General features: G+C 34.0%; 6 protein-coding genes across 11 annotated transcripts; 2 read left to right on the top strand and 4 right to left on the bottom strand.

Annotated features, from left to right (window-relative positions):
- The first annotated feature begins 2,707 nt into the window (after positions 1 to 2,707).
- On the top strand, positions 2,708 to 16,847 carry LOC128992903 (ionotropic receptor 75a-like). The gene is made up of 8 exons (XM_054416647.1): positions 2,708 to 2,872; positions 6,568 to 6,858; positions 7,184 to 7,317; positions 10,976 to 11,146; positions 11,704 to 11,921; positions 12,064 to 12,275; positions 15,395 to 15,660; positions 16,228 to 16,847. The coding sequence occupies exons 1-8, from the start codon at positions 2,708 to 2,710 to the stop codon at positions 16,442 to 16,444; spliced, it is 1,674 nt and encodes a 557-aa protein (XP_054272622.1). The 3' UTR covers positions 16,445 to 16,847.
- On the bottom strand, positions 3,139 to 5,915 carry LOC128993617 (uncharacterized). The gene is made up of 2 exons (XM_054417621.1): positions 5,785 to 5,915; positions 3,139 to 3,713 (listed from the first exon to the last, which is right to left on the bottom strand). Exons 1-2 carry the CDS (start codon positions 5,844 to 5,846, stop codon positions 3,332 to 3,334), a joined length of 444 nt encoding a protein of 147 aa, XP_054273596.1. The 5' UTR covers positions 5,847 to 5,915; the 3' UTR covers positions 3,139 to 3,331.
- Positions 16,848 to 18,763: 1,916 nt separating the features above from the next.
- On the bottom strand, positions 18,764 to 33,886 carry LOC128991287 (retinol dehydrogenase 13-like). Its single transcript, XM_054414043.1, has 6 exons — positions 33,373 to 33,886; positions 32,029 to 32,241; positions 24,161 to 24,319; positions 23,751 to 23,873; positions 20,128 to 20,335; positions 18,764 to 19,159 (listed from the first exon to the last, which is right to left on the bottom strand). Exons 1-6 carry the CDS (start codon positions 33,488 to 33,490, stop codon positions 19,030 to 19,032), a joined length of 951 nt encoding a protein of 316 aa, XP_054270018.1. The 5' UTR covers positions 33,491 to 33,886; the 3' UTR covers positions 18,764 to 19,029.
- A 6,763-nt stretch (positions 33,887 to 40,649) lies between these two features.
- On the bottom strand, positions 40,650 to 65,213 carry LOC128991286 (palmitoyltransferase ZDHHC20-B-like). Of its 5 annotated transcripts, XM_054414038.1 has the most exons (10): positions 64,887 to 65,213; positions 57,272 to 57,393; positions 56,681 to 56,801; positions 55,106 to 55,329; positions 54,516 to 54,645; positions 50,545 to 50,671; positions 47,340 to 47,420; positions 44,206 to 44,318; positions 43,233 to 43,248; positions 40,651 to 41,514 (listed from the first exon to the last, which is right to left on the bottom strand). In XM_054414038.1, the coding sequence occupies exons 1-10, from the start codon at positions 65,023 to 65,025 to the stop codon at positions 41,466 to 41,468; spliced, it is 1,122 nt and encodes a 373-aa protein (XP_054270013.1). In that variant the 5' UTR covers positions 65,026 to 65,213; the 3' UTR covers positions 40,651 to 41,465. The 5 variants fall into 5 exon arrangements, with proteins under 5 accessions (XP_054270015.1, XP_054270013.1, XP_054270014.1 ...); XM_054414040.1 differs by lacking the exon at positions 47,340 to 47,420 and having other exon boundaries at positions 40,650 to 41,514; XM_054414039.1 differs by lacking the exon at positions 43,233 to 43,248 and having other exon boundaries at positions 40,901 to 41,514.
- Positions 65,214 to 68,604: 3,391 nt separating this feature from the next.
- LOC128992902 (uncharacterized protein K02A2.6-like) lies at positions 68,605 to 72,261 on the bottom strand. The gene is made up of 3 exons (XM_054416646.1): positions 72,113 to 72,261; positions 68,878 to 70,987; positions 68,605 to 68,742 (listed from the first exon to the last, which is right to left on the bottom strand). The coding sequence occupies exons 1-3, from the start codon at positions 72,259 to 72,261 to the stop codon at positions 68,605 to 68,607; spliced, it is 2,397 nt and encodes a 798-aa protein (XP_054272621.1).
- Positions 72,262 to 77,213: 4,952 nt separating this feature from the next.
- Positions 77,214 to 91,112, top strand: LOC128991869 (annexin B9). Of its 2 annotated transcripts, none has more exons than XM_054415111.1 (8): positions 77,214 to 77,389; positions 80,496 to 80,672; positions 81,910 to 82,114; positions 83,100 to 83,179; positions 83,943 to 84,015; positions 84,761 to 84,937; positions 88,051 to 88,232; positions 89,506 to 91,112. In XM_054415111.1, exons 1-8 carry the CDS (start codon positions 77,360 to 77,362, stop codon positions 89,554 to 89,556), a joined length of 975 nt encoding a protein of 324 aa, XP_054271086.1. In that variant the 5' UTR covers positions 77,214 to 77,359; the 3' UTR covers positions 89,557 to 91,112. The 2 variants fall into 2 exon arrangements, with proteins under 2 accessions (XP_054271086.1, XP_054271087.1); XM_054415112.1 differs by lacking the exon at positions 77,214 to 77,389 and adding an exon at positions 77,461 to 77,652.
- The last annotated feature ends 53,067 nt before the right edge of the window (positions 91,113 to 144,179 follow it).

The following is a 144,179-nucleotide window of genomic DNA, read 5'->3' as shown; positions in this document are numbered from 1 at the left end:
AAATGGATTGGAGTAATCTAAAATCCATCAGAAACAGTTTTTATAGAACTATTCAGAAATTCAAACCAACATCATCAGTAAGATAATTGATTTGTCAATTAGAGGTGATTGTTAAAGCAAATAAAGGTTCACGATTTTGTAGAAACCACTATTTGTTAATTAGTTGCAAGAGTAACAACAAAATTAGACCAAATCATCTTCTAGTCCTAGTGGATTACAATCTGTAAATAATATTCTATCGTTAAAAGAATATTCTACATTAAGGCCAAATAACAAAATGACATGGTACATATTCTTTAACCTTATAGTGAATGGATAATAAACTTCTATGAATAAATTGAATTGAATCATCAATTTTCAACTAAGATGAAAACTATACAAGTCCAAGTTGGTTATATGCGATGCTTAGAATAAGAATCACACACAAAGAGTGTTCATAATCAATTAATGTGTTGCATTTACCTATTATATTAACTCCAGATATTTAATCTATGGTGTGTTGATGGTTCATATAACTGGGGATTTAGGTGGAGTATTTGTGATTTGTTTATCATGCATACCATTCCATACTTACTTATGCTAAAACATGTTTCTACCACACCATTATATTCATTGGAAATTTAAAACTCTTACATTGAACATAAAATTACTTTATTTCTTTGGATAGGCCAGTGCATTCTATTTGATCTATGCAGATACCAATTGCCTCGACTATCGGCGTTAATATTTTATGCCACTGAACCTACGAAAAGAGTTTTTTTTAGGATTTTTGCATCGACTCATTTTACTTTTATTGGAGTGATAGAGAGATTTTACATTGCAGTGTAGTTTTGCAGCTTAAGCCTTGCTCGTCCTTGTGGATCTTGGACTATTATTTGGTATATAAATTAATAGAAGGTGTGTAACTCATATTCTGGACCAGAGTAAGTGATCTGCTTGCTCATAATCAGTAGGTACTAAAGTAGTAATACAATTTTAGTTAAAAAATTGTCTCTTCGGCAAAAGTATATGTACATTTTTTAATATTTTGAATTGTTATTTTATAGTGTTTTATTGCACTACTGTATTAATTATGCCAACAATGAGTGTTTTTTTTTTTAACCTAATACAAAAGATTACATTGTACTGTTAATATATTCAACCAAACATAGTGGATGATTTTCTGACTCAGGAGGTAAGTATAATCTTAAGAACAAAGTTTTTGTTGACAATCTCTTATTTGGTTGGCTTAATTTTTCTTACATTTTTGGTATATTGTTTATGATCTGAGCATGGTTGGAAGAAGTTAGCAGACTTTATAAACTGGAGCCAACAGAACAGAAGTCCTATTCCCAGTGAAGTACCATTCAAGCAGTCATATACCCCTTCTGGAGTACATTACCCTTTATGTATCCCCCACACACAAAGAATTTTAATAGAAACTTTTTAGTTCACAAGAAAACTATCTTTCCTCGTATAATCTGTCAAAGATTTTCTATTCCATCTTACTTTCTCTATAGCAAATTTGTTTATCAGAAATGTTAACATTATCTATGTCAATCTACTAGTGCACTCAAATTTATAAGTAACCATTTAATAGGTTTATTTCCTTTGTTTTGTATTATTTGGAAATATCTCTCTTGAATTTTTAAACAAACCATTACCGTTCAAAGAGAAACAATCTTATAGTTTTAACCAGCTAGATTGCATGCAACGCAGATTACCTTTAATAACTAATATGTTGTCATCTTTACTCGCTTCCATTTCATAACGATGTCTGTGATTGTTATCTTCATTGTCTGTTTCTGCTTAGGTAACTCTGCAAACTCTTTTAATGAAGAAGTAGCAGAACTAGCCAGTCAGTATTTCACATTGAAGAATGTCAGTGAAATTAATGTATTTTGCTGTGGACTACATGGTAAAAATATTGGTTTTAATAGATTTGTATCATATGGCTATCATAATAGCTAATAGCTAATTAATATTCTGTAAAGATGATAAACTTAACATGAGCAGCTACTATAGATTTTTGTAAAATTTAAGGAATATAAATTGAATATTTTTAACAAACTTTACAGTATAATAATCATAAATATATATACACATAGATTTTTAAAATTTTGTTTCTTTGGGTTTAGCTTTACTACTGGTGTCTAAACAAGCTGCTCTGTTAATTAATTGTCATTATGTTGTCAACCAACAATGCTGTAAGGCTTGTATGGATTGTTTACACCAGGATTTAGACTGTTGAGATGCCTACTGATAAGAAATGAAGTAAAAATATTTTTATGCTTAGATGAAACTAGCAGATTTAATAACAAAACATCTTTACTAGGTACTGTATTAGAATCGTATTAGGTTACTAGGTTCGCAGACAAAATATTAGACTTTTTTTTACTCAAGTCAGACTATTTTAACCTAAATGATCAATGGAATCTATATATACATAACTATGTGTATGTTGTATGTGCTGGATTCAACCAGCGGTCCATATTTGATACAAAAGTAAGAACAATTGTTGAAGGTTTAACTGAAACCTTTTGTATTACAGTACCATGATGGCACACCAACAACTTTACAGCCAAACTAACACATAAAAGTTTATGTTTATAAAAGTAGGGGGTACCGGTAGCTAAAAAATAAATTTTAAAAAGTTTACCCAAATAAAATTTTGAGATTTTGAGACCTTTAAACATATTGTTTTATCATCATTTCAGAAACTTTTAAAATGATGGAACACCTCATGAAATACGAAGCACACCCAATGAGGGTAGGGTCGGGCATAAACATTTTGGACAAGGATAACTTCATATCTATGATGACGGTGAGGTACCATAAGCTGGGGATTTACTTGGACTATGACTGTGATTTCACAAAAAAAGTATTGGAAAGGGTGAGTACTATCTCATTTTACTAAAGAAAAACAGGTACTAAAACTACAATAAGCTTTGTTGGGTAAATTATAGTTATATTCTAAAAGACTGCTGTAATCAATATTTAAATCATATTACGGCTCTCTTATACATGCTTTCCTTCTAATGTATTATTAACATCATGTAATTGTAAAACAAAACTAATTATATACATGTTGTTTGTGTTCATGCATCACAAATAAAATGGTTTGATAGGCTAACTATTTCCTTTTTTTTACATTTTTTTATATAACAGATCAGAGGTAGTCTATAATAAACGCTCTCAGCAAGGAGACCAAACTAACAAAATGTAGTTCAAAATACCTTGGAGGAAGATTAGACCCTGGAGGTCACAGAATAGAAATTAACAAAGGTAATTGATTAACTGTTTATCTTCCTTTGAGTTTCCCCTTAACAAAAGCTTATTTTACCACTTAATATTAAACTATATTCACTGGTATGTCTAAAGACCGTTTCACTTCATTTAGTTTTTCCCTTAAAATAACACTGTCACTGTCAAAGCCCGAACAGTTTTTGCATTTCCACCTGTTTCTATAGTCTCCAACTCGTTGCCAAATATTCTCGTCTCCAAACTCTGTACAAGAAAAGTGAAAAACGTCTAAACAATCCAAACACTGAACTCTTCGGCTAAGACGGCCATTTTCATCACGAAGCTCTTTCAAGCACTCTGCACAAGATTGGTCTGGCCGTGATTTTGATCTTGACGAATTTTCGGAGTTTGGTGTTCTTTCACTTCCATTCTTTAGTTTTTGAATGTATTCCAAGAAAGCCACACTTTCTTCTGATCCATCAATGAAACACCTACACACATACAATATGTTACCATATCTGAAAATGATTTGAGCAGTATTTAGGCTTATGCAGAACATTTGTTTCTCCAAAGGACAAGGAGAGATGATCATTATGTGTGAATTTTAGATACAGTTTATATTTTGTTTAAAACTATCAATAGGTTATGGTTAATGAATGAATAAGTCTATGACAACAACTCTCTGAAGATTTCTTTACAGGATTTTCCCTACAAGGTGGTCGTTATAAAATATGTTAAGTGGTGTTCAGTTTTTATTTGAGTGTTGTTTGCTATTTCTCTACTGTGTAGGCTCTATATAATTAAAAGACTAAAATTAGAAACCTTTTTCAACTACAGACCAACTGGTGTAACCATCCAACGACATTTAGTTAGTGCTAAATGTTAGATGTGGGCAATATGTTGTTGAACAAAATGTCAGTTCTCCTAAGCACCTATAGTCAACATTATTGCTTTACTAAATTAATTAAGTTAATTTAAGCCCATGGACCCCATTTGAATACAATTAGATAATCAACTATGTTGTGTAAGGTATTGGATAGCTCAATATGTAAAAAAAATCTGTATCAGTGTGTTGATAAAGGCTGCTTAAATACTGCTGAAACGATTATGGACATGTCGCAAGCCTTTGACAATGTAGCTACTGTAATATGGTATTGCTAAACAATCTTAAGATAATGGGCGTTAAGGGTGTTGCACATAAATGGTTCACTTCATATTTGGAGGATCGCTATCAATTTGTAGAACTCTCTTATTTATAAAAAAACAATTGGATACAAAAGACAAAATCAGATTTACTACAAATGCATCTAGGGGTCCCTCAGGGTTCTATTTTGGGCCCTATTTTATTTATATGCTACATTAAAAACCTCCCAAATGCATTGACTGAGTCAGCCAGTACATTAAATATATATACATTGATATTGCTGATGATATCAATCTTAAAACTTCGAGTAATTCAATTACTGATATTAAAATTAAATCATTAAATTAATTCTTGTGCAAAGGACACCTTCCTATATGGGTAAAAGATGTTTTAACAATTTACCTGGTTACTACAAATCAATAATAGGATTAGTATCTTTTAAAGAAAAAGTTTTGAATTTTTGTTGGAAAGAATTATTATAGTATGGATCAGTTTTTCGAAGACAAATCAATGTGAATTGTTTGTTTTGTTACTATGTATTTATTTTTACCTATAAGCTAGTTTATTTTAGTATAGTTTGACAATGTCACCTGTTTTGTCTGGCTGTGCCAGATCATTTAAAAAAACGTAATGTGACAATAAAGATGACTTTGACTTTAAAAATTCTACTGAATTGGAGCTCAAAAATATTGAACAATTCTTAACAAACAACAATTTAACACTCAATACAAACAAGACAAATTTTGTTCTCTTTCATACAAATAAGATCAAAAAAGATCAAACCCCTAAAATTACTCTAAATAATAACCCGATCAATCAAGTGAAATCAACCAAATTTTTAGGCTTGATAATTGGTGAACATCTAAATTGGAATGAAAATATTAAGTATTTGGTTGGTAAAATTAATTCAAGCTTGTTTGTTTTAAGACCAATTGCTTATCTCTGTGATAAAGCTGTGTTAAAATTGATAAACCACTTGCTTATAGAATGTCATATTGGCTACAGAATCGAAATTTATGGTGGGACAGCACAAAAAAATTTGGAAAATTTGATTAAGGTTTTAAAACTACAAAAACAGGCTATTAGAGTTATTGAAAGATTTAAGGATAAGAAGTCAGTGAAAAAGTACTTTAAAGAAATTAAAATTTGTACAGTTTATGGTTTGTATATTTTTAAAACTATTAAGCATGTTTATAAAGATAAAAACACTGAAGTATCCCATGAATACAATACGAGGTGGAAAAACCTTACTGTAAAAAGTCATCATCGGCTGAAACTTTGAAAAATATTTTTTAAAGCCTTTTGTATTAAAATTGTTAGTTGGGAAGAGCCTTCTTCTCTACTTCCATAAGGCACCGGCTTACCCCCTGAAAAGACTTTCTACGTGTGCTCCAGTAAAGTTTATAAAACACTTTTACCTGTTACATTTCCACTTCTCAACGTATCTACCAAGCCTACGCCACAAACGGTCTGATTCCATTACCGTACAGGATATGTGATAAATGGAGGAGCATCCAGGACACTGAACCTGAAGCTCCCAGGGGTCTCCCGAGGGACCTTGGTCCCGGAGCAGCAGACGACATTCCGGACAAGCCACATCCCTCATGTCTCTAACCTATGAGAAACTGACTACGAGCAAATTTACATATTGTTTATCAGACTACACCAGTTTGACAGATAACAATTATCATGGCTAATGAATCAATCATGTTTTACTCTCTAGTTTTTGTTTCATAAGATCTCTAAATATTACGTCAATTACATGTAATTTAATAAATGTCATAACATTTTTTAAAAATTACAAAAATGGAAAATATAAAATGTAACAACTTTTATAATCGTTATTTGATAAAAATGTATGAGAATAATCTTCATCGGGGATACAAATAAATAATAACAAATATATCAAATATGTTAACAATATTTTTTTTAATCGGTGTCCCAGTAGTTAGCAAAACAGATTTCAATTAAAATTTGTAGAATAGTTGGAAGACAAATTTGATTTTACGAGATTTTTTTATGTAAACTCAACATGGTAAAATTTTTATTTTGCAAAAACAAAATAACACTTTAGGTTTAGACTCACAACTGTCTGATGAACCAGGATATTGAGATCCTTGAAGGAAAAAATTAAATTTCTAAAAGATATCTTCTAATCTAAAATCACTTATTTTTACATGCTTCTCATATTGGGATTTCAGAGTTCTCAAATGAGGATGCTGAATGATAGTTATTCCTGGTTGATTTTGAGTGAAAGTAACACTACCTTGAATGAACTGGAAGACCTCAACTTCGGACTGACCAGTGAAGTTTCTCTGGCAACTCCTGGAGTGACCTTGTACGACCTTTACAAAGTCAACTACTCATCTCCTCTTATCAAACAAGTTGGAGCAACATGGAACAATTCTACTGGATTTGATGTAAAGATCAATGGAACTAAAGTGAGACAACGTTCAAACTTTAACGCAATAAAACTTAAAGGAACTGTGGTTGTAAGTAGTTGATGTTTTTAATGTGCTTCACATATTCTCCAATTGTATATTATTGTGTTTTGCTGTTTTGACGTTTTCTGTTGTCAACGGGTGTATGTTGGTTAGAAGAATTCATTGAGAAATATGTTCTTCACACATTATTCAGTTCAATGTATTACTAAAACAATAATAATAGTAACTGATTTATATCTTTTATTTTTAGGAAAAGCGATATAACTTTATCTTTGACATATTCTATAAATTTACAGCATTCCACATTAAAAATTGGATAATTAGGTATATAGTACAGCTAATTCAGAGTATTATTAAATTTGGTTTTTTACAGCTAACAAAATTTGAAACAAACTCCACGAATGCAGAAGAAAGGATTCTTGATAATAATATTTCACCACATTTAGACGCAGTATCTCGGTTTGCATACATTTTGTTTTTAAAACTTCAAGACATGTACAACTTTACGTAAGTTAGTTTTGTTTTTGTACTAGTAGATTGTATATGTTTATGATGTGTTTTTTCCATTCATGATGAGTCTATATATATATAATATATATCTTAAAAATATATATATATATGTCTATTATCTATCTATAAACTATAAACTTAATACAATGAGGATTTTTTCTGTAACTTCCATTTTCCAGCCGTCCTACTCATCAGATTTTTTTATTAAAATGTCAATTTCAAGCTTATGATCTAGTGGAGGGGAAAATTGTTATTAACATAGCAATTTCCTTTAGTGCTTTGTCCCCCAAGCATTTGATTTGGTTTTCGAGTTGGATTTCAAAGATCCTGTGAAGCTGATCAACTTTCTTTGTGACCGTTTATATGTGAAATTAATGTGAACAGCTGATTGAGTTCATAGTGAGAACTACTTACTAAACAGTAAACAAGCTGCTTGTTTCCATTACCAATTAAATTGAAAACATGTTAGGAGTAGTTTTCAGTAATTATCTTTAAATGAAAACTATTTTAGTTTTATTATTGTAGTTTGTTAAAATAATGGTGCAATATGATGAAAAATATAGTTCATCTAATACTTTAGTACTTTAATACTTTCTTATTAAATGGCGACGATAAAAAGTAGGTATTTTAAGCCAAGTATGAATGGAGATGAGTGTAGGATACGTCAGGGCCGATTTACCGAATAGGCACGGTAGGCACGTGCCTAGGGCGCAAGGCAATTGTCATTTTTGGGGGGCGCCAAAAAATTGGAAAATAAAAAAAAATGTGGCTGTATTTGCACGCGATCGCGGTAAACTGATAATCCCTCGCGGCCGTGTAGACATCTTAACAGTCTCCCGCAATTGTGGCAAGATGTTAATTTTTTCTGTGGTTGTGTATACGTCATCATCGTCCGTCTCCCGCGATCACGGCAAAATTCTGACTATTTTCGGCGGACGTGTGGACAGCAAAATTGTAGTCTTCCTTGATTGCGGCAATATATGAACACATCCCGCGGTCGTGAGGAGATTATCACCGTCTACCGCGAATGAAGCAAAATTCTAATCTTTTCCCGGGGTTGTGTGGACATTATCATCTTCTTGCGTGATCATGATAAAATTCTGATAATCCCTAACAGCCATGAAGACATCATCGCCTCCCGCGGTCGTGAGGCATTGTGATCCCCTCCCGCCATTGCGGCAAATGGTACTCATCTCCCGCGGTCGTTTGGAGGTCTTCATCGTCTTTTGCGAATGAGGCCAAATTCTGATCTTTCCTGTGGTGGAGTGGACATTAACATCGTCTTACGTGATCGCGGTAAAATTCTGATCATCCCTCGCAGCCGTGTAGAGTAGCCATCATTATTGTAACTCCCGCGGTCGTGAAGACATCGTAATCGTCTCCCGCTGTCGTGAAGACATCGTAATCGTCTCCCGCGGTCGTGAAGACATCGTAATCGTCTCGCAAAGTGTTAATAATATCCTGCAGTAATGTGGAGATCATTATCGTCTTCCCCGATTGTGGCAAATTTCTGACTGTTTCCCGTGGTTGTGTGGACATTATCTTCGTCTTCTGTGATCGCGGCAATATTCTGATCATCCATCGCGGCTCTGTATATCTTATTATCGTTTTGCGTGATTGCGGTAAAATCATGACCATATCCCGCGGTTGTTTAGACATTATCATCGTGTCATGCGATCGCGGCAATATTCTGACCATCCTTCACGGCTCTGTAGATCTCATTATCGGTTGTTTTGTTGGTAAATCATGATCATATCCCGCGGTCGTTTAGACATTACCATCGTCTCATGCGATCGCGGCAATATTCTGACCATCCTTCACGGCTCTGTAGATCTCATTATCGTATTGCGCGATCACGGTAAATCATGATCATATACCGCGGTCGTTTAGACATTACCATCGTCTCATGCGATCGCGGCAATATTTTGACCATCCTTCACGGCTCTGTAGATCTCATTATCGTATTGCGCGATCACGGTAAATCATGATCATATCCCGCGGTCGTTTAGACATTACCATCGTCTCATGCGATCGCGGCAATATTTTGACCATCCTTCACGGCTCTGTAGATCTCATTATCGTATTGCACGATCGCGGTAAAATCATGATCATATCCCGCGGTCGTTTAGACATTACCATCGTCTCATGCGATCGCGGCAATATTTTGACCATCCTTCACGGCTCTGTAGATCTCATTATCGTATTGCGCGATCGCGGTAAAATCATGATCATATCCCGCGGTCGTGTAGACATTATCATAGTCTCTCATGCGATCGCGGCAAAGTTCTGATCATCCCTCGCGGCCTTGTGGAGACATATTATCATCTCCCGTGGTCACGGAAACGTCGCTGTTGTCAAGCGCCATTGCGGTAAATTGACAATTCCAGGTAGAAATACAAAATTCACGCATAATTCCGGGTTAAAAAAAAATTCACGCTTAATTCCCAGATTTCCCGGTTGGTAGTCACCCTGTTATATATATTGCAAAGGGGCGCTAGTATTTTAGTTGTGCCTAGGGCGCTGACATAGTCAAAAACGGGCCTGGGATACGTGGCGCGATCTTGTAGTCTTGTTAGTGGCTAAGGCCGACATTCCTTAGACACGGCTGTTAATTAATAGCCCATACAGCTAATGGCAAACTATAAGGACCTACAGTTTATAGTGGCATCACACAGGTAAAAAGTGTATTTTCAACCTTCGCTCATATTCATAAAACTTGAGCTCGGATAGAAAAGAGTCACTTTACGCCCTAGTGATGAAATATACCATTCAATGGGCTCCTTTTTTGATAGTTGTAAATCTCTCTTTGTGGTGTAGATCTAACATCAACAAATTCAATTTAATATTAAAAAAACATATAGTCTTTCAAAAGTAAAAGGGCATTGTTAGTGTAGGCTCAGAAATCTTTTGAAACCTTTTAAAATGCACAAATTTGCGTACGGGTCTCCTTATGTTCTTTAAATCTACTGTCGGGAAAAAAACACACCTACCATTGATTACAGAAACGAGATGGTGGTTTCCAGACTCAGATGTCATTTGTCATTGGGCTTTGAATTAATGATGCCATGTAACATAAGGTCAACGTTTGTAACAAGACCAGGGTTTGGACTGTTCCCTTTCAAAATGTAAAATTGCCACTGGCGTAGAACACACGCAAAAATCTAGTTCTACCATTTAGTCTTACACAATTATTTTTTCTTTATACAATAGTTTTAGTCAATCGGTTGTGTGGCAGAATATAATGTATAACTCACAATATAATTGCAATATGAACAAATCAATTTAGAATAAAATGGACATATCATTTTTGTTGTAAAGAGACCAATCAATCGTCACCTCCTAAAACTTTGAATGTCCTCAGGGTTAGTTTATTTCGAATAGGCCACTTCATAAACTACCTTATACCACAGACAATGTCTATGCTTATACCTATAGTTCGGCCACTTAGAAAGCGACCTCCTCCAGCATTGGTTTAGCATTAGCGCGCAGGTCGTTTTCTAAGCGGCCGAACTATAGTGAGAAATTTCAGCCCAGTCAATTCAGTTGTTTTTGTGACCACAAACAGAAAAATTTTCAGGCAACACAAAATGCACCTCTATTTAATGTTTTAAGATAAAAGATAATTTAATTATGTATCAATTATTTGTTCCGACAGATTTACTTTTGACGTGACAGAGTCTTGGGGCTACGTGATGCCTCACGGAGGACATGACGGGATGGTAGGTCAGCTGGAGAGAGGGGAGATAGAGCTCGGACTGACTCCGGCGACAATGTTCAAACATCGCATGGACACTGTGGACTTTACTGCACCCGTTTGGAAGTTCAGGTAAGAATTATTAAATTTTGTTTAAAGTTTGGAAAATTTTCTGCCACTGATATAACATAAGTTTCAGATAGTCATTTGTTCATGAATTGGAGATTTGGTGGAGAATCTAGAACATGACAAGATTACGCCCAAACCAGGCACTTATTTTGTTGATCCATTTATACAAAATTTTAACTTTTTGTTGTCTTATTTCAATTATAATTTGTCTAAAATGATCCTTTTACACATCAACTCACAATTGCCAACGCTGAACTTCGAAGAAAAAACTATACATTGTAGCGTGTTTCTCAATTATGTATTTGTATTTTCGGTTTGTGTTTTTTACTGTAAAATGTTTCTACAAGCATTAAACATACACCCACAAAAATGTTGAACAAATACATTACTACACCCTTTAGCTACTTAGAAACATTTGAAAGTAGTAAAATTATTTAGTGAAGACCTGATTTGGCAAAGAAATGCAATGGATTATTTGTAAAATGAAAATATATATATATATTGTGGACTGCGATGTATACTTCATGGTAGTGTATGTTTTATACAGTAAATGTTTATAGGACTTGTTTCATTTTCCGCCACCCTAAATCACTGGGACTGTACAAAGCACTGGTGATGCCTCTGTCACCAGCTGTGTGGGTCTGCACAGGGATATTATGTGTGCTCGTAGTGGCAGCGCTGCGTCTCATTCATCAGTTTGAGGTGTCTGATTGGCCGGACACTGAACTGTCCTGGAGTGGCAGCGCTGTCTTGGTCATTGGAGCTATCAGTCAACAAGGTCAGTTTGAATTGGCAACTCTGTCTTTAGTTTGGGCTGGCAAGTACCTCGTACTGTATTTCTGTCCGTATCCTCTCACTGTTCTACTGATATAACCAATTGACTAGATTACACACTGCACACTTTATCCCTATGTTGGCAGGGCTGGCCAGTACCTCGTACCGTGTTTCTGTTCGTATCCTCTCACTGTGCCTCCTGGTGCTGAGTGTGGTGTTGTATGCATTCTACGGAGCTGCAATAGTCACCTCCCTCCTCACACCCCCCGCCAAGAGTATCAGAACCATCAGACAGCTGTTGGACAGCCCCATCAAGATGGGGGTGGAAAATACTGCCTACACAAGGGATTACTTCTCAGTGAGTAGCATCTGTGACTGTTGAAACAACATAGAACTTGACACGACGAATTCTGATTATTTTAAAGTTGTCGCCAGATTTAGAGGAAAATGTACAAAGTTTGATTGAGCCGCCAACAGAGTGTGCTGATGTAAGTTGTTCATTTCTGTCAAATACGCCGGCTGATTAATCGAGTCAAACTGATAAGGATGACTTATTGTAAGTTATAGAATCTTTAATGTCACATAGACTATTTCAGTAAGCAAAAACAAAAGGAAATTGTATTTTGGACTGTGGCACACTCTGTGAGTACTAGTTTATTCAATCTTGTTTTTCATTTTATTTCTGGCTAACATTATTAAACAGTCTACTTAGAAAGCTTAAAACACTAACAGGAGCTAGATTTGCAAACAATTTAGTGAAGTTTATTAAGCATTAAACTTAATATGTTTTAATAAGCAAATCCTACATAAGTTTTGCCTTGAGTTGTAATAAACATTTTAGCAGAGGAACACTTCTAATTGAAGACATTTATATTTATTTTTAGTCTCTGTATAAACACTGTTTCTACAAAAATTGTCTTCATAATCAGTCTTCTCAACCAATAGTATCAAAGTTCAAGTAGTATTTTTCATCTATTGCTAATAATTACTATACTTGTGGATTTGCAAATTATATACACACAAACAATTGTATTTTGTCATATTATTTTAAGTTGACCTATTACATTTTAATATGTTTTATTCATCATTGCCTCCAGGATTGATTATAGACAATATAAATGGGTTACATACCTTACGTCGTCAATCCTAAAATAAGTCTATGGCGACTAGTTTCGAAACATCAAGGTTTCATTGTCGAGCCTCTTGCCTCTTAAAAACATTGTGACATCTTGTCGTCGTCATTATACACAGTACATTTAACATAAACACACGAACACGGACACATACTATTTACAAAAATGAATGCACGGCCGGCCATAAGTACCGCGGTGACGGACACGATGCAACTAACCGACTCCTGTCTGTTGACATTGACCTTGGAGGGGGTGAAACAGCTGATTGTGAGCGCTTCCGTTATCAATGTCCTCAATCCTATCAAATATTATATTACGGCCAAAATTTAGTTTTTCATTTAAAATGTCGTGAGGATATTTTTTTGTTGCTTTGTAGATTTCGAAGCTTTCTAGAACATTCATTAAGGAGCCTTTGGTGCATTTGTGTAGAATATTCAAGCTATCATTGCAGCTATTAACGTTGTGGTTTTCGTTAATCAGGTGTTCGGCGAACTTGGAGTGTTGGGTTCTCAATTTAGGTTTAGGAAGGTGTTCGTTGAACCTTTTCTTGAACGAACGACCTGTTTGTCCTATATATATTTTAGGACAGTCACTGCAAGATAGTTTATATACTCCAGTGTCCTCAAGGCTGTTTGAATGAGTTATTTCGGTAGTACGTGGATTTAGGAGGCTTTCTAATTTATTCAAAGTTTTGCAGGCTAAAGTTACGTTATGTTTCTTCAATTCGTTTTTCAGTGTATAGTGTAGATTGCTACCATATTCTATGGATATAAAGTTTTGAACGGGTTTTTCTGTTTGCTTTCTGTTTTTTTGTTTACGGATGATATTATCGATAATGTTACTGTTATAACCATTGTTGACGGCTATGCACTTTAATAATGTGTATTCATCATTGTAGTCTGCTTGGGTCATAGGTATTTTTAGAAGCCTGTTAACAAAACTATTGTAAGCAGCCATCTTATGGGATTGTGGATGATTAGATGATGCGTGGATGGTATGGTCTGTTGTTGTAGGCTTTCTGTAAATTTTGTAGGCAATGTTGTTGTTATTTTTGGTCATTGTGAGATCTAGGAAGTTGATTGAATTATTATTTTCGACTTCGAGCGTGAATTTGATGTTCTGAGTAATATTGTTCAAGTAATTATTCAAAAGTTGTAGTTGCCTTGGATTGCCATTAAAAATCAAAAATGTGTCATCGACATATCTTTTATAGAACATTATTTTCTTAGAAAATTTATTGCTGTCGGAGAGGATGTTTTTGTTTTCAAAACTATTGAGGTATATTTCGGAGAGCACACTCGATAACGGGGAGCCCATAGCGAGTCCCTCTTCCTGTAGGTAATATTTCCCGTTAAAAGTAAAGTAGTTCTGGTCTAATGTTGTTTTCAATAGGTATATTAATTCGTTGATGGCGTCATTACTTAGTTGGGAGTTAGTAGACAGGTTTTCTCTAGCTAACTCTAACGTTTCATGTATTGGGACATTGGTGTATAGGTTTACAATATCCAGTGATGCTAAAGTATGCCGGTTTTCTATTTTAATATCTTTCAGCAAATCTATTAGCTCTAGGCAATTTTTTAGGCTATGGTTCTCGTTCAGTTTGATGTTATTTCTAAGAATTTTGACTAGAACCTTTGCAATTTTGTAGGAAGGTGCTGAGGTGAAATTTACCAGAGGTCGGATAGGCATGGTCTCTTTGTGTATTTTTGGCAATCCCCTCAATGTTGGGGCCTTAGGTTTAATCATTTTGAGGTAGTTGCTTCGGTCTCCAATGATGATATGTTGTGATTTATTTATAGCGTTTTTTATTTTTGTGTGAAAAAGGTCGGTAGGATCTTTAGAGATTTCTTTGATATTGTTATTGTTTATGAAATCTAAAACTTTGTTGTTGTAATCGTCAGTTTTCATGATCACAATGCACTGCCCTTTGTCAGCTTTAGTTGCAATACATTCATGGGTGATTGGTTTTTCTTTTATAGATTTTATGGTTTTTATATCACTCAAGAGATGTTTATTTTTATTTTTATTCCGATTCAGTATTGATTTGACTTTATTGTCAATGATTTGTCTGACATAATTTTTTGAATTTTCGTCTTTGATAGAGCTAATGGCTATCTCAGCATTTAACAGTTCGGAAGTTAGGTTTTTGTTCCAATTATCATTTAAGGTGTTGTGCTTTAGTCCTTTACATTAGTCCTAAGACTCCAATTTACACTAAATGCACTGTACCAATTATTTAGTTTGAGACCTTCACACAAAACCTGCACTCAAAATAATAATCTACTGTCATCATAAGTTTATTGCTACCAATTAATACAATAACATGGAGAGTGTTTTGTTCAAGAAATCAACAGATGCTTTAACAGCCGAACTGTACAGAAAGAAACTCCGAACCCAAACTGGATTTATGGCTGTTCCCAAGGGGATAGAAAGGATGAGGATTAAAAATTATGCATTTTATGCTGAAGATGCAACGTTGTATCCACCAATAGACAAGACATTTAGCAATCCCGAGAAATGTGAACTCACCGAGATTGAACTGTTCCCTCCATATTTGGTTTCATGTCCTGTTCAGAAGACTTCACCTTTCAGAGATTTTGTATCTTGTGGGTAAGTGGCATATTATTAGTATTTGATCAGCACTTGTAGTTGTGGCATATGGATATTTTCTAAAAGGTAGTTTAAGTAACTAGGTGGTAGTGAACTGTTTTTAAAGGTCAAGGTATGGGCTTGTAACAATTGGAACATACACAAAGCACCAGAAAAGTGCTTAGTGAAATACCCAAGGGAAAAGTACTAAGAGTATGTACGGGACACCATGATTGACCCGCCCAGAGCTTCAGAAAACAAGAGCTGTAGAGGACTGCAGAGGATGGAGAGGAAGAACTCAGCTTGAAGAACAAGAAGACTTGGAGAACTCAGGCACATTGACACAGGACGCAGGGTTCTGGAATCCTGGGTCCTGGCCTTGAGGAGCTTCAAGACGTATATTTTATTTTTAGTTCTGATTTGGTCGCTTAATAATAAAATAAATAACAATAATACTGTATGTTTTGAAAATAAATATTCTTTTCCTATTTTTCACGTCTCTGTTTTGCCTCTAGGTTACAAAGGTAAACAAAGTTGTACTCCTATTCTTGTTTCAAATCAGATCTACAGATACTCAAATGTTTTTAGATTCGACCTGATGCGGGAGAGAGGAATCCTTTATCGAGAGAACAAGGTGTGGCATCCGCATCGGCCTGTGTGTGTGGGAGAGAAGCAAGTAGCTCGAGTAGACCTGGAATCTGTCATGTTAGCATTCATGATTCTAGCCGCTGGCGTGGTCTGTTCCTTGCTTATACTCATAGCTGAGAGAACTATTCACCGACTCAGACAACCAATTCAATATTGAGTATTTAATAACCATTTGATGCCCTCACTAATGTTAAATTTGTTTAGTTTCTATAGAGGTTTGGTTTAGAATTTAAATTTAATATTTTTTTTAATTGTTAACTATCACAATATCTAGGCCCTATGTTTTTATTATAATATCTATGATCTATAATAGGTCATAAAGGCTAATAGTTGACAGACAACACATGGTTTGTTATTTGTTATATAAGGTGTTTTAGCATAGAATAGAAATTTAATTGTTGGAATAGTTATGTTTAGAAACCCTTCCCGACAGACCGCCACCGCCCACCACCACCCACCATCGTTCGAGCGAACACCATTACCGCACCGATACGTTGTACAGCCTTCGGTCTCGGTGGTGTAGTGGATAGCGCACTGGGCACCGGGCTGATGATTCGAAGGTAGTCGGTTCGAAACCCACAGGAGACATTAACTTTTTGATTCGATTTTTTTCATTATCAGCAAGTTTGGTTTGTTTGGTTAGGTTATGATGGTTAAATTTTATAATTAAAAAACTATATAATACTAGCTGACCCGGCGAACTTCGTATCGCCTAAGTTATAGGTTTCCCCTAAGACAGACCGATGGAAAGAAAGTACCGTTACGTTTCATTTTCAAGATGATCTCGTTCGCATCGCTCAATCACGTCTGGTTGAAGTTCGTTCGCTACGCTCACTCACCTTTGGGTTGGAGCTCGTTCGCTACGCTCACTCACCTTTTGGTTGCAAATTAGCTGTTGTCATAAATGTAAAAGAAATAATAGTGCTGCACCCTGTTGGTAATCCTTGTAACTTTAATGCTATTGAAGATCATAGAACAGAACCAACTTGTTTAATTGAAACAGCTGTTAAGATTCATTAATTCCATTTCTCATAAGGTTAACATGGGAAACTCCAGAGCCACTGGGGCGGAGCCCTTTTAAGAATTTCGAAACGGGAAATAGTTTACGTCCGATTCGCATACCTACAGAATTTACACACCAAATTTCATAACGATCGGTGAAGTCGTTCCGGAGGAGTTTGCAGACAAACACTGTGACACGAGAATTTTATATATTAGATTTTAATATATGAACAGAACTATTTTTGTTATTAGTAAACCTTCATTCGATATTTTCTTTATCAGCAAGTTTGGTTAGCTTGGTTAGGTTATGATAGTTAAATTAATTTAAATTTAACCTACAAACGATACGTTTTGACAGCGACAGTGATGGAGATAACAATTTCCCACGATCAGTTCGGCTATGGACGGTATGATGCATTCTGCACGGCACGGCGCGGTGGTGGTCTGTCGGTAACATCTTGTGTTTAAATGCAGTTTTGTTAAAAAAGTTACTGTATATTTCAGACTACTTTAAGATATGCTTTTTGCTGATTGTGAGCACAATGCTTTTAGTGATAAAAAAGTAGTTGAATCTGAGAAACTAAATTAATCAGCAATAATGGAATTTTTGTCGGTAAATAGAACCAATGTTTGTCTTTTCAGTTACAAAATAAAATATGAAACAAAACCTTTACCAATATTGTTCTGTAATTTATTTTCCAACACCTTGTTTCATTAAATAGCAAGCTTGTCCGTTCAAATATGAGATACCATATCCCTAGATTTATATTTCAAATTATAAATAATTCTTTAGAGAAATAAATACATAAACAGATATAAGAAAATAGTTTATTTTGAAGAATACCTTTACATGACAAATAAATTATGGCTATTCATAAATATTTAATTATTCACAACAATAAAGGAAAACTCATATGCTTACAATAAAAGTATATACCTAACCGTTTATATATAACATATTACTTTTTAAATATTGTGAATTAATAAAAATAGTATAAAACAGCCTTTGTATTTCAGTCAGTTTTTGAACAATTCTTAAGTAAATTATTTAACTTGACAAAGATTGTAAAAACACATATTTACATTACACATAACAACACAGAAATTATAAAATAATGAATCTAAATTTTAACAAAAAATAGACTATTTATTTAAATTTACAAAAAGTGAAAAGAAATCAAACTATAAACAATTTAATTTTTTCAACAACAATAAATTCATAACAATAGGCTTTGGCTAAGAAAATCTAGTTCCAAATATAGACCCAACCTATTTTTTTCTAAATATTTGAATTAATTAAATTGAGCAGTGGTAAAAAATAACAGTCTTGTGTTAAGTGCACTAGATTATTGATAGTTATTATTATTAGCATATTCATTGGTAGCGGTCTTATTTGTTTAGTGGTGAATTATTTCCTTGAACTCTTACGATATAGGACCTCTATGACGTTACAGGACCTCTACAATCGTCTTCCCCAATGCTATAGTGACCGAAATTTCTTTATGTCTTTCACCTACTTTAAAAAAATGAAATTAAATACCAATAACCCGAGGGTCTTTTTTCATTCCACTACCATAAAAACCCCGGTAATCTGGCACCCCTTTAAAATGGTACTTACACTGTCCTCGTATTTCCACTGTCATTGTAATAACTATTTTTAGACCCAGTAGTCCTGAACATGCCAGCTCAGGTTGCTTTGTATGGAAGACTCTAGTTCTTCTGTAGGTATCTGTAGAGCAGTTATTTGTTAGAGTCCTGCACTGTGAAGGGATCCCAGTCCACTCCCGTCAGTTTAGCACTCTCCTCCCACAGTCGCTTGGCCAGCTCCTCATCTTTGGCTAGTTCACAAGGCTCTTTCACAGCACAATCACTGAAAACAGAGTTAAACTGTCATTTTTCATTTCTTGGCTTACCATTTTATTTGCATTAAATCTGTAATTTCCCCCCATATTGTAAATTAATAATGTCAAATAACTGGTGATCAATTAATTGTAATTGGACACACAAATCATCTTCAGACTTTATAAGGGAGTAACAAAATTAGTTCATTCATCTACTGGGTCTGCGGATGATTGAGATTTCCAATCATAATCTATCACCGGTTACCATGCATATTGAGTCGTACAATTTATAATATTGTGAATACTCTCCAAAGTAAATACAGTACTATATATTGATAGTATAAGATTTTGTTAAATATGTTTGAATTGTACTAGGCAATTGACATTTATAATCAGTGGTTGACCGATACCCAAAGCTCAAAGCTCAAGACAAAATAAAATGAAAAGATAGGAAAATTTTTACAGTAGACTCCCAAATCATCACCTGGATCTGGGCACCTTTTAACCGGACATCGGTTTAACCGGACTACACTCGGCGGAAATGACATCTCATTAACCAGACCATTTTTATCAGCACATCTGTTTAACTGGACTAGATCGGCAGGAAGTGGGTGGTACTGAAACAACCCTCTTCTTGGGAAAGATTTGAGACCAGTGATACAATTCTCTCCTAAATTTACGTCAAATACGCATTTAAACGGTCCGTTTTAACGAGTTTTTGGGGACGTCGGTTTAATTGGAAAAAAACTGTTATCCGGACTGGCCTTGGTCCTGAGAAGTCCGTATAAGAGGGAGTCTACTGTAAGTAACTAAAGAAGGAAGTTTAGAAAATAAAAATGCAACCTAATAAACGAATGCCTTTTATTAGCTATTAGGAGAACATGAAATGTCTCTATTTTTGTGTTGCTATCCGGGCTTAGTCCCAGCAGCAAACATTTCCACAATCAGCTCCATTGACCCCTAGTGGTTGATATGGTACTTATAGCTTAAGACCCACCTGTAGTACAAGCCAGTCTGAGAGCCGGCAGTCTCATCCAGGGCGCAGTGCAAGGTTGTCTGAGCGCCTTGGTCTACAGTCTTGTAGAAGAAGTAGCCGAGCGTGGCAGCCAGGTTGCGAGCACCTCGGAAGTAGACTGTGTCCATGTGACGGCCCAACTCTGTCCTGATGACACCAGGATGGAGCGAGTATGTTGTCACGTTCTTGTCTGGAATACAGCAAAGAAATGTTGACACGGTTGTATAGAGGTGAATCACTTTGTAATTTCAAATCAAATCAAATCAAATCAAATCAAATCAAATATGCTTTATTCATAAAGTACAGTGTTGTACATTGAATGGTGTCAACTAAATCTATCTTAAATTAATAATTTACAGATTTGCATATCTTGGATCATTATCTAAATAAAAAACCAAGAATCAGGAAATGGAAATAATCAAAACTGAATCAATTATGTACTAACGCTAAGAGGGGAGGTGGAAAAATACTCTTCCAGGGAATAGAATGCTTTCTCTACTAAATATAGTTTTAGCTTTCTCATGAAATTCTTCCTGCTTTGTTCATTTCTGATTTCATTAGGAAGATGCTTAAAAAATTTTAATCCTATATAGGATGGTTTTTTTTCATAGAATTTTAATTTATGTTTACTTGAAATAAGGAATTTTTTATGCCGAGTGTTGTATGGGTGATAATTTGTCTCAGAGGTGCTCAAGCAGTTTTTTACTAGAATAATTGTGTCGTAAATATATTGGCCATATACCGTTAAAATTTTCAGTTCTTTGAATTTGTTTTTGGTTGTTTCATTGTGTTCTAATTTCAAAATTATTCTTATTGCTATTTTTTGAAGTTTAAGTATCCTATCCAAATTTGCTATTGTAGTTGAACCATAAAGGCACAAACCATAGGATAAATGCGAATGGACATTAGCATAATATATGTTTTTTAATGTTTTATGGTTACAAAAATAAGACATTCTAGAGAGTGAATATAGTCCTGAACATAATTTTGAAAGGAGTTTATCAACATGTTCATCCCAGTTTAAATTTTGGTCCACAGTTAGACCTAGAAACTGTGTACTGTGTTTATGTTCAATTTCTTCTGCATTATACATGATATTTGGTTTAATTAACTTTTTATTTTGATTTGTTTTAAAAGTTAAAAAATTAGTTTTTTTAGGATTAAGCTTCAATTTATTTTGCTCTAGAAAGTTTCCAATGTTTGCCAATTCAACAAAACTTAAAATTTCAACTTGTTGCACTGACTCAGCCGATACTTTGAGATTTGTATCGTCTGCATAAAAACAAAGATTGTTCTGAGGTAAACATGAGAGTGCACCACCAGCATCATTTATATAACATAAAAACAACAGGGGGCAAAGGATTGACCCCTGGGGTACACCACATTTAACCCTTTCAGTTTCAGAAGAAAATGCTGTAATTCTGTTATCATGATTATGTGTGATTTCTACAAACTGACAACGATTATTTAGGTATGACTGAAACCATTTTATTGATTTTTTTGTAACCCCTAAAATGAGTAATTTATCTATCAGTTGGGTGTGGTTGACACTATCAAATGCCTTAGTTAGGTCCATGAAAATTCCAATTGTGAACTCCCCTTTATCAACCGATTCAATTATAGATTCTATGAATGACACTGCTGCTGTAATTACAGATTTTCCAGGCCTAAATCCATGCTGAGTATTGTTTAATAGTTTAAATTCTTCTAAATAATTTAATAACTGACAGTTAACAATTTTTTCATAAATTTTTGATATTACTGGTAGGAGAGAAATAGGACGGTAATTTGACACAGTTTCTAGGTCGTCTTTCTTATAAATTGGTATTATTTTAGATTTTTTTAATTGATTTGGAAAAATTCCTGATACAAAAGATGAATTTATTAAATGACTTAAAATATGGCTCAGGCATTTTTTGGCATGCTTTATAACTTTAATAGGGACATCATCGTGTCCAACAGAATGTTTGTTTTTTAAAGAGTTAATTACTTTTTCCACCTCCCCCGCATCAATAAATTTAAAATCAAAACCTCTTTTAATACATTGCTCATTTTCAATAAGACTTTGATTTTCAATCTTGCTCTCACATTGGTTGCCACTGACATCCTGATCAACATTAGTAAAATAATTGTTGAACATATTGGCAATAGTTCTAGGATCACTTAAGCTACAATTTCCCTCTTTCAAAGTAATATTTTTATTTTTTGTTCCATTTCCTTTCCCAACTTCAGAATTTATAATCTGCCATACTGTTTTTTGTATATTGGCTGATTTTTTTATTTTATTTTCAAAATAGTTTGTTTTAGCTCTGACTAATTTTGCCCTATATTTCAGTTTGTTTTGTTTTAACTCGTATTTCAAGGCAGGATTTTTGTTCCTACGAAGTTTTAAGGCCAATTGTAGTAGTTCTTTTTTTTCATTTTTCAGGTCTTCTGAGATCCAATTTTTTTTGCGTTTCTTTTCAGTTACAGTAATTTTGGGAAACGAAATGTCAAAAAAGTGCTTAAATGTACTATAAAATTCATCATATTTTCTTTCAACAGGAGCCATGTAAACACTCTCCCAAATCTCAGTTTCCAAGAGGTTTTTAAATAAATTCAAATTTTGAATATTGAAGTTACGAGTTGTACGTTTTATAGTTGATTGAACCTCTTTTGTATTACTTAGGTTTTTATTTTTTATAAGGAGCAATTGCCCATCATGATCTGATAGACAAGTTACAATTCCCTCAACAGTCACCTTGCAATCATGACAATTTTTAATTATAAAGTTATCAATTGCTGATTCAGATTCCTCAGTAAAGTTTTCAAGTTTAGAAAGCATTAAACAATTTAAACAACTGCAATACCACAATGAACAGGTTATTATACTGTACTGCTTAATGTGTAGGGTTGGCTTTTGTTAGTGTGTGATGATTTTAGGGAAATTGTGTATAAGCTGGAAATGGGCAAATTAGAAGATCTCATGTTGTACACTTTTTTGAAGGGTAACAAACAATGTTAGGTCTTGTGTTAGGAAATATATTATTTGCATAACACCATAGACAAATCAAATGAATATAGACTGTAAAAGGAAGCTTCCGGCACCCACCGCTAGGAGTACCGTGTAGTTTCGGCCCCCAATGCTGCAGGCGAGGAGCGCAGGAGCCTTAAGCTATCATTCTGCAGCGATGTGCGCTGTAACTACACAGCACTCCTAGCGGTGGGCACCGGAACATATGCTAACCGACACAATGTTGTGTCATCATAACAACACCATAAATATAAAAAAGGTATATAAAATACTCTAATTTAGATCTGAGCAAATGTAGACTATTTAAATTTATAAATAAATAAATTAATTATTATCCTTAATGTGAGATCAAGTGTGTAGCATCTTTGACAGCCCCTTCCTTACCTAGCTGCAATACCAATGCATATATTTGCAGACTTTAGTGCTGCCAAGCAGCTTATATTGAAACCATTGAATACCCAAAACAATGCACCAAATGGATGTGACCTGATTATTACTTACCTGATGAATAAGTTAACTAACTTGATTAGTTAAATATTTCTTGTAAATGAACAGAAAAAGCCTAAATTTTAAAATTACTCAAATAAACTACCTTTTAATCTTCTAGCCAGTTCCTTGCTGAAGAGCACATTTGCAAGTTTGCTTTGCTGATAAGCTCTTAGTGCACTGTACGATCTTGTCTTCCAATTGAGGTCTTCAAAGTCAATTTTGCCTCCTATAAAAACAAAAATCATAATCATATTTGATTATAATTCACAATATTTAGGGGAAGAAATCTATCCCCTACACTTGACCCCATCGATAGAGATCGATGCTTGACCCTTACCTTTAGAATCATAGCCCAACAGCTGATTAAGCAATATACATTATATAGCCTACCAAAAAAGTGGAGGGGGAACTTTTCCTCAAACCGCCTAGGTATCAAGAACAAAGTATAATGCCATAATAACAACTAAGTTATAGAAGAAACTTTAGAAGTACTGCTTATAACTAATAACTTACTTGCGTGAGCCACTGAAGACACAGTGACAATCCTAGCAGGCGCAGAACTGACAATCCTTGGGAGAAGTAGACAAGTGAAGAGGAAATGTCCAAGATGGTTGGTCCCAAGCTGCATCTCAAACCCGTCCTCTGTGAGAGTGTATGGACACATCATTACACCTGGCAAAGAGGTTACAAAATGTTAAAGTTATATTGATACTCATAAAATTTAAAATATTCAGACCAAGAAATTAACTACAAGGGAATTAATTAAACTGTGCTAAAATCTTGTTATTTTTGTCCAGTTTACAAAGATTCTTTATTCTTTTACCTGGGCAGAAAAATTATCACACATCAGCTTAGACCACCTTGATCTTCGGTAGCAAAAAGTTATTGTCGCATCCGAACCTGGATGCGAGCGAAGGAGGATCGGGTACTCGAAATAATTAACACATTTTATGTTAAGAAAAACCGCATTGGTGTGCGGGAGCCGGTAAGGTAGGACGATGACTGTTGTACAGAGAGTGTCGGGTGATCGAGGTAGCAGTGGGAACGGAAGGTGGTGTGATGGAAACAACCAATGGGGTTAGTTTATTCGATCAGGCCATATGACGTCACATCGTACGATATCTAACGGTACATGGATCGAGCTAGCAAATTTAATACTTGTAATATTTGAATCTGAATTAGAAATATATAATTCATTTTATAATTAAATTAATACACCACATTTCCTCCGCCCTTACTTTTGAACATAGCTTGTATAAAACTTTTATGGAAAAATGTATACACACAAATTGAAAACATCAGTAATGAAAATAAAAACACAATTTGAAAACATCAGAGTTAAAAACAACATTAAAGATTGTAAACATCGGTGCTGAAAATAAACACAAAAATATTGAAACATAAGTGCTGAAAATAAACACAAAAATATTGAAACATCAGTGCTGAAAATAAACACAATAGAATTGCAAACAAGCGTAAATATAAAACCATAACAAACATTTACAAATCCATTCTCTTGGGAGGATTCCTATCCCGTTGTGGATATCGCCTAGTATTAGTTGTAACAGGTGACGTAGCAGTCAGCTGATCGGGTTGTAAAGAATGGCGTTTCGCAACAATAGGACTATGCCGCTCGGACTGGCGTGTAGTTGGTGAGTGACGCGTAGTAGTGGGAGAACTCAGCTGTTGAGGCTGGGTGTGCTGGTGGGGCGGCCTGGCTGGTGACGACACCGGTGCTGACGATACACAGGAAGTAGTAACAGCTGATGTTGACGTCACGGGATCGTAGTATCTGCTAAGTTCCGTGTTGATGTTGCTGCCTGATTGCAAGCCTACCAGCTGATCTATGTGTCGCTTCCAAGTTGAGCCTGTCTCTAGTTGTACAATGTATGTTACTGGCCCTAGTCGTCTAACAACCGTACATTCAACCCACTTATCCTTCCCTCTATAGTCTCTTGCTAGTACACATTGTCCTATAGCTAATTGTCTAGTATGAGTACCCCTTGCATTTATGATCTGTTTCTCTTGTTTTTGAGCAACAGTTGACTGAATGTTTGGTCTGATTAAATCTAACCTAGTTCTTAATGGTCGATTAAACATAAGTTTGGCGGGAGATTCACAAGTGGTACTATGGACTGTGTTACGATAAGAGATAAGAAATCTACTTAAAGCTATATTTACATCCTCATTTTCAAAGATTGCACATTTTAATCTTTTCTTTACGGATTTTACCGCGTTCTCAGCTTGGCCATTAGAAGCTGGATGGTAAGGTGGAGTCAAGATTTGTCTTATTCCATTCTGTTTCAAAAATTTTGAAAATTCCTCAGAACAAAAAGGTGGACCATTATCACTAACTATTATTTCTGGTAACCCAAATCTACAAAACATAGGCCTGAGTTTGTCAATGGTCTGTTTGGCTGAAGTGGAACTAACAAGTTCTACCTCAATCCATTTACTATGGGCGTCTAGTACAATTAAATATATTTGTCCTTTTAATGGTCCAAGGAAATCGACATGAATTCTTTGCCAAACATTGGGAGGAAATTCCCATACATGAAGTTTACTTTTAACAGGAGATTCCCGCTGTGCAAGACACGCTGAGCAACTGTTAGTCACGGCCTCAATATCCTTATCAATAGAAGGCCACCATAAATACGACCTGGCTAACGACTTCATTTTTACAACTCCTAGATGTCCATTATGTAATTCTTTTAATAAAGCCCCTCTTAAGGATTTTGGAATGACTACTCTATAGCCCCACATTAGTATTCCGTGTTCAACTGTTAGCTCAGCTTGCCTTTTGACATAGTCACTTAGATAACGTCCGAATTGATTGGCCAGCCGTACAAAACATATCCAAGGATTCTGTTTAACTCACTGTCTTTTTGAGTTTCCTTACGTACATCATTAAAATCTATTGGTACATCGCACTCTGATATACATTGGAGATATGTTCCTAAATAATCAATATTTACATTACTTTCTTCCGTGACATTACAATTTAAGGGAAGTCTGGACAATCCGTCCGCGTTACCATGATTTTGTGACTTAACATAATTGATGTCGTAATCGTAACCTGACAAAAATAACGCGTAGCGTTGTAGTCTGCCAGCTGCAAATGCTGGTAACCCTTTTTTCGAACCAAATATAGCTAATAGTGGTTTATGGTCTGTACAAAGAGTGAACTTCCTGCCCCATAAATACTGATTGAATTTATTTACACAGAAAACAATGCTTAGTGCCTCTTTGTCTATTTGAGAATAGTTCCTTTCTGCTGAGTTTAGTACTCTACTTGTGAATGAAATTGGTCTTTCTATTCCATTTTTGTCAACAATGCTTAACACTCCTGCGATGCCGTAGGGTGACGCATCACATGACAATTTAATTGGCAAGTCTGGGTTGTAGTGCGCTAGCACATTAGCTGAAACTAATCTTTCTTTTATAGCTTCAAACGCCTTTTGACATGACAAAGACCATTTAAAAACTACATCTTTCCTTAATAATTGATACAAGGGTGTTAGAATGGTAGCAACATTTGGTACAAACTTTGCATAGTAATTAACTAGACCTAGAAAACCCTTGAGCTGTGTAACATCTTTTGGAACTGGTGCCTCTACAATTGCTTTGACTTTATCTTTGGATGTGGCAAGACCCTCTTGGCTAATTACGTACCCTAAGTACTCTAAGCTATCACTGAAAAATTGACATTTATCTTTACTAACAGTTAACCCTGTTGTCTTTAGCCTACTACACACTTCTCTTAGTCTCGACAGGTGTTCAGCTGTGTCAGCTCCGGTAACAATAATATCATCAAGAAATGACGCTACACCCGGAATACCTTGTAGTGTTTGCTCAATTACCCGTTGAAAAATACCTGGGGCAGAAGATATTCCGTAACAAAGTCGGTTATATGCAAATAACCCCTTGTGTGTACTTATGGTACAAAGTTTCTTGCTTTCATCGTCTAACATTAGTTGCATATATGCTGATGATAAATCTATTTTAGAAAATTGTTTTCCTTTCTGTAAGATTGCAAAAAGATCTTCAATGCGAGGTATAGGATGTCTATCTACTTCTAGATATGGATTTAAGGTAACTTTGAAGTCACCGCAAATGCGTATTTTGCCATTACGTTTTAGTACGGGAACAATAGGTGTACCCCAATCACTAGTTGAAACAGTGGAAATGATACCATCGTCAACTAAACATTGTAATTCCTGTTCTACTTTGTCTTTTAAAGAATAAGGTATAGGTCTTGGTTTGTAATACTTAGGTACTACATTTGATTTGAGCTTTAACTTAACAGGATCTCCATTGTAACAGCCTAGCTTAGTGGTAAATACCTCTGGAAATTCGTTTAATAAATCTCGAACAACTTTAGACCAGGGACATATTTCCGAATAGGCGGACTAGGCGCCCGCCTAGGGCGGCAAATTTTAGGGGCGGCAAAATTTTGAGGTTAAAAAAATAAAAAAACGAAGTTTTAATCTAAAAAAAAATTAGCAAATAATTTTGGGAACGGCAAAATAGCCATTTCAAATATTTTGATTAAGTATACAACTATTTCAGAACGCATCCAAGTCAAACAAACGTCAATAGTTTATTACACAGCTGTGTAGAGTTGTCCGTGCTGCCCTATTGGTCTGGCGGACACGCTCGCCGCGGGAGCGGGTCGCCGTGCCGGCCGCTATATGTAGTGACAAACCATAGATAAAACATACTACAAACGTAGAAAACACTCCCTTCTGTTTACTTCATACACCACTTCGCAGCGGCAGCTCTATAGCTGAAAGATTCTTTTGCTAGGTTAAAATCAAGAAGGAAAGTGTGAACTAAATACTTACCACTGTACCAAACTTAACTAATTTAAAATTGTATATTATTCTTTCAGTATTAGTACGTAATTTTTCTTTGCGATTCATGTGCTTTTGGAAGAAATAAAAAGTATAAGAAAACATATTTATTTCATTTCAAATCAAAGCCAATAGCACGTCTCTCAAGTGGATCTGACTAAAAGTGTTCAATGAAAAGCTTTATAAGAACCATTGTATACAGACGATTTTGTGTGCCGTTTCAAGCCGCAAAATGGGATTGTAAAAATACCGATTAGATAAAAAAAAGTTGCATCCCGTGTAGGCCTATCCAAGTCAGAATGTTTTGCAAAAAAAAAACGGCACAAAAAAGTCCGTTAAAAGGGGTCGAAATAGTATATTTCGTACCTAGGGCCGAAAATGAGGTTTCGCCGGGCCGGCTCGAGATAGTTTTTAGGTTCGAGACGAAGTCAACTTAAAACGATCGAGAGCTGCAAAACCATTTCTGTCCGTGGTACTATTTTCCACCACACTATACCTAAATAGCACCTTAATTCACCACAATAATGATGCACACTGATAGTCAACACAACTATAACTTTAAGGTTATGTGAAGAAATAATTTGAGGAATCAGCAAAAGTTAAAATAAATAGTTGCTAGGCAGCGGTGACAATAAAACAATTCTATTGCAATGCTATGGATACTGATTGTGTATTTAATATGCATTCATGTTTTAAAAAGTAAGCGATCAGCTGATTTTGCGGCCCTAGGGATGTAAGAACCTGCTCGGTCCCCAAATGACGATGACTTTAAATCGTCATTTGGGCTTTAAATCGTAACTATCAGCCACCAATTAACGCATGTAAAACAGCTAAAAGCATCATAGTGCGGTGAAAAGTTATTAAATTTGTTGATGCAGCATGCAATATTACCAATTATTTTTCCACAAAACCAGCTGACAGGGCATGTATTGGCCATTGGGGTGATATTAGTGAGGTCGGGGAGTGCGTTGAAAAGTGGGAGCGGGAGGGGCGGCGGCAAACTTTGTTGCCTAGAGGCGGCAGATACTTAAATACGTCCCTGCTTTAGACTCATTACCTGATTCTACTTTTACTTCATCTGAAGTCGACATTACACTATTTACATTGTTGGGGATACTAACAACAATTTGGAGATCTTTAATCCAATCCCGACCAATTAGAGGATTAGCACCATTGCTTATTACATACAATGATAGACATTTTTCTACTGATTTGTACTTAACATTAACATTGATTTTACCTACAGGTTTGATTTTTTCATGAGTGTAGGAGCTCAGAACTAGATCTGTGGGGTTTAGTTTTACATCACTTAAGTGCTTATTGTAAAATTGTTCCGAAACAACAGAAACACAAGCACCTGAATCTACTTCAAATCTCATTTGTTTACCTTGTACTTGCAAATCTATTTTAATAGGTTCAATTTTGTTGACCATACCCTGATTTACATTAACAGTCAGTTCACTGTCAGTTTGAAAAATATTAGAAATGTCATATACCTCATCATTTACAACTTTATCGTTATTTTTAGATTCATCTACTTCCACATAATATTGTTTATGCTGGTATCTGTTACCCTGAATATTTTTGGAGCAATTAACTTTGGCATTTGAACTATTTTTAGAGGTAGAATGATAGGACTTACCCCTCTTTTTTGATTTACATGCCTTCTCCAAATGACCCTTTTTTCTACAAAAATTGCACACGTATTCACGAAAATAGCACTGGTGCGTTAAATGACCCTTTTTTCCACAACAATAGCACTCTGTAGATTGCACGACACTTGGAACGGCACTTGATGCACTTGATTGTTTGCTGCGTTGAGGTCGTTGCGCTGAGGAGAATCTCTGAAGCCTCATGGCTGTCCCCGTGCTGCCGCTGCCGCCGTGGTACGTCAGGGATGCTGCGTCCTTCTCTGCTGTCTCTAGCGATGTTGCCAGCTGCTCCGCCTTGGTAAACGTCAGGTTGTCCTCCGCCAGTAGTCTCTTCTTTATGGAATTATTCCGAATACCGCTCACTAATCGGTCCCTGAGATAGTCCGGTAACTTGTCCTCGAACTGGCAATGCTTTGATAATTGCTTTAAATTAACGATGTATTCCGAAATAGTCTCGTGTTCCAGTTGGTCGCGCTTGCTGAATTTATACCTCTCCGTGATAAACGAGGGTTTAGGATGAAGATGATCCTGTAGCACTTTCACAATGTCCTTAAACGACTTCTCCGATGGTTTTTCAGGCGTAATTAAGTCTTTCAGCAGATTGTACGATTTAACTCCGATTACTGTTAGAAACGCACTTACTTTCTTGTCGTCCGAAATTCCATTACACTTTATGTAAAGTTCAAAACGTTCCACGTATGTAGACCACGTCTCCTCCGAACTGTCGAACGGCCCGAAATTTCCGATGACACTCATTGTAGTAACTTCTTCTTCTGTTAACGTTAATTTACCGAACGCGGTGTAAAAATTGCCGTCTAGTGGCATGTAACGTACCGAAACAATGGCACTGCACTGTAAAACGCGCTTCCTTTATCCACGCAGTAGGTTGTCGCACTCGTCGCCATTGTCGCATCCGAACCTGGATGCGAGCGAAGGAGGATCAGGTACTCGAAATAATTAAGACATTTTACGTTAAGAAAACCGCTTGGTGTGCGGGAGCCGGTAAGGTAGGACGATGACTGTTGTACAGAGAGTGTCGGGTGATCGAGGTAGCAGTGGGAACGGAAGGTGGTGTGATGGAAACAACCAATGGGGTTAGTTTATTCGATCAGGCCATATGACGTCACATCGTACGATATCTAACGGTACATGGATCGAGCTAGCAAATTTAATACTTGTAATATTTGAATCTGAATTAGAAATATATAATTCATTTTATAATTAAATTAATACACCACAGTTATGTAGGCCTGGCCACAGAGAAGTAAGGTACAGGGGAAACACCCAACTTAAGTGTGTCTGTCCAGCATAAGTGGCTGGTGTCTAGGGCAAAGTCCAACACCGCCTTCCTTGCCCTCATGTACTTCAACATTCACAGTAGAAAAAGACCCTGTGACCTGTGCGATAGGAATTTCCCCACAGCACTCGCCCCTCAGGCTCTTCCTTGCTCTTCACAAGTAGACAATATTTCCAGCACAACATACTAGAGCTGAAAGCGCACAGTCGTCCCGTAAGAATGTGTCCTCTGTATCTTACTTCTCTGGCATAGTATCCTTAATTGTATCCAAATTCTCTTAAGTGATGCTGGAAAATACAAAGATTTTTTGGACTTTCACTCTTGTAATCTCCCAGCTAGATGCTGTCACACAGAATAAAAACACTCTTAAAAATTAAAAACAAATTAATGCAGAAGTAGGCCAACATTCTTACGGGCTTTAACAGCTTTAATTATCGGCTGGCTAAATAAATCGGACCAATTTATTTATATACATATCCACAGCAGAACTGCATTTTTAAATGGATGTACGATATGGATAAAAATAAGGCAGGGATTTTAAAAATAACAGATAATAATAATACTAAAACAAATTCTTACCAGCATTGTTGATTAGTATCTCAATATGCTTCTCCGTATCCAAAATCTTCTTAGCACATTCCCGAACAGAGGCCAGGGAAGCAAGATCAAGTTTTTGGACCACCATCTCTCCGACTTTGGGTGGAGGCTGTTCAGCTTGGACTACAGTTTTGATGTCTTCTAATGCCTCTTCGGCTTTATTTACATCCCTGCAAGCCATTACAACTCTAGCACCTGCAATGCCAGTTTATAGGATCATTATTATACTCCGTTCACAAAATTTAGACAGCTTTAGGGGAAGAAAGTTATTCCCTCCATGTCTTGATCCTACCATTACCAGTGCGGTATACCGTGTATGGCGCATAATGCTCATAACTCAACGGCTGAGATTTGTCAAAACGTCATAATCAGCTGCAACATTAAGTTACATTAAGCTGAAAAAGTGGTGGGGGAACCGTCATATAACCCATATAATATAGGCTAACCTTTTATTAGATGCTTGGATTGTTTATTACCCTACTTAGGCTTAAAAACTATTAAGTTTATATGATTTACAACAGACAAATTGTTATATTTTTAATTGGTAGATGTTAAAATGTAATCTACTTAATAGGAAGGCTATAAATTAGGCTACTAAGGTAAGTTAATTTATTTAGGTACTGTTAAATTGAAATCACAGATTGGTACGATAAATAAATAAAATGGATACATTTTTCTCTTTAGTTAACCAGCAAAACTTTGAGAAGTTAAGTTATCTACGCAAAAGGTTACGCGTCCGGTAATCGAGCGTGGATTAGGCGTCACCGGGTTGTGGGGGCCTGGAACACCATTACCGTAATGATACGAAGTGCAGCCTATCGGTGTTCGCGGTGTAGTGGATAGAGTAGGCTACTCGGCTGATGATGTACAAGTGGTACCAGTATCCAGATCGAATCCCATTGGTGACAGTAACTTTTAGTCAAAGATTTTGCTTAGAATGCAATTTCTTATTAACTGTACTACATCATTTGTTAGAATTTGAGGCATTATTAATTTTTTTCTATAAACAGAATTTAGCCTTCATTTTATTTTTCATTATCAGCAAGTTTAGTTAACTTAGGTTAGGTTAGGACAGTAACTGCCGGACGACTAATCCATGTCCGAATACCTGACGCATCCTCCTGCCTAAGTTATAATGTGGTAGTGGTACCGGTGGTACCCTAAATAACTTATCAGGAAAAATTACATTATTAATAATTATATCCTAATTTAATCTCTACATTACCCCTATCAAAGAAAATATTATGTTCCAGCAAAACGTACCTATTCCAAATTTACAACAAACTAAATAAAATAATGGAGTAGATACGGTACACCCTAACTTACCCAGTTTATATAACTCCCTCGCAGTAACTTTTCCGATTCCAGACGTACATCCTGTGATAATAACTGTTTTGTTGTCCAACCTCGTCGAAGCGATGCACTTACCACTTGTCAACCCCATTGTTAAAACACTCCACAAAGACAAACGAACGGCCGTGAAGATAGCTACTAAGATACTTCAGAACAATTATTGTTGTTGTACTCGTTATAAGGAAAGCGCTCAACAAGTTGTTATGAAAAACCGTTGTTATATCCACACAAACAGGATAAGATAAGATAGATTGGACTGTGGGAAGCGGCCTAATCCCTAACCTAACTGTATGACGTCCACGTCCTGCTCCTGGGCACTCAACTCACTGGGCTTTTGGGCACTGGGCAGTGGGCAGTGGGCACTGGCACTGGGCGGGCACCCTGGCAGTCAGTTCAGTGAGTTAGCGAAAGCGAAAGCGAGCCGGGGAACCGAACTGACTACTGACTGAGTGTTTTGTATTTAGGTTATGTTTGTCCTTGTCCTTGACTTAAAAGAGAGACGCCTCCTCAACTCAAACCGAAAGACGTGGTGACTGGTGGTATAGACTGGATGTTGCACCGGACTTGTTTTTATACCTTATCTATGTGGCTCACTCAACAAAACAAACACACCCACTGATAAACAGTGACGGTGAAACACCACATTCTACAGTCCAATGCTTATCACCGTTAACGTTTGTAGCTGCTTTCTAATGCTGACCAATTACTATATTTATAGGTATCCTAATTACAAAATACCATGGGATTTTTTTATTTAGCCTTGATCAATAAAGTAGAAACATTTTCTCTTTTAATAAACAATTGCATCGAACTTTGTCCAGTATTAATGACAAAGAACATACAACTAAAGATAGCATGTTAAGTGCTTTAATTTGTTGGATGTTTAAGAGTACATGGAAATCAATGAGTCCATCCCTTGGTATAATTTTTAATAAAGTAAAACAAGCGTACTTTATCTCAGTTTTGCTGATCATATTCTGAGAGCAATTTACGATGAATGTCACACTTTTACTTTACCTTACCTAGATCATACTTCTTTACTGTTGACATTAAACAGGATTTATAGACAACTATAGACAAAAAACCACCCACGTAGTTTGTATGAAATTAAGGCAAATCAATTGCTGGAAAACTGTAAATCATCTATGGATGATAAAAATTTTGATGATAGACAGAATAATATATATCTGTAGTTGAAAAACAATTGTTCAGGAGGTGAACTACCAATTGGCTTTTATAACCGTCACAGCTGAAGCTGAAATTACTGGAAGTTGAGCTTTGAAAAATAGAAAAGCAGGACTTTTTACCCTACAACGCTATACATGTAACATGGATGTACTTGAGTGAGGAACCAGTAACACCTGTCTAATTTAGTCACACGTTTTATAAATCGATCTCTTTGATGTTTGAAGTTTCTTATCACCACATCATTTTTTGGCAGCCGATATGGTGGCAGTTCATTTAAACAACAGAGACAGTAGACAATATTGCTAAAACTGTTAAATATACCTACTGTTGGGTATCTGTTCTTTCCCTGTTTATTGTCTGATATTTAATTACTGTATACCACAAGGGATGTGCGAGATTGGATTTTAGTTTGAGATGAGACGGGATTTCTCTTCTCATACATAGTGGGAAATGCACGTTCCACATTTTAACCTGAGTTTTTAACATTTTTTAAATACCTACTGATTTTGACAGACCGGTAAAATAAAAAAATAATAATAATAGACAAAAATATTTTTAAACTTTGATTAAAAAACATCAGAGTATAAAAAAAAACAAATATTACTCTTGGATACTTGGAGAATTCCCACTGGTATTGCATCATCAGCGACGTGGTCGGCAGGTTTTTAAATTTTTTATTAATAATTTAATTATTAGTATAATTTTTTATTAATACGGCCTAACTTATTAAAAATTACTCTTTGGCATAGGAAACTTGCAATATCTATATATATAAAAGGCAAAGCCCTCACTGACTGACTCGCTCATCACTAATTCTCCCACTTTCCCACTTACCTAGGAGGCTGAAATTTGGTACACTGATTCTTTAGGCATTAAATAGGAAAACTGAGTGGTTTTTATTCTGATCGGACTCTCGGGCTCCGCCCCAGTGGCTCTGGAGTTTCCCATGTTAACCTAATGAGTACTCATATTTAAATGGAATTAATGAATCATAACAGCTGTTTCAATTAAACAAGTTGGTTCTGTTCTGTGATGTTCAATAGCATTAAAGTTACTAGGATTACCAAAAGAGTGCAGCACTATTATTTTTTTTAAATTTATGACAACAGCTAATTTGCAACCAAAAGGTGAGTGAGCGCAGCGAACGAACTTCAACCCGGAGGCGAGTTAGCGTAGCGAACGAGCTAACCTGAAGGCAAGTGAGCGCAGCGAACGAGCTCCAACTGTAAAGGTGAGTGAGCGTAGCGAACGAACTTCAACCAGGACGTGTGAGCGCAGCGAACGAGCTCCAACCTAAAGGTGAGTGAGCGTAGCGAACGAACTTCAACCAGGACGTGATTCCCAGACAGCACACTTTCTCCTCAGGACATCCCACGGATATTGCGACAGGATATGCAAGATATCCCATTGTGGTCCTATGGTCAACTTGGGATATCACAGGATATCCACAGGAATGCCTAATGTCCCCGCCCGGGGATGTCCTACGGATAAGCTCACACGCATATCCGTGGGACATTCGAGGTCATCCCAGGGTAGTCCTCAGGACATTCTCAGGACATATGGGACTACTATGGGATGTCCCTGGGATAAAGTGTGGTCTGGGCCTGAACATAAAAAACACAAAATAATATAGATTTAGGATGAAAAGCTTAATTATAAGTTTAGTAAATTGATTAAATAGTTAATAAACACAAATTTTGAAGAAAAAAACGAGAAAAAAGTTTTTCACCAAGACGGGTTTCGAACCTGGTACCTTCGCCTTGTGAGCCTCTTACCTTACCTCCTGAGCTATCTGCGCTTGTTGATTATGGGTGTTTTCAAGTGGTTAAAGAGTAGCCGACAGTTGCAATGGTCGCAATACTTAAAATATTTTTGATACTACAGTATAGGCTATATATGATTCTGTTAATCTGTTTAGGCCTCAAGTAGTTGAATTGTTTTTCTGGTAGTTGGAGAGGATACTGATATTTGAATATAGATTATTTAATCACCATTAGATTAGCACTGTAATAATTGATTGCCATATGATTAAAATTAGTTTTTAGTTGTTTTATTAATTTAAAGTTAGAATTAAATTCACATTCCACACAACTATGATAGAACTCTAGTTTTAATAAATTATAAAACCTCAACATCTTAATGCGTGGGAATATTTTTAGAAAAAAAAACAGACCAAAATTATTTGTTAAATAATGAAGACGGCCCAATTATAAATTCGGAATTACTGAAAATAATTACATCAAGAACAACACTGTAACATATCCAAAATTCAAAAGATTAATTTTTCTAATATTATTTTTTATTTTTCCAATATCCTTTAAATCATCTGTTTTAACTTTGTTTAAAATTAATTTATTGAGTAAATATTTACTTTTTGTACTAGTGTAAACACAGCCTGAAGATGGAAACCAAGTTTCCGAAAGCACTAGTGAAAAAAAAAATTATTATATATTGGCCTTGTTGAACATTTAAATTTAGATATACTGTACATTTCATCAGTGGTAGTATTTTTTTTCTTCAGTTTGTTACCGGGACATTACGGGACATTACAGGATATCCAGTGGATTTTGTACATGTCCCGGGATGTCATGGGACATTCTGGGATATCCTATGGCATTCGTACATATCCCGGGACTTTACAGGATATCCTGAGGTTAACTTACAAATCCCGGGACATTGCGGTATATTGTAGGATATCCTGTGGATTTCGTACTTGTCCCGGGATTTTGCGGGATATCCTGAGGATAGCGCACATATCCCGAGACATTCTCAGGACATATGGGACTACTATGGGATGTCCCTGGGATAAAGTGTGCTGTCTGGGTTGAGCCATGCGAACGAGCTCACATATGAAGTTAAACGGGGCAAAGCCCGCGGGTACAGCTAGTAGGAAGTATATAGTTAAACTTTGAAAAATATCAAATTTAAAAGTCTAAAACAACAGTCTTACTAGTTAAGTATCAAGTGAAAATTTTTCAGTCTCGTGTTATGTAAAGAATTAATAAAAACACCTTCGCAAAGGAAACGCAACACCAACAACGCTCCTGTATTGCATCGACTTTCTGCAGGAGTTTTTTTTTATCTCGTCTCAAAAAACTCTCGACAAAAATATAGAATCTTGTCTTGTAGAACGAGATTTAAAATTTCCCGAAATTTCGAGACCCGTCCATCTCTTGGTATAATTTCTCAAGTCTTCTTGTCTAGTTCATGTCCAGTGACAATGATCATTAATGTTTACAAAATTTTGTTTCCTTTTAGGGTTAATTTAATGATTTGTGCTGTACTGTCAGGATTATAACTAGCGGAGGAGTTATTTTTTATGATTAGATTGTTTTATTTGGTTGGCAAGGTTTTAAATGACTGAAATAACAAGAAATAAATTTTAAACCGACACAACCTCTACGGATAGAACAAACAATAAAATTGTCTTCAGCTGATCTTCTCATACATAATTTACATAATTCATACATAATCATAATTCATACATAATTAATACATTTACATAATCCATAAGGATGAGAAAAGGGAGGGAGTATGCTTTATCTATGATAATACCAACTGTTTAATTAGAAAGAAGATCTTGAGGTTTTAATCCAAGTTATCAACAACTCACCCCTATTTTTTTAAGGGGGTTCTTAGTTGAGCCATAGGGGTGAAGCCCCCCCACATCCTTATTGTCTCCTACAGTCACAGCAAAACCCTGAATAACCCTCGTGACAACAAACTGTGCATCATCATTGTCTCTTCTGCGATCACGGAAAAACCATGAACAACTCCCGCGGTCCTTTAGACATTATCCGTCCATTATCGTTGTCTTCAGCGTTTGCGTCTTAATTCTGATCATCTCCTGCGGTTATGTAGGCATCATCCTCGTTTCCCCAGTCACGGAAATGTCATCATCGTTCCACTATTGCAGCAAAAATTTTATAATTTTCCGCAGTTATGTAGACATTGTCAAGGGCAAAATCCTGAATATCCCCAAGGTAACAGAAACATCATTGTCTTCCACATCACAGCACAATTCTGATCATTTCCCGCGGCAGTGTAGACATAATCAAAACACCGGATAAACCCCCGCAACTGAACATCAGCATAGTCTTCCACGATCAGGGAAAAATATTGTTCATTTCCCACAATCGTGTGAACATGGACATTGTCTCTTGTGGTCACTGCAAACTCCTGAATAACCTCTGTGGTAAAGGAACATCATCATCGTCTTCGACAATCTTGGCCAAATTTTGACTTTACATGCAGTAAAAAAAAATATATGCCCTGGCCCTCCTTCTGGATCAACCACTGGATTGAGCCAAGACTCTTAACAAAATACTATTTAGAAGGAATCAAGGAAAGCTCGGTCGTTGGTTGTTAACATAGCAAGTGACAAGAAAAAGGCAAATAAAATTGTCACATATATATTTAATTGTCCAAGGCCTATTTACTACTTATATTTATAAAGCAAGATTAATACAAATTTATAAAATATTTTAAGTCACAAATCTTTTATTTTTTATACTTGTTTTAGTGTTATTTAAGAATGATATAAATTAAATGTAAAACTAGCTCTATCAAGGCATTCATTTTGTATTTATTGGTAGTAATATCATCACACTTGAAAAAGAATTGTTATTGTAAAATAACTTACAGATGTAGTTCTCTTTCGGGATAGAAAAGAAGAGGGGTTGATTTGAAAAATAAAATAGACCTGCTCTAAAGTAAACACTTTTAACAAATGTATGTAATAATATCCTATATTAACATGGATCACTAAAATTGGTTTTGTATTTGTGAATCTATAGCAAGATCAATTTGTTTAGTTTTTTATCTCAATAAAGAAAAAAAATAAATAAAATGACAATTAAGTAAAAATCAATCAGACACCTGACTGTAACATAAAAGTTATAGTAATCTTTTTTATTTTAAAGTCCCAAATGTGATGGTATTGATCAACTAAATCGCACAATTCCAATATAAAAAACGTCAATTTATGAATAACAACTATTACTCTAACCCTTTTGTGTTTAAATTCAGCTTCAAGATTTAAAAGGCTAACTAGATGTAATAGTTTAAAAAAAGGAAATTCGAATACTCTAATTCTTTTAAAAGTCTAACTATAAATCTAAAACTGTATAAAAATGTATTAAATGTTTATATACATGTTGTCATACTTGAATGATGTTTAGCATGACAAACCAATTGTCATTAAAGTATACTTATTATAAATTCGACTAAAACACTTACCTAATGTCAATTACATTACTTATCTTATGTCTGTTCCTTCTTCATAAAGAACAATTTTTAAAAAATACTCATAGATTTTATATTCTGCTCGTGGATCTGAATGAAATTAGCCTATTGGAATTTATAAGTTTATAAACTGTGAAATGAACCCTTTAGTGTGTATTTTAAGCTTAACAAACATCTTGAGCACCACTTAAGAGATTAAAATATTAATAAGTAAGTACCTATTTATAACAGATGTGATAAATTGATCGTGTTAAATGTGGACAAAAACTAGATTACAAAAGGAAATGGAATGATAAAACCATGTAGGCATTTTAATTTTCCATCAAAGCTATAAGTAAGTATTAACATTTGAATAACTAAATCAAGAATGTATACAGGGTGTTGAAAATGTCTGGAACCAACATTATATCTCGTAAGTGGTTAAAGAAAAACAACTGATATTTTGTGTAAGGATATACTATGGTTTTACCTATCTTTTAGTGCCTTATGAAAATTTTTACCACTTATAGGGAACGTCCTGTGGAGGATGCAGTAAAAAGTTTTAATGGAAGCCTATGGTAAATGATACATCATTTTAAAGGCCATTTTTTTCTGAGTAAGGAGCCACAAGTTTCATCTCAAAAGGACCACCCTAGCAAAAATGGCGACTGTTTGAAATTTTAAAACCCACTTATAGGGAACGGAATTTTTAAATTTCAAACAGTCGCCATTTTCGCTAGGGTGGTCCTTTTGAGATGAATTTTGTGGCTCCTTACTCAGAAAAAAATGGCCTTTAAAATTATGTATCATTTACCATAGGCTTCAATGAAAACTTTTTACTGCATCCTCCACAGGACGTTCCCTATAAGCGGTTATTTAAATTTCAAACAGTCGTCATTTTTGCTAGGGTGGTCCTTTTGAGATGAAACTTGTGGCTCCTTACTCAGAGAAAAATGGCCTTTAAAATGATTTATCATTTACCATAGGCTTCCATTTAAAATTATTACTGCATCCTCCACAGGACGTTCCCTATAAGTGGTAAAAATTTTCATAAGGCACCAAAAGATAGGTAAAACCATACTATATCCGTACACAAAATATCATTTGTTTTTCTTTAACCACTCACCAGATATAATGTTGGTTCCAGACATTTTCAACACCCTGTATAATCATTGGATCAGTTTTAATTTACTGTGATCAACCTAAACTGGATCTACCGACTGGTCGAAAGTAACAAATAAACTGTTCCAAGCCATTCTATGCAACAGTAAAATATTGCATGTAGATAATATTTAATGTAGAAAATTCAATTTTAGACAGTTATTGCTACAAAGTTTTCGCACACCAATTATCAATACCACTCTTACAATAATTAGCATTTCTAATGTTTCAATTGTATCCACTGCTTAAAATTTCAATTCAATTCAATTCCTTGTCTCACATATGCTCTTTATGGTCCGCCTTACCTTTAATCATAGTGACAAATAAACGTGTATTATAAAAATAACAAATTTGCACAAAACATCTTAACAGCTAATTAAAATTTCTGTACATTGTACATAGTGCGATATGTAACATATTATACATATGTGGTTTATGTTACATAGACTAACACTAAGCAAAGCAGCTGCTGATTTCAGGAACCTGGGAAAAGGTTAGACCACTTGCATCAGACCGGAGCCGGTTCCGTGCTCGGGAATCTCACTGAAAAACGAGCAAAGAAAGGAAATAGAAAATGTAAGTTAATTATAACATTAAAAATTGAAAAAAAAGATGTTCAGGTACATTTTTATGGTATAAAATATATACAATACAGTAAGAATTGGTTTTACAAATACAAAAATTACAAAATATAAAAGTTATTAAACTGTCTTACTTTTATCCAGTAACACTTTGATGCTTAAAAGGAAAACGGATATTGGAAAAGTTACTACTACTAGATACAATAGGTAAACTGATAAACATACCACTTTTGCTCATTTTAATTGTAGTGCTGGATCATTTGTAGGACATTGAGGCATAGCCTTCAACTTTTAAAGAAGTGAGTATAAGTAAATAATAACCTCTTTAAATTGACAAACCAACCTTGAAAAACTGTATAATAGCAGGCTATAGCCATATGACTATTAATTATAAGAAGAAAGATAAGAAGATTAGTCTGTATACCTAGTATTGAATTTTTAAGTATTTTGTGTTAAATAGTTAACAATGAAATAAAGTGAACAAGCATATTATGTGCAGAACAAAGAAGTGTTTAGTTCATTGTTGTCAAATAACAAAATGTGCAAAAACAATCAAACCAAACAAGCAAAACATTTATAGGAGCTATTTTGTAAGGTGTCTGTTTGAATAAAAATGATGATGCAAAAATATGGCAAAGGTCAAGGTGTAATAAGTGTAAAAACAAAGTTACATGCAAATAAATTACAAAAATGAGATAACATCATTAGGAAAATAAATACTTAATCAAAGTTTAAAGAAAGGTTAAACATTTGAAAACTTAAATAAAGGTGTAAAAAAACTTTACTAAATACAGCAGTTTATAAAACACTATTATGGAAGTAAGAAGTTACTACATTAGTACGGTATTTCTAATGCACATAAACGTGGAAAAGGACAACAATTTGGGATTATATTGTAAATGAAATAATTGTCCACATATGAAACATTTTTCATTAGGAAATTAGAATTATAATGCAAAATTAGGAATTAGATAATAGAACTCAGGTTCTAATCTTTGTTTAGTTTGGATCAGGCTCGTCATTAAATAACAGTAAAATAATTTTGCGAGTTTCTATATACAACCTTAGCTGTGTATTACAGATTCGAACAATAAAAATGTACAAGTGCAATTATTTTTCCCACAACCACAAGATACTGGTTTTGCATGCTGTTCCATTGAAATGTTATTTAATTATCTTATACCACCATTTATTTTGTTACATCAATCTACCATTGAAATGAGTAAATAAATACCATTATACTAGTTCTTCATGTGCAAAGCCAGTACCAATTAGACGGACAAATTTTTTTAAGTAAGTAAAATTTATAATTTAAAACACTAGTAAGGTGTTTGTTTGTATGTTTCACTAACCAATACCAGTTCAGTTGTTGGATTACTAAAGAAACTCTTAACTTACGAGCACTGATAATAAATATAGTAGACAATAAAGATGACCCAAAAAACAAAAAAATAGCACAATTGGCTGGAATATGAACTGTTTCTCAAGTTAAAAAGTAGAATTACTTAGTGCCATGTTTTATTATTCATAAAATTATTTTTTTTTACAAAAGTGAGGTTCCTCTTTTATAGCCTACATATTTATTTATAAAACATATATTTTAAGCAGATACATGTATCACAAACCCAATAAAATACAAACAACGAACAAATCATAATACAGCCAAGTAATAATACTCACGCTAAACTTTGATGTGCTGCCAAATAAAATCAAAGTATTTTAACTGGAAATTAATGGCTGATGATAAAAATTTATGAAGATTTTGGCACTGTATGGATATCAAAAATGTAATAATATTTTAATTATCTTTTAAAGTTAACCCTCGGTTAGTTAGTAAGTTTGATAACCCAGAACAGTTTAATAAATATGATTCTCTAATGAAATCATCATAAAACAGCAGTCTAAATTGATATAAATTAATTAGATTTGGTCTACAAAACCAAAGTGGTCAGTCAATTACTTACTAGAGTACTTTTCTTTGTCTATTTCTGTGTAATAATCGTTAATTGAAGAATATTATATTTTCAACAAAAAATAATCAACCTAGTATAGATCTTGGAACTAAAAATATGTATTTAAGTACGTAAAAATAAGTATTTGGTACACCACTTAAGTAAGCAGATGTAATGAATTTTAATTTTGAAAAAATGTTTCTTCAGTAGAAAAGATATAATCGGTCACAAGGTGGGTATTAACATTTTTTTTAGTGTCAATGTCCATTATAATTCCTAAAACAATTGAATGTATGAACCTATGACATTATTTTATACTCATGTCAGCAAACTCATAGGTCTTACACTGCAAACTTGGTCCAATGCAAAACTCTGTTCGATTATGGACAAAACTTAATACAATATTAAACCATACAAGAAAAAAGCTGCATTTAGTTAAATGACAGAACCAAGTTAAGTTGGCCTTGTCTCTAGTTTGTAGTCATATTCAAACGTGGTCCATCAATGTACCTGGTAAGAATTACATGTCCAGACACACAAAAAATATGGAACGTGTGGAAGTAAAGAACAGATTTGAATACCAACAACTCGCCAAGTTTGCCATCTCGCCAAAACATTTCTATGTCTAAGTTCCGAGCAAACATGGTCTAGGCCTTGTATGGAGGCAGATCTAACATTGTTCATTGTACGTTTGCCAATACCTGAGTGTGTATGTGTGGGTGACTCGTCCTCAGACCAGTGTTGTCGGCCGCCGAGCAGCTGATCCGTCGCCTCATCCATCATCCGTTGAGGATAAACAACTCCGTCCCCCAGGCTAGACATACTCACATGCACTAACCTCTGATACACTCATATCATGGACAAAATGTTACCCATACAGGAGCAGAAAATGCTATACATTCTATATTACACGGTCAATTTCTTTGGACAAAGGTGTATTATATTTACTTACATAATTTTTGTATTGTTATCACTTTAACTTTGTTAAAAACGTAATCTCTAATTTAATTCCTGTTACAAAAATTTGTCCTTAATGGAAACAAATTCCACAAATTTATATACAATACAATACAATAAGGTTTTTTTCATTACTCTGTATTCGACAATAGCCCATTTCCATACAGCTGAGATCTTCAAAAATCTTCAATTTCCATACACCAAAAACAAATAGTGATCAGCTGACTTTTAAACATTACTTTCACTACATAAATATTACTTTCCCTACACAAACAATACTTTGCCTGACATCAACAAAGTTATAATCAGCTGAATTTTACACTAAAATTAATTGTACAGCCGTATTGTGTTTAGATTAGAAAAATGAATAAATTACGATATATCAGATTTTTTTTTATTTGATGAAGTAGTTTTTTTTCATCATGATAAAAAGTATCGTTCAATACTCGTCACGAAAGACCCTTTCGAGGCTCGATAGTGTTTTGGGGGACTAGTAATGAAATATACTATATCTGTAGCCATCCTACTTAGCCAATTTTTATAAATTGAGGTGTTATTATGATTAAGAAGAGGGGTGAATGGTAACTTAACATTAAAAGGTATTCCCTTTAGGGCTAATGCCCTTTGAGTTTCATTTACTTCTAAAGTTCACCTTCAAAGATCCAGTGATGCTAACCAACTTTCTTCATAAGTAATAACAGTTTAAATGTGAACTCTTAATGAAAGAATCTGATCCTTTAGTTGAATCTTTGACTATTGATAATTAGTCATTCCATCCCCATATTAAATTTGTTGCCTCATTGTTAATTAAAATTGTCATAGTTGATGGGAGCCACAGACAGATTGTGCTGATCTAAATATAAATTACTAATTTCTGTCAAATACATTAAATTTTCTACCAAATCAAACTATAGCAATGACTTATTGTGAGCTATAGCAACTCTTATGACCCATCAACTTAGTCGGCAAAAATAAAGTAAAAAATATAATTTTAGACAAGACAAGTGTTTTGACCGTCTTTGCGTCAGTTGGCCATGAGCTACGAGGGTGTAAAGTTAGGTGTGTCATGTTTCAATAGGATGAAGAACAGGCCAGCGATTGACTGATTGGTTTTCAATAGAACAGACATTTTTAATTTGAAATATTTGTAATTATTTTGAAATTTATCTACTATATCTATTCACATATATTTTGGATTATTTTAAATTTTGATGCTATATGAACTTTATTAGGTACATAAAAGAGCGTTTCCAGTAAGAAGTAAGACACGGAATCCCAGTCCGCAGGAGTGTACTGGTGTTACTATTAGTCGCGCGTGTACTGGAGGGTTAAAATGCTACTATTCTAAACAAATAATGAAGGCATTTTTCATCCTGGTACTTAAAACACTTCATTGCAAAAATCATCTATGGTAAATGGAAGAAAAACACTTTGCTGAGATCTTAGTTGGTTGTTGCCGAAACAATCAGGTTAAACAAAGAACTAAGGTAAATTGAAGCTTAATTTACTAATGATACAGGGACGATTTATAGGAGGAGATCCCATTTAATATTTTTGAACATTTACCTACCTTCAGTTGAATTAACCAACATTATTACAAAGTAAGTTATTTTTATAAATATTTGATCAGATTTGTAAAAATAATCAAAAATATAACAGTACTAATCTAAAATGAATCTAACGTAAGTAAAAATTTGACAGTTTGTTTACATTTATTATTGTGTTATATTATAGTGTTCACTAGCCTAGATCTTGACATATTCAATCAAAAATTCAAGTCTAAACGAATATTAACCAAACAAATTTGGCAAATTTCCTCCTCTACAAAATTAAATCTTGTGCCCACTCCTCCACCTACCTATTGACATGGCCTGGATACAAGTTTTAAAATACTACTGTAAAATAATTATATATAATGTGTTTTGTGTCAATTGGAAAAATAGAACAATTCTCGTCCAATAGGGGTTTCTCGTCCATTTTGAGGTGGCTTTATTGCTAATATTGTACCTAAGGCCTATACGAGAGTATTTAAATTGAATTGTGTAGTTATATTGTAATCAATTTTGTTTTGATAACAGATGGTGTAGGCTACACTGTTTTTTTTTTTTTTAATATCTAAACAATTTTTTAAAGGTGTTTATAAAAATATATAATGCTTTTCTTAGATTTAAAAAATACATATTAAGACCTAGGTTAAATAAAAATTTTCAACACTGTAAATAATTAATTCAAAAGAAAAGCGGTATCCAAACAAAACGTTGACATAGTTAGCATTTTATTTTAAGACAATGCTTAATAAAAAGGAACCTTACTTCCTAGATTAGTTTGTTGCTATGTTGCTTATATAACCCGTAACAATGCAGTCATTTAAGAGGAACAGAATATAACATAATCTAAACACTAACTTTGTCCATCATTATTAAATCATAATTTTTACATTGCACAATCATCTCAATATATTCAACAATAAATAAATTGATTAGAGTATTCAATATAAAATACAAAATTACAAATGAATCCCATTATATCATGGTGTAAAATTCTACTCTACGTAACGCTATTTTATTATTTTATGCATCACAATTTAACCTTGAAACAATAAAGACATTATAAAAGTCACAATGTAATTTTACACATTTACAGACTCTTTCAAAACGAGTCACAAACAAGGAATTTGACGAGTTACCGTAGCTTTGATACAAACACATGTATGTACACAAGGAACAACATTAGATAGAAGTGTTCTTCTTCACTCTTCCTCACAAAGACAGTGCATTCAAAGAAAGAGTCCCACAGTGGTGAGAAGAGAAGACATGCGCAAAGCAAGCGAAAGTGGAAGAAAGCGTGCGTGAAGGAGAATTAGGGAGCGTGTTCTAACCTGTTTACTGTCACACCAACAGAGTTGTATTGGCCATTATGGTGCTGGCTTCGTACAGGGTATCTTATGCCGTCCCCCAAACTAAAACAAAACCAAACCGCCCACGAATAAACTCAAACACAAAATAAGTTGGTGAACTAGCTTAAGTGCTGCTAACATGCTAGAGTACCATGCTACAATATAAAGTACAAACTAAAATTACTGAACGCTAATAAACTGACTTAGATTGGAGTAAAGTTTGAGCTCGGTTCTAACAAACAGTATAGTTTCTTTATACGGTACTTCCCTTTTAAATTAACAGATTCTTAGGTTATTGAGGAGATTTTTGCTATTGTAGATTAGCATATGTATTTATATTACTATTTAAAGAAACTTTAATGAGGCATTTTAAAGGCAAGATATGATTTAGGCTACAATATATCTCTTTAAGTTATATTAGGGTAGGTTTTATTAGTTTTTAAGGCGTATGTTAATAATGATTTTAAACCCAGTAACTAGTTTATCACCTACAGTTCAGAGAATTGAATAGTTGTTAGGAATAACGGAACAACCATTTACATTGGTATTATTGATAAGCTTTGGTAGAATTTAAGTATTTGTATACACCAAAATTAAATCATATATTCAAAATACACCTACCGATGTTTTAATTGTTAAAAACTGAGACAAATTTACTACCTTCGATTTTATTTAAAAAATGTTTATCAATATCATAGCTACTAAAAAGTAAATAAAAGGAGTCTACAGGGTGATTGATATAAGTGTGCCAGCCGTTTTATTCGAAAACTATAAGAGATATAAAAAAAAGTTAAAAGGTAAGTGCCTTGGATTTTTTATTTAAAAAATTGTAGTTAAGTAAAAAAAATTATTTTAGCCGCCATTTTTCCAATATGGCCGCCAACTTGTATTTTTTTTATGGAACACCCTGTATTTTATGATGTATTCTGGTAGAAAATGTGATTTTAAGACGATTTTATTCTTGTGATTTTTTTCATAAACCTAACTGTTTCATAGATAATAATGGTTAAAGTTTTGAAATTTCTGCATGAGAAAGAATTTCGATAAGGGCCTAAGCAAGCATGCCAGCTGTTTTATTAGAAATCCATTCAAAATTTCACAACTTAAACCATTATTATCTTTGAAACGGTTAGGTTTATGAAAAAAATTACAAGAATAAAATCGTCTTAAAATTACATTTTCTACCAGAATACATCATAAAATACAGGGTGTTCCATTCGAAAAATCAAAGTTGGCGGCCATATTGGAAAAATGGCTGCTAAAATAATTTTTTTTGACTTGACTACAATTTTTTAAATAAAAAATCCAAGGCACTTACCATTTAACTTTTTTTGATATATCTTATGGTTTTCGAACAAAACGGCTGGCACACTTATATCAATCACCCTGTATAGTCCAAAAGTAAAAGGAAAAACCCCATCAAATGTAGCATTGATAGTCCTTCAAGATTAAAACAAAAGTATATTAGGTAGCTTCATACAACAATATTTGTTGCTAGTAGTTTCTGGGCTTACTCCTATGCTTCTGTGACTGAATTGACAGTACGCTAATTTATTTAAGTCCTCGGTAGAAAAATTAGGTAAATAAAATGTTCAAGCTCTAAAGCCAAGTAAGTCTATTGTGTGTTTCATCTACTAAAGGTACTTTAAGCTTTATTAAATCCCTTGAGTTATTTAAGTAAACTAGTGTTTCTATAAAATTAGTTATAATTAAATATGTTACACGAGATACCCAATCGGTGGTCTGAAAAAATCTTTATAGGGCACACCATCATCAACTCCTTTTTAAGGTAACAGCCCTCCCACGACTATTTTAACTAAAACTCTATACACAATAAAGACAAAACAACAGTGAATAAAACAATAAAAGCCAACACAATATACCAAGCACACTAATACTCTTAATTTAATTAGAATACTGTTAAAGCAGTCATACACAAAAAGTCAGAGAAAATAGACAAGATTGAAAGTATGCTTCTCTGATATTAATACTCTTTTTTTTCTATTTACTATCACATCCAAGTTTCCAATAAAATATCTTTATTGTTTCAATTTGACTTTTTATATTGTACCTATAAGTTTCCTACTCCAACAGATTTCACATCTTGCTTTTGAGCATATATGTTAGAAATTTTGCTTATATCCAGCAAAATTAATTGTAGTTCATCCTTGTTCGATGAAATACAGCAAAATATGACATCCAGCATAAATCTTTTTCCTTATTACTTAGCCAATAATGTAAAGACATGTGAGACGATGATTATATATTGGTCTATCAAGTTATGACAACTCTATTTTACAACCTAGAAATTAATGGTAGGGCCTAATCATTACTATTAGGGCATAATGAATTTAGGAAGGAATCCTTCAAACTATCTACTAATATCAATAATCACAATGATCAATATTGTAAATTTGACAATGTTTACAATTTAAGCTGCATTAAAGTACTTAATTGAAATCATTTACGATGGTTCAAACTGACATCATAAAGTTTTTATTTTTATTTTGATGGCATTTCATTTTCACACACTATTTTAGAAAAATGTACCACCTCAAAATGGATATCCGTTGAAACAAGACACATAAAAATACAATCAGTAAAATTATAATTTTTTAACCATAATATAGACTTTTTTTATCAAAAGAGTTAGCCTGGGTCCGTGTGAAATAAAATCAAACAAAGGAAAGGGTGAGCCGATACAGTATAAGGGGTTTGTTCGTAAATAAATGTGTCTAATGAGCTCCCCTTCAAAAACAGTTGAAGGATAAATCTAACGACAGGACTGTGTTCTTTACTTCTCCCACCACTATACTATCCACTTCAGTCTCATATTAGCTATCAAAGATAAGCCAAAATATTGATGGGATGGAGGGGGGGGGGGCACCAAACACATCACCGTTGTTAGGTTTAAACTCTCTCGCTTTGCCGCAATAGGAATTTGTTAGAGAACTTAATTTGCGGACAAATGCAAAGAAAATAAACATAACTGACTCAAGTTAGTGGGAACACTAGAAAACACCTACTCACTGCAATCTGTTATGAAATCAAGAGAGTCACTCATACAACTATTATGTTGATACTTAAAAACACCGTATAGAGAAGTATTTGCATAAATGTATAGAGGAGTATAAACGGTTAAAATATAATTTGTGTTTTACAAGTAATCTACAACAATCTTAGTTACCTTGTGAAGATGGGGAGAAACCAGGTTGATCTGTTGTCACCGAATACTTCCTGGAAATTGTTGTAGGCTCCTAAACTGAAGCCATTCTTGTCAACTCCAGTGCGGAATATGGGTGCTCGAAATGCCTCTGTAATGTAACAAAATTACTCAAACTCCAAATATAAGTAGAGATATGAGGAAGGAATAGTGAGAGCTTAATTTTTAAATTGACTGATAGGTGATTTTTTTCTATTCGACCCAACCAATAATTTCTAATAAACCAAGGGATAATTAAATACAATCGCAATAAGAACATTTTCATTGTAACTCATCTGTTTGAAGAGAACGTTTTACAATTCTTAGTTGCAGAGCCTATTTATACAATGTTTTGTGCTTTTAAGTTTTAGTCAGTTCATATAAGTTTATTGAAAAAAATAACACAAAGTATGATAAGTTGTACTTGAAAACTACACTCAGGTAACATCAAAGACTAAATAGACATTTTTCAAACGCCGCGAGGCAGTCAAGTATGAAAACTAATGAGTAGATTATACTGCAGCTAACAACTTGTATAGCATAATAACATTCAAACCGCTGTTTATAACGATATAACAATATCGACAATATAACAATATAACATCGATTATTTAAGCAATGTTATCTCATAGATATGGTACCAAAGGCAAATGTAGGTCAATAGTTGCATGTAAGAATGAAATGACTTTCTAACTTTCGTTAAGTTTCCACAATTATTGTTGTTTTATTATATATTACCTATAATTATTGTTGTTTTGTTATTTATTACCTATAATCATTGTTATTTATTATTTACAATTAGTGTTATTTAATTGTGCTTGTATAATTTGCAACACTTACATTGTTATTTATTTATCTTACTAATATTATAAATGTGAAAGTTTGTGTGTTTGTTTGTTTATTTGTTTGTTTGTTTGTTTGAAGTTCAATCACACATTAATTACTGGACGGATTGGGCTGAAATTTGGCATGATGATAGCTCACATTCCCGATTAACATATAGGCATATTCTTATCTCAAATATCCTTTCGGGCTCCGCCCCAGTGACTCTAGAGTTTCCCATGTTAACCTTATGAGTACTCATATTTAAATGGAATTAATAGATTTAGTCAGCTGTTTCAACTAAAAAGGTTGGTTCTATGATATGCAAAAGCATTAAAAGTTATATGATTTACCAACAGGGTGCAGCACTATGTTTTTGCATTTATGAAAACAGCTAATTTGAACTAAGCAGCAACAAAAAACTGTGATAAACAATGAGAACGGACTGTTTACAGTTATGTTCATGTTTATAATTTCACGAATAATTTGTGATATTTTGTGAATCTAAATAATTTTCTTCTATTGTTTGGGTGAAGTGGTAGAACATTATGGCTATGGTAGATGTATAATACTATAGCATACCATAAATTTAAAGAAGTAAATTTTATTATACTGTGTCCTCCCCCATCGCACACGCAAAGCTTGAGTATAACTGTACTAAGCATTTTATACTTATTTGCCAATCCGTACGAAGGACGGGTACTCTGCTAGTATTTTAATATACAGGGTGATTGATATAAGTGTGCCAGCCGTTTTATTCGAAAACCATAAGAGATATCAAAAAAAGTTGGATGGTAAGTGGCTTGGACTTTTTATTTAAAAAATTGTAGTAAAGTCGAAAAAATTATTTTAGCCGCCATTTTTCCAATATGGCCGCCAACTTTGATTTTAGCGAATTTCCCTATAGGGAAGTAGCTATTACCGTAGGTGGCACGGTAAGACTTAGACCCGGGACCAATTTACTTTTTCATTTTGATGTCCCCAGAGGCCAAAAACACCATTCGTTCAAATTTTTATATATCTATATATAGATATATATATATATATATATATATGTGTCCATCCGCACGATAACTTGAGTAATTTTTGTCCGATTTTGATAAAATTTGGTTTGAAGGTGTAAGGCGGGATAAACTTGAACGAGTTCGCGAACCAGCATGATCGGACTATGGGAACGGGGGTTTATGGGGGGTTTTATGGGGTAAAAATAGGTTTTTCTCATTTTTGACCCTAAAAATACAAAATTTCACAATTTCTTTTTAAACCATTTTTTAGAGCTTAAAAAAACAAATAATTTAGTATATTGAAGCGTTATTATGCGCCTAATTGTTACGGAGAAAATTAAAAAAATTGTAATTTTAAAATTCCCATGTTATTCTTATGGAGAATAAGTCAACTGTTGTAGTTTGCTTGTTTATGAACATACTAGCTGTACCCGCGGGCTTTGCCCCGTTTAACTTCATAAGTATTCGCATGGCTCATTTACTTCCTGGTTGAAGTTTGTTCGCTACGCTCACTCACCTTTAGGTTGGGGCTCGTTCGCTGCGCTCACTTGCCTTCAGGTTAGCTCGTTCGCTACGCTAACTCGCCTCCAGGTTGAAGTTCGTTCGCTACGCTCACTCACCTTTTGGTTGGAAATTAGATGTTGTCATAAATAAAAAAAAAATAATAGTGCTGCACCCTGTTGGTAATCCTTGTAACTTTGATGCTATTGAACATCATAGAACATAACCAACTTGTTTAATTGAAACAGCTGTTAAGATTCATTAATTCCTTTTAAATATGAAAAATCATAAGGTTAACATGGGGAACTACAGAGCCACTGGGGCGGAGCCCGAAAGGATTTTTGAGATAAGAATATGCTTTAATGTTAATCGGGAATGTGAGCTATCATCATGCCAAATTTCAGCCCAATCCGACCAGTAGTTTATGCGTGAATGAGCAACACACACACACACAAACACACACACAAACACACACACAAACTCACAAACTTTCAGATTTATAATATTAGTAAGATTTTGATCAAATTTGGAAAATACATTAATTTCTTACTAAACCACAGTACCTTTTAATATTTTACATTAAAAAAACTTTTTTACCCCCCCTGTTGCAGCAAACCTAAGTACTCATTAAACTAATTCTGTTTAAATAGGGAATAAATGTGATATTTTTAAGGAGACATTTTAGTTTAAATCCAATCAGGCAGATGGAAATTCGCTAAGTCTGCAGGTTTGCTGCGGCGGGGGTATTTCTTATGGAACACCCTAAATTTTATGATGTATTCTGGTAGAAAATGTAATTTTAAGACGATTTTATTCTTGTGATTTTTTTCATAAACCTAACCGTTTCCAAGATAATAATGGTTAAAGTTTTGAAATTTCTGCACGAAAAAGAGTTTCGATAAAGGCCTAAGCAAGCATGCCAGCTGTTTTATTCGAAAACCATTCAAAATTTCACAACTTAAACCATTATTATCTTTGAAACGGTTAGGTTTATGAAAAAAATCACAAGAATAAAATCGTCTTAAAATTACATTTTCTACCAGAATACATCATAAAATTTAGGGTGTTCCATAAGAAAAATCAAAGTTGGCGGCCATATTGGAAAAATGGCGGCTAAAATAATTTTTTCGACTTTACTACAATTTTTTAAATAAAAAGTCCAAGGCACTTACCATTTAACTTTTTTTGATATCTCTTATGGTTTTCGAATAAAACGGCTGGCACACTTATATCAATCACCCTGTATGTATTTAGTAGATACCCAAATGGCGGCATGAGAGTATTTTTAATGCATGATGCTAGACTCAAAATATGTTATAATTTATTGTATTTATTTTTCTAACTGACCGCACTACTTGAAAAGCGGCCAGTCAATTTCCAAATATTGTAAATGCATGTAATAAGTTTGTTCTCAATGGAAATAAAATCATTTATTCATTATTCATTTATTCATATAGGTACTCAACATATTAAAGCCACTAAAAATCCAATAGCTAAAATTTTGGGACACTCATTCCATTGGGGTTTCATTCAAAACATATGATTGTTTTAATTGGCTGACTTTAGTGAATCTTTGAACAGAATGTTAAGAACATATTGCAGCATTAAACAAGTTAAAACTTAACTTACCTAATGTTGACCTGTTGTGTGCCACCAAGTAACAATGGTAGCAAAAAAGTGACACGAGGCTGACAGAAAACATGGCTGCGACAAAAAATAAAAACAGGATATGGAAACGCCCCATCCCTGTCAGGTCACCCTGTGAAAAAGAAAAATTACTTCACTTTGTGTTAGTAAAGTATACAGGTAGGGGGGAAAGAAAATTCCTTTGAGAAAATTCACAAATTTTTCAGTTTCTTTTCAAACGTTTTTGTATGGCTCAAAAAACAAATTATTTAATTAACAAAACAATTAATTGGAAAATTTTCCAAAAAGAACTATAGGGAAAAATGAAAAAAATATTAAAAATTAAAAAAATAAGTCTAATCCTATACTGGTACATCACTATAAAAAATTAAATGAAAATCCGATTCCTTTCACATCCAGCTTTAAGGGTTGGAAGTGCAGAGGGGTTCACATGCCAAAGAGTACCGAGAGTATACAGAGCTTCAAGCCTAGAGAGAATACATATTTTCCTATTGCATTCAAAATATTATTCAGCAGGTCACTAAATTCATTTAAAAGGTAAAGCCTTACCGTCAAAAAGTGTAGAGCCTTACCCTCCAAAAGTGGATGAAGTACTGCAAACTTGTGAGAACAATGTAAATGCAGTAGACAAGAGCGTATCCCAAGAACAAAATGAAAAACTTGTAGTTGGTGAACGACACGCAGTTGTTGACCCACGGACAGTGGTGGTCCATCTTGAGGACACACGTGCCACACACGCTACAATGGTGCGCTCTGTCCGGCTTCACTTGCTGGCACTTTTCACAGTAGCGTATTGCTGGCAGAGACACAAAATCAGTTACTTGATGAATTATATCCATGCTTTGTAACAAGATAAAACAATTTCAGAAAAGGAGGCAACTTCCAAGCATCAACAAGTAGGTCAGCACAGTTATGCAAACTTTACACACAATTAGCAGCAGTCTGGATTTCTAAGGAACCTGTAAAGAGTGTTACTTCAGTTTCACACACCTCTACACCAGGGTTAATTTACCCAGTAAGAAACTCTGGTGGTGAACTAGGTAGCTTCAATAGTTGCACAGTGCTTTGCAATAGCGCTACGTGCTGATATCACACGAGTCACACAATTGACTTTTGAATACTGAAGTAGATATCCCATCCATATGGACCAGTTGTGACCTATCTTATATATTAAAAAACGTTTGCAAAACGTATGACAGCTAGCCTGACCATACTACTGGTTGGGTGAAAACAGATAAGTTTGCACATTACATACTTTTGGTCAAGTTTTCAACCACTTAACTTTTTGTTACTGAGCTATGATAGTTGATGTGCCATATATATATGTGTGTGGGATATTGTAAATTACAACAAGTTCTTTTATAGGTTTGGTAAAAATATTTGCATAACTTAGGCTATTTGACAGAAATCAGTAATTTGTATCATCAGCACATTATGTCGATAGATTAGTTGAACCACACCATTTTTGTTCTAAAACTGGCTTCATCTTTTAAATAAAGAGGAAATGTTTCTTCCCATCAATAATTTTTTTTAAGAGGTTGGCGGCATCTTCTAACCTTGCATATGGCCGTCCACATAGACTACAGATCTGTGCGTAGTTTCACCCCAGCAAAGCAAGGGGTGAGCCAGTACAGTACGAAGGTGAACTGTACTGATACTGTTTGTGGCAGTGAACACGATCCAAACCCTTGACATCGCTTCCTTAGGCCAGAAGTCCGTGACGCTACCAACTGAGCCACCGACTCACCATAATAATCAGATGTCAAACGCTTAACTGACGATTGGCGTGCCAGCTAGTTTGTCAGGTAGCACTCTAACAATGAGTTTTATGGGGAAAAGTTGGATATTTTTATAACAAGTATGATTTACGCATTTCAATATTTTGGTGCTGTACTTGTAACATCTACATGAGAAATTAAAATAAAATATACCGTATTGTGAGTAACTTTTTATACATTTTTGGCTCATTTTCATGATGACTCAAATTCAGAACCTTTCCACATTATATCGAGTTTGTCGGACAGAGTACATTTTTATCATGTACTGTAAGTCTGGCCATCTTAAAAAATAAATATTGTCCAATTCATGTAGCTTAGCCTCAAATCCAACATATAATTTCACTAGGTTACTGCAAATGTGAGTCTTACCCCCAGTGACAGTTCTGTTTGTGATGGGAAGTGATGCTGCGAATGTTTCTATTACTTGCCGATGTTGTTCTTCTGAATCTGCCTGAAGTAGTCTCTCAAGATCTCCTTTAGGTAGCTTAAACTGAAACAAAATTAGGCCAACTTGACGCAGTAATAAACAAAATTATGTTTAACTCTAAAAACTCTGAAGGGTACAGAATTTGATTGATAACTTGTTGGTAAATAACTCAGAAAAAGGAATTTAAAAACTAGGTTTATTTTTTTAAATAGCAGCCAAGAAAATAAATAAGTGCATGTGATAAAACTCCAGACCTACATACTTATTAGTTTTAAATTTTGAAATTTACTCACAATATACAATTACAATACATTTACTAAGAGCTTCGTTAGACTAAATACTACAATGTCTATTTCAAATATAAGACAAGTAGTTAGCATTTTGAAAATCTCTGTAAACAATACTGTAAGAGTAAAGTAAAATGCAACCTACCAAACTGTTTGGTTTTTGAAATTAAACTGAAAAGTAGAAAATACCTTTTCCTATATAGTTAAACAAAAAATTATGAATGTTGATAAATTAACCAGACTTACCCCCCGAGGAACTGTACCGATTGGTGTGAACACCGTTTGATAGTATGCCCATACAAATACAACAAAAGCTATGTGGTAGCCAATTAAGTACAACACCATCTCATATGCATTAGGCACCGTAACTGAAACAATAAGGTATGACTAATTAAAGCTTTTGACATATACACATCTTAAACAAATGTTCTATAGGCTATACACTTTTTTAATACATTGAGATGACGACCATACAAAGTAGTAGTGATGGCCGACATCACTGATAGTTGACATTTGTAATCAAACAGCACAATAACTTTTTTCTAGGTTAAATGTACACACAGTAACTTAGTCTCTCATTTGGAAGTCTCGGGTCAGGGCCCTTATTAGCACTGAAACATGTCCGAACCATCAGGAGTTACAAAAGTGAATGTATGACTTTCAAAATCACTTTATTAAGTAGGCCTAATGTAGACTAGTACTAAAATACTTTCTTGAATAATAAGGAAAAACAGTAAAAATCAGTCTGTATCAGTACCATATCAAGTAGGTTTTGACTACTTGTTTGGTTCTTGCCTACTTGTAGAAAATGTGATGGATATGTGGGTCATAAACAGGTGACCTTCTAGACCAACCAAAGTCTAAACTAAGCACAATATCCGAATGAGAGGTAAGTTAGTCTATTTTGTTGATTAGCCTATTGTAGTTTTTTTTTTTTTTTAATAGGACTTTATAAACCTTAGGCTTTAGAATTGAGGGTCCTACAGTTTAAATTTTTGACATTTAACCCTCCGAGTGTTATGTGTCGTAAAAGCGAATCATAACACATCCGCTGTAGTGTTATGTGTCGTTTTTGCGACTCACAAACACTGTTTACGGCGACGGCTCTGGGACTGACTGAATCGGATTGAACTGGATCGAGTTAGGTATAGTTTTTTTCAGCAGATTCAGAGCTTTCTCCTGATGTCTGTTTCTATACGCTTTTCATTTTAGTTCCGAAAATAAATATTGAAGCAGACAGCTGACGTGCGTATTTGTAAACAGCTTGGTTAACCTCGCACCGATGACTGATGTGTTTTATTACGTTTATCATTGTTTTAGTGTTAAAAATCAAAAGTAGTGATATACGTGGTGCATTATAAGAAGATTTAAGTGATTTTGAAGGGCTGGTTGATGATCCTGAAGAAGTAGGTAGTGATATTGATGTAAATTATCAGCCAGAATCCTAGCTATGGTTAGGCTATGCATTCTTAGCTAAACGCTATGTACCGAAATCTGTTTTTTGACCATAACTTATTTATTTGCAAACCTACTTCCTTATATTATTATATTTTTGGAATCCTCATAAAATTCTGAACAAAGTAGCTATTTTAAAATATTTGTAGACCTATAAATTATAAAAATTTATTGAGCGCAAACATAAATTTTTTTCATTTATTTTATAATTTTTGAGAAATGTTAACCCCACAAAAATTGTTGAACATTTTTTTTGTAATGTTTTATATGTTACATTGAAGCCCACAGTTTTCCAAACAAAATGATATATAAAAAATGGATGTATACTTTACATTGTTTTTAAGTTTCAAAGATACATTTTAATAAAACCCTGCGATTGCGCAATAAATGGGCGAACATTAAGACCAAAACTAGAGACACTTGGAGGGTTAAAGATAACTACAGCACAACAAACATAAATTGTTTTGTCAACTTAAACTTTCACCAAATAAATAACATAAAACTGTAGGCCTAAGCTTAAGTCTTATCTGACTAGGCTAATCGGAAAAACATCTGTGTGTAAAATTATTGATAATGTATCCCTATCTATATTTTATTTGAAGAAGTACACTTATCATATGAACTTTGGTGTTCCAGACTGGTCTAATCAAACCACACTGAACCAAGATAAGATAAAAGTTTGGATCACAAGGAAATGTGATACCTCTTCTAATTATGATAGAAACCTTTTGTCTTTTTGAATCCCTAAACTAAAGAAAATCAATAACTTGGACTTGAAAAATTATTCATAACCATCAAAGATATATTACAACTGGAACACCAGGTAGATAGGAGATGTGGGATAAAAAGCCTGCCGTTTCGGCAACCTTCCCCCACCACTATGATGGACCCAACGCAGATAAGTCAGTTCCTCAAGCCGTGCACGCGGTTGTTAAAACAATCCTGTCCATCTATACTATAGATTGAGTGCAATTATAGTTATATATTCGGAATCTCCATTAAATGCAGAATCTGACCAGGGTGTAAATATAATCTTATTTAAATTTGAATTTTAACAACTGAAAATATTAAAAAGTTATTACACTTTGACATTAAAAAGTTATTAAGCGAGGATTATTTTTATTTTTTGGTCAAAGGAAGCAAACTTCAAGTGACAAAATTGTAGCTAATGAGATGATCTTCAGCATATAACCAAGCAATTCCAAATAAAATTTGTTAGTCGTGTATAATGGAGTACCTAATTAGTACAACAAGGCTCTTTATAAATTGCGCCGCAGGCCGTCCTCCCTGGTTCCACTGATCCTTTTGTTACGGTACTCCCAGAACAAACCCTTAAAACACAAAATTTATCAATTTTTCTCCAGACCCTTTTAAAGAGCTTAAAAAACCAATAATTTAGTATATAAAAGTGTTTTTGTACGGTAAACGGTTACGGAGAAAAATTGTTAATTTAAAATTCCCATGTTATTCTTATGGAGATTATTGTAAAATGTTGTAGTTGGCTTGTTTTTGGATATATTTTGATCTAACTTGGCGGATTTATTTATTTTATACTAAGCTATTAATATTTTAATAAAAAAAAAAACACACTCTATTAATTTCCCTGTAGCAGCTAACCTAGGTAATCCTACTTGATAAACATATGTTAATTTAATAGATTAATTGAAAATCAATCCAGGCAAATGGAAATTCGCTTAGTCGGCAGGTTTGCTGCAGCGGGGGTATATGCTATATCTAATATATAAAATTCTCGTGTCACAGTGTTTGTCTGCAAACTCCTCCGGAACGACTTCACCGATCGTTATGAAATTTGGTGTGTAAATTCTGTAGGTATGCGAATCGACGTAAACTATTTCCCGTTTCGAAATTCTTAAAAGGGCTCCGCCCCAGTGGCTCTGGAGATTCCCATGTTAACCTTATGAGAAATGGAATTAATGAATCTTAACAGCTGTTTCAATTAAACAAGTTGGTTCTGTTCTATGATGTTCAATAGCATTAAAGTTACAAGGATTACCAACAGGGTGCAGCACTATTATTTTTTTTACATTTATGACAACAGATAATTTGCAACCAAAAGGTGAGTGAGCGTAGCGAACGAACTTCAACCTGGAGGCGAGTTAGCGTAGCGAACGAGCTAACCTGAAGGCAAGTGAGCGCAGCGAACGAGCTCCAACCTAAAGGTGAGTGAGCGTAGCGAACGAGTTCCAACCCAAAGGTGAGTGAGCGTAGCGAATGAACTTCAACCTGGAGGCGAGTTAGCGTAGCGAACGAGCTAACCTGAAGGCAAGTGAGCGCAGCGAACGAGCTCCAACCTAAAGGTGAGTGAGCGTAGCGAACGAGCTCCAACCCAAAGGTGAGTGAGCGTAGCGAACGAACTTCAACCTGGAGGCGAGTTAGCGTAGCGAACGAGCTAACTTGAAGGCAAGTGAGCGCAGCGAACGAGCTCCAACCTAAAGGTGAGTGAGCGTAGCGAACGAGCTCCAACCCAAAGGTGAGTGAGCGTAGCGAACGAACTTCAACCAGGACGTGATTGAGCGATGCTAACGAGATCATCTTGAAAATTAAACGTAACGGTACTTTCTTTCCATCGGTCTGTCTTAGGGGAAACCTATAACTTAGGCGATACGAAGTTCGCCGGGTCAGCTAGTCTATATATATAAAAGGCAAAGCCCTCACTGACTCACTGACTGACTGACTGACTGACTCACTCACTCATCACGAATTCTCTTACTTCCCATTTACCTAGGAGGCTGATATTTGGTACACTGATTCTTTAGGCATTAAATAGGAAAACTAAGCTGTTTTTATTCTGATCGGACTCTCGGGCTCCGCCCCAGTGGCTCTGGAGTTTCCCATGTTAACCTTATGACTACTCATATTTAAATGGAATTAATGAATCTTAACAGCTGTTTCAATTAAACAAGTTGGTTCTGTTCTATGATGTTCAATAGCATTTAAGTTACAAGGATTACCAACAGGTTGCAGCACTATTATTTCTTTTACATTTATGACAACAGCTAATTTGCAACCAAAAGGTGAGTGAGCGTAGCGAACGAACTTCAAGCTGAAGGCGAGTTAGCGTAGCGAACGAGCTAACCTGAAGGCAAGTGAGCGCAGCGAACGAGCTCCAACCTAAAAGTGAGTGAGCGTAGCGAACGAACTTCAACCAGGATGTGATTGAGCCATGTGAACGAGCTCACTTATGAAGTTAAACGGGGCAAAGCCCGCGGGTACAGCTAGTATATATATATATATATATATGAATTTGAACAGATGTTAAGGTGTTTTTGGCCTTTAGGGACCTCAAAACAAAAAAGTATATTTGTCCCAGGTCCAGGTTCATACCATGAGTATTAGGCCTACGGTAATAACATATTCCCTATATGGGAAATTTGCTATAAAATTTACTATAGGCCTACTGCAAACCATCTACACACTTTATTATAAATTGCTTGATCAGTATAATGTTGAATATAGGCCTACAGTATCTCTTCAACTACCGTACAGCTTTTGTCGCTTAAACTTTTCACCTATCATATTCTTTCTGCTTTAATCTTTCAAACAAATTTGAATTACAAATTGACAACTGTTCTTGTTTAGTCAAAAATAATAGGCTAAGTAGGATTTAACACAAGGTTTATACATAAAAAATTTAACATATTGGACATGTTAGTTGTAATGTCTAGCCTGACTGTAGCCATGCTATATACACATGACAATTGTCAATGCATTTTTGTAATGTCCAATGACAAATAAATATTTCTGATTTCTGATTAAGAAATGAAACTGTTCTAAACTAACCTAACTAACCACATAACTAACTAACATGACTAACCAAACTTGCTGTACGGTACTATTTCAAATCCCGTCTGATAAGTTACAGAAAAGGCATGAGGGGAATATCAAACGGTATTTTTAAATATAGGAGTACAGCAAGTTAGGTTAGTTAGGTATAAGAACAGTTTCATTTCAATAATAACTTATATGTAGGCCTATTTTTTTTTTATTGTTCATGTTCATACTGAACAATAAGTTATCAAAGTTGTCAGCTGATATGTTATGATCCGTTGATATCGATATAGGCTATCAGATCAAAAAGAAAAATGTTGATACAGTAGAATCCCGCAAACTCGGCACTCGATAACCCGGCAGTCTGGATAACTCGGCCATTACCAGGCTTAGAAAATTAGTGATTTTTTGAGTCTGAATTCAACATGGACTCAAGCCAGCGCAAGTCAAATCATTTGCAACTCGTAAAAAGGATTTGTTGTACAACATCTGATGACTTAATACTGACTTGTATTATAAATATAAATAAAGAAGGCAGGTAAAAGGCTTACAAATTGTATTGTTCTCATTATTAACCCTAGTTCCCGATAACCCAGCATTTCACAAACTCGGCACCCTTCCAGTCCACATTACGCCGAGTTTGCGGGACTCTACTGTATATCGAAAAATCATTGATAATAAGGATGAATCTTCCTTTTAACAGGAAAGTATTTTCAATCGATTGTTTCAATTGATATTTAGGGTACCTAGCCCAGATAAGAAACTGTAGGCCTACCCTTTACCCATATTGACGAGTGGGTCTGATATACGTTAGTAGCATTTCGTTTGCAAGGGTGGTAAGTTAGTTCTGGTACCAGATTGTGAGTCAACGACGGCAACAAATCAACCAAAACTGAGCACGCTCAAGCGGCACATCACTGAACCTTCCTTTGTCAGTCTATATTTAATTCTTTTGTTTATGGTTTAGTGTAGGAGATAAATAGGAAGAGTTGGTGCCTCCTCAAAATACTCATCAACCGATTAGTACACAGGTTTTGCAGGAGCTCCTTGATCCTTTCCTTGAATATTCTAACTCTCTCAGGTGGAGTGGCAGCGCATTAAGCATTTGTACGGTAACTGCGGGGAAGCTATCTCTTATCAGGGACAGTCTATATTGCTGGGTATTCAGCTTCTGTGCTCCTCTAAATGTTTGGTTGGTTATGTTAGGTTAGCTTAGAACAGTTTCATTTCTTAATCCATGTAATAGACTATTTTAGCCTAAACAAGATCAGTTGTCAATTTGTAATGGATCGGAAAACAAAAGTAGGTATCGATATATCGAGAAAAAAACATCGAAAATAATGAATGTTCCCTTTAACAGGAAAGTACCGTTCAAAGTTGCTCAGGTTGGCTTTGATATGAACAACACAGACAAGAATGTACCTATTGGTTATAGACTGTGAGGATGTTTAACAATCTAAAAAGTGGTCTGCTTTGCTTCCGCCTTCTGCTATAAGTAACTATTCGTAACTAGAGCCTGTTTTTGCAAACAAAGTACGACTGGTGTCAGCGGCATGTCCCCACAGTTGAATGCCGTAGGCCACATAGCTGTGTTAAAGTGAAAAATAGACTTTCAGTTGGTACTGTGCAGTTAGCCTATTTGATGTTTGAGCTTCCTCAAGAGGAAGATTACTCTGCTCAATCAAACAGAGAGAATTAATATGAGGTCCTTACTGTAGCTTGGAGTCCAGGACAAAGCCAAGTAGCCTAAGTTTGACAGGGGGGGTCAAGAGCCGGAGATGATCTGCTCAGGGTGAGCAGGAGCCTTTGTGTCTCATCTTCCTCGAGCAACAAGTAATTTATGAGGAACCAGTCCTTTGCCTCTGGGAAAAGATGTTCTGAACAGGCGACCGCCGCAGTAGGATCTTGCCCCCTGCCCAGCAGGGTTGTATCATCCGCAAATAGTAGTGTAATATAAGTTATCTCTCTCAGCCTAGGTAAGTTACTTAGTTCATAAGTATCAGGAAGAGAGTGGGGCCAACTATTGAGCCCTGTGGAACTCCGAACTTCACATCTACTGGGGAGGACAGTGCGCTCTGCACTACTACCATCTGACTTCTACCTTCTAGGTAGGATTTGAAGGTCTGAAGGGCCACTCCGCCAACTCCATAATAGCCCAGCTTCTCCAGCAATAACTTAGGTCATGGGGGACAATGTCGAAGATAGAATTAAATTTTAAGTACGAGATAAAGTCCTAGGTATCCTTTGACATGCTAATCCCAAGTTATCTTAAGCCTAGGCGTTAACTTAGGCCTAGACCTATCCTAAAAACTTAACTGTTCATTGGGAAAAAACTGTTGGGTTGCACTAACTTAGTTTACGTCCTACATTTACTAGTACATACATTACCTAGCCTATGCATTAACTACCAACTGATTGTAAAATGAAACTGTTCTAAACTAAGTAAACCTAACCTTAACCAAACTGCAGTATCTTATATGAGTAAATGTAGGACGTAAACTAATAACTAAAGTGCAGCCAACTGTTGTTAAGTTAGGCCTAGCCTACAAGAACATTTTGAATTGTCATGAAATTAGAAACGAATAGGCCTACAGTACTGAAATAAATAAATACTTACGCAAACATAGCTGAACCACATAAGCATAGTAAGACCAAATTATTACACAAACGATAAATAAAACAGGGATCCACTTCACCGCTTTCACACACCATCCACACGGACTATTATAAGAACCAAACTCTGAACCTGTAGCCATCGTTATTGTGTTCTGTCATAACAAAAAATTAAAACAATAATTATTTTTCTAATCTACGCTAAATACTTAAATAATTTCTCAAAATATTTAAGTCGGCTACATTATAAAAAACTTGGGCGTTAAAGCTAATGTTGACTAAAACCAACAAAACGATTGTGTAGACAACTAGGCCTAGCTAGAAGAACTAGACTAGACAGAGGGAGAGAACAGACAACACTAACAGACAACAAGAAAACTACGACAAGACGAGACCAGTGTTGCCAACCAACAAGAATCAAAAGTAAATCTTTCTATTTATCTACCTCAGGCTAAAGACAGACTAAAGAAAAATAACGCTCAGTTGGTACTGTTACATTTTTTCAGTTCCTTTTGACCTTTTCCACATTTATTTGAGAAGTTATTAATTGTATTTGAGATTAATTACTTGTATTTGAGAAAATATCAAATGTAAATGAGATTAGTAAGTTGAATTTGATCAAACAACAAATGTAGTTGAGAATAATCAATTGTATTTGAGAAAAATGTTCAATTTCATTTCAGAAAAGGTGATTTGAATTTGAGAAGTTGTCAATTGTATTTGAGAACATTATCCAAATTAAAATCAGCTGTGATTTGTTAATTGCTATGGTTACTACAATGTTATTTGTTTACTTGCAGTGTGAGGTTTTGTTGTTGTGTTGGAAGACTTAAATGATACTTTTTTAATACTTATACTTATACTTACGATAATGCAAATAACCTTTTCTTAATTTGAAATGAAAGTGACCAACTGACATTTTATGAAGTGTAGTGTAAATTAGTTAAATATTAGACATGGAGCTCAAAAACAACTGTGGTATTTGCCAATCCAGCATGTTGAGAAAACCCGTAATAAGAATTTTGCCCTGTAGACATTTGCTACATCAGATTTGTTTGGAAAACCAACGTGAATTGCAGGTGTTCAATGCAGAACAATGTCCTATTTGCCGTCAAGATATTGATATGGTGGAACACATAGTTAGAAAATTATACCAAAAACATTCAAACCAAGACCGGCTAAGATTTGTCTCAACTGCCAACAGAGGTGAAGATTGGGTAGCGTTAAGCTCTCAATTAAATGTCCCCTACAAAACAGCATACCGGTGGGTCAGGTCGGGAGATGATGCACCTCTACCCAAGGGGGAAAAGAAGCCGAAAGTGTTAATAGATGAAATTGAAGCCTGGATAGAGAACGATTGTGGTCTTACATTAAAACAAATTCAAAGTAAGGTTTTGAATTCTTTTCAAAAATTGTTTCCATTGCAACAATTGGAAACTACCTTGAAGGTAGGGTAATGACTTTCAAGCAGGTCCATAAAGAACCGGTTACAATGAACTCAATCCACAACAAGGCTAGACGAGCCGACTATGTTCGTACTTTAAACGAACTTATTCAACAAGGGAAGCAAATTGTTTGGATCGATGAGACCAATTTCAATATGTTCTGTAGACGCAAAAGAGGACGAGCTAAAGCTGGAAACAGAGCAGTTCAAAAGCTACCAGCAAGCAAAGGACCTAATGTCCATTTAATTTGTGCGATTTCGGCTGCAGGCTTATTAGCTATGGATCGAAGAAGAGGGTCATTCACTAACGAATCAGCAAATGAATGGGTTGAAGAAACCTTAATGCAAAGATGGCAAGACATTGGCAATCGGCTTGAGGACCTGGTAGTTGTTGTCGACAATGCTCCGTGCCAGCCGGCTAGAAGCAGTTCATGACGGGACTCCAGCAACGCTACTGAGGTTAGCTCCTTATTCACCAATGCTGAATCCCGTGGAAACCATATGGTCGAAGGTGAAGGCTTTCGTAAAAGCTAACCTGAGAGTTCCACAAGTTATATTACTTCATCTATGGTATTAGTATGTTCAAAATATTTTTATATTTTTTACATAAAAATAATTCTTTATTTATGATGATGTAACTATTAATGCTATTGTAAGTGTGAGGTTTTTGTACTTAGGAGGTTAGGAGGCAGGGAATGAATGATTCATATTGCATGGTGGAAACATAGAATTTTTATTTTCTTCTTGCTTGCAGTCTTGAAGCCAGTCCACAGGCCCTAAACTTGTGATAAGGTTAATTGATTTGTTTATGATCCTTTTATATTAAGTTCCATTACAAACTTGTTGTAATATAGCTGTTTAGATATTTCAACAGTTATGAAAATGGGAAAGAATGGCTTGATAAAAAAAATTATTTTCTTCTTTCTTGGAGTTGAGGCAACTTCTAAGCTGTAAATAAGTTATGAACATGAAATAATATACATAAATACATTTTTTTCCCATATGTTATTTTCAAGTAATATTTAATAATAATAATCAAATATACATTAAATACATATCAATAAATATATTTAAAATCTATTTTATATATCTCAAGTGTGTATTCATGTCAATTTTATATAATATTTAAAATATATTATATACATATAAAATAAATATTAAAAAAATATGTTCCAATAATATATTTTAGTGAATAATATTTAAATAAAAAATTTATTTAATATCTCTTCCAAACATCCCATGAGGCCTAAACATAAAAACATAAAATAATGAAGATTTAGTATGAAAAACACAATAATTATCAGTTGAGTAAATTGATTAAATAGTTAATAAAAACAAATTTTGAAAAAATTACTGGATACAATTTTCTTGACCCGGGTGGGTCTCGAACCTGGGTCCCTCGACTTGTGAGCCTCTTACCTTACCTCTGAGCTACTTGTGACTGTTGCTAGCATTTGTTTTCAAATGGTGAAAGAGCGGCCGTCAGTTGCAATGCTTGCAATACTTGAACATTTTTTGATACAACAGTATAATATGATTCTGTTAATCTGTTTTTCCGTAATTCGTTTCTTAAACGGTCGCCAGTCACTAGCACCCTTTTCTAGCCAATCATTAGAGATTGGCCGATACGTAACAGAGCTGACCACGGGGGTAGATGTCCGGGGGTAGATTTCCGGGGGTAGATGTCCGGGGGTAGATGTCTGGGGGTAGATGTCCGGTGGTAGATGTCCGGGGGTAGATGTCCGGGGGTAGATTTCCAGTCGCGGGCTGTTTCTTGACCGTGTATAGGCCCCGCCCCTCGTGACGTCAAAATGACGTAGGCATTTTTTCATGGGGGTAAATATCCGGGGGTAGAAATCCGCTACCCCGAGATTTCTATGATCACATTCATTGTCACATATTGCAATTTAAAAAATAAAACCCATCAACACTTTTTTCTCTTTTGACCCAAATGTAGCTGCCGAACATGTATAATGCCTCTTAACCATATGCGTAATTTTTTCTTTACGTGCATGATAGAGTGACACCATTCAGAGTACGTATTATTATTAACTTAATTTTAACGCTTTCATAATAGCAATTATCATATAAAAAATGCATGTATAAATTGTGTATCACGACCGTCTATACTTCTCGTGATAATAATACTTAGGAATGATCTAAATTGGTAACATTTTATTTGAACATGTCTTTTGTAAGAAGTCTCTAACACTAATAACAATATTTGTTTACATCTGATCATAATAATATAATATCCTAAATAAAGCATATGTTTTATTTACAGTCTTGAAACATCCCCCTCCTTAAAGGTCGAGTCTCCTTGGAGGATGTACTTGACGTCCGTGTCTAGTCTTGTAACTTGAGTTGTCCTCTTGTGGTTTTGGACTTCTGGTACAGACACTTGTTGAATTTTGTTCTGTCACATTGTCTCGTAAACGTCGTCCCATTAGTAGTTGTGCAGGGCTAAACCCGTTCGATATTGGAGTGTTACGGTATGATAAGAGTGCCAGGTAAGGGTCTTCTTTATTTTCTTTAGGATGCATTTTGCTACCTTCACTGCAGCCTCTGCAGCTCCATTACTCTGATGGAAGTGAGGGCTACTTGTCTTTAACTTGAAATTGTAGTCTTTGGAAAACTGCTGGAATTCCGAACCTTGATGCATGGTGAATTGGGTTCCGCTGTCGGTTCTGATTTCTTCTGGAATTCCATGACGGCTAAATACTGATTTACATTTTTCAATGACTTGATGACTTGTCAAAGAACGTAAGGTTGCAATTTCAAAGTATCGTGAGTAACAATCTGTTAACACGATGAACCATTGACCACTTAACTTGAAAAGATCCATTGCTGCAATCTGCCAAGGTCTTGAAGGGAACTCTGCTGGAATAAGTGGTTCGTTTTTATTTTTCCTGTGCTGAATACATTGTGGACAACTTTCAACCATCTTTGCAATCTCACGAGATATTCCTGGCCACCAAAGACTGTTGCTGGCTCGGAGTCTACATTTTGTTATTCCCAAGTGTCCTACATGGATTCGTTTTAGCATTTCTTCTCTCAATGCTTCTGGAACATATATTCTTGTTCCTCGTAATACAAGATCATCAGCAACAGAAAGTTCTTCCTTTACGTTGAAAAATGTCTTTAATTGATCTGGAATTTCAGATTTTTCTGGCCAACCATCAATGATTAAGTTCCGTAATTTCATACAAATTGGATCTTGTCTTTGACAATGTAGGATTTTCTGTATGTTTTCATCAGTAGTTGGAACATTGGAAATGACTTGTCTCACGTAGTAAGTGAGTTCCTCCTCTAAGTCATAGTTTTCAGTGTCCTTTAGAGGGTTACGTGAAAGACAGTCAGCTGTTATTAGGTGTTTTCCAGGAGTATACACAAGATTGTATGAGTAACGTATCATTCTTAGTCTTATTCTCTGTAGACGTGGAGTTAATTCATCTAAGTTTTTTGACGTCAAAATCTTCAAAAGTGGTTTATGATCTGTCTCGATTATCATGTCCTTACCAACTATGTAGTCTTTCAACTTGTCACATGCCCAGGCGATTCCCAGAGCTTCTCGTTCTATGTTGGAATATCTTCTTTCTGCATCAGTGAGAGAACGTGATATGTAGCTTACTGGTTTGAATGTGCCACTTTTTTCTCGTTGCAACAATACTCCGCCGATACCAAATGATGATGCATCAGATGAAATCATTGTTTGGAGATTAGGGTCATAGAAAGCTAAGTGAGGAGCCGTAGTAAGAAGATTTTTGATAGTATCAAAAGCTTTTTGTTGTGGTTTGTCCCATATCCATTCATTATTTTTGTTGAGTAGCTCGTGAATAGGCTTCAAAATCTCAGACCTATTTGGAATATATCTTCCACTAAAATTGATCATTCCAAGATATCTTTGTACACCTTTCACATCAGTTGGAGGCTCCATATCAGAAATAGCCTTAACTCTCTCCTGATCAAGAGAAATGCCATCAGCACTCAGTTCAAAGCCAAGGAACTTAATTTTTGGCTTTGAAAAGACTGTTTTCTCTTTATTCAAGGTAATGCCTTCCTTTTGAAGCTTTTCCAGAACCTCCACCAAAACCTTGTCATGCTCGGCTTGTGTGCTTCCCCATATTAGGATATCATCAATGTAAGCTTTTACATTTCTTTGATCACCAAGAGCAGCATGGATGCGTTTCTGGAAATACTCCGGAGCTGATGTAATGCCAAAGGGGAGGACCTTGAACTTAAATCGTCCCCAAGGTGTCAAAAAAGTTGTGAGATCTTGTGATTTTTCTTCCAAAGGTATTTGCCAAAACCCGTGATTGGCGTCTAGTTTAGAGAACACAGTAGCTCCTTTGATCTGTGCTATTGTGTATTCTATCCCTGGAATTGGATGTAACTGGCGCCGAACACTTTGGTTTAGTTTCGAAAGATCAACACATATCCGGACGTTACCGCTGTCTTTCTTTGGTACGACTACCATCGGAGAACACCAAGGTGTAGCATGGTCTACTGGAGCTATGACCTCCATATTTACCATTCTTTCGATCTCTTCCTTGGTTTTTGACCATAATGGTAGAGGTATTCGTCGAGGCACTGTAATTGAGAATGGCTTTGCTCCCATTTTTAGCTCAATTTCATAAGCTCCGTTCATTTTACCTAAACCACTAAAAAGAGATGGATATTTTTCGTACCAGTTCGTCGAAGTTGAAGACACACTTCGGACAACTTGTAGAAGGTTTAGTTTTTCAATGGCTGGTTTACCTAGGAGCGGTGTTTTACATTTTTCTGCTACATAAAAATGCTCAAAACAAGATTTGTTCTTATAGTCTAACTTTACATTTACCATCCCTCGTACAGCTAACTGAGTCCCATCCGGTCCTGAGAGTCTTTTACAAGTATGTTGCAATGGAACTTTTTTGTTTAGCTTGATATTAGCTGGCAAAACTGAAACGTCTGCTCCGGTATCGATTTTAAACTTAATAATGTCAGAATCATTAAACCTGAGGTCAATTTCCCAAGATTCAGGGTTTAGAGCACTGTTTTCGGTAATTTTACCTATGAATTCTTCAGAATTTGATGAATTTGTACAATATTGATTAACAAACTGTGGTTCACTACTGACTTCATTTACCTTTTGTTTAGAACAAACTTTAGCAAAGTGACCGTTTGCTTTACAGTTGTTACACCGAACATTTTTGGCAGGACACAAGCCTCGGCGATGGGATGGAGTATTCCCACACCATTTACATAGGTTTTCTGGATTGTATCTTCCATGGTTATTAGAAACTGTTTTCTTACAAAAAGACTTTTTAGGAGTGGTAAATTTTACCCGATCAACGGAGGGATCAGCTAGGTCAAGTTTTTGCCTAACTAATGCCTCTGAACTGCGAAGAGCATCAACTGCAGTTTCTAATTTTAGTGAGCTTTGTAACTGTAAGCGATCACTAAGGTTTTGATCATTCATTCCAACGATAAGTTGCATGAGAATCATTTCATCCCTTAAATCTCCCCAGTTGCATGGTTTTGCAAGAGTATGTAAGTCTGTGATGAAATTTTCAGCAGACTCTGAGGATCCCTGTTTTCGTCTAAGAAATTTAGCACGCTGATAAATTATGTTTGTTTTAGGAACGAAATGGTTTTCGAATTTTCCCATAATCAATTCATAATTTTCCAACTCATCAGGGCTTAGATTAAAGGAATCAAATATTTCCTCAGCCTTATCCCCCATACAGTAGCAAAGAATGTCAACTTGCCTTTTCCCAGGTGCTTTATGTAGATCGCTGACTGACCTGTACCTTTCAAAGCGTTTCTTCCACGCACTCCAATCATAGGGGTTGAAGGAAAAATTGTCTGGAGGCTTGACATGGATTTGATTTCTTTGAAGTCTGTTCTCTTCAATTTCCTGTTGGATCTGTAGGTTTACATCAGACTGCGCCATGTATCACGACCGTCTATACTTCTCGTGATAATAATACTTAGGAATGATCTAAATTGGTAACATTTTATTTGAACATGTCTTTTGTAAGAAGTCTCTAACACTAATAACAATATTTGTTTACATCTGATCATAATAATATAATATCCTAAATAAAACATATGTTTTATTTACAGTCTTGAAACAAATTGATAGACACTATAAAAAACAAAAAGATGCAAATTATTTATTTGCTAATTATAAAAGATTATAGGCTATAGCCTATATTCTACAAATATATTATTATTTTATTAATAAAAATAAATGACGTGTTTCAAAATGTATTTATAAATACTTTAAATATATAATATAGTTTCAAAAATATTTTATATATATATTTAAAAGATTCTCAACACATAATTTTTTAAAATATTTAATAGGAAAAATATACATATAAAATATTTATATTATAGATTCTATACTTATTTGATCAATATATATTATGAATCTATTTTATATATTCAAAACTTATATTTAATTTATATTTTGCATTGCTTTATGGTAATATTTTAAATATATATTTGAATATATCAAACTGTTATTAAAGATATATTATTTATATATTCTATTCGAGGTTCTATCAAATACAACTTTAAATATATAAAATATTTATAAAATACATATTTGTGCTACTAGGGTGTACATTTTTAAGCGGAGTCATTCATAGTCCAGTAACCAATCTTTCGTAAATACATTAATTGTGTACCATTAGCTGCTTCCAAACAAAAACAGCTGTAACACCACTTGCGACGTTGCCAGTTCGAAGAGGCCACGGCCTGTAGTTAAAGGCGGCCGTGGTTAATACCAAGTAGTAGGCCTATTCTTGATGGAGGATATGATTGTAATGTAACTATGGAATGTTGGTTTTCTACCATTATTAGGACGATTTAGAGACGGAATGTTCCGTACTGGTCTTAATAAAACCATTGGCCATTGGATACAGAAGATTTTGATGAAAAGCTGGCTACAAATTTAACATGGGGGCCATGGGGGTGGAAAGTCTAGTGTTGTATTGATAGTCAAAGATAAAACATAGGCCTACGAAAAATATGTAGGGCTATTTTAATGTAAGACTCAAATGTAAAACACCTTTAAAAGACTAAAATGAACTGAATTATCAATCACGTATTTCAATGTGTAAAAACGTAAAAACTGCAAAAAGATTATAAACTTATTGAACAATAAAATTGAATTTCATGTGGCAATGTAGTACGGTAGGCCTATGTTTTTTTCAGGGAATATATTTTGGTCACACATTTAGTTGAATTTAAGTGGACTTTCCAATGCGTTAGAAATTATTTATAAATATAGATGAATCATAAATCTATGAAATTTGAAGTTAATTACGAAAAGGTCTATGGAATATCCTATTACATAATTTAAAAGTACAAGTTGATTTTTTTATTCTTCGAACAGATAAAGGCCAGTACATAAAATAATACAGTTACAATACTACACAGTTACAATAATTTAACTAGTTATTATTTAAAAATTGATGAAAACTATAGTTATTTGTGCAACTAGTGAGAAAAGTGAGCAATTGACTCACTCGAGAGAAATCCTTACGAGCCGTAGGCGAGTGAGGAATGGTTTCTCGAGTGAGGCAATTGTACTTTGAACTCGAGTTGCACATTATACTTTTCCTACAGTTACCATAAAACGAATAAATTGGTGAAGAAACATAACCTATTTTTACACAGAAGTGATCTTTTAATAAATTGTCCCCCCCCCCAACTTTTTTCTACATTTTTTCAAATATCAATCCCAGACCACTTCCAAACATTGTTGGGTAGTAAGTACTTCATTTTGACAAGGTGGTCATTTCCGGTCGCCATCTTGGATCCGCCATATTGGATGCAACATTTTTTTTTCAAATGTAAAGGTGGGGTTGTGACCCATTATTTCGAACTACATTTTTACCCTGATTACAATGCCGCAAACCCTTTTTAAAAATCTTGATTCATTCTAAAGTTACAAGGGCTTTTTAAAACTTTATTTTTAGCCCATTTTAACATTGTGTATTTACAAACTAAGACCATAATCCCAAAATAGTGCTAGATAATGATAAGTATACACTACTAGTAATTGTCCACCTATTTTCACTTGGTTATGACTGATGTATTTTTTTCGGCCGCCATCTTGGATCCGCCATTTTGAAATGTGATAAATTATTTTAAATATGAACGGGGTGTTGTGACCCATCATTTTGAACTACTTTTTTAAGCTAAACTCAATGCCGCAATCCATTTTTTGTTATCAAGTTTTATTTATGAAATATTGAAATTTTTTGTTAAAAATGTCAATATTTCAAAATCAAAAAATGAAAATGAAAAACGGATTATGGAATTAAGTTCAGCTTAAAAAAGTAGTTCGAAATGATGGGTCACAACACCCCATTCATATTTAAAATAATTTATCACATTTCAAAATGGCGGATCCAAGATGGCGGCCGAAAAAAATACATCAGTCATAACCAAGTGAAAATAGGTGGACAATTACTGGTAGTGTATACTTATCATTATCTAGCACTATTTTGGGATTATGGCAGGGACATATTTCCGAATAGGCGGACTAGGCGCCCGCCTAGGGCGGCAAATTTTAGGGGCGGCAAAATTTTGAGGGTAAACAAATAAAAAAACGAAGTTTTAATCTAAAAAAGATTTTAGCAAATAATTTTGGGAACGGCGAAATAGCCATTTCAAATATTTTGATTATTATAAGTATACAACTATTTCAGAACGCATCCAAGTCAAACAAACGTCAATAGTTTATTACACAGCTGTGTAGAGTTGTCCGTGCTGCCCTATTGGTCTGGCAGACACGCTCGCCGCGGGAGCGGGTCGCCGTGCCGGCCGCTATGTCTAGTGACAAACGTAGAAAACACTCCCTTCAGTTTACTTCATACACCACTACGCAGTGGCAGCACTATAGCTGAAAGATTCTTTTGCTAGGTTAAAATCAAGAAGGAAAGTGTGAACTAAATACTTACCACTGTACCAAACTTAACTAATTTAAAATTGTATATTATTCTTTCAGTAAAAGTACGTAATTTTTCTTTGCGATTCATGTGTTTTTTGTAAGATAAAAAAAGTTTAAGAAAACATATTTCTTTCATTTCAAATCAAAGCCAATAGCACGTTTCTCAAGTGGATCTGACTAATAGTGTTCAATGAAAAGCGTTATAAGAACCATTGTATACAGACGATTTTGTGTGCCGTTTTTAAAGCCGCAAAATGTGATTGTAAAAATACGTACTGATTAGATAAAAAATGGTGCATTCCGTGTAGGCCTATCCAAGTCAGAATGTTTTGCAAAAAACGGCACAAAAAACGTCCGTTAAAAGGGGTCGAAATAGTATATTTCGTACCTAGAGCCGAAAATGAGGTTTCGCCGGCTCAAGATAGTTTTTAGGTTCGAGACGAAGTCAACCTAAAACGATCGAGAGCTGCAAAACCATTTCGGTCCGTGGTACGAACGCCATTTTCCACCACACTATACCTTAATAGCACTATTCACCACAATAATGATGCACACTGATAGTCAACACAACTAGAACTTTAAGGTTATGTGAAGAAATAATTTGAGGAATCAGCAAAAATTAAAATAAATAGTTGCTAGGCAGCGGTGAAAATAAAACAATTCTATTGCAATGCTATGGATACTGATTGTGTATTTAATATGCATTCATGTTTAAAAAAGTAAGCGATCAGCTGATTTTGCGGCCCTAGGGATGTAAGAACCTGCTCGGTCCCCAAATGACGATGACAGCTGGCATGGCCAGCAAAACGTAACTTACAGCCACCAATTAACGCATGTAAAACCGCTAAAAACATCATAGTGTGGTGAAAAGTTATTAAATTTGTTGATGCAGCATGCAATATTACCGATTATTTTTCCACAAAACCAGCTGACAGGGCATGTATTGGCCATTGGGGTGATATTAGTGAGGTCGTGGAGTGCGTTGAAAAGTGGGAGCGGGAGGGGCGGCGGCAAACTTTGTTGCCTAGAGGCGGCAGATACTTAAATACGTCCCTGGATTATGGTCTTAGTTTGTAAATGCACAATGTTAAAATGGGCTAAAAATAAAGTTTTAAAAAGCCATCGTAACTTTAGAATGAATCAAGATTTTTAAAAAAGGTTTGCGGCATTGTAATCAAGGTAAAAATGTAGTTCGAAATAATGGGTCACAACCCCACCTTTACATTTGAAAAAAAAATTTTGCATCCAATATGGCGGATCCAAGATGGCGGCCGGAAATGACCACCTTGTCAAAATGAAGTACTTACTACCCAACAATGTTTGGAAGTGGTCTGGGATTGATATTTGAAAAAATGTAGAAAAAAGTTGGGGGGGGGGGACAATTAAAACTCACCCTGTATAACATTTAATGTGAAGTGACAAATACAACAGTACAACAGCTGACCAGCTGATTTACAGCCAGTGCTGCCAACGTATTTCGCGCGCATACGACGTTGCCTGGATGTTACGCGCTCACTATTTCGTGCCTTCACGTTGCAAATCTGGAGTGAGACAAAGTAATTAGAGTGAGACAATGTTAACATTGTCTCACTGATGAGCGAATTGGCCACTTTGCTTTCTTAAATCAGTGAGAGAACATGTACATTGTTAGGTAACTGTAGGAAAATTAATTTTCGTGGCACCAAAAACAAAGCCAGTGAGAAAAAGCAATCGAGCATTGAACATTTTTCTTTGTAGCTAACTAAGCATAAGGCGGCCGTGCTATAAGCAATTAGCTAACATAGCTCAGTGGTGGTTCTTAGCCATTCTCCTGGTTATATTTCTATTCTATACAGAGTGAAGAAGAATAAGAAGTTGAACATTTATTTAAAGAAAGATAAAGATGATTAGGTTAATGGACTATAAATAAATAAGGAAGGCAAAGTCTCTGCTGCTGCTCTTAGTTAGTGCTCTGGCATTTAGTTAGTACCGTGTCAAACGTCTGTTTCTGTTGCTTCCTGTTCTCAAAATTGTGGTTATTCAATTATTGTGAAGATAATATATTCGTAGAGATCAGTATTTAATTTAAGTTTACACTTCAACCATGTCCGCTCAACAGTACTATCCATTCAAGGTGAGTGAAATTGAGTTTACTTTTTTTGTAATTGATGAGATCATCGATATTTCCAACTCTATAGTAAATGTGTCATAGCCTACTTAGAAACCTTTGCAGTTATTGTAGGCTGATCTTAGAAAATTAATTAATTCACAAGAAGTAGGTAGGCCTAATAAGTAAAGTCTGGCTACAGAGGTAGGCTAGTCAATATATAGACCATCCAACTGCTTTAAATTCAAAACTTTTACCTTCCAATCAAGAGATAGGCCTAATCTAAGATGGTAAGTAATACTTACTAGGTTATAAAGTTTAGGCTATAAGCATTAGGCCCTAATCTTTACAATGTTTTTACCAGATGTAAGTTATAGGTAGGCATAATAAAGTGAGGCTAAACCTACTTTGAAAAAGATTGTTAAAATGAATTTTTAATTTTGACAGGCTACCTTACTTTATAGGTTTTGACCTCCTGAATCCAAATGTTATACCATTATTTTTCACAGCTAAGTTAATGGTGACTATTGGGTAGGCCTACTGAAGATCTGCCTATTGCTGTTTAGGCCTACCCACATGACAGTTTTTGGGTAAAATTTTTTTCGGTTTTTTCGGTAGCCTAACTTAATCTCCGGTCTTTTCCGAAAAATAAAAATGTCATTTTCGGATTCGGCGTGAAATTTAGGTCATTGTGGGAAAAAAATTTTCACTTTTGCGACTAGTCACGACGTCGGAATAATTAGGTCTACCATTAAATTTACTAAAGATATCGCTGTTAAAATGTACAATGTATAACCCTCCGAGTGTTATTTGTCGCTGCAGCGACACATAACACACTTTGTGTAGTGTTTTGTGTCGCTGCAGCGACTCACAAACACTGTTTACGGCGAAGGCTCTATGACTGACAAAATCGGATTGAACTGGATCGAGTTAGGTATCGTTTTATTTTACAGATTCAGAGCTTTCTCCGGAGGTCTGTCTCTAAGCGCTATTCATTTTAGTTCCAAAAATATTGTAGCAGACAGCTGACGTGCGTATTTGTAAACAGCTTGGTTATCCTCGGACCGATGACTGATGTGTTTTATTACGTTTATCATTGTTTTAGTGTTAAAAATCAAAAGTAGTGATATACGTGGTGCATTATAAGAAGATTTAAGGTATTTTGAAGGGCTGGTTGATGATCCTGAAGAAGTAGGTAGTGATATTGATGTAAATTATCAGCCAGATTCCTAGCTATGGTTAGGCTATGCATTCTAAACGCTATGTACTGAAATCTGTTTTTTATTATCTTATTTATTTGCAAATCTACTTCCTTATGTTATTATATATTTGTAATCCTCATAAAATTTAGAACAAAGTGGCTATTTTCAAATATTTATAGGCCTATAATTTATACAATTTCATTGAGCGCGAACTTATATATTTTTTTTTTTTAATTTTCCAACTTTACCTACCCTAACCGATTTTTCTGTTTTTTTCTCCGGTGTTTTTCATCGGATCCATAAGATTATTGCATATTCTAAATCTACACAATATTTCGCATATTTTGAGTACCCACATGACGTATTTTGAGTAAAAAAAAGATTTTCCGTTTTTTGTTTTTTTCGGTAATTTCTGGTTTTTTCCGAAAAATAAAAATGTCATTTTCGGATTCGGCGTGAAATTTGCGACTTAAGTTTAGTCACGACGTCGGAATAATTACCGCCTAGGTAAGAAACTGTTGGGCTAAACTTTCAGATGTTAACTTGGACGAGCCTATTTCCGTGTTCACATTACAGTAGGTTAAATAATAACTTAAAAAAGCTCGCCTATAGCATAGGCCTATAGATAATCTGTCCCTATCCTAAACTAAATTACTTAAGTTAGAAGCTGTTGGACTAAACTTTCTGTGTTCACATTAATAACTTAAATTTGAGGTAGGCTACTGGTACTGGATATCTGACCAGCCTACTACTACATTCAAATCAATGATTTCTTGGGTTGCCCTCCGATATGGAGGAGGTAACTTAAGTAGGTATCTGACGGGTCGTTCTCAAATTCAAGGAAAATTTGGGGATTATTTTTTTTTTACAATCATTTATTTATTAAATCAAAAGAAATATATCCCTTAATAAGAAAACAAAGATGGCTGAGCTTAATTCTAACATTTTTTGTTAAAATTATACAATTTTCTTTCAGGATGTCATAAATTTTTTCCCCTCGCTCACGTTCCCCCCCCCCCCCCCTTAAAAATATAGAAAAAAAAAGAAAAATAGTAAAATTTATAGTTTTAAGTAAAAGTTTATAACTATAATCATGACAACAAATCTCTCTAAAGAAGTTATTTGGTCACAAAACATTCTCTTCGCTCACGTTTTTCTCTCCGATCACGTGAGTGGAGAGATCGTGAGCGGAGAGAAAATTTGAAGGTCTAGGTATTACTTTTGACGCGACTGTAACTGCATCTTCAGCTGGCCTGAAAGTGAGGTTATACTGGCTGCTCGGTACTTTCAAACAATACCATTGTAATTATTGTTATTTGTGAATTTATTGAGTTATGATACGTGAGTGAAGGGAACAGCAATAAAGGTACGCACTAATTCTTACCTGAATTTCCGTTTTAACTCGGGAAATATATAATTTATCATCAAGTTTCGGCCGGCGTTCTGTACAATACACTCCACTCTCCAAAATTGGGGATACATTTCTATCATGGGGAAATATTTTTACGAAATAGGTGACATAGTCTAAATAAAAAGATATGATCACCCCCATTGCTGGGTCTGAGGAGGAATTAAGTTAAAATGGTATTCGCTAAAATCCCTCCGGGGTTTTACTTCTGCTGGTAACTTAGGTACTGTACTACCAGACCAATTTACACCAATCAAACAGAATGGCCAATGATCACACTTCTATTGTTGTTTAGTTAACTTTACTTCTATTATATACCCTATGCCCATTGTCTCTACTGTAGGCCCTCTGGTACAATAAAACCCTGTGTAATAAAACCAGATGCCTACACCAGTTTTGCCCTCCAGATTATAGGCCCTAAGCCTTCATAAGGTCAAAATAAGTTTAGTTGATAAGCGGTGTTTTGTTTCCTTATTTTTATCTTGTACCTTGTTAACTAATATTCTGTAACATTTAATTTTAGTGTACTCCAACTGTTTACCCTGCTAACCCATTCGATGCCAATGCTGATGCAACTGCATTGCGTAAAGCTATGAAAGGGCTTGGGACTGATGAAAAGGCAATTATTGAAATTTTGGCTCATCGAGGGATTGTGCAGCGTCTTGAGATTGTGGATGCCTACAAAACACTTTTTGGAAAGGTATGTTTAGGGTATGGGAGAAAAAGAAACCATTAGAAATATAGTTCATGCAGAAAAAAACTGTAAGGCTGATCGATTCTGCTGAGTACCTAGAACATAGTAGGCCTATTTTCAGCAAACTGGGTATACTGACTATTTATAGTCAGTATATCTTGCTCAGTTTGACCTACATTAAAGAGAACAACTTGTCCCTTACGAAACGAGCAGAACAACACTCCTACAACACCAGAGGTAAAGACCAACTCGATGTGCCATTCTGTAGGCTAAGTAAGAAGAAAAACTGTTTCCCGATACTAGCAATGAAACTATATAATGCATTGCCAGCTAGTACCAAGGATCTTGATCCCCGCAAGTTTAAGCGAACAATTGAAAAATGGCTGAAAAAACACCTCTCTTCTCTATTGAAGAATTTTTTGAAGAGGTCAAAAAACCATAAATCCTGCCGCCAATCTGTAAATATTCAAACAGTAAATTCAAGTTTAAGTTTTTATTTTTCTTTGTGACGATGGACTGCATAGTTCTAATTATTAGTTAGTTAGTATCGACTCAATCTATCCAGCAACTGCTGGTCAAAGATGAAGAAAAGAAGTATGAAGTATGAAGTAAGCCTTAGGCCTATATAACTGTTATAGTTTAATGCCTATATGTTCATAGGCCAATAACTGCAAATTTAATCTAAAGAATTTTTTTGTAAAATCTGTTTGCAATACACATTGCACTATTGAGGGTTATCAATCAAGTTAGATAAAGCAGAAAATGATTCTTTAATTTTACTGATTAGAGAAATATCAGCACTCTTCTTGTTGACATAAACATTGAACTAAACCTGACTCATGTACCCATCATGACTAATATCCTGTGATTCAGCCTGCATCATCATTAGTCATTGGGAAAATTATAAAAGTGATTAACTAGGATCTTATGAATGTAGAAAAACTGACTGTGTGGTAGTTTTTATCAATCAAATTCTCATAATAAAATCAAGATGATCTTTTTCATGTGGCAAGTTTAAATTGACAGTACCACCCAAAATGCCTTCATAAAAGAAACTTCAAATTCCTTGTAGGTTTCTATCATCATGCCAACAGATATTTTGTTGATCCCCAGTTGTTCCTTTCCTTATAGGCCTATCGAAATCTGTTAAATTGTTTCTTATTCTGTGAAGATGTTACTACTTTCACAAGTTACTTGAATTAATTAATATGGATTTGTTATTGTAATGTTATTTTGTTTGTAGGACTTGTTATCCGACTTGAAGAGTGAGTTGAGTGGAAAGTTTGAAGATGTGATTGTTGCATTGATGACCCCTCTTCCGTCATTCTACGCGAAAGAGCTTCATAACGCCGTGGCAGGCGTTGGAACTGATGAGGAAGCTATTATAGAAATCCTTTGTACCCTGAGTAACTATGGGATCAAAACTATATCTGCGTTTTATGAAAAAAGTTAGTTTTATTTATTTGAATTTAAGTAGCCTATTTTATAAGGTTGTTTTTTTTTGGGTTGTTTATTAGCGTCTTCTAAGCCATCATATTATAATATTGAAAAGTGATAGTCTATGAAAATTCTCTTCTACATATTTTACTCCTTTTGAATTAAATTACTACTGTACTTTTTTCTTTATTTAGATCAAGATTCAGATAAAGTTCATACATACAACCAATCTGCATTCTATGTTAGAGATTTAATTAGCCATCAGCCAATTCAGCTTTGATGAAAAATAATGGACACACGCTCTCGGGCAGACATATTTTTAATCATGAATGGTTGGGGACTGAACTTATAATTTATACCTAGCCTACATTTAACTCCCGATAAACCGGGAAACAGTTGGGTTGAGGCTTCCCGGATATGTAAAATGGCCTTAAATTGCTCTAGTTGAAGCCCAAATTTGGAATTATTTCTCTGCACCCCCCTTTTGCTTGGCAGGTATTCCATACCCCCCAAACCCCCTGGAGGCCCCCCCCCCTGAACCGAACTGAAATCCTGGCTACGCCAGCTGCCGATTACAGATAATCGGGAGTTGAGTGTACTACTATTTGATCACAGTCCACTATACATAAGCTGTCTGTTGGTCCAAGATATTAAACATTACTATATTTGTGTGGCAAACAATTGTGGTTTAAATTGATTATTTTAAATTTTCACTGTCAGCTAACTCAAATAAAGCAATATACTAATATATTTTATCACTACTAAGAGCGCTCATTCACTAAATAAGATAAAATACGCCGTAATTTTAAAGGAAGACTTGTGGTAAACATAAACTTAATTTATTTTTAGTTAATTTCTGTAGGTAGTTGAGCTTGGAATTACATTTTATTTTAGAAAGCATTTATATGTTTTAGCTCATATGCTCTTCATAGTTTGATTACCTACACAACAGTAGCTGATTTGTGTTTTTAATGACAATTTTCCATGTTTTTACAGTGTTCAATACAACATTAGAGAAGGATTTAGTAGGAGATACATCTGGCCACTTCAAACGGCTCTGCGTCTCACTTTGTCAGGTAGTTATTCAAATATCTAAACAATCTTTTAAAATCAGTCTAAAGCTAGGAGGATTAAACATTAAGGAGGGGACACGCCGGAGCTCCGTTGAAGTCAGCGCGGCTGTACTGAGGAGTGGGGAGGCAGCGCTACTCACCCCATTCGTAATGTGTTCAATGGGTTGTGCCAGCTGAGTCAATAACATTATAATTACCTTAAGCCGATTGTAAACCTTGAAACTGTGCCTCAAAGCATTGACAAATCCCGACAAAGAAAATCAAAGAAATCTCGACTTTCAAACCAGAAGATCAAACTAATGAACCAATAGCACATTCAAAGGTGAGTTAACTAAACAAGGATGACATGTTTTTCAGAATTCTATGTTGTTTTTTTACCCTACTATTCATAATTCAAAATTAAAATCATGAATACAGTAAAACCTCTTTAATCCAAACCCCCGTACTCCGAACGTCCAACAATCCAAACGCCTCATTGCTGTACTCCATACACAGTACAGTAGTTCTTTATTGTATACTGTATTTATTGATATACACTCTGTAATTGTTTCTATTGTAATGTACAGTATTGTTTACTACTGTATTAAATCCCGTTAACAATTATGATCCATTTTAGCCACGTTTTAGCTATTATGTAAAAACACCAATATGTTCTGTAATCCAAAACTACCCCCCGTCCCAATTAGTTTGGATTAAAGAGGTTCTACTGTAATATAGTGTATTTGAACATTTTCCGTAAAAAGAGATAAGATTGTGTTTGTTGCAGGCAAATCGGTCTGAAGATCCCAACGTAAACCATGAACAGGCTAAGGCTGATGCTGAAGCTTTGTTTGCTGCAGGTAATGTTCCTAGTTTATAAATTTTGTTCTATAATAGGCCCATATTACAAAATATTTTAAGGTTATATTAATCAATGTGACGGTTTTCAGTTATCACAATGGATTTCTACCCACCACACGCATTGGCATTGGCCAAGTATTTTATTGGCGCATTGTTCTTGATTCTTGAAAGATAAAAATGAGCTCATTAGTCTTTTTGATCACATCAGCATTAGTCTAAAAAAATATTAAGGAATGTTAGGGAAAAGAGTGTCCTAAAAAAGTGTTAGCGAATGAAAAATATTTTATTGGTACATAAGGTTTACATTGTATATATACAGGTGGTCTGTCATTAGAATAAAGTTGTCCTTGGATCAGCTTTTCTTTCCTTTTAGCTTTTAAATACCTTAAAAATAAAAATAAAAAGTAGGCTACCGGTCCATATTAATAATATTAAATTGTAAAAAAACAAGATGGTAAAGGTAAATAAATATTAGCTTACAAGTATTTAACTTTTACAGTTTTTATTGCTGATTAATTTGGAAGTAACTCCTCACCACTGCAGTTTTATGGCTCACCACCCCCCCCCCCCTGGAGTGTCGTCCGGATTTCCCCCTCCAGTCATGACCAAAATAGTGTGCTTCAGTCTGTTCCACCAACGTGTGCTCCCTGAAGTGTTCAATATATTTTAACTGGAATTTGATTTAGGCTAATTGACGTTTGCAAGATACGGCTGCTTATTGTCAAACTTCCCTTGTCCTTATAGGTGAAAAGATGAAGTGGGGGACTGACGAGTCAGTGTTCAACCGCATTCTGGTGACCAACAGTTATCAGCAACTGAGAGAGACATTCCTAGAGTATGAGAAACTCTCTGGAAATGACATTGAGAAGGCTATCAAGGAAGAGTTCTCAGGCAGCATACAGAAAGGCCTACTTGCTATTGGTAGGTGTAACTATCAGCTCATCTCATCTTGCAGTTGAATGTTTTCTGTAACTATCTTCTCTACCTTTCCTAGCAATCCTCTGACACTAAAATAAATTTTATTTTATGTCATGTTTTTAGGCAAAGAATTATTAATCAGTAGATATTTGGTTGGCTTAACTCACTCATCCCTTTATAGTCAACAACTTATTTTCACAAAATGTTCCAAAAACCAGCAGAGCTGGGAAACGGGTGAGATAGTCATAAACAATCAAAGTGCATAACAACTGTGAAGAACACAATACCTAGACCCTCTCTATTGCTTAGGCTATTGTCACATAAGGGCGTTGCTCTGAGCTTTAATAATTTATCGTATGAGAATACTTGGGTATTAAGGGTTGATTTCCCCAGAAATAATAAGTCAAGACGTAGCTCTATTATAATAACAAAAACCTTTATTATTCCAAGGTAATCAACTATTTCTACACAACAATTAACAACAAACCAACTGATGGGTGGATATTTTGAAAAGTCCTGGAGGCAGTTAGAACTCTGAATATAATATCCCCAAAAATGAAACGGCAATTGCACGTACTGTATTACCAATCAAAAAATCTAAACCAAATCCCCTTATTTAAATCCAACAAAACACACGACTCCCTCTTTAACTCTTAACCCCCTTTTAAATAGTACTTCCCCTTACAAAACTCCCAGCTAAAGGGCCTAACCCTAAGAGCAACCAGTACTCACTCAACACCTCTGGCCACCCTGCCCTGGCCGACTGACCACTTGCTCTACCTCAGGGGGCCTATTTATTGAACCCGATAGCTACTGAGTGCAAGCCCTCAGTGTTTACAAAAACACCTCCAGCACGCTTCCGAGGTAGCAAGGCCTGACCCCAGGTCATCAACCTAGCTTGCCTAGCCTACCCTCCATTACACGACCAAAACAAAATGCTCAGAAATTATACAAACAAAACATAAAAAAAATCATAATATTAGTACATTTCATCAATGAGCAATTTTGTAACTTCCTTTTTTTATGTTCAAAAGTTGCTATAATTGATTTAATACTATTAGGTAGTTTGTTCAACATCTTTTTCCCTGTGGAAGGGTTTCAATTGAGGCAAGTCTATGAATCGCTATGAGACAGCTGTAATATTGTTTCAATAATGTAATGTTTAAAAGGCTGCTATACCCGTTGGGGCGTAAAGAGGGTAATATATGACTCACCAATAATCCAAGGGTGAAGAGTAACAAGAAACACTAGAGAGTAGAGGTGGCACATGGGTGGAAGCCGTGAGTGGATGGCGGAAGACGACGTCTTGGGAAGAGGGTAGCCAACTTGTAGATTGAGTAGAGATGAGGGAAGTGTGCACACTTTTGGGGATCACTTGTGGGGAATCCAGTAATCCTAATCCACTAAAGTTGGCACTTGACACAAGTTCCTGGTACTCGCGACGAAGACGCGGCGGACGGAAACTGCTTAGCGGCGGCAGCGATAACTTATTAAAAAAAACACCTTTTACATAGTTTAACGTCAAGAAAGTTTTATTAATTGTTCGTGAAGAACGATAAAAGAGCAGTAGAGAGTCCGAGAAGCGGTTTTAGCGGTAAACGTTTATAAATAGAGAAAGACTAACGAAATACGGCGCAATGCACGTATTCAGCCGAGGAGAGTTACATTTCAACTGAACATTATTTTTGGAGGGGGAAGGGACGCTACCTCAATGTTTCTTAGAGGGGTGCCGCAAATTTATCCATGTCCATATCACGCCACATTTTTTAACCAATAGGATTCGTCCTGCATCGCGCAACACAGCCGAGATAGTGTGTGTGTTTTATGTAGGCTTGTGTGAGTGAGAGTCTAACATTTGATACAACAATACTTAATGAAATTGAAATGAGATTTAAAAATACAGATTTGGTTTGGAAATAAGCTACCACTAATTGAACAATAATTATGATGATAAATATAGTAATGATTAATTAAATACAGAACACCCGTGCTTTGCAACGGGAAGAAAATGTGACCTAGAGAGCTATTACAGTGGTGCTGATGTGTGTTTTAAAATACAGCAACACTATGATTTAATTTGAAAATATATAAACTGATTTAAAAGTGTAAAACTACTTACTTTCAAACCCCTGCTTTTGATGTTAATAGATCCATAAGAATATGACAACATGCCTTAGTGTAGCAATAGCATCAATTGCTTCATATTGATGCTTCATGAATGACATGTTTACCATAATTCTTCAATTTTTGTCAAGCCTCCTCACATGTAGCTTATATCAATTAAAAATTGAAACTTTAAGCAATAGTTTACAAAACGTATACAACCTCACTTTAAAACCAAACATAACCCTCCTCAATCTACATAAAGCTTCAAAAATATCTTTTTCGAGTAAATAAACAAACACCAGTTTATTGTACTGACCAGCTGTTTCATTAACTAAATTAAATTAAATCATTTAATCATTGGAAGCATGCCAGGCGTAGCCCTTTGCAAATCAGCCTGTGGGGCAGAGCCCTTAGGAAATTCGTCCATATATCAATACTTTTCGGCAAATCTACACACTCTAAGCTACACCTTAACCTTTTACATAAAATTTGATTGTATCACTTTAATAATATAATAGATAGATAATTATGACTACAGTTTCCTTCTTTCACACTATAATTTATTGGTCTTGTGAAGAATGTCAAATATCCATTAATATATAGATATAACTGCCTAAATAGACAACTGACAGTTCATTTATTTATCCTGTCAACAGTTTGGACCTACAGTCCACTCTTCTACTGTGACGGACAAAAAACATTTTCAATTCTTTGTGAGTCATGGTTTACCAAGAGAGCTGTGGTTAGTGATGTGATTCTTGGGGATCAATAACAGACTATCACTTGTGGGAAAGTTCCTAGCAATATCCCCCCACAATCTTTTTCTTCTTACATTTGCTAGACATACTTAATGTCTGTTCTCAATGGCTAAACCGTTGTCAGTGAACAGTATTCAATCCTTTGAGTTGACCTCATTCTTTAACATCTCATTTACTTTCCTTGCATTGTTGAGTTAGAAATGAAGTTCTAGTGTTTTTGTCCACTCAAGAGTTGTCACTGGTTTTATACAGCAAGGTGTGTGAAGAGCAAGGTTGGATTCTTTGCTGAAAGGCTGCATGACTCAATGGCTGGAGTAGGCACCAAGGATAAGACATTGATACGCATCATCGTCTCTCGCTCTGAGATTGACCTCGGGGACATCAAACGCGCTTTTGAGGAAAAGTACGGCAAAACACTGGAGAGCTTCATTTCCGTAAGTACAGAACATTTTTGTAGTAATTACTGTTGACTTTCTTAAGAGCTTAAATTTGCTACAGAATAGGTTCTAAAGACAAAAAACTTTCATATTCTTCTTTATCCATCTTTATTATAGACATGTGTACTCTCGTTTTGTCAGGCAGGAATTACTCACTAATTTTCTCTAAAATTAATGGCATTAAGAAAAATACTTTCAATATTCTAATTACAAATCTTACTTTTTGGAAAAAAACTGTGCCAGATGAAGATTTATTCTAAGGAAAATACAAACTTTTCTCATTATTTACTCCTATGGCCCATAGACACCATGTCAGTCTTTGGTCAAAATAAAAAAATAAAATTGTATTATATAACTAAAAGTGAGCCAACCTAAGATTTTCAATCAAGAATAACTCAAGGTAATATCGTCAATTCGAGATCATCTCCCACGGTCGTGGAGACATCATCTTCGTCTTCTGTGATGTTTCTACTCTAAAGACATTGATATTTTAAAAGAGTTTTTTTTTAAATTGTTGATTTTACTTTAAAATATATTCTAAATCTAAAAAATACTTTCAATATTCTAATTACAAATCTTACTTTTTGGAAAAAAACTGTGCCAGATGAAGATTTATTCTAAGGAAAATACAAACTTTTCTCATTATTTACTCCTATGGCCCATAGACACCATGTCAGTCTTTGGTCAAAATAAAAAAATAAAATTGTATTATATAACTAAAAGTGAGCCAACCTAAGATTTTCAATCAAGAATAACTCAAGGTAATATCGTCAATTCGAGATCAGGTCGCGGAGACATCATCTTCGTCTTCTGTGATGTTTCTACTCTAAAGACATTGATATTTTAAAAGAGTTTTTTTTTAAATTGTTGATTTTACTTTAAAATATATTCTAAATCTAAAAAATACTTTCAATATTCTAATTACAAATCTTACTTTTTGGAAAAAAACTGTGCCAGATGAAGATTTATTCTAAGGAAAATACAAACTTTTCTCATTATTTACTCCTATGGCCCATAGACACCATGTCAGTCTTTGGTCAAAATAAAAAAATAAAATTGTATTATATAACTAAAAGTGAGCCAACCTAAGATTTTCAATCAAGAATAACTCAAGGTAATATCGTCAATTCGTGATCAGGTCGCGGAGACATCATCTTCGTCTTCTGTGATGTTTCTACTCTAAAGACATTGATATTTTAAAAGAGTTTTTTTTTAAATTGTTGATTTTACTTTAAAATATATTCTAAATCTAAATTGTAAATGTTTGCAGGGGGATACATCTGGTGACTACAAGAAAGTGCTGCTAGCACTTGTCTCTTAAAGGTGCCCTGCTAGTGATACTCTACTGCACAATGTGTTCAAAGCATGTTAGGGATAACAACTCATATGGGTCTAATGGTTAATGGTTTCCTGTTTAAACTTAAAACATTTGTGCTCTAATTAATCTGGACCGTCTCTATGGTCCTCTCAGCAAAAGTATCCATTCAGCACTAATACATTTGAAATCATACAAGCATGAAGCAATCATACATATGAAGCAAAACATACATTTTTACTAAAATGGCTCAGACATAAATCTAGACAATTAACTGCTTAAAGGAAAAAGATTTTTAAATATTTCCAAGGAAATAGCTGCTGTGACTTATAAATATGTATGTTTTTTTTTAAGTTTGGTATGCGTTATAGTTTTAATGTTAAATATGCAACAAAAATGTATTTTATTTACACATTAGCTAGGCAAGTATCTTTAAAACTTTATAGTTGTAGTTAAAAATTTACAAAGTTACTTAAAATATACTTAAACATAATAATTTGTTTATGACGACGTTTTCAACTAACTATTGAGAACAACTGGGTACTTTTAATTTTTTATGCGTGTATTAATATATTAATTTTGCTAAAACAGTATTTTGGTATGAAAACAATGATACAATTATTATAAAATGAAAGACTGTAGGACGTGAAGTATTGTTAACCTTTCAAATATTTGTAGTTGTAGTGAATATACAATAGATTTTTTTTTTTTTACAAGAGCGAGAAAACAAAGACATGATTCCCAATCATTGTGGAACATTTTTAATAGACATAAATCACAAGTTAATTTCAAAAGCAATACATTTTGTAGAAATATGAAGTGCCTGGTTGCTAAGAACTAGAAGTGTATGTTAAAAGTGCCATTCAATCTGAAATTACTGAAAGACTAGCGTTTTATTTTCCACTAAATTCTGCTCAATACAACTCAGGTTCTATGCATTTCATATTGATTTCTCCTTCGGTTTGTACTTTAGTCTGCAGTTGTGGCTTTTTGGTATTATTTATTTAAAACTCAGTTAACACTAAAGACAAGATTAAACTTGCTGTAATGTTGGTACCCCTACTATACATAACTCATAATATCTTATTGATTAATACATTCCACTTAATTTTCACACAAGAAACTTTTATAAATTTTCAAAAACTAGTTATCATTTTTTACCTTTTTGCATGTAAGATTATTTAAAATTAGAATATTGTGTAGCTTATAGTGCCACTTGAAAAATTGAATCAAAATGTTTCCTATTTACAACTTTATTTTTTTTAGTTAATTTATATGGCTACTCAGGTAATAAATCACTTTTGCTAAGCTATTGCTTGTAATTGCACAATTATTACTGTGATGTAATGAATCAAGAAATATAATCATAACTGTGTATTGAGGTTGTGTCAATATAACATTTGTTAAAGGCTTTTAGCTATAACTAACAGATCTGTTAAGCTTGTTGAATTGTCAATTTGTGAATTTGCCTTAATTTATTATAGATTTATATTCTTGTTGTTTATATAAGTATATTTTCTTAAATGTTATATTCTACCAATAAATCTTTGCTTTTGTCTTAATTTAGTTTTGTTTATTACCGTTAAAAGAATGGTTATTAATTTTTATAAAGTAGTTAAACATATTTTGAAAGGTTTTAAGGGTTTTACAGATTTTGAAATTACACTAGAACTCCAATTATCCAAACTCCTGCTATCTGAATAGCCGATTAGCCAAATGGCTAACAGAAATAATAAAAAAAAATTAAAACCACAGTAATAATAATCGTTGTTAAAAAAAGGCAGAAGCCGAGATCGCGGCAAAATCCATTTTTCATTTTAATTTTTCATTTTTTTACTTGCCAGTCGTGGCTTACACTCTGAAGCGCAACAGATAACGGAAAGTGTAGCAGCGGCCTTCTTGACCCAAGTTGATGCAAAAGTATAGCTTACAGCCATTTTGTTGAGTAATACTACTTGCATAGATTGTTGTAAGTGGAAGTTGGTTTATGACAAATATATTGGTCGTTGGAGGTACATTTTTCAATAGGAGATCTCACGAATCAATAAAACTAGCTGAAAGATAATTTGTTCCATGTACAAACTGTTCTTCTCAAATTCATTGTAAAATAAACCATTCCATAACTCATAAATGTTTACATTGGTGTAACAGTAATGACACCATACCGTAATTATCAAAATCGTTTTACAAATAGTTTGAAGGTCAATTCACACATACCAGTTCAGTCAAAGTTCCGTTACAGTCCAGTACCAGTTGCATCTGCAATTCCCCAGACAACATACTGTAAGTCAGTTGGTTTCAGTCACTCTTCCGTCACTTTATTTACAGTGTTGTTACAGTCAAAAGTGTTTATTAAAACACAATATTCTATCAAATTGTCATCGTCTGTCTTGTTGATTATTACAAACATTACTTAAATTATAAACACGATAATTTAATATGTTTATTATAACATTTATCATTTAATTTAAAAAAGTACTATTTTCTAACCTCAAACACGTACGTCAGGTGTCCGAACAATCCCAAAATATCGGTGAAAAGAAATCTGAAATTGACTGACGCACGCCGGCACAGTGACTGAAGGAACTGCAATGGATGATTGTAGATAGCGCAATAGAAAATCCATTAAATAATATTTTGGTTGACTGTGACTTGACTGATATGTCTGAACTAGTGAACTGTGACGTACCGTAACTGATATATGCAAATCGACCTTAACAAACATATGCAACAACATATGTATGCATATCAACAAACATATGTTATATGCAAGTCACAAACATAATCTCAGCACACAGAAGTACAAATTATTAAAAATAGCTAACTTGTTTATTTAAAGACAATTCTAACATTTTAACCGAATAATACCTTGAAACACATTAATTTTGAACCCAGTTTGGGTATACAAAATAGAACACACACCATTTGCTGGTGGAAGGAAACTTATGTGTGCCAAGATTATCCAATAAATCTATCCTCTGGACAGTTTGGCTGAGTAACCTCCTGCTACCAGATACCATATGTTTGTGTTAAAACCAGAGTGAATTTACATGATGAAACCAACTATTCTCATATCTGCATTATAGTAAAAAATCCTGTACAATATATTTCATTGTTTGCAATGGTTATTCAAATACTTCTTACCTCATGTAATGTTTACAAATTTGTTTTCATTCCTCTGGAGTATTTGGTAAAGAAGCTAGATATACATGTTTTACCATGATAAATTTCTTGAAAGTTTATGGTTACCGTACTTAAATGTGTAAAAATAGGTCATTACCAGTGTCATTACACTTTTTCTTGGTTTGTGTATAAAAAATATCTGAAAGCATAATTTGTGTTGTCTGTTGTAATTGTTAGTGCTTACTGGTTAAGCTGGACTATTTGCTTGCCCTCCCAAAGGACATAATTTTGTTTGTTAAATAATCAGGGGCTATCTCCGGGTACTGCATTGCTTTTGTATTCCCTTTTGTAAACATAATCTTTTAACTGTTTAATAAGCGCTTGTTTTAAAAGCTAGGAAATATTTTATAGAAACATTTTAAAAGTTTCACAAAACATTCAAATTTATCAAGAATCTTGTTGGTCTTTACTACAGAAGAAGTAACTACATAACTTATATTTGTAGTGAGAGTAGTTTCAGGATTTATCTAAAAGCTCCAGTCACCTCTTGAAGCATACATACAAAGACACAAATTGACATATTTACAACGATACACAATTAATTGTATTAGAAACTGGAGTAAAAAAAAGAAGTTAAATTACTCAAAAATAGATTTGAAATAATTTAAATAAAATTACTTACTTAAAGTGTAAAAAAAAAAAATGCTATGATGTAAGAACAGAGTCTTCAAATTATTTGTCAGTACTGAGTCATCTGTAGTGTAAACATTTTGAGGTTACTAACTCGCTTTAAATGAAATTCCAGGACCCGTTTTACGATCCAAGTCTTCAGTTGAGTTGTGTGATTAAATTCTCAACTGATAACATTTACCAGTAAAACAAACTTTAAATTACAAAATCACCCTGTGTAGTCTAGTAAGCCTTGTTATTAAACGTGCTTACACATGACTGTATATGATCTTAATCAAAGCATAAAAGCTGTGGTACAAACATAACAGAAAATAAGTACGGTTAAATATACAATTTAATACAACTTTTGGGATAACCACAAACTAATGGGAATTTCATTTCAGCATGTTAACTGGGTGCAAGTTTTTTCATGTATATATTTGTGTTCTTTTTTTAACACCTTTTGTTCAAATATTCTTTTTGATTAATGTATACAGTACAATTTATTAATCTTAATGCTTCACATTTTTGCCACAAAAATACACCTCGATTATCTTTAAAATTGTGGCTCCAAAATATAACAAAAAAAAAAATTAAAAAAACTAGCCAAATAGTGCTTGTTACAGGCATATTAAAATTGAAGTGCATTAAATCATCTCCATTAAGTTAGTAAAAGTTATGATGGCTTCAGGTTATTATTGATGATTAAATTACTAAGAATCAGAGTGGCATTGTACGTTGGATGTTGTCCAATTCTACCCTGACCCTCAACACAGAACATGTCTGTGGCAGATAAACGTTAAAGATCTGGAGTTGGGGTGTATCCAATTTCTAAAAGGACCATTCATGATCAACTTAACTTGTGCAATATCATTTGTACACTCTTCGTTACAAAGTATCCACCTACCGGTACATCAAGCACATCTAACCATTAACTACTGTATCCAATTTGATAAGTAAAATATTGAGTAAAGGGTATAATGTCAACATATGTAAACAAACTCTAAACCCTATCCTTAGTCCAATAACACATTATCACACTTTGGGGGTTTTTTGTTTGTTTATAGTGTTGCAAAATATTGCTTTATCTATTGGATATTTACTTTAGTTCACTTTTGCTATCCGGTGTCAGGTATTATATTTGGATATATGAACAAAATATCTGGTAAAAAGTGATGCCCCAATACACACTGTGTTAATTACACAACCCTAATAAAACTGCGGTTAATTTAATTCAGTTGTCAAGTGGGAGTTACGGAGCTATTGTCAAATTCATCCAATTCAACAATTTGTAAACATTTTTCATTGACTCAACTTTGCACTATGGTATTTTAGTGTGGTTGTCAATTTATCTATCCGTGAATATCTTAATCCAGTTTCTATTATACTTAAACAGAACATAATCACTATGGGGAACTGGACCGTTCCAGTTAACCAAGTTTTCCAACAATCCTTCATTGCTCTTAAATTCATGACAGTTTTTCAGGATGATAAAAATTAAACAATAATTTTCTACTTCTGTTCACATTTTGTTTGTTAAAGGAATTCATTTTATGGCGATTGCTCAAAATTACAAAGATATGTGCATAGGAGAAGTTATGTTGTGGAGGATTGGTATGGTCTAACAACTAACAATAAGAGACAGCTAAAAGTAACTTATTTTTGATGGTGAAATCCTCCAAATAACAAGTTTCTTAAACAGAAGGAAATCTGTTTACAATGATTCTGGGACATTGTGGACTACCTACTAGCGTCACATTTTTACATGCACCCAATATACTACCAATCACGGATATTAAAACAGTAACGGTATGGATCAATGACATCACACGCACAATGACGTCACCAACAGGAAAGTAAACATTAAATGTTTGTAGTAATATTTTAATGGAGCTGTAAAAAGGTTAAAAATATAAATTCCAAACGATGATAATACGTGTATACTTGGAATAAGATTCAGGCCAGTGACGTCATTTGTTGATGCTTATCATACATACCACATTATGTTTTAAAATTGTTGTTATCGGATCAACAATAACTGATCACCTACATAGCCGGAACCCAAACTTATTAAGGGACAAGTAAAGTATAATGGTGAATAAAAATCGAACACTTTAAATCTAAACAAAAACATTTTTTAACATATTATTATATCGTAGGTATAAACATTAAATGGTATGTAATCAAAAATACTAAGAGATGAAAAAACATGAAAGTTTTTTTTCTTTAGGAACAGATCCAAATATAAAATGGCCAAACCCATCTGTGGTGGGATGAGCCTGTACATCAGTGCAGGTCATCAGCAGTTATTAAAAATCTCATCAATCCTTCCTGGGTCTTTATATCTCAGTTATCTTCTCATAATTTGCTGTTCTTGTGATGTTTCTTTTGAGCAACGAATCTTGCAAAATTGGGTCATTAGTTGCAAATAAAGATTTGGAAATTATTTAAACATAAAATTGAATATTTACACCCTTAATTCGAAATGTATTACGCAATACACAGGGTGGGGGCAATAAACCCACGGTGGGGTTCCGTTTATACACCAACAGATTTAAAACTTTACACAATTTATCTAGTAGTTTTTGAATTTTTTTTGCGAAATTTTAGCTTTCTAACATTGTTGAAACAAAATTGTGTGGCATATTGAAAATCTTACCAATTTTATTCTTACAAAATTTTTTTAAAGTGATGTATTAGCTCATCTGTTTTACTGTGTTGCAGTTTTGACACTTATTTTTGAACAACTGTATGATTTAAAAGTATTGTTTTAAACGTAAAAATAACCTAACCTTCTCAAAGGCTGTTTTAAACTTAAATTAAAAAAAATAATTTTTTAGAAAAAGTGTTGTGCGTGGAATATTGTTTCTGGTAACGTTAGTAAAACAATCGTTGGGAAAATTGAAATTAAGAATTAAGAATCGACAACCCACCACTTGATGGAAAACAACAAAAAATAAACGGTATTAGCATTCTGACACATACTTTCTCCCATAAGCTTGTCAACAACCTTTATCGTAAGTAAGCGGTGGGAGTAAATATACGGAAATGGGATTTGTACAATTTTCTTCAGAATTTAAAGGACTATAACATACTAAATTTTTATCAAAACCGTTCGAGCCAATTTTGGAAAAATCTGATTTTCCGTTATTTTATGGGGTTTTTATGGGAAAATAACATAATTTACAATAACTTTTGAATCATAATTTTTACAGAAATGGAATTTGTACAATTTTCTTCAGAATATAAAGGACTATAATATACTAAATTTTTATCAAAATTGTTCAGGCCATTTTTGGGGAAATCCTATTTTTCCGTTATTTTATGGGGTTTTATGGGAAAATCCCCATTAAAAATAAAAATTTCTAAAAAATGAAAAAAAACTATCACAATTGTAAGGACCATAACATACAATGTTAAATCAAAACCGGATTTTTGTCTAAAATCCTATTTTTTCGTTATTTTATGGGGTTTTTATGGGAAAATAACATAATTTACCATAACTTTTGAACCGTAATTTTTACAGAAATGGGATTTGTACCATTTTGTTCAGAATTTAAAGGGCTACAACATACTAAATTTTTATCAAAATCGTTAGGGCCATTTTTGAGAAAATCCGATTTTTCCGGTTTTTTATGGGAAAAACCCCATTAAAAATCAAAATTTCAAAAAATGAAAAAAACGCCTGGAGATACCATGGATTAGAACCTACATACCAAATTTCATCGAAATCGGACCACAGGTGTAGTCTCTAGCTCTGTACACATCCAGACACACAGACACACAGACACACACACACACACACACACACAGACATCACTTCGAAAACCACTTTTTTGGGTCCAGGGGGACCCAAAACGAATATATCCACTCAAAACTCAAACTCGAAAATTTTGACGAAAACAATACTTTCTACATATACTATGGTATAGGGGGAGAAAGTAACTAGTTTTTAGCCATTAATTAAAAAAGCCATGTTTAGGCATAACAATAAATGAAGTAGACAAAATTATTATCACTAAACTAAAACAGTAATTACAAAAATAAAATATTACGAAAACCCACTTCTGTCGAAGATCTTGAAGAAGTAAAACATAATTTTAGATAAATATTTAATAGGTAGTAAAAAAGGAAAGGGGAGTGGGTAAAATTTAATGCGCACGTTTTAACCAATAACAGATTTTCCCTGAGAACTTTTATGCTGATGGAATGTTTTCATAAAAAGCTTTTCAAATGTCTGCCAAGTAGACTGAGTTATTTGCGTTGACGAAATGTATTTGAATCTTATTTCATCAACATTTTTATGACTGTTTAATGGATTCGCCAAAAAACATTTTACTGCTTTTTGACAGACTAAACTGCTTTCAACCTCATTGAATAAAAGCAAAACTTTAGAACGTACACAGCTACAATATTACAGCATTTTCGCTTAGCAAAAAGTAAAATCCTGATATGTAGTAGTTGCAAGTTTCACTTGAGTACTTATTTTTCTTACTATCTTTAAAATATTACTAAATAATTCTAAATAAAGTTCGCAAATTTAGATTCCTAATACAAATACCCTCTCATACTTTTTGCAGTATTATATTCATCATATATCAAAGACATGTCCACCATGTTTTTCAAATCGGAAGAGAAATTGCCAAAACATATAATGTTATTACTAAAAACCCTTTATTATTGGTTCATTAAACTTATACTTCAATATTTTACAAATTAGGCTAGACACAGTAAAAATGTTTCACGGTAAAAAATATTTATTTTATGAAAATTCTACAGTTTATGTCAACAAAATCCCACAATGTGAGTAACACATGTCTATACGAGACCAGCATGTGCCTTATCTCTTGTCACAGCCCAGGTTCCGACAATAAACATGATTAGGCTGTGTAGCGAGACATTATAGGTACAAAACTCCGTTCTATTGAAATCTAAACGAGAATTCAATCAACATTTAAATCATTTTTCTATGCAACCATGACATTTTAGAGGTGTAAATTAGGATGAAGTGTAAGTTATTCGAAAGCGGGGATCACAATACTACCCAAACACTACAAAGAATCAAGAATCAGCTGATCGTTTTTTGTATTTGATTTTTTTAAGCAATCATTTTCTATTTATCATTACGCGTGACGCCACCCGAGACCTCTCAATAACACATTGCAGGAGCAGCATAATAAATATTTATGAAGTTTCAACAAAAAGGACAAAAATAATCAAGATGAAATTAAAATTACTTTCATAAGTGGTGATGCATTACAAACATCATATTATTGCAACAGTTGTTCTATGCTACATAACACGACATGGTTTGAACCATGTAGCTGTGACAGCACTGGGCGGACATGTACAAGGGCGTTGACTGACAGGGGCTGTTGTTTAACACATGCAACACTGTTATAGGGTGTTACAGCTGTGGGATTGTATTAATAATATAATTCAACAAACTAATTGTCAGTGGTGGTTCAACTTTACTGGAGTTCATATAGATAGCATGATTGGTGATAGCAAATGTGTTTTTTTCTTCTTGATCTCAAGTTAGTTTTGATTGTCAAAAAATATCTAAACAATACACGGATGTGATATTATTTGATGTTTTTAGAAGATACATTACTAATAGTATTGAAAAAATAAAAAATCTCTATCAAATTAATAATTCACTTAACTAAATATCTGAAATCAATGTTTAAAACTCCGACGAAAATGAATAAAATACCGTCACATTCAATATAGTTGAATAATTGACAAAAAATATGAATATCAATTAATTACGTGACTTGGTAACCCGTAAGTAATATTTTTAGTACGGTAGTAATAGTTTCCAGTATTGGTGATATTATTTTATCGTTGAAGAAAAAATATCCAAACTAAGTAATTGTATAAAATAAACCAATTATAAATTTATAAAAGTCTTGAAAGAAGTCAATTACTTTGAACAAAAATATTTATCAAATATTTATATCAAAGGAAGAACTTAATCTGCTGTGAGAAGAAGCCTACGAAACACTACACAGCAGAAGGAACATCCAAAAAAAAAAAAATAAATAAACTAAAACGTTAATCAAAAATACTAAGAGATGAAAAACCAATGACAGTTAAAATTTAAACAGTTGAAATTCCTAGTATATGTATAATAGTTTCCGATAGCATTTTAGCCGTAAAATGTCATACAGTTTGGTTATGTGTGAATATCAGGTCATCAACAATTATTAAAAATCTCATCAATCCTTCCTGGGTTTTATATCTTTATTATTTTCTCATAATCCTGGCCTGCTGTTTCATCAAACGTTCTTGTGCAAACTTCATTACGAAGTGAAGAAAGGAGCCTGACAAGAACTTTATATTTAATTTATAAAGATTTTAAGATTATATTATATAATTTATATAACTTATATTTTGATGATTATCTAATATTGTAATAGCGGAACTCACAAAATGTATCTTTTATAGATAAACCAACGTTAAACTATTTTATTTAAAAGACAAGTCTCAAATGTTGTAATGACTTACAAACGACATTGATGGTTGGCTCCAAACTATCCCTAGATGAAAACTAACGCTGTAAACATGCGTTCTGGAATTTCATTAAACCTCCGTCGTCTGTCCCAAACGCCAAACATTTGCACGAAATGTGTTTCTATTATATTTTTATAGTTTATTGCTATTTTATATGTCAAGAAAACAAAAGTAAAACTAATATCAAAATTGTAAAAATGACTATTCTTTAAATTATTACAAAAAATGTAATATAGTAGTCAATACAAACTTACAAAACTGTATCGTTGAATTAAAGAAACCACAATTTTTCTAGGAAACGAGTTTTCAATGCAATATTTTAATTACCAAGCAGAGCTGCAAAAAATGTATAACATATAAACTTTTATATCAAAGGTATTTGATTTGATTTGTTGTGTAAACAAGTACTTAATTCAAAAGCCAAGGTAGGCCTACTTTGTAAAAATGAATAAAAATATATTACCATAATAGCTTTTTTGGAAGTCAAAATAAACACCAAACATTTAATATACGTAAAATTAAAAAAGCGACAGAGTTGGACAAGAAGTGCTCGTGTTTATAATACGGTGAAATGTATTTGTTCCAACGAAAAACAAATTATGTGCATATGGATTCTTTCCAGAGGGTTTGGAATACTACGTACGACTACAAATACGATTTATAACAATAGTCTCTCCATTTATTTGAGTAAACTTATCGCACAATTAACTAAATTTTCAAAGTGGTGTTGGGGAAGAGGCTGTCTTGTCTGGTCAGTCAACCCTGGTACAAAGTTGTAGAAAGGTTTCCTGTAAAAAGTTGTCAACAGAACACAAAGCACCGGAAGCCTTTGGTTGTCTTCCAGCAACAACAGGACCGGAAAGTCTTACACTGACCCTTTGGTTCCTAGTAAACAAATAGTTTTGAACTTTTCCTTGTTTCCTTCAGTGTCAACGTACGATCCATTTGATCTAAAGTAAAGTTAAAATGTTTTTTACTGAAAATACAGAGAAAAATATATTGCGGACGTTAAGCATAATATAACAATAAAATAGCAATTACATAAAGATACAGTTGTACCTGATATGTATTGAACTAGGTTTCCGATATGTATGTGTAGGTACAGTTTAATAGCCAGAATTAGTTACTCAGACATAAACATGAACATAATATCGTAACTATAATATAGAAAAATATGCATCGAAATAAAATTTTGTCCAATTTACGATAAGGCCTAATTTAAAAACATATCCTAAGTTTTATCACCACACAAAAACTTTAATACTTTAATATATTCATATTCATATTATATTATATTTATGTTTCATTCATGTATGTAGCTAAACATATATTGTGAATATATACAATTATTAAACGTGTACATTAAATATATATTGTCTAATGTACGGAACCCGTTCTAAAAACGACGCGGTAGCTGTCAATATAAACTGTCAACATCATTTACAGCACTGCCCAGCTTCCAAGGAAATTCTTTATTACCGTAATCTCTTTCGAATATCTTAACGAAGAGTGACAAACCCTTTAGACAATATTAAAATTGTAGATAGAGTTTATTACTATATTAAAGTATGTTTAATAATGGTCAATTAGTCGTAGTAAAATCATTCATGGTAAAGAACTTTATGGGTTCTCATAGTTTAAACAGTTGCTAATTAGCAATCCCACGAAAAGCCTAGCGAATTTTGTGGTTACACAATATTTGTAAAAGTTTAAGAATTGTCGAAAGTTACATGTATACAAGGCATGTACTGTATATGATTTTATGATTATTGTAGCCTTTTCTATCGCGACTAGTAAAAATGATTTCACAACATGTCGTAGCTAACATTTATCAAGATTATCACAAAAACAGCTAAAAAAGATAGCACCAAGGGTACTAACTGTGTTTACTGTCGAAATTGTAGTATTGTCCTCGTCTCTACTACGGCAAAACATAAAACCATAGAACAACACAAACAAAGGTAGACAAGTAAAAAAAAAAATTATTACTGATGGTCAGAAAGTCGGTTTAAATATAGTACACTTTTCCATGCATAATCTCATATCGTAAAAAAAACTCATTTAAGTCTCGTCCCTTACACAAAATTTAACCAATTAGTTGATCGTCAATTAAAATAAGGCAATTAAGGCTTTGTATAAGTATAGAAAGTGTCTAGAACAATCCCCTAAATAACATATAGGCCAACTCATGATCGTCGAAGTCTTCAAACAACTAATATATGTAGCTTACTGTTTTCCTTCACAGCACAATTTTATACCATAACGCTCTTATGTTAAAATGCCTTGGACTTAACCCAAGTGCGTGCTTTTAGGCCTCCCTAGATTTTAGGAGTTTTATGCTGATGGAATCCTTGGATAAAAAGGTCTTCGGGGTTCTGTTTAAGAGAATAAAAGCTTTTAAAGACGAAATGGCAAACCACCATTCTTCGTCATGCACTAAAGCAAACCAATTGGCAAAGACCGCAAAAAGAAACTTCAAATATTAAAATAATACAACCAAATTCATAGTCTGAAAATAATTCCGTTGGTTAGTACCAGTGGAGTGTGCACCTAATGTTAGTAATTAGAGGTAATGCGATATAAAGTGGGTTATACGGTTGGAAATACGGTATATAGGCCTATTGTATTCAATAGAACTTTTAATTTAAAAAAACAAGGTTTTAAATTAACTGTTCGTTCACTTCAGTTAACATTCAGAGAAGACAGACTATGTATTCTAGTCTCTGCGAACACAACTACATAGCTCGTCATGTGCTTTATTAAATAAAATGTATACAATTTTACTTCATATACTTAATTCAACTACCATGCAAATATTCAAATACTGACAACAATCTACAAAACGTATTTTTTAAGTAAAGTTTTTCTGTGGTAAAACACATTGAAGCACGTGTACGACAGACTATGAAATTTTATGTTAAGCCTATAATTAACTGAAAATAAAAATAAACTTAAATCTTTACAGCTTCTGAAAATATATGATGAAAAACAGTAAACAAAACCAAATAAACCGATAATATTGGGTATGAAAAGAAGGGGAGGGATAAAGTTTAAAGCACGCGTTTTAGGGTAACACAGATTTATCCTGAGAACTTTTATGCTGATGGAATGTTTCCGTAAAAAGCTTTTCAAATGTCTTTCGAATAAAGACTGTGAAATACGCAGAAATGAAACATCCTTTCAAAGAGTATTTCACCTCATAAAATTAATATAGACTTCTGTGACGAGAGTAATTAGTTGATGTTTTGTACTACTAGGCATAGTAATCACAGTGAAGATTTTTATCCATTTAGATGTTGTTACTGTTGTTATATTGATATCATTTGTATTTATACAGTTTTATTATCACACAGAGCTTTAATCCCTAAAATATATCAGCTGTATTTTTCGTCCTAAGACGCTAGGCACGAGCCCGGGATTGTTTTGTACATTACTTCAGGCTAGACCTAGGGGTTGCGGCACTATCACTTAGATAAAATCCATTGGTGATTTGGCGGGGATCGAACCAGGGACCGAAGTCCCGCGCTCTAGCCACTAGACCAGCTCGCTCCCCTAATTAGGTTAGTATTAGGCTTTCATTGTATGACAATATAAGACATGTTCTATATCCTGAATTACTCAATATTCATCTGTTAAAATGATGTCGTATAATATTTATTTTTGGTTTAACAGGTTAGTATAGGAATCCATATATAAATCCCAAAAAACCCATGAACTTTTGAGAAAACTCAAAGTCTCACCCCCCATAAACCATAGACTTAAAATTTACGTCAAGACGAGAAAGCTTGCGCAAAACTATCCATTATTTCATAAATTGCCCTTTAAGGTCGTAATTCCTTTCTAAAGGGAACAATCCATACACCTAATGTTAAAAATACCTCATCTGTACTTATTTGTTTGTTATTCTATCAATTTATTGCCTTATTAAAATCAGGCGTGATTATTTGTTTGTATTACTGTATTCTGTTTTGATTATTTCAGCTTAACTTAACCAATCAATGGTGACCTATGAAGTCAAACGGGGTGAAGCCCGTGGGTAACAGCTATCGATATATATTACTACAACGGTAACAGCTAGTTTATAATAGTTACCTAATATCCTGTCTAGTGTTAGTCTAGTTCATAGTTTCATTTGGTTATACGTTCAATCTACTTATATAATAAAATAAATTCTTTTGTAAATCAACAGTATTTATAAACCTATTAAATCTATTACTGAGTCTAAAATCCATATTTTTAAATTTATTATTATTACTTTACACAAACCTCATTACCATTTAACTCAACAAAATTCTGATTTTCACTTTGCTAACATAAAAAAAAAACATTTAAACAAATTTTAACTTTTAAAAAATTTTAAAAAGTGCGTTAATAGATTTGAAACACAGCCAATGATAGATATTTTTTCTCTTAAATAACATCATAAAGGCGTGTTATGGCAAGAAAATATATAAATTGTCAAAGTACTCTGTCTAGAAAGTTCAAGAGTCAGACTCAGATCAGATCACGGATGAGTTTGTGGACTTCCCGATTCAACAAGCTAACTTTACCACTTACGTGATTTCAAACAACTCCAACATATATTGAATTGTACTTTTGTAATCCTGCCAGAAATTAATTTCAGTTACATAATTGATACAGGAGCACGTGTCTTATCAGGCGAAAAGACTTACATGTTTGGCAAAATCAAAATTATACTTTGAGAATTTGTGAAATTGTTGAGAGTCAATAGATGACCTTATAATTATAAAAAACAATAAATTTTAAAATTTATTTAAAAACATTATGAATTTATGAATCGTATATAGATATCTAACTGAATGAGTGGCTAGCCTTTCAGCTGGGAAAAACTTTATATCTAGTGGTTAAGTTTTCCACTATTTTAAAGACCAAACTGACAAGTTAAAGATACTCTTATAATATATGCAAAAATCACAGCAGCACGTGCCTTATCAGGTGACATGACATCCAGGTTAGGCAATAAACAACCTTGCTTGTGTTGTGTGTGTTGTAGTAGGAAGATAGGTTTGGTAGACAGTAATGTATGCAGATATCACAGCAGCACGTGCCTTATCAGGTTACACGACATCTAGGTTGGGCAATAAACAACTTTGCCTGTGTTGTGTATGTTGTAGTAGGAAGATAGGTTTGGCAGCTACCAACATTTCAGTAAAATATGCAGATATCACAGCAGCACGTGCCTTATCAGGTGACACGACATCCATGTTAAGCAATAAACAACTTTGCTTGTGTTGTGTATGTTGTAGTAGGAAGATAGGTTTGGCAGCTACCAACATTTCAGTAAAATATGCAGATATCACAGCAGCACGTGCCTTATCAGGTGACATGGCATTCAGGTCAGGTTAGACAATAAACAACTTTGCTTGTGTTGTGTGTGTTGTAGTAGGAATATAGGTTTGGCAGCTACCAACATTACAGTAATATACAGGGTGTCCCGGAACTCTCTACCGATATTTTAGGGCATTGTTCCTGGATAAGAAACATATCTAAATATCATATTTAAATTGTCCGGAAGTCCTTATTTACTCAGATAGCCGCCATTTTGTTTTTTTCACTTATTAATTTTTTTCTGAAGATTGGTTAAACATACGAAGTTGAAACTTTGCACAAACAGTTATTACAACTAGACAAAGCTACAAAAAAATTATGACGATTTTTCAAATTCATAAAACAAAATGGCGGCTGATTAAAATTTTGTTTCTTAAATTTCTCGAAAACCGTTGATTTTACAAAAATTTTACAAGAACAATTTTTTTTAAGGCAATTTTATTAAAAATCGATCGACACCTTAATCTTTAAGATCGGACGAGTATTAACTGAGATATGGCAGTTTTAGTGATACGTGACCGCTTTCAGCATGCGCTGCAACTAATATCCGGCGGTCACGTATCACTAAAACTGCCATATCTCAGTTAATACTCGTCCGATCTTAAAGATTAAGGTGTCGATCGATTTGTAATAAAATTGCCTTAAAAAAGTTATTCTTGTAAAACTTTGTTAAAATCAACGGTTTTCGAGCAATTTAAGAAACAAAATTTTAATCAGCCGCCATTTTGTTTTATGAATTTGAAAAATCGTCATAATTTTTTTGTAGCTTTGTCTAGTTGTAATAAATGTTGTTGCAAAGTTTCAACTTCGTATAATCAACCAATTTTCAGAAAAAAATTAATAAGTGAAAAAAACAAAATGGCGGCTATCTGAGTAACTAAGGACTTCCGGACAATTTAAATATGATATTTAGATATGTTTCTTACCCAGGAACAATGCCCTAAAATATTGGTAGAGAGTTCCGGGACACCCTGTATGCAGATATCACAGCAGCACGTGCTTTATCAGGTGACACGACATTCAGGTTAGACAATAAACAACTTTGCTTGTGTTGTGTATGTTGTAGTAGGAAGATAGGTTTGGCAGCTACCAACATTTCAGTAATATATGCAGATATCACAGCAGCACGTGCCTTATCAGGTGACACGACATTCAGGTTAGACAATAAACAACTTTGCTTTTGTTGTGTATGTTGTAGTAGGAAGATAGGTTTGGCTGCTACCAACATTACGGTAATATATGCAGATATCACAGCAGCACGTGCCTTATCAGGTGACACGACATTCAGGTTAGACAATAAACAACTTTGCTTTTGTTGTGTATGTTGTAGTATGAAGATAGGTTTGGCAGCTACCAACATTTCAGTAATATATGCAGATATCACAGCAGCACGTGCTTTATCAGGTGACACGACATTCAGGTTAGACAATAAACAACTTTGCTTGTGTTGTGTATGTTGTAGTAGGAAGATAGGTTTGGCAGCTACCAACATTACAGTTATATATGCAGATATCACAGCAGCACGTGCCTTATCAGGTGACATGACATTCAGGTTAGGCAATAAACAACTTTGCTTGTGTTGTGTATGTTGTAGTACTAAGATAGGTTTGGCAGCTACCAACATTTCAGTAATATATGCAGATATCACAGCAGCACGTGCCTTATCAGGTGACACGACATTCAGGTTAGACAATAAACAACTTTGCTTGTGTTGTGTATGTTGTAGTAGGAAGATAGGTTTGGCAGCTACCAACATTTCAGTAATATATGCAGATATCACAGCAGCACGTGCCTTATCAGGTGACACGACATTCAGGTTAGACAATAAACAACTTTGCTTTTGTTGTGTATGTTGTAGTAGGAAGATAGGTTTGGCTGCTACCAACATTACGGTAATATATGCAGATATCACAGCAGCACGTGCCTTATCAGGTGACACGACATTCAGGTTAGACAATAAACAACTTTGCTTTTGTTGTGTATGTTGTAGTAGGAAGATAGGTTTGGCAGCTACCAACATTTCAGTAATATATGCAGATATCACAGCAGCACGTGCCTTATCAGGTGACACGACATTCAGGTTAGGCAATAAACAACCTTGCTTGTGTTGTGTATGTTGTAGTAGGAAGATAGGTTTGGCAGCTACCAACATTTCAGTAATATATGCAGATATCACAGCAGCACGTGCCTTATCAGGTGACACGACATTCAGGTTAGGCAATAAACAACCTTGCTTGTGTTGTGTATGTTGTAGTAGGAAGATAGGTTTGGCAGCTACCAACGTTGCAGTAATATATGCAGATATCACAGCAGCACGTGCCTTATCAGGTGACACAACATCCAGGTTAGTTAATAAACTACCTGTCATGTGACGGTGTTCGTTTAAAAAATGATGCGGGACAATAATCTGGGTGCAACTGGTAAATCGTTTTACTTGTTTATACTATTTAAACAAGCATTTGAAAAATTTTATCACTTACATCAGGTAATTTATATTGGGTAGTAAGGGTTATTTTTAATAAAGCATAATAATATAAAATAATATATTCATACATAATTAGTAATATTGTGTTCATAAATAACTATTAATAAAAAAAATTAAAAATAAGTTATTTACTTTTATTTTAGTAATTGGTGAAGTATATTTTTAATGTATATAATGATATATACGTAGTATATGACGTGGAATGATAATATGTTTTGTACACTCTTAATTTTAATCTCCTAGATAATTTAGCATGAATTACTGATCTCACTGAATTGTAACGTCATTTAAGGGTCCAAATGCAAATTTATTCTTGTTACAGTTTACAGAAATACGTTTATTTTACAAAATCAAAAATAAAGCAGTAGCAGGTACGCATTTTGTTTACATACTATACAATATTTAGTTTAAAACTGACAGCCATGCTTTAGGTGATCCGAAAAATCTTAAAAAGATTAAAACCATCGGTGTACAAATCTAAATTGTTAATAGTTAAGTAAACCAGGCTGATACTTAAGGTTAAATATTTGTGTGGCTTATAATTGCATATTCAATAATTCCTTTAAAGTGATTTTAAATGTTAAAAACATTTATCTTTTTCACTACGACGCAAAAAGTCATAAGTAGCTTCATTTGTGTTAAGTGTTCCAATTTCATTACCATAAAAGTCTGCGAATGACGTAGATAACTTATGATGCTCACTAACTACTTTCTGATCACCTCCGAAATGAAAACTTTAGATGTGGTTTTTAGATTCAATGTTCTACTTAAACATAAATATTTTTAGCGTTCACAAAGTCAATCCTAGTGTTTATTAAGTACGTATTAGTTAGTGACAAAATTATTTTCCTGATAATTTGTTAACCGATCATAACTATTAATAATTAACCTGATAACACATAACAAGATTGAATATTAAATAACGAAAACGTGTCTTTCTTTTACAGTGTGGAAAATTTATCTTTTTAATCTACATTAATCTTTCATGGCACATGGTTGATGTAGAGACATTTGCTCTGCATTGTATAGTATCTGATAAAATTACATCGATATTGTATGAAATCAAACCAAACCATTAGTTATACCATATAAATAAAATGTGGCACCATCGCAATGGAGTGGTTAATGGCTTGAATAGGCCTACTATGTTTTTAATTCATCGCAACTTAAAAAATAATAAAACAATATAACGTTACAGAAATAAAATAATAATTTTTAATTGAAGAGTATTAGTCGTCTCGTAAAAAGACTCCTCCTTAAGTAATTTATAATAAAAACCGTTAGCGTTTTAAAGCGTTCAAACAAATATTAATTAAACTTTTACGTTTATAATTATGAATACAGCTTTTTGATTTGGAAATCATCCTAAGAAGTATTATAAACACTGAATAAAGTGGAATATTTACATTCAGAAGTATCGTCTAGTTGGATGGTAATTTCCACCATAATGGGCTTATAATAACCACCGTATATCTTGCAATGACATGGAGCCATAGATTGCTGAGTGTATGTCTAATAGATATTAATGGCATTGACATAGTGCTTGCATTAGTGAATCTATGACTAATAGATATTAATTGTGTATTGTGCATGCCCAAGCTACTTTACTAAACAGTATTAATACTTTTTAAATTAGTCTCCATGCATACCAAAATTTATGTATATTAGCGAGACTATTGTGTCATAAAACTCTACCATGAGAAACATATGTGCAAATAATATTGAGTTGCATAAAACTTACCACCAATGGAACTCTTTTTGTTTTAAAATTTTTCTTATAATCTTTTGTATGTTATATACCCACAAAGACCAAGGGATTATAAATTCAATAATTACTTTTTGCAAGCGACATGTTACCAAAAATATTTTTTTATAAAAAAGGGTTATTAAAATACTTTTAACTTAATAAAGACTATTTTTATTGAGTGAACAAGTTTTTTTTATAAAAAAAACGTGTGGTTCAATTCTATTTAAGATACAAGAAAAGTATAGATTATATAACTAGGGCTATATACACAAATTTGTATCCCTATATCTTTGACGGTTTTCTTGCAATATCCTTTTTTATTCCTAAAAACATAGAAAAAGTTTAAACTTGGATAATAGCAGAAAATGGTAGACTTCTTGCCCCACTCATGATGTAAGATTACTTCATCTATAAGGTGTGCTGTGCTTTACAAAAACCAAATTGCACATTAAAAAAATTGAAATATGACACTTCTTGGCTTTATTTCCTTGTTTTTACCAAACAAGTTTCTTTTTAGAATAAAAAAAGAAAATGTTTGTTTACGGATAGCGAATCCATACCCTTTGAAAATCTTACTCTATTTTGGAAATTTCATTTTTGGTCAAGTTAAATTTGGTATACTATTCAGTATGTTAATAATGGTTTTATTTACTGATACGGATTTCAGCACTGGTAGCAGTAAAAGTAGCGATATTTTACTGCCCTATATTAAAGTCAAGTCAAATGAGCATCTTTACAAGTCAGTTTTAATCAATATTTTAAACATGTATATTTTTGTAATACAAACTGAATAGTTGTGAATACAAGTTTGAAGACTTGTTTTATGCTCTGCAAATATGTTATTTTACCTATTACGCTGGCCAATATACTAGGTTAAGTTTGTATGATGGCAAACCACCTATCAACATGATTATATGTGTTATTGTCATCTGGATAGGGATCAGACAAAGTAAATATATTTGTAGGCTCTGAAAATTTATCAAAATGTATATCTTTGATACATTTTAAATAAAGTTTGAAGATGAAAAACATTTTCACTTTAATTATTACTTAGGACTGCGTAGCAGCACTTGGAATTGTTTGTATTATTAATACTGCTTGCTATATTAATTAATTTTACCAGCAGGAATCCCGCAACGCAATCTAGAATGTCACACACAGGTTTACACGTTGACACGACGAATGTTCTATGACGGGTGTGGTTAGCACAATGAGATTGTAATGTGGAGGTAAATTACACACATGTTATAGGTATTAAATATAACCTATAAAATATTTGTTTCCATTATTTTAAAACAGTCGGAAACTCCTAAAAGGCAGTTTGAATTGAGTTTCAATGTTTTAATCATATAATGTTTACCTCAAATTTGACTGAGGGAATATTCGCTCGAGAATTTCAGGTAAGTAAATACTTCACATGATGCCAATACATTTACGTATGTAAATCAACTATCAAGTTGAAGATTTCCCTTGAGGTTCTTCTCCCTAGATGTTCTAAAAGACACGTTTATCAGCTGTTTTATGTACTTACAACATCTTTTATACAGTACTTTTAATTATTTTATTTAAAACTATCACAAACAAATGCACAATTGTAATATATATAGAATCTATTATTGTTTATTCAGGGAAAGTTGTTGCGAAAGTAAAAGGAAACCTTTGAATGATATTTTTTGACAAAATGTGTTTTAAGATGTTCTTGAATATGTCAGCTGTTCAGACATTGAACTTCAGGTAAGAACAGCCAGTTTTACAAACGTTCTTTGATCCTTTGTAAAAAAACACTGGTCATTTGGAAGCTAAATGCTTTTGATTTAAATAATGACGAAAGAGGAAATGGTCACATTTCTAATGAAAAGCGGTTCCGACTGTCAGTGTGTCTGTCATTTACACAGTCAAATCTGTCATCGTATGAGGATCTGACGCTGGCGTTAACTGTATAAGGGAAAGTCTTCAATCATGAAATAACGAAATTTAGTTACAACTTGAAGGATCGTGATATTAAAAATTTACTGCGTCAAAGAGATTAAACATTAATTTGTTAAATTATGGCATTGTTTAAGTTTAAAAGAGGATCACTGCATGCACCTTTTATTGAAAGCTGTGTACAAAAATTTGATTAGATTTTTCTTACTTGGGTTTTACAGCTTCAAAGGTGGTTTGAGAAAACACTTCAATGATTTAAAGATTTAAGTTTGTAATTTTTTATTTATTGCACCATAATCTTTTGAAAACACCTCCCATCTGCTAATAAACACATGTGATTGTAAAACATCTGTCTGGTATGACATATAACATACAGGCTGCATGGTGTTCGTCGCGCCTGCCAGTGACAGTTGTATATGTGACGAGTTATATCATAACCGCAGATACATGACTGGTGATAATCCTTACCTCCTTGTCTTGTGTTAGACATATCGTGTCGAGAAGTTAAAAATCGCAGTGTGCTGAAAACCCAGGTGCTATAAATATTTGATCACCTTACTTAATCCAATAAGTGAGTTAACGTCGGTGTTTGCAGTACTTAAACGATGATTTAATCTAAAACATAAAATACCCATACAGAACTCGTATGATTGTCATTATATAAACAAATTGCAGTTTAATTTTATACATACATTGCAGTTTAATTTTATACATACATTGCAGTACAAGCTTCGTTTACATGCCGTACTTTTTTATTACTGAAGTTGGAGATTTTCACGAGATTTTAAATTTGATAAATAAATACAATACACATACACACTTCATTACCTTAAGGAAAAGCTGTGCCAGATATGTGGTGCTCCCATATATGAGGCGTTGTATTATATTCTAAAAGTATAATATGTGAGTTCATATCATACATTTTGTGCTATGAAGTATTTAGAAACAGATAAATATAAAATATACATTATAAATACCATGCCGCATTCTATGGAAATCTCCAGCTGTTACAGGGTGCGGTAAAAAACGATCTATTTTCTGCAGAACACTGTTCAGCGACAGGTCGTCCGAGAGTGGTGGGAGTATGCTCGTTGGAAAGCCTACACAATGCCATTTTTTATGGTCATAGAGCAGTGGTCGCCTGAGCTAGTGCGGTTGTTATGGAGTCGTTTTTATAAAATAGTGAATTCATTCTTGCTTCATTCTTGCTTCTGTGTTGAAAAGGAAGCTGACAGGCCTTCAGATCGGATCGGATCAAAGTCAGATCGGACGCCAGACAACAAAAATTCGATAAAGTTCGTGCTGCTGTGGAAAACAGTCCTCGTAAGCCAGCCCGAAAACAAGCGGCTGCCTTGAACATGTCTGACCGCGCAGTTACACGAGTTTTGAGGCTAAATTTCATCCCTATGGATTAGAATAATAATCTGTATAATTAACACGACAGAACCTCTCTAAGTCGACCTAATTGAATAAAAGCATGGAACTGCCGCTGAGTTGCAATGACTAAATCATAACTTTTTAAAAACAACTCAATAACAACCGAACGTAGCTCATACGACCACTGCTCTATGACAAAAAAAAATGGCATTGCATAGGCTTTCCAACGAGCCTACTCCCATCACCCTCAGATGACCTGTCGCTGAACAATGCGCTGCAGAAAATGATTCAGTTTTTTTTTGCCACACCCTGTATATCCGTTCAAACAGGTGCAGTAAAGGCAATTGTAAGACAAATCACTGATAGACATAATTTTACCATAAAAGACAATTCCCACAAAACATAATATCCATCTACGATTTTTAAAACGTGAATAAAAATCATATATCAAAGGATTTCATTGCGAGTTTGGATCCAAACGCCACTTTGATATTTTAACTCATCCTTCCCCAGCTGTCATGGTCCATCAAAGTTTACACCCGCCATGATTACCTTCTGTGGCTTACGATCATAAACTAGGATGAGCTCAATGAAATATTTATACCCGTTTGTAAAAAAAGTATCTAAACTCAGGTGACTTTTTGCAGTTAAAATGATCAAACATATTAACTTTTAATAAGGCCTCAGAGATCTTAAGGTAGGTAGTTTAAGAGAGTTTTAGAAAATTATAGAAAAACTAGCCTTTTTGCTGGAACACTATTTGCATTTGATACAGTACGTATACATGTAAAAATTATTAAGTTTTAAAATTTAACATATCTATTAAAATTACGTTCTTGACACAATCTTACAGCAGACTATTTTACTAACTACTTCTTTATTGGCATTACAAAAAAGGCTAATTAATGTCAATAAGGGTTTGAAAACGAAAACTACAACACAGACTAAACAAGAGACAAATTGTGCTTTTTACACTTGAAAGAAATGGAGTTCATCGAGATGAACAAAACAAACGTGGGAAACTACATCTGGTATCGGGTAACTGAATAACATCAGTACTAATGGAATACAAAACAAATATTCTTTTTATTTCTCCGCCCTGGTTTAACCATCCCTGACATAATGGGTTTTTAGTAGTTCATGTTGGTTTTAGTTTATGGTATACGTTAAAACAGTCATGAATTACCATAGATCTCAAGTTTTACTGTTATCTGTTATCTGATACTGTTTCATAAAACTTAATTTTAAATTAATTTTACCTGATTATTATATTACAGAAATACACTTGACGTAGAACATTGTTGTTCTTTTTCTTTGATTATTTAACATATACATCTTTAGCTATGCTACATGCTTTGTTTAGAGTGTTATACATTTACATGTTGTTTTACAAATTATAATTTGTGTTGAATAAATAACAACATTTAAAATATTTACACGGTTTTATATGTTGGTTTGTTATACGTCACCAGCATTAAGCTATAATATTTTAGTTTTTGGGTATTATGGATTTAGAGTTAGTCTTACCATATAATACTAAATGCTTACAAATTGGTCCAAAATGTAAGACAGAGAATCAGGTCCTTGGTAGTTATTTGTCGACATACAGCCTAAAAGTAAGTATCAAAAGGAGGATTAGCTGACGATGCGTTACCGATGTAGCTTAAAACCTTATACCACGGATAGATAATTTATAGGAATACTCATATATTATTACTTAAGTGTTTCTCTTAAACATTGTTGTACCGTTGTTGTAAAACAGGTTGTTGTGTACTGTTTTAAAATACGTTAGCTAAGATAATCGGCTTTAGAAAGTTCATATTAAAAATGTCCAAGTAAAGATTGACCTATACCTTATACCTATGACCTATACTGTGGCTTAACCTCAAGAAAAAATACAAAATTATTTTGTTAAAAACATGTGAGGTGGTTAGTCAATATTTAATACCAGTTTTCACAATTGTTAAGTGTCCGCATGATATGGGCAAAAGAGTAAAACCGTTTAAATATTTCATCTGGTTCATGTTGGTTTATGAATCATAACCGAAGGTACAGTATGTGATCATGGACGCTGTAAACTTATATGTGCCATGAAAGAGGGAAAAAGAGACAACTATGACTATAAATGTTGAGTTTCTGAAGTGAATGAATATATTTCATACGTGTACAATTTTTATTTTCAAATAAAAAAGAAGTAGAGGTAAAAACTTCTAAAAACGTTTATCATAACATATAGTCTCATAAATGCTTAAAAACGCTGTTAGGATAAACCTTATCCTTAAAATTTTGTATTTAAGTTAATCATTTGTTAATCATAAGTTAATCATAAGTTAAGTTAATCATAAGTTGGTCAGTGTTATTCTTAAACATTCTGCCAACGTGTTTTTGATAAGAATAAACATACTAAGACCAACGTTTCAAAATAGAAAAACAGTTTTTGTTTTCAATCGTACGATGACAAAAACCAAACAAGACAAAAAAATAAAAATCTAAAATACAAGTTTCACTTTTTTTTATATTGAAAAATCGTCATTCGGGTAGAACTTAAATAACATTTTACTTGAGTTTTTTTTGTTCCTACGCGTTTGTTCTATGAGTTCCTTTTATTTTTACGCATCGGATACAAGTTACCTAGTAATACCTCATTGAACACACTTCACACTTACTTCACTACAATTTAGGTTGCCGGAATTCTTGATATGGTACCTAGTTCGTTTCACAGTCTCCTAAAACAAAAAGAGATCGGGTCTCAATATTCTATTTTCACATTAAAATTACCAGTACTAGAATGGATAAATACAAACTACTAGCTCAAGAACGCTGGCGACCCAAAAAATTTAACTAATTTAATTAAGGTTTCAGGGTTAACACAAAAAATATGAACTTATTTGTGTTGGAAAAAATACTTATCTGCCTGATGAGTTCAAGTAATAAAATATTAGGCAACGGTGATTTCAATGCTTTCAACATAATATGTAAATTGACTATCCCAATAGAAATTTCCCTTGTGATTTTGAGAAACTCTTAGATTATTGAATTGCGTTTTTAAACAATATTAAAACGCTATTTTATGTTTCCCACCCAGCTCTACCAGTATTGAAATACTGTACCTTAAAACTATAAAAGGAGTAAAATGTAACATCATTACAGCTGCCATACATAAATTATAATTATATATCACTTTAATGATTTAATAGATAGCTTTTACCCAAACAATCAAAGGATAACATATCAGTATATGCAGATTGATTCTGGTTAAAGATTTATATTATACATAATTTATTGGAGTTCATTTTTAGCTATCAAAATTAGATTTTTCCTATGTGTAATATTGCTTAACACATGTTTTAAGTTGTCGGTTGTTTCAAAATTATCACTTAAATGATGAGTAAATCTGAATGAGCCACGACAATGGAAAGCAGTGTTGGCTATTTCAGCTTCATCTTCTCAAAAGGTTTCAAGCTTGCTGAGCTATTTCTTTCAAGTTATCCCACTTCATCTGATTGTTTCTGTGTTTTGAGAAAGATGACTTCTCTCTCGTTTTATTCACTCGCAATTCTCATAAGAAAACCTACATTTGCTCTAAAATGTAATAAAATATACTTGACATATTTTGTGATAAAAACTATCACTATTAACTTAATTGACATATTATAGAAAATAATAATACATTACTGAATGTATATTTAAATGAAATATAGATTATATAGATGATAATATGAACGATAGATGATATTATGGTACAACTTCCACCTGCAGTTTATTGAATATCGCTCATTGATGTAGCTTGTACTTAGACATACACGTAACAACGATGCTATAATTATCTTGTTATGACGGACTTTCATGATTCAGGATACTCAGAATTGTGTACATTTGTGTTTTTATGGCTGACGGTTGCTGTAGTTATAAAATGGAATTTATAATTCTTAATCGACTTCTAAAAGATCGACCCCCATTTTAAATTGAAAACATTTTGTGTGACTCAACTTTGTCTCACACATTGGGAAGTATCGGTATGGTATTTTTCTTTTATATAAACATACTTTTTCCTACAGTCACCTGACAAAGTTGGCTTCCTTGTACTGTTTATAGTACAGAAAGCTGCTAATTGCTGCATATTTATACTTTGCCGTACGGTTTATACTTTGCCGTACGGTTTATACTTTGCCGCACATCAGGATTCCAACGAAACAACACAAAACAGCGTGGTTCCATTATGCACGTAATCCGTGTACGCTTGGAAATAGGTTGGCACCACTTAAAGATAATTATACTATGAGCAGCTGATTGACTATTATAACTACGATTTAACCTGTCATTTCGTGTTTATAGTTTCGGTATTTCTGAACTTTCTGGACTTTTCTATTAAACGTTTTTAAAACCTTCCTACGATCTTAATAAACAAGAAAATACCTTTTAAGCATTTTTTTTAGGCGCGGAAACCACTTCAAATTACAAAAACATACGGAACTATATTATCAAAACGCGGAGCACATTTCTTGCCGAGGAAAAATCGCGGAGTGATATGGACCGCGGGTACTACTTTCTCTAGGGCACCATTTGTGTTGCCAGCTGAACCTAAAAACGTGTTGCATAGTGTTTGAAAGACTATTTATTTATATGCTTTATAGTGACTGTAGGAAAAATATAATGTGTAACACGAGTGAAAAAGGCCTTTGCTGCACTCGAGATCATTCCACACTCGCCTGCGGCTCGTGCGTAAACATTGCTCTCGTGTGCAGCAAAGTGCCACTTTCACCACTAGTTACAAAAATAACTATTTCGACAAAGAATGAATATATTAAAATACACATTTCTATAGTTAACACTCAGTGTGAAATACAAATTTAGGTACGTCTAAAGCTCTTGTTACAAATATTTACTATTTATGTGTAGAATAAATAAAATACATCTGTTCACATTTCCTTCGACGACTAGAGTTAAACTAGTCAGGCCAGTGTTTTATATAATGTTCATACATATAAAATATATAAAGTGAATTATAAACGGTTCTAATTGCATTGCGACCATGGTAGTATTTTATACAGTCGATTGATATCACTATTTGCATGTTTTCTCCCTAAACCAGGAATCTGCAACAATAAATCGTGATACTAACAAACCGAAGCAACTAAATCGTCCTTGTCTGCAGAGTTCTGTATTCTGTATTGGGTGACGTTTAGACTACAGTATTCTTAATTGTTCATCTCATCAATATTTGTGGAAAAATAATAATAGAAGTTACGGTTTGAAATTGTATTATTTTTTAGCATTTAGTTGGTATAATGGTAAGTATACACAACTTTGTTTATTGTGTATATACACTAAGGTTTACAAAATGCTTTGAAATCTTTTGTTTTTTTATTGTTTTTGTTTGGGGTTTCCCATTTCGACGAATGGACTTAGTATACTTATAAAAGAGTTACAGTTGTTTGGAACTCGTTTCGGGTTATATGCTAGTTTAAAAATTGTTTTAAACTAATAATACAAAAATTGTATTTGTTTGATATCAAATTGGTTGACCCATAATAAGATTTAGTAGTGTATACAAAATAATTTAAATGGATAATTATGTTATCAGGTTAATATAATAGGTATTGACCATCAACGCTAGATAGAGTTTCAAGTCAGTGTGATCAGTGGTGAACCTAGATCAATCAAGTCCTGTTCAAACACACTTTCAAAAGAGACAAGCTTCAAGTTAGGAAACACTATTAGTTTTGTTGATTGCATTTAAACCTAAATTTAAATATAAGTTTTTTTTACACTCTGAAATGTTAATAAACCTTACAATTACTAAATAAAAATAAAATAAATACAAATATATTGAAAAAAAAACACTCAGTGAGAAAAGGATGAATGCGAAATGCGATTATATTCACTGTTATAATTTCCAAGACAGCGTCCCATTCCTTATCGCCTATTCTCCACAGCTTGTCCATGGCCTTATAGATATGTCTTTTGTGGTCTTGCACATTGTAAGTGTCTCGAACAGACTGACATTTCTATAAGTACTTTTTAAGGTTTTAAGCAAAAAAGACAACCAAGCCGTTTGACATGATATGAAAAATCTATTTCAGTTTAGAAAAGTAAAGTACAATATTATGAGGTAACATTTTCCTATAAAACTGGCATAGTAAAACGACAACTAAAACGCACCTGTTTACCATATATTTCATGGATTAACCAAGACAGCCACCTTTAAAAAAGTACATTTTCAGATCCCCATCTCTAATTAAAACAAAATATAGGTGGGGTTCTTTCATATTATACCGACTACACCTAAATTGGTCAAATAAAACCCTTAGGTTAGGTTAGGAAGGTTATAAACATCACTTGACACTGCTACTGTCATCATCATCAATCGTTACTGTCAATTATTCACCCGGATAGGTTTACCATTCATGAGAGTTTTTGCGATGCATGAACAGAATATTCTCATGCAGAAAAAAAATCAGGTTATTCTTGCTAGAGTATTCGAATATATTGATACATCTTGGAGTTGTACAGTTGAAACAAATCATGAAAAACAACGATGTCACTTGTTATTACTTGTAAATTAAGTATTTCAAATTACTTCATTGAATATACTTCATAAGTATACTAATTAAAATCCTATTTGGAAGTAGATTTATTGGCGTGGTCGGTATAATACGACAGTACAATATTGGTTTTTATAACAATGATTATAAGGCTATTAAAGATTACAAACTCCAAACCAAATACAGTTTTAACAACAAAACATAAACATTTTGTATTACATACTCCAATGGGAACGGACAAGTAGTTAAAAATAATCCGTGTTGAGCAGTTGGGCTTATATTTAACACACACTCTTGGAATGTTTTTGAGCATTCTTTTTTTAAAGATGTTGTTATTTTAAGTTCGTTGTAATGCAAAATAGCTCTATTATGCCTGGTTTCTCACCACAATTGGTGACTTAATATCTTATTCCTATGACTGTGTAGCCAAGCTACCAATGTAGCCTAGGCAAGGTTGTTCAAAGATGACCAACAAAGTTGTGTTTGATTACAACAGAGGTTTAGTTTGATTAATGGCAAACCTGCAGTAATCAAATCCTTGTTTGAGATCAGTTCTGTTACAGAAGTGGTTAGCTTTAGGGCGACTTGTACTTTATATCGGGGTTAATAATATCAGTAGAATAACAGCAACAAACTCAGAAATAGAGTTTATTGGTGCATGTGTACCACGTCCCAATTACCTACAAGTTGTAGTCTTAAATATTTAAATCGAATTCCATCCCACATTGTGGGTTCCTAACGTATTCTTAGATTATATTAAAAATAAAAAGTAACATCCCTTATTCCACTATATTTTCTAAAACGAGTCAAATACTATTCTCTAACATTATTTCTTTGTAGTCCCTGTGAACTACTACCTTTCTACTAACGAAATTGAGAAGAATTTGTTAACACAACCTTTGGGTAGAGATGTTCGTGATATTCCTTAATTTAAGCATATCCCAGACCCTTTAGGCACAAACCCTGATGCAACCCCTTGCAGCTGGTTACGTCACGTTCTAGGGGAATAGAGAACTCCCGAGCTCGAAACAGACTGATTAAAAATGTTGTGTGAATTTCAAAGGCACCTTTTAACCTTACAGTTTAATAAGAATCTAAAAAGGCTGAAACTTTATGCTTAAGTTGACATAACAGATTCATATTAACCTTTATTTGGATTCATGGAAACATTATAAAGCAACTGAAAATCCAGTATATATGTGTAGAATAAGTCATAATATACAGTACTTTAGTATCACACTTCTTAATAATATCCTATACTCTAATACGAGCAATATTTGCTTGTATGTATGCTTGCTTGCTTGCTTGCTTGCTTGCAGAAAGATCTCGAAAACGGCTCCGACGATTTTCTTTAAATCTTGTAATTAGTTTATTTTTGGCCTAAAAACGAGTGTCATGCAGTTAGAACTGCCAACAAAAATCTAATTACGTAGAAAAACGAAACTGAAAGTCGCATTTTTTTAACATTAGTCTTATGGGTTGCTAAGTAACCATGTTGGTTGAATTAAATAACAAGGAAAAAGTAAACAAAAGACTTGAAGTTGTAGCATGTGTTCATTATAAGCCAACTACCCACAGTATAATAGCAAATTACAAATACAGTACAAAAGGGAAATCATCACTTGTTACTATTGAGCAAAGATTATACTGAAGATTACTCGATACATTGTAGTCAAGGGCAGCAGTGCGAAGTCTGGGATCTGTTTATGACGATTAGATTAAGGTTATCTGCAATCCTAAAATGCTGTAGGAAGGGAAGGAAACAGGTCTGCGACGTAGGAAGTGGTGAAGGAAGTGGTAAAGGAAAGTTGTCCGGAGTGTTGGATCTGTTTATGACAATTAGATTAAGGTACTTGCAATCATAAAATGCTATGGGAATGGAGGGAAACAGGTCCGCGACGTAGGAAGTGATGAAGGAAGTAGTAAAGGCGAGCAGTCCAGAGTGTGGGAAATGTTTATGACGATAAGATTAGGGTATCTGCAAACCTAAAATGCTATGGGAAGGGAGGGAAACAGGTCCGCGACGTAGGAAGTGGTAAAGGAAGTAGTCAAGGCGAGCTGTCTGGAATGTGGGAACTGTTTATGACAACTAGATTAAGGTACTTGCAATCATAAAATGCTATGGGAAGGGAGGGAAACAGGTCCGCGACGTAGGAAGTGGTGAATGAAGTAGTCAAGGCGACCTGTCTGGAGTGTGGGAACTGTTTATGATGATTGGATTAAGGTATTTGCAATCATAAAATGCTATGGGAAAGGAGGGAAACAGGTCCGTGACGTAGGAAGTGGTAAAGGAAGTAGTCAAGGCGAGCTGTCTGGAATGTGGGAACTGTTTATGACAACTAGATTAAGGTACTTGCAATCATAAAATGCTATGGGAAGGGAGGGAAACAGGTCCGCGACGTAGGAAGTGGTGAAGGAAGTAGTCAAGGCGACCTGTCTGGAGTGTGGGAACTGTTTATGATGATTGGATTAAGGTATATGCAATCCTAAAATGCTATGGGGAGGGAAGAAAACAGGTCCGTGACGTAGGAAGTGTTGAAGGAAGTAGTCACGGCAAGCTGTCCGGAGTGTGGGGAATGTTAATGACGATTAGATTTAGGTATTTCAAATCCTAAAGTGTTTTGAGAAGGGAGGGAAAGAGGTCTGCGACGTAGGAAGTGTTGAAGGAAGTAGTCAAGCCGAGCTGTCCGGAGTGGGGAACTGTTTATGAAGATTAGATTAAGGTATCTGCAATCTTTAAATGCAATGGAAAGGGAGGAAAACAGCTCCGCTTCGTAGGAAGTGGTGAAGGAAGTAGTAAGGCTAGCAGTGCAGAGTGTGGGAACTGTCTGTGGCAATTACATTAATGTATCTGCAATCGTAACATGCAATGGTAAGAGAGAAAAACAGGTTTATGACGTAGGGAGTGGTGAAGGAATAAGTAAAGGAGAGCAGTGTAGAGTTTGGGAATGGATTTTTGTATCTGCAATACTGAGACTGCTTTTAGAGTAAACTAATGATTTTCCCCGAGCAAAGCTCGGTCCCCAGGTACTTCACATATAATATGAACTATGGATACTGCTAGTGATACCCTGCTGTTCCTGTTGACAAAAGTATTGTTTAGAGGACAAACGAAAAATGAATGAATAAATTAGCAAAAACAAATTAAGGACCAAGCTCATAAATCTTGGATATGTGCCTTTCGATTGTAATCACTCTTTGAAAACAAAACATCGCATCATTTATTAAAGTGAACCTCCAGTATTATATAAAACATTCTAATATAAAACACCATGTTTTATATTAGAAGTTGTATATTGCTTCACAACTTCTAAAATGTATAAAACACCGTGTTTTATATTACCTTTTTTAAAGGTGACCGTCTTGGTTAATCCATGACCGACGTTTTTTTTTGGAAATACCGTTCACCTAAAAATATTAATTAACTGAAGCTCTTTAGCAAACAAAGGACAATCACTATCCTTCCTTTTAGAACATGAGTTCACTGGTGTGGACATTATCAAATACAATTAATACAATTAATGCTATAGTAAAAAAAATGCATTCTTTCTATATTTCTAATGTACTCTATCGAAATATCTGCAAACATTTTACCAATGATAATCTTTTTGAATTATCAATGTTTTCAAACTCAGAATCAAACAATTTCTCTTCAGGCTTGGTATAGATGAGGCCGACGTTATCATCACAGCTGATTACCGGCGCGTTTGACCTGAACCTTGCCCCCTCTATCCTGATCCAGCATTAAAGTCTAAGGCCCCACCTGTTCAAAACTGTATTCATTGCAGATCTTATTCAATTTTACAATTCATATAAATCTCCTTTTTAAATTATTAACCTTTTTAAAGCAACAGTCTACATTCCATTATTCATCTTTTTTATGACTTGGTTACTATAAATATTATACAGAAATGTTCTTTTTTTTAGTCTTAGTTTTATTTTGTAAGTATTTTGTATTAAAAAGTATGTTTTTGTTTTCTGCATATATTATGTGGAAATAAACATATTTCATTCATTCATTCCTTCAAGATAAACAAGTTCCTTGCAGGAATGGCATGTCGTTACCTTTAACCTATATTATTAAATTGACAAAACAAATTCAACAATTTTATGTGTTTATGTATAGTTATTTGATAGGGTTCTTATGATTTTGTTTATTTAGTGAATTGTTATTACATACTGATTATCACAGCCTAAGTAATACATCGAAAAGACACTTTTGAACAAACCTTTTAACTAACCGAGTGATCAGTGCTGAAAGGCTGCTGTCGGAACGTCGCGCCACGAGACATATTCACGTTATGTCACTGTTGTCAGCTGCACTAACAGCGCGTCATACATGCATGTTTCCATCAGCTTAAGCTTGTCAGTCTCTTTTATCACAAGGTAAAATAAACGTTTAGTTCACCAGTTTCAAATTAAGGGGTTTTCTAAAATTGTTTATGTTTTATGTATTGACACAATCGCAATCGGTTGTTACATTGCACCTAACATAAGTAGTTTGCACGTAAAAAGGTTTCTCATTCGCCTACATTCTTCAAACTATAGCTATTCACAGATACTTTTTATCATGCCTAACCAATCATATATTGTTGTATTTTATATTTTCGACATTATAGTCAAACCTATTTTTCGCTTGATTAAACTTCTAGTAATGACTCATCAGTCTGAAGTGTTCGTTCAGGTGAGCAAATATTAGACGTCGACGACACCAATGCATTCCACGTATGTAAATTTCCCTTGGGATTTAGAGAAATTTCCATTACTCTTAGGATTACATCTATTGTTGTTTACAGAATGTTTAACAACGTTCTTGTTTATATGCCACCTCGTTTAATCAGTTTCAAAATAAAATGTGTTTTTTTTCTCATCAGTAAGTGAATAAGAAATACTATAGTGTCTGATCAACGTTTGCAATCTATGCGAGTTCCTAATGTCATTTAAAATTGCAAGTTCATTTTTGTAATTTTTACTTACACAATATCGCAATTTTCTCGTAAATTGATTTGTTTTGTTTCTATAAAAAAATTGAACAGCAGTTTCAAAAACAATGTTATTAAATGGATTATTATGGAGATTGTTATTTACAACGAGATGTAACGTTTATTACCCTATATATATGTGATATGTGATTTATTACCCTACAAAACGTAAAATTTAGAAAAAAAAATATTCAGTTATAGTTTACATTGATGGCACTTATGCTATTTTTGGACTCCAATATGCCGAGGTTGCATGAATAGAATTTTATTTACAAATCAAGAAGCAGGTTACAAACCATCCATTATTTTCTGGATCAGTAAATTAATGACAATTTAATTTTTTTTAACTGTATCTTCTTTAAACTGTAGGCTACTTAAATAAAAAATTCTAAACCCCAGTTTTACTATATTGGTTGGTTCAAAAATCATCTCTTTATACTGCAATAGGGAATACAGAAAGAATACGGCATACAATGTAGGCTATTTTGGCCTCATCTTCTCAAAAGGTTTCAAGCTTGCCGAGCTTCATCTTTCAAGTTATTCCACTTCATCTGATTGTTTTGCAATTGTTGAGAGATTTATCTTTTTTTTATTAGTATAATGTAATGTAAGATTATCTATAATAATTCGAACTAATTTAATTTAGATGCTTTTTTCAATTCTTAACATAACGTTAACGAATCTTAAACCCTTGACTAAAACAGTGGTAAATTGACACACACTTTATTCTACTAATCTTTAAATACTATGTAAATATATACGATGAAAGACATAATAACAGAAAAAGGCTATACAAGGGGTTTTTTTTACTGCTTCCCAAATATTACAAGTACTGTGAGGTACTATGGCGTTTTCACGTGTTCAAATAGAGTATGTACAATCGGTTTGCTTTACTTTTTGTCAATATGGATTTGTGTTCCTTTAATTTGTATATATGAATAGTAGTTTAATTGCCATAAAACCAATGATTAGCTTTAAACACATTCTTCTACCTTTTCGGGTCCAGGGAATAATAATGTTGAGTGTTATTTACAATACATTCCCAATTAACTGAAGACCATTGTCATTTAACCAGGACCAGCTTAAATACACGTCATGATCATGTTTCGGGAAATGTGAATAAGGTAAATAATGTATGACATTGGGTTTTCTATAGTCTACACATGAACATACATAGATACACTACATTTATAGCGTTATTGACGAACGGCCACAAAACTCAGGTTTGCATATCGATATGTCAGGAGAAACTCACCGCTGAAAATGAAAGTTTCTATTTTAAGTACCAATAATATTGGGTTTCTTATATTAACTATAATGATGATGTTTAAATGAGATGAATACATGGCACTGAAACCTATGACATACACCACTTTCACTTATAGGCGTGTTATCTTATAAATCGCAAAGTTAAGCCAACCCACACATCCAAATATATAAAAAAACACCTATTAGTGAAGTAGGTTAATTTATAATTCACTTTTAATATTCTGACTATAAGTTGAGTTTTTAAAAACCATTGTGGAAAAAATATTTTACTAATTTATTTATTGGATACACTTTATTTACAATTTTTATTATATAAATGGAAAATATAGACGTAAATCAAATAATCATTAACCCATTGTTAGTGATGCTGAAATGTATTGCCTTCATTTTACAGTTTTTATGTAGTTTTTGGTTGGCTTTAACGCTTCTGTCCAGGACGGTGCTGTAATGAAATTCCAGAATCCATGTTTACGGCGCTGGGTTTCATCAGGAACAGAAATAGAACTCTCAACCTAAATTATTTACCACTTAAACATTTTTATCGCATCTTTTTATGCATTATTTTCATTGCAGTGTTTTTGTTTTTACAGTTTTTCTGTACTTTAATATTTTTACTGTTGAAAAATGTATCCAAAATTAAAAACTCATCATGATACCTTGTTTAAAAGATTGAACTCATAGGACACAATCATAAAAAAATAACATATAAAGTACACACGGATTCAGTAATTTATATTCTAAGTTAATCCAGGTGATGCAGATTGTTAAGCTTATGCTGCTCTAAGTGTTTTCTGGTTATTGACGGTTGCCTAATGCGTTATACTAGTAATGTCAGTTTACTTTGCTGAATTTAAAATTCATATCTTTTAGAAATTATTGTAAACGATTAGCAACTGATTAAAAACAATTTTAAACGCACCTAAGAGCCGTAAATAATCTGTACGATCATTGTAACAAGTAATCAAAACTGAATACAATCTACCATTCAAAAGTGTTGGAGTGGCTTCGTTAAATGTATAGGTTTCCAAATCACGTTACATCTACAACAGATATACAGCGTCATAGACTCTGATCACAGGATATGGAACTGATTACGAGATACGACAGTCTGGCTTGGTTACATGTCCAGTGTCCACTAACACGTTATATCAAGATCAGATATACAACGTCATACAGTATCATCACAGGATATGTAACTGATTACGAGATACGACAGTCTGGCTTGGTTACATGTCCAGTGTACTAACACGTTATATCAACAGCAGATATACAACGACATACAGTATCATCACAGGATATGGAACTGATTACGAGGTACGACAGTCTGGCTTGGTTACATGTCCAGTGTCCACTAACACGTTATATCAAGATCAGATATACAACGTCATACAGTATCATCACAGGATATGGAACTGATTACGAGATACGACAGTCTGGCTTGGTTACATGTCCAGTGTCCACTAACACGTTATATCAAGATCAGATATACAACGTCATACAGTATCATCACAGGATATGGAACTGATTACGAGGTACGACAGTCTGGCTTGGTTACATGTCCAGTGTACTAACCCGTTGCATCAACACCTGATATACAACGCCATACAGTATCATCACAGGATATGGAACTGATCATGAGATACGACAGTCTGGCTTGGTTACATGTCCAGTGTACTAACACGTTGAATCAACACCTGATATACAACGCCATACAGTATCATCACAGGATATGGAACTGATTACGAGATACGACAATCTGCCTTGGTTACATGTCCAGTGTACTAACACGTTGCATCAACACCTGATATACAACGCCATACAGTATCATCACAGGATATGGAACTGATCATGAGATACAACAGTCTGGCTTGGTTACATGTCCAGTGTACTAACACGTTGCATCAACACCTGATATACAACGTCATACAGTATCATCACAGGATATGGAACTGATCATGAGATACGACAGTCTGGCTTGGTTACATGTCCAGTGTACTAACACGTTGCATCAACACCTGATATACAACGCCATACAGTATCATCACAGGATATGGAACTGATCATGAGATACGACAGTCTGGCTTGGTTACATGTCCAGTGTACTAACACGTTACATCAACAACAGATATACAACTTCATACAGTATCATCACAGGATATGGAACTGATTACGAGGTACGACAGTCTGGCTTGGTTACATGTCCAGTGTACTAACACGTTGCATCAACACCTGATATACAACGTCATACAGTATCATCACAGGATATGGAACTGATCATGAGATACGACAGTCTGGCTTGGTTACATGTCCAGTGTACTAACACGTTGCATCAACACCTGATATACAACGTCATACAGTATCATCACAGGATATGGAACTGATTATGAGATACGACAGTCTGGCTTGGTTACATGTCCAGTGTACTAACACGTTGCATCAACACCTGATATACAACGTCATACAGTATCATCACAGGATATGGAACTGATTACGAGATACGACAGTCTGGCTTGGTTACATGTCCAGTGTACTAACACGTTATATCAAGATCAGATATACAACGTCACACAGTATCATCACAGGATATGGAACTGATTATGATATACGACAGTCTGGCTTGGTTACATGTCCAGTGTACTAACACGTTGCATCAACACCTGATATACAACGCCATACAGTATCATCACAGGATATGGAACTGATTACGAGATACGACAGTCTGCCTTGGTTACATGTCCAGTGTACTAACACGTTGCATCAACACCTGATATACAACGCCATACAGTATCATCACAGGATATGGAACTGATTATGAGATACGACAGTCTGGCTTGGTTACATGTCCAGTGTACTAACACGTTGCATCAACACCTGATATACAACGCCATACAGTATCATCACAGGATATGGAACTGATTACGAGATACGACAGTCTGCCTTGGTTACATGTCCAGTGTACTAACACGTTGCATCAACACCTGATATACAACGTCATACAGTATCATCACAGGATATGGAACTGATTATGAGATACGACAGTCTGCCTTGGTTACATGTCCAGTATACTAACACGTTGCATCAACAACAGATATACAACGTCATACAGTATCATAATTTTTATTAAAACAATAATCAATAAACAACTGACTGTACATGCACCTTAGACATCTTCAAACTTAGCGATTCATTGTGAGAGTAAAGTGATAAAGTTAGCTCGTTTTAGTTTGACAAGTCAACAATCTACCTTGTCACCTGTAGCTAACAGACTGAGGGTAGGCTTTGAAAATAACCGGTGCCCTTAAATATTTATTTCCTTGTAATCTTCTGTAAGAGGGATTATATTCTTCATGATTTGATTTATTGATTTACATAAAAAAATTATGTAACTTTAGAAGCTTTATAAATATCTTATAAAATCATCTTATGCAACTATCTTATTTGTGCAAATAGGAAAGAGTGGCTGCAGTCTAAGATTCTATTTTCTTCCTGTTAAAAAGTCTCTGTATACAACAGAAATCAGCGATCGGTATCAGCGCACTCTGAAGGAGGTAATTACACATACATGAATTTGCATTCAAATAGCAACAACTTTAATGTTGGAATGTAATATCTAGTTTCATCCAAAGTCATAGATAAAATGCAATGCTTGAAAAGTATATTGTTTGCATTATTTTTATAAAATTTGATTATACTGTATTTGATTGAATCCTTTACGCAAAACTAGATTCGGCTTTAACAACAAAGAAAGTAAATTTGATTTCGACAAAAAAAAAAAAGAAACTCACTGTATTATGGTCAGGTTGATGCTTTATGATTTTTAGATCATGCGCATACCCACTGAACAGGCTTAAGATGCATACATGTATATTTTATAAAAAATATGACAATATTTGTAAATTGTTTTCAGCTGATAGCTTGATAGTTTTGTTTCCACGTTTATTTTGTTCATTTTAATATTTTTTTATCCATTCATCAGTAATAAAAGTATTTTCTTTACCTATCCCTAATGCTATTTTTTGTTCGTGTGATTGAAAATCACTATTGACAATTTACAATATCCCTTGTGTTATTTAGTTACATTCTTGGGCAATAGTTTTTAAAGAAACATAAATTGTGGAGTTCCGTATGGATTCTCAAATGGTTCAACTAGAAGTCTTGTCAAAAAGATTTGTTATGAGATCTGGGTAGTTTTTCCATTGCTCTAGACTTAATTAATTATGAAAGTTTAGCAAAACGGGTGTAAATATTTCATTGAGCTCATCCCAGTTTATGATCGTAAGCCACAGAAGGTAATCATGGTGGGTGTAAACTTTGATGGACCATGACAACTGGGGAGGGATGAGCTGAAATATCAGAGTGGCGTTTGGATCCAAACTCGCAATGAAAATATTTATCGTGGAAATTTTATTCAGCACTTATTTTTAAAACATCATCGCAACTCATCTATGGAAAACACCTTTCGTCGCAATATGGAATTATTGATTTTAAAAAAGAGTTTAGCATGTCGGTAGGCTGGGGATACATTTTGTACATATATACCAAGGTTAGAAGCTATTATAAAAAATATTCTTTGGTTCCCAATCTAATTGAATCTATCAGTCAATAAGTTGTTGGAAATTGTTTTTATTTATATTTCCTCAAACATAGTACAATTTTAGTTCAAAAGTAAGATTATCACTGTTACGATTGATGTAAATACTTTTTGTGTGTAACCAGGCATAACATCCAAAGCAAACATATTAGGTGTGCAATTGAACATTAAACAGTACTTACAACTATTTCGATGTGAATTGAAAATGATCCCAAATATTATACAGGGAGTCCCGGAACTCTCTACCAATATTTTAGGGCATTACTCCTGGGTAAGAAACATACCTAAATATCATATTTAAATTGTCCAGAAGTTCTTAGTTACTCACACAGCCGCCATTTGGTTTTTTCCAGTTATTAATTTTTTTCTTAAGAATGGTTAAACATACGAAATGGAAACTTTGCACAAACATTAATGTGACAACTAGACAAAGCTACAAAAAAATTATGAAGATTTTTCAAATTCATAAAACAAAATGGCGACCATTTAAAATGTTGTTTCTTAAATAGCTCAAAAACCGTCGATTTTATAAAAATTTGAAATGGCCGCCATTTTGTTTTATGAATTTGAAAAATCGTCATAATTATTTTGTAGCTTTGTCTAGTTGTCATTAATGTTTGTGCAAAGTTTCCATTTCGTATGTTTAACCATTCTTTAGAAAAACATTAATAACTGAAAAAAACAAAATGACGGCTGTGTGAGTAACTAAGGACTTCCGGACAGTTTAAATATAAATATTTAGGTATGTTTCTTACCCAGGAGCAATGCCCTAAAATATTGGTAGAGAGTTCCGGGACACCCTGTATAGTTTGTATGATTATGGTCGAATGAGCTAACCAGTATAAATATTTAATTTCGTTTATGCTGTTTTAGAAAATAACTTCTTGATCAGCATGATCAGCATTGTACGTGTTATTCAATTTATTCGTTTTTTGGATCTGATGATGGTTGGAGTGTCCAATCGAAATCGATCACCACTTACCATCTTTTTTGTATATTTGCCGTCTTGTGAGTAACAGTATAAGCGTAAATATATGTTTTAAGTGTTATAAGACGTTTCTTTTATTTACTTTCCACTGTTTTAGAATCATAAGCGAAGCTATGTGATCGTGCACTGCAAATTATATGTATGACGACTGATACAAAATTCACTAAATTTATATATTGACTAGTTGCTCTGCCCATGGTTCGCTGCTGGTGGCCCCCGATACGGTTCAGGAGAGAATGATTCGGATTTTAAACATCTACTATAAGAAATAGTTAAAACACACTAACCAGAGATCATAGAAACAAAGCTCAATCATACTAATCGCTTATTTTCATGAAGATAAAAAACCAAATTATATCCAGGAATATTAAAAACTTTCTGTCATTAAAAATAGCCATTAACTGATAAGAACTGCGTATGGTAGTAGCAAAAACTCATCAGTACCAACAGTGAATTATAATGATCGACGTGGAATTTCCAGTAATATTAAACCTCCTATGTCTATTTATTGATAAAATCTTGAAATAATTAAAATATCACTAACAATTAATTGCAATTCAATACATTTTATAAGAAATAATAGTTCATACATTCTGAAAATAGACTTATCAAAGGCAGATTTAGTGAACATATTTAACGCATAAAATATGCACATTTAATTGTGTCGTATTAATAATAGTTACGTGTTGACACCAATTTAACTAGTGTCTTACTCATAAAAAATCAAATTAATTATTATTGATTTAAAATGATTTGAGCTTTATGGCTTATACAAATTACGAAGGTATTGCACATCTTAACACATAAAGGCGTGTTTTTATGCGTATCATGCTGGGGTAAGTCATAAACAAAAACATTATTTTGAATGAAATTTACATGTAGCGGATATATTTTAGGTACTAGTAGAAATATGTTGTACGTGACAAGAGACAGTCTTATAACAAACATTGAGTGATCAGCGCTGAAAGGCTGCTGTCGGAACGTCACGCCACGAGACATATTCACGGTATGTCACTGTTGTCAGCTGCACGAACAGCGCGTCATACATGCATATGTCCATCAGCCTTTTACATGGTTAATGACATATCAGCTAGTACATTTAATTTATGTTTGTCAGTGCGTGTTTAGAATATTCAATAACACATAAAATCCATACTTTAACCAGCGTTTACCTCATGCTATAATACTCTACTTATATTAATATTTTCACCTCATTCGATGACAACTTGGTGCTTATTAAAATTGACCTGAACTGTAAACGATTCTACAATTTATCATTTTACACAATACGCATAAGTATAAAGTATTTCAAGTCCTTAAAATAACGAGTTAACTTAATTTGTCTACATTACAGCATGTGAGAAGGCTATTAATAATGTATTCGGTTAATTAATTAAATTTATGGAATAACTCAGTATGGTAATTTCCTAGAACTAGTGACGTAAACTGGTAGTTTCCCAACTTCAATAACTTTACAAAGCTTGCAACCACCAACATACATACTAGATTAATCATAAGTGAGTCCAGCGTGATATGCTGTTGAAATCGTATCATTAACATTCTAATTAGTTCTTAAGACCCATTCTTAGCTACTTAGTTGACTGACATGTCCAACATTTTAAAATTAACTTTAAAATAGCCTATTCCTTTTATGAGAAATTCACAAAAAGTAGTCGAATACATTTGTTGAAATTGAAAAAATTTAAATAGAGTACAATGTAAACGAAAAAGCTGTTATATTCTCAGAAACAATCTAATTTAATCGCTCACTATTGGACAGCAATGCGATTGGCTTTTTCGCATTGCCGTCGCAAGTACTAAGTACAAATTATACATATAATTTTTATTACTATTTTTGTTAACTAAATACCAGACTGATATTGAAAAAAAAAAAAATGCTTTGCCAGCTGTCATGGCCCATCAAAGTTTATCCGCCATGATTACCTCTTGTGGCTTACGATCAATGTACCCTATTTTCGTTAGTGAATTATTTTAGTTTACACAAAAAACGAGTGATCAATTTATATACAATCTCCGAAAAGAAAACATATTATGAGAAGGATTAAATACTAATTGTATGCAGGGACAGAGTTCTTCATAGAAGAAGGAACCTTTAGTAATTGTAGATGTTTACACAAATAAATTAAATTATATTGAGGTACGATAATAAAGGAGAAAGTGACAACACAAATTATTAACAGGAAACCGAATCATAAGAAAGAAAATTCTTTGAGTTACTTTTTAATTTTTTTGTATCATTTACAGCGTAAGTTTAATGTAATAAAAGTTATAAAGCGTTGAAATCCCGATATTTATTTTGAAACACCCAGTGTACATTTTATTACAAAGAAAGAGATTGAGCTTATCTAAATGAACAAAACAGACGTGGGAAATTGCAGCTGGTGTTGGGTAACTGAATATGAACCACTAATGGAAAATAACAAAAATATGCTTTTTAAATATTTTTCCCATTTTCACCCAGATGTTGGGAGATTTTCTTTTCATGAATTTTCTTTTTATTATTTGACGACACCAAATCATTTGTTTCCGATAAAATTAAATATAAATGAAAAACCTTAATGGAATTTTGATTTGGAAAAAAATTAAAATACATTTTGATATTTTTAGAGAATTTTGCCTCACTCAAAACAGTTTCTTTTCAATGTATTCTGAGAAATCCCAACGCCCGCTTTACCCACTGAACGCACGAGTTGTCACGGAAGCTGATGACTATTGTACAAACCCCTACTTACATGCTCACCGAATTTGTAAACATTCCGCATCTTTGAAGCCCCTATTTTGATTTCACTTTGAGTTCAGGTTTAACGGCCTATTCATTTAATTCTTATTAACATAATGTGTTGGTCATATCTGATTCCAGCACAATGTTTTTTCATTTAAAATTTTACTTACGATTCCATTTTTCAGGTCTATTACAGTCGTTTTTGAAAATTCGAACAATAAACAATTCAAGTGGGTTTAGATGCGCAATACTTCGCCTAAGTGCGGTGAAAATTTGCTCTAAGATGGTTTTTATGTATTTTCATGTTGTAGCAAAAAACAAAAGTGTAACTGTAAAAGTTTGTATACATATTTTGACGTCCCAATTCAATTGTCTATGCGATTAAAATTTTTGATTAAGTCTTTAAAGTTTTATTAAATGGTGGTTTTTAGTAACCCTGTGTCTCTAGAGTATGATTAATTGTTTAAGCAAAGGAAATGTCCGTATATTATATTATAAACAGGTTAACAGAACATTTTGAAAATAGGATTGTAAGGCCTAAATATTAAATTCGTGGCCATTATCATCATGTTTGATGTATATAGCTAAAGTCAACAGTTATGATGTCTCATTATTGAGATTGAAAGGCTAATAAATGAAAATAATATCAACAAATTGATGAAAACGATTGTATTGTATTGATTGGATTGGATAAGAGCTAAATACTCAAACATCCAATAACAGGAAAATAATATAAAATAGTTGATCAAACTGTCGAAGACCATCAACGTTTTGAATCTTCCTTAAATGACTTATAATTTTTTGCACATTTAAAATTGAATAAGGTATTTATATAACCTAACGAATAAGGTATACCCAATGAACATTATTATTGCCGAAGGATATTCCAAGTTGTTATGTACAGTACATCTTAAGACTTTCTTTAAATAGTATTTAGCTTATATCCTTGGTATATTTATTTACCTGTGATATCTGTTATGGAGATAAATATAAAAAAATAGTATGACATAGATATCCGTTCATTCTGATTACTTATCTTAATATAAATCCATTATCTATTATATTCACTGACCTTAACTAGTATTGACTCTTACTTTTAAATACGTTTATAATTTTCTTGCATCGGAAGCTCATTATGGCGCTAAAATATTTATTGAAATACGAAAGATAATATGATGTGTTTATAATTTAGACGAGTCTACCAATAATTTATTTTTTAAAGTAACGAATATAATAGTATTAATCCATCTTATTAAAGAATAATTAGCATATCTTACCAACGAAACTACTAATCAACTGTTTAGACAATGCATTAACTGTGTAGACAATGATATACGTTATTGAACATAATTCTAATCAGATTACAATCAGTTTATTTATAATCTTTTTACCAATATAGAAGATATTTTTTCAGAGAAGTCCTCTAAGAATATTCTTTCAACAGCATGTTGTACTAAATATCATCCAGGAAACACATAACCATAACTTGCCCAAGACGTTTAACACATTCTTTTCAACTTAACGTTTCTCTCTTGGCATATTCTCAAAATCAGCTCAACCTTTTTTAGAAGCTTTTGAATAAAATAAATGGTATATAAAATACTGCAGTTAAATGTAACAAATTCTTGTATGGACTTATTAGGATCCGAGTACGATATTATAAATGATTAGTATTGACTTTCAAACCACAGCTTATGGGTTTGACTAACCTAACCATGCAAATAAAGTAATTTATAAACAGTAAGCAGAATAAAAACGTTATAAGTCCTCAGTTATTTTCAGAGCTTACAGGTAGTCTGTTCGCTACAGGTGACAAGGTAGATTGTTGACTTGTCAAACTACAACGAGCTAACTTTATATCACGTTACTCTCACAATATAGCGCAAATCTTCTAAACAATCTTCACATTTGATGTAATGAAATTTATTCGATTAAATCAGTTTACTTTACCGTATCAGTGCCAATTGCCATTTTACACAAGTTCTGAGGTGAAAATAAGTCATAAAAGTCCGTACGGAGGCAAGCACTTTTTAAAAAATAGTTAAAATATATAATAACGTTCGTTTGAGAAATATTTTCAAGTAGCTTGAATAAATAAGTTGATAATTATTGTCAAATCCACAACAAACAGCTATTTATTAATTTTTATACATAGTTTCACTGTTTCAAACATAGTTTTACTGAGAGACATATGTAGCATGAATAGAAATATTGAATGTAAATAGTTAAACACACCATACAGAGATTTTACGTTATATGTTGTTCTTAAATACTTTTTAAGTGGTTCAAAATTGTTTACAGAAAAAATTTGAAATATTAAAGAAATGAATTAAACATTTTAATCTTCTAAAAGAAGGACAATTTAACGTTATAAAGCATCAACGCATTTTGCAGAGCTAACGACATTCTAAACCTAACAAATAACACAGTCAGCAATCGGAAAACAGTTATAGGCATATGATTAGAGAAGCATAATCTTAACAAACTGCATCCTCCCAATAATTACCTCAGCCAGGAAATTATAAATTATCGCAAAAGTTACAATGGGTCCTAAAGTATTATAATTAAGTATCATAAAAGTGTGTACGCAAGACATTTTTGCTTTTGTGTCTCACATTCGCATTCTAGTACACTAGGCTCTTTCCAGGGATCGTTTCATTACATCACTTCAAACTAAGCTCAGAGATTGTTGCATTATCACTTAGATAAAATCTATTAGCGATTGGCGTGATTCGAACCCGGAACCTCGATGACCAAAGCCCATGCTTGGTCCAGCTAGAAGCACTAGACTATCCATAATACTGCCAATAATTAAGAACTATAGGACAACAAGTTGATTAGTTGATCACGAGTTAAAGTAGTAAATAATGATGGAAGAGAGTTCCATTTTGCTTCCTGACGAAACTCAACACCGTAAACATGGGTTCTGGAATTTCATTAAAGCCCCGTCCTGGGCAGGAGCGTGAAAGCCATCGTGGAAACTGTCAAATGACGTAAATTTCTTTCAGCGACAGACTACCACGTGATTTAACGTGAGTTGGCTTTGACAAGGTTTACGAGCATTTTATTTTTTAAATTATAAAATATTGAATTGGAATGCATACTACTATGTGATCTTACCATACACCCATAGTTATCCGTGAAGAAAAATCGCTTTCAGTTTTATCTCTAGAGTAAATTGATAAAACCTTAATGAATGAAATATTATACAATAGTTTAACAATAATAAGAGAAAGATTTAAATTGAATCAATTTGGATTCCATAGCGTGAAGATTGTAGAATACCAATACAATGGGACAAACTTTTAAAACATTTAGGCAACTTATTTAAATTAACATAGTAAACAAATTATCTGCTCACTTATATCAATTGTTACACACCAAAACCTATTAAAGTTGTAATGTACACAATAAGTCAGTCATTAATAGTTGTGAGATAAACTTGTGGGAATGGTATTAACGTCACTGGACACAGAACACTGCAGAAAAGGAAGATATAGTCGCTTCGGTTTGTTAGTAACACGATTTATTGTTGCAGATTCCTGGTTTAGGAAGGAAAAATGCAAATAGTAATGCCAATAGATTCCCTGTCAAATTGTAACTACAGTTTTAACATAACTGAATTAGGTTACTACATTGTAGATCTGACTACTTTATGCTACTTTACTTCACACGCGTTTAAAGAAAGCTTTAACATTTTATAATTCCTCAAGTTTTAAATTACTTTTTTTTAAACAAAATCATCATGTAACATAATCTGTCAATTTCTCTATACTGTATTTTATGCTGATGTGTGCGTTGCGTTCATGGTGGTAAATAATATTTAAAACTATGTACCCTTCTATACGAAGGAAAACTATTACTATTCAACTAAAAAAAAAACCAAACTTTACATAAGAGTTAAGTTCAGAGTTAAAACAAACTATTTTTCATTTAATAAGGGTTTACTTATTTTTAAGGGATCAATAAATGACCAGTTTTCTTCTCCAGTAAATTTTAGAAAATTACTATTTAATAACAAGAATATTTAAATAACTGCAGCAACAGCTTCTATTTACTACGGTAGTTGGCATTGCAATTCAAACATAATTTTTTATCCGATCTTATGATGCAGTTATTAAAGCACTTTAGATTTTTGGGATTTTTATAAAAAAAAATTATATACTTGTTTTGTAGATTTTCAATCCCACTACTTTATATCATCAATAGTCATACAGTACATGTTTTCATGTAAAAAAGCTCGAGGGGAATAAGTTGAATTTTATTATTTAAAATGTAAGTATTGTAGTGCTGTTAGACACATCTGGGGTGATATTGAAATGTCGTTAACACCATGTCGTGTATATTTCTTCTACGGTTATTGCTTTGTAGACAGTTTCCTCAGATAATATAAAACCCGAACGATAACTCATGAAATGTATTTTCTTTTCAAAACAACTAAAAATATGTTCATGTTATGTGTATGTGTTTGGATATGATTCAAGATCGAAGGCACAGATGTTTGTTTCTAATGGCTAAGACATAATTGTTTGCAACTCTGACTAAACGAAATTATTAAGGCAAAAAGTCTATAATTTAATTGAAAACTAAACCAGTGTTCGAAAACGATTTCCAAATTTCCACAGCATCAAAATTTCACCTTGTAAACATAAAAAGTTTACATGCAGGGGGCATGTCATATTGACAACATAAGTCAAAGTGAGAATGATTGAACCCAGAGGGAAACAAACCCTCACAAGCATAAATAATGTAGTTTAATGAAACTATCTGCTGTTCATCTTTCACGTCAATGAGCTTATGAAAGAAATATATTTATACATGTTAAAGGTTTAAGTACAGCCAAAAAATTATTAAATCTGGTATTAGAACGACAGTTTACAAACACAATGTAACTAGTTTATTGATAAATTAAAGTAAATCTCTAGTTATACTTACAGCATCTCAGAGCGATTGACAATACCACTGACTGTTATAAGATATTACCATTTTAGTAACTTATATTTACCTGAATATGTTGTTCCTTCTCAGTGGACAATGTTGCTCTCAAATGGGTGGGATTCAGAGCTAGGATGGAGGACTCTCACTCTTACCGAAGATCTCAACATGGATGGATCTTTCGAGCCATTCAACTTCCAGAAGGTAACATCTGTAGGTTCTTCAGTATTCTGTATTGTTGGTGATATGCTGGTTAAACTGTGACAGAAGACTGGATACGTGTAGATACCTGGCTACCAAGGTACAAGGGGATATGCTATCAACCCTGTGACAGAAGACTGGATACTTGTCTGTGGTGTAAGGTACCTGGCTACCAAGGTACAAGAGGATATGCTATCAACCCTGTGGCAGATAACTGGATACGTGTACGGTACCTGGCTACCAAGGTACAAGGGGATATGATATCAACCCTGGGACAGAAATCTGGATGCGTGTAAGGTACCTGCTACCAAGGTACAAGGGGATATGCTATCAACCCTGGGACAGAAATCTGGATGCGTGTAAGGTACCTGGCTACCAAGGTACAAGGGGATATGCTATCAACCCTGGGACAGAAATCTGGATGCGTGTAAGGTACCTGGCTACCAAGGTACAAGGGGATATGCTATCAACCCTGGGACAGAAATCTGGATGCGTGTAAGGTACCTGGCTACCAAGGTACAAGGGGATATGCAATCAACCCTGGGACAGAAATCTGGATGCGTGTATGGTACCTGGCTACCAAGGTACAAGGGGATATGCCATCAACCCTGTGACAGAAGACTGGATAGGTGTAAGGTACCTGGCTACCAAGGTACAAGGGGATATGCTATCAACCCTGCGACAGAAATCTGGATGCGTGTAAGGTACCTGGCTACCAAGGTACAAGGGGATATGCTATCAACCCTGGGACAGAAATCTGGATGCGTGTAAGGTAGCTGGCTACCAAGGTACAAGGGGATATGCTATCAACCCTGGGACAGAAATCTGGATGCGTGTAAGGTACCTGGCTACCAAGGTACAAGGGGATATTCTATCAACCCTGGGACAGAAATCTGGATGCGTGTAAGGTACCTGGCTACCAAGGTACAAGGGGATATGCTATCAACCCTGGGACAGAAATCTGGATGCGTGTAAGGTACCTGGCTACCAAGGTACAAGGGGATATGCTATCAACCCTGGGACAGAAATCTGGATGCGTGTATGGTACCTGGCTACCAAGGTACAAAGGGATATGCCATCAACCCTGTGACAGAAGACTGGATAGGTGTAAGGTACCTGGCTACCAAGGTAAATGAATCTGAAACAAAGAAAGACAATCCATGTAATTACAATAATTACAAAACTAACTACTTAACTAGAAAAATGTTATATTTAAAGTGATCCATAGGTTTCACTCGACTTTTTAATCAATGAAATTTGAAATGAATTTATAAATTGTGTGTTAGTTTTTACGTTATGTTCTTTACAATTGAGATATCCTATGTATGTATACATCTCATCTTTATAGGTTATTTTGAAATGCTTTAAAATAGCTGTCTATTTTAGTATAAGAAACATGTTATATAATGATAAATATTCTTGAATACTCTTATGGACAAATACACAAATTCAATACAAGCACAGATTGGTTAGTTCTCAATATTGATTAACACATTAAAACCATCAGTACATGTTATTTTTTATACGAAACTAAAAATGTCTATAGAAGTATTTTATTTTCCAACTACTCTAAAATTTGTTATATATTGTTTTTTTTTCACTATAACTTAAGTATGACTTATAAAAAGCAGAAAATTAGGATAAACTTACCCATCTATTAGTGATCCATCCCATTGTCAGTTTTGACATAGGCAAGAGGTCTGTATGACAATGAAAACTACGAGCAAATAAACATTTACATTGTGTTTGTAAACATAGGAGTTCTTATAAAAATAACGACTTTAAGTTTGTTAACATATGGGATATCTTATCTCCTGTTGTTTTGTGATAACTGGACCTTCGCAACACTATATCCTTAAGAAAAAATATAAAACTTGAGTTGAAAATAGTTTGGTAGGTCAGATCGGATTCCACTATAAACTGTAGGTCCCTTAGTTGCCATTAGCTGTATGGGCTATTAATTAACAGCTGTGTCTAAGGAACATGTCGGCCTTAGTCACTAACAAGACTACAAGATCGCGCCACTCATCCTACACTCATCCTTCACTCATATTTGGGTTAAAATACGCACATAGTGGCGTCCCCATCTTAACTAATTGATAATTGATAAAAATTAAACTTTAATTTATAATTTATTGTCCTTTACAAATCAATAAGTAGATATATCGGTATTTGTTTGCAAATAAAATATGTAATGCAATAAAAAAAACCATACAATACATTTTAAAAGAAAAAATACATTGTTTTTTCCTATTAAATTAATGAACAGGAACCTCTGTAAGTAAACATTATTAAATGGTTTCACCTGAACTATCTTTTTAAATAAGCTTATCACTAAAATTATATGTTATCAGTTTGGCTTTAATAGTTCTATTAAATCTTTACGTTGTAGATAACAAATCAGTTGCTACAAAATGCCAATGAAACGGTGATGAAGTCACCACACAAATGATATATTTAAAGACGTAACTGTCCAAATTGAAAGTTTCTGAACGAGAATCTGTGTTCAAAAGGATATTTCCAATGATGAAACTTGAATACACTACACACTCCCACATTGCTTTCCACCTCAAGAATTCAGGGCTAGAATCAGTAAAGCATGTAGCCAGAAGAGAAATGAACCACTACAAGACAAGGAACTCTAGGGTAGAACAATCTTTGGACCTTCCAGTAGAGAAATTATTTAGATAATCTGAAGAATGGTATGTTGATAAAGTACAGGTTTAGCTTAAACATTTTAGCCTTACATTGTAAACCTTCCGTTTATAATCAATGAGACCCAATTTGCATTCATAGTTTTTGGAACTATTTGTAAAAATATGACATAGAACATGCACACTATTTCACTCTCCCAGCACAAGACAAGCGGGGAGATTATACGAACCATGAAGAAGAGGTCAAGAATAACAAAGTTGCAACGTAATAAATAGCAACGTAAATCATAATTGAACCACAGCAATAAATGCAATTCAAACAAAAATGGTCACATTGGTCCTTCACAGGCTAGGAAAGAATAGATTTCCTTAACTCCCAGGTCTTCTAGTTCTGTGCAGTTAGACCTAAACATCAACTTCCAAAGTGAAAGCCAATAAATATACTGAACAATTATTTATTTGTGTGTATCTGGACAATTAGCATTCTTCCTCATTGAGAATTAAGTGAGGCCTCGCGAGTTTGTCGTTTCATCAAGGGATTATCAATAAAATTCACAGTTTACTAAAATTACAGTTCACCTTAACGAATAAAAAAAATGCACATGTAAAAATGATTTCTATGGTTATTAAGTCACATATTTTCAAGGGTATGAAATGTTTGAAAACAAATCCAGGTTTAACCTTTTTTAAACTCTGTAACCATTCACTTTAGAAAACATAAGAAGACTATTATTGTATTCTTAATTGAAATGCATGGTAGATTAATTCCTTTATAAAATTTTGAGCCAAACCGCATAGTTTTCGAAATATTTAATAAACACTAAAGAAACTGCAAACTTTTCAGCTTCAATATTCCCTCCCACCGAACACGGCGGTAAAAATAGTGTAACCTTTTACCATAGCCTACATCACAGAGTTTACATTAATCAGTTTGTTGGCTTTCAATTGCGATGTTGAAGGCTAGGCCTTTTATTGGCTAATTACACCGTACTATTTGTAAAAGATTAAATTTGACGAAGACATAATAACAAAAGTATACACAATCTCTTCAACTGTCTTGCATTATTATGTGTTACCTAACTATCATAATATGGCTTACGTTTTAAATTATATCGCAGAATAAAACAATGCTTATTCATATTGTATTTAAAATTGTTTGTGTAGTAGACACGACTAGGCCTATGCATGCTATAACTTTTATTTTGACTTTCAGTAATCAAATTAAAGCTTATAACTATCCGGAGTGCAGCATAAGAAAACACCCCACTAAAAAAATACCCTTTTTTCAATAGCTAATAAAATTCCTGATATCATAATTTAGACATTTGCTTGGTCTGCAGACTATAAAGGCTGTAAGTTGTCACTGAACATTTCTACACTTATATATTAGTACTCACGGTGGGACCATGGACCTCTAAATATGGAACTTTGGCCGACCTTCCATGATGTTCATTCCTCTTGCTTTAGATGCAGCTTAGCCTCTAGTATGCTATCCCCTGAATTGTGAAGTGTGTCTTCGTATGCAGCAAAGCTGTAATCTGATTTCCTCGCTTACAGTGTCCCTGGATTCGTATGCATCCTACACTCTGATCTGCTATCCTTCCTGAACTTCTCCGGCTTTGGAAGCAACGAAACTCTGTCCTCTATACGTAGCATGAAGTCGAAATATGTTATACTTTGAGAAACTTTGCTCTTCCTTCCCTCCAAATTTATTTTGCTATGCTTCCATTGGTCCTTCCGTTGGTGTGTTGATTTACGTGATCTTTATAGGCAAGTCCACAGTGGTTCCTTCCCAAATTTAAATCCAAAATGGTCAAACGTTTTTATCGACCAGCCTTTCGAAATTGTTTTCTTTGTAACAAGTTTTGGTTTCTAGGCAACACTATTGAATGATAGATTTTGAAGACTAGTGTTATCAAAGTGGTCGACCTAAAGAAGTTGTGTATTTAGTTTTTAACAAGAAAAATAACCCTCTACAGTTGATAAAAAATGATAAGTAAAAAAAAAACTGTATTTTAAAATCTTGTATCTTTGCACATAATTTTAAATTTAAAGTTAAATTGAAGGCAGATTAGAAAGTTAAGTAGAGTCACATGAGCGCATTCAAAAACAAACGTGTAAATTATTTTTTACAAATTATATCTCAATGAGAAATTCCATTTCGTAATTTTTAAACTAAAACAATCCAAGTTTGGTTTTAAAATGTCCAGAACGCTTATCGTAGTTTGACAACAACCATTACATCCAATAATTTTGAACTAGTAAGGGTCATTTAAACGAAAAATATTCTTTACCATATTTATCACATTACAATAGAATACAAAAAATACTTATCCTTAGCAGGAATTATTGCCATTTCTGATTCAGTGAGCTTAAAAGAGAGCACAGTAATTTAAGTATATTCTCTTATGTATAACAGGTTCAAAAAGTGCATTCTTCCATACGGAGAAGTTGGGTTTCCAAACGAACTTTCGTAAATATGGCTTGTGCTATAAAATATGTTAACTTGAACTTAAAGTTAAACTTGTA

This window comes from Macrosteles quadrilineatus, unplaced genomic scaffold, assembly GCF_028750875.1.
Source record: "Macrosteles quadrilineatus isolate MER2022 unplaced genomic scaffold, UCM_ALF_1.0 Scaffold_4__1_contigs__length_99947679, whole genome shotgun sequence".
Taxonomy (NCBI): Eukaryota; Metazoa; Arthropoda; class Insecta; order Hemiptera; family Cicadellidae; genus Macrosteles; species Macrosteles quadrilineatus.
Note: the sequence above shows the minus strand (reverse complement) of the source record. Positions and strands in the feature narration are given on the sequence as shown.

Bases quoted from the DNA above. Each gene is read 5' to 3' on its own strand.
- LOC128992903 (XM_054416647.1), top strand. From the start codon at position 2,708: ATGATGGAACACCTCATGAAATACGAAGCACACCCAATGAGGGTAGGG. The intron at 6,859-7,183 runs GTAAGTAGTTGA...GGTTTTTTACAG, and splicing joins AACTTAAAGGAACTGTGGTT to CTAACAAAATTTGAAACAAA. The intron at 15,661-16,227 runs GTAAGTGGCATA...AAATGTTTTTAG, and splicing joins AGAGATTTTGTATCTTGTGG to ATTCGACCTGATGCGGGAGA.
- LOC128993617 (XM_054417621.1), bottom strand. From the start codon at position 5,846: ATGGAATCAGACCGTTTGTGGCGTAGGCTTGGTAGATACGTTGAGAAG. The intron at 3,714-5,784 runs GTAAAAGTGTTT...GTATGTGTGTAG, and splicing joins GAGAAGTGGAAATGTAACAG to GTGTTTCATTGATGGATCAG.
- LOC128991287 (XM_054414043.1), bottom strand. From the start codon at position 33,490: ATGGGGTTGACAAGTGGTAAGTGCATCGCTTCGACGAGGTTGGACAAC. The intron at 32,242-33,372 runs GTAAGTTAGGGT...CTGGCATTGCAG, and splicing joins GAGGGAGTTATATAAACTGG to GTGCTAGAGTTGTAATGGCT. The intron at 23,874-24,160 runs GTAAGTTATTAG...TTGTTTTTATAG, and splicing joins GTCTTCAGTGGCTCACGCAA to GAGGCAAAATTGACTTTGAA.
- LOC128991286 (XM_054414038.1), bottom strand. From the start codon at position 65,025: ATGGCTACAGGTTCAGAGTTTGGTTCTTATAATAGTCCGTGTGGATGG. The intron at 56,802-57,271 runs GTAAGTCTGGTT...ATTTTGTTTCAG, and splicing joins TCGGTACAGTTCCTCGGGGG to TTTAAGCTACCTAAAGGAGA. The intron at 47,421-50,544 runs GTAACTAAGATT...GTTTTGTTTTAG, and splicing joins TTTCTCCCCATCTTCACAAG to TTTGGGGGACGGCATAAGAT.
- LOC128992902 (XM_054416646.1), bottom strand. From the start codon at position 72,261: ATGGCGCAGTCTGATGTAAACCTACAGATCCAACAGGAAATTGAAGAG. The intron at 70,988-72,112 runs GTCAGTCAGCGA...ATCTCTTTTTAG, and splicing joins AAACGCTTTGAAAGGTACAG to TGGTTTAGGTAAAATGAACG. The intron at 68,743-68,877 runs GTAGCAAAATGC...ACAATGTGACAG, and splicing joins CTGCAGAGGCTGCAGTGAAG to AACAAAATTCAACAAGTGTC.
- LOC128991869 (XM_054415111.1), top strand. From the start codon at position 77,360: ATGTCCGCTCAACAGTACTATCCATTCAAG. The intron at 80,673-81,909 runs GTATGTTTAGGG...TTTTGTTTGTAG, and splicing joins ACAAAACACTTTTTGGAAAG to GACTTGTTATCCGACTTGAA. The intron at 88,233-89,505 runs GTAAGTACAGAA...AAATGTTTGCAG, and splicing joins CACTGGAGAGCTTCATTTCC to GGGGATACATCTGGTGACTA.